This window comes from Equus asinus, chromosome 19 (assembly GCF_041296235.1).
Source record: "Equus asinus isolate D_3611 breed Donkey chromosome 19, EquAss-T2T_v2, whole genome shotgun sequence".
Classification (NCBI taxonomy): domain Eukaryota; kingdom Metazoa; phylum Chordata; class Mammalia; order Perissodactyla; family Equidae; genus Equus; species Equus asinus.
This window is the reverse complement of record NC_091808.1, coordinates 16,263,661-16,407,839: the sequence shown is the minus strand read 5'-3', so window position 1 is coordinate 16,407,839 and position 144,179 is coordinate 16,263,661. Positions and strand designations below refer to the sequence as shown.

General features: G+C 41.8%; 1 protein-coding gene and 1 long non-coding RNA gene across 3 annotated transcripts; one reads left to right on the top strand and one right to left on the bottom strand.

The window, feature by feature from the left end:
• Nucleotides 1–23,304: 23,304 nt before the first annotated feature.
• Nucleotides 23,305–29,695, bottom strand: LOC106832473 (uncharacterized). Its single transcript, XR_006515849.2, has 4 exons — nt 29,478–29,695; nt 29,068–29,201; nt 25,670–26,985; nt 23,305–25,257 (listed from the first exon to the last, which is right to left on the bottom strand). It is a non-coding gene; the product is annotated as an uncharacterized lncRNA (long non-coding RNA).
• A 38,345-nt stretch (nt 29,696–68,040) lies between these two features.
• ACSL3 (acyl-CoA synthetase long chain family member 3) lies at nt 68,041–142,480 on the top strand. 2 transcript variants are annotated; one of them, XM_044751417.2, is made up of 16 exons: nt 68,063–68,226; nt 89,246–89,303; nt 108,443–108,857; nt 117,419–117,596; nt 118,872–118,981; nt 119,814–119,952; nt 121,946–122,096; nt 123,408–123,531; nt 123,780–123,851; nt 125,171–125,310; nt 126,530–126,702; nt 127,840–127,914; nt 129,029–129,220; nt 130,520–130,634; nt 132,061–132,218; nt 140,405–142,480. In XM_044751417.2, exons 3-16 carry the CDS (start codon nt 108,483–108,485, stop codon nt 140,560–140,562), a joined length of 2,160 nt encoding a protein of 719 aa, XP_044607352.2. In that variant the 5' UTR covers nt 68,063–68,226; nt 89,246–89,303; nt 108,443–108,482; the 3' UTR covers nt 140,563–142,480. The 2 variants fall into 2 exon arrangements, with proteins under 2 accessions (XP_070345749.1, XP_044607352.2); XM_070489648.1 differs by lacking the exon at nt 89,246–89,303 and having other exon boundaries at nt 68,041–68,226.
• Nucleotides 142,481–144,179: the final 1,699 nt, after the last annotated feature.

Here is a 144,179-nt window from a genome sequence, read left to right as displayed (position 1 = left end):
AAGTTTGACCACTTTGGTTAATTGTATGCAATCTTGTAACTATCATCATTCGAGGAAATAGAACAAGGGCCAGCCCGGTGGCGCAGCGGTTAAGTTCGCACATTCCGCTTCAGCGGCCTGGGGTTCGCCGGTTCAGATCCTGGGTGTGGACATGGCACCGCTTGGCACGCCATGCTGTCGTAGGCATCCTACATATAAAGTAGAGGAAGATGAGCACAGATGTTAGCTCAGGGCCAGGCTTCCTCAGGAAAAAGAGGAGGATTGGCAGCAGATGCTAGCTCAGGGCTAATCTTCCTCAAAAGATAAATAAATAAATAAGGAATACTGTGAAGATCTAAGCAGTAGGAACTGAGAATCTTACACTTCATTGTGAAGTAACTGTGATCAGAGTTCTTTAATAAACCAATAATTTGCTCTCCATCCCAGCTACCTGTGTAAAGGTGGATTGGTTGTCAGCCTCCCCAGGAAAGACTTGAGAGGGAACATTTGGCCAGGTGCACACAACCAGACAATTGTCCTGCCTCCTGCCCACTTCCTTTGGACGCAGCATTTCTTCCCAGGTCATTCTATTACCCCAGAAATCATGATTAAAAAGAATTTGCCTCTGTATTCCAGCCCAAAGACTTCTGACATTGTGTTTTGGCTACACCATTTTTTCAGCATGGTTTATGGAAAAGACTCCACTGGCTCAAAAAATTGGAATCTCTTATTAGCTAACACAGCAAGGAAGGAAGTGGTGCTTTCAAAACCTAGAGAGTGATCTACACACAGATCAGATCCTGTGAGTAGCTGAGATGACCCCTTCCACCACTCGCAGGCCACCTTTCTACCCTTCCAAAGTTGTTGAGGGGAGGCAGGGTTAAGGAAGGTAGGAAGAAAGGGCAGAGTAAGCTCTGCGTTTTTTAGGTAAAAGTCTAACCCTTTGTTATAAGCACTTTAGTTTTTAGGTAAAGTCTCACCCGTGGTTGTTAACGACTCTCATAAACAAAGGCTCACCATTCAGTGAAGACTTGACTTGCAACTTTTAGACAAACAGGTGTGTACTTCCTTTGTGGAGATTCTGCCACCCTTTCTTGCTATAGCTAGGGGACCACAGTATGTGCGTGTGCATGCATACCAGGGGGTGGGGGACAGGAACCAGATTTTGAGAACAAGATAAAAATGACCATAGAGCTGATGAGATCGCCCACCCACCAAGTGACGCAGGTCACAGATGGCTTGAAAACGAGGCATTATTCCAAACCTCCATTGAGAGACAAGCTTTGCTGTGTCCCTTCACTGTTTCAGGCTCCTGGACACCAGAGATGCAAGATGCATGAATCACAGTCCTGGACGCCAAGAGCATCAGTGTAGACAGACAGACAGACAGGCAGACAGAACCTAACACCAGGTGCGGTTCCTCCAGGCAGCTGAGCTCTCTTTGCGCACATTCCATGCCTGGAATTTATGTCATATCCGGGACTCTCTCCCCATGAGCAGCAGAGCTAAGAATGAATTCTTCAACCTCTTCTTCCCGAAGACCTTGCCTGGGCCTCTCGGGATTCCCCTCACCACATCTCTCTCTCCTCAGCCTCCTCTTGGGCAGTCTCCTCTCTCTGCGTGTTTAATGAAGGAAGCGGTCTTTCCTGTTACCGCATCCTACCTTGGGCTCTGTTTGGGACTGAATTGTGACCCCTTGCCCTGCCAAAATCCGTATGTTGAAATCCCAACCCCCAGTATCTCAGAATGAACCATATTTGGAGATCAGGTCTTTAAACAGGTGACTGCGTTAAAATGACGCCTCTTAGGCTGCTCTTTCAGAGATTTTCTATGAGCTGTGAGCAATATTGGGAAGCTTCTCTCAAGAGAACTTTGGTTTTCTTTGGTCTTTATTCTTGATATCGATGGCAACAAAATATTATACCAAAACACACTCCTGTGCTAGAAATTTTCCAGTGGAATATAACTCGTCTCAAAACGAGAATCAGCAATGATGCTGATGTCATCAAACCAGAGATTGCTATTGCAGAAAGTATCACAGCCTGATTTGAAGAAGTGCTGATCTGCTATCGGGGGAAAGTTGCTATCTCAGCACAGTCTGTTTATTTAGAGAAAAATTCCCTAAGTTGGCCCCTTCGAACCTGTCTATTAGCCCTGCTTCCCACATGGTTCAATTTTGATGTCTAGTACTGATAATGGAGATTTCTTTCATGCTATCATATTAATATTTCCCTACTCACTTAACTTACGTGGTCTACAGTAAACCTTGACAGCAGCTGGGAAATTTACTGGCTTTTTGGCCAATATGCTAAACTTTGAAAAAAATGCTTCTTCGAAGGTTATGTGCTTTGAGTTCTGTTTATAGTTATGGAGACAGAGTTTCCTCACTCAGTTATTAATTCTTTCAAAGTCTCTCATATTTATTCTCTCTTATGATTAATGGCATTCATAAGGAAAAATTGAGGTTATACGTATAAGCAAGGTCATAAAATAGCAAAATGTTCTCTGGTGTGCCCAGCTGTGTGATGTGCTTAGCACCATGTATTGGCCATGAGTTTATGGGATACCTCTTATAAAAGGCCTGTAGGGATGTCTGTGGTCTTTCTAACACAAAAAGAGACAGACCCTTTTATCTAGTGAAAATAGTTCTCTAAAAAATGGTAATCATTTTACTTCTTAAAGATTGATGAATTTAGATTCCACAAATTGGATAATTTCAGGTTGTGTCCAGGAATATGAGGGAGGTTAGAACTGATGACACCTGTGTTAATATGTCCTGGAAATGATTACCTAGGAAGATAAGTGTAAACCAATAAATAACTATTTGCTTCAGTAGATCTCTGTGAACTAATTTATCCAAGAAAACAGTTTGCTCATCTGGGAAAACAGCTCTCCTTTCGGAAATGGATTCCTCACCTGTGAAAAAAGCTCACCTATCTGATAATGGCTTACTCATCAAAACCCTTACCTTGTTGTGCCCACCAGTTCTAAACTATTATGTCACAAACTGTGCCCAATGTTAGTTGGTTCCCTGTATAGAAAAATCAGCCCTATACCACTTGAGCTTGAATTCTTCCTTCTGAGACACGATGGATATTTTTTCAAGGTAGTGTTTTCTTCGCTATAGTAAGTCTAATAAAATTAAATTTGAGGGAGTTGTCAGTGAACGGAAGGGAGAAAGATGACTAATATTTATTGAGTGCTGGCATAGGTGCTCATTAGATGTCAAACTTGTTAAACGTTATTAGCCACTTCCTTTGCTAATTTGTGTAGAACACATAATTCAGTGCTAAGTCATGCTATGACTTGGGCTAGGAGAGAGTAAAGTCTTATGTCTTCTCGTTTGTTCTGAACCTGAAGATTCATAGTGAAAAGCGGTGGGCACGTGAGCCCTTCTTTCCTATGACAGGGTTAAAAAATGGCAAGACCTTAAGCAAGCTGCCACTTCTACTCTCCATGTGCATCTCCATGTACCACTACAAATGTCACGTTAACAGAAGTGGATATGGAAAATCCTTCCTTTCCATTCTTGCCTTTTGCCCAGTGCCCATCTCTCAAAGTTAGCTTCTATGGCCACTAGCTTTGCTCAAATGGCTAATGTGACCCCATAATTCTTTGCTTGAGTCCAGTGTTATGGGTTAAATTGTGTCTCTCCAAGAAAGGTATGTGGAAGTCCTAACCCCTACTAGCTCAGAATATGACTCTTTTTGGAAATAGGATCTTTACAGAGGTAATTGGGTTATAAGGAGGTCATCAGGGCTGGGCCCTAATCTAATACAACTGGTGTCCTTATAAAAAGTGGAAATTTGGAAGCAGAGACAGACACATAGAGATGGAAGAGATGTGAAGACACATACAGGGAAGACAGCCACGTGCCTGGAGTGATGTATCTACAAGCCAAGGAGCGCCAAAGATGACCAGCAAACCCCAGAATCTAGAAGAGTCAAGGAAGGATTCTCTCCTAGTGGTGTCAGGGAGAGAGGGCCCTGCTCATCTCCTGATTTCAGACTTCCAACCTCTAGAACTGTGAGACAATAACTTTCAGCCCCCCCCCCCCCCCCCCCGCCCAGTTCTTGGTGCTTTGTTACGGCAGCCCTAGGAAACTAACACATCCAAAGTCAACATTTTAATGGAAAGAATGATTATACAAAACATTTCATTATTTTTTATTATATACGTAATTCATTTTAAACTGCTGCTTGATGTGGTTGGAGGCAGTGTTAATGGCTAAAAAGAACTGAATGCTGGGTTTCTGGTTATTTAGATGGAACTTTTTTTTCTTTAGTCAGGAAGATTGGCCCTGAGCTAACATCGGTTGCCAATCTTCCTTTATTTTATGTGGGATGCTGCCACAGCATGGTTTGACGAGTGGTGCTAGGTCAGTGCCTGGGATCTGAACCTGCGAACCCCAGGCTGCCGAAGCAGAGCATGGGAATGTAACCACTACGCCACAGGGCTGACCCCTAGATGGACTTTTTACATTAATTTTTATAGAAATAATTTCCCTTTATGTCTTTTTGAAGTAAACTATCTTTTCCTGAAATATGACTTCGATGTATAATACAGACACCTGTATTTACTCTGGGCTGGGTGTTCTAAATATATGACAAATCACTGATGCAGTTATCAATAACATGTTCTGAATATAGGGAAGTAAGTTCAAAAATATTAAGTTAACTTTCCCAAGGCCACATAATTGATAAATGATGAAGTCGGTCATGCCAACTAACTGCCATCTTAAAACAAGGTCTACATTTCAACTCCGCAATGTCATTATTATAGGAATGAATTACAAGGATCAGCTTACAGTAAGGGATCATCATAGGATCAATGCTCAAGGTCATGAAAGAGAAGAGCTGCTTTGGAAAACTAAGATGTCAGTGGCCAAGATCTTTTTTCCAACCTTTCAAAGAATAGTGAATATATATATAATCTGGAAAGATTTAGATTCAAATCTACTAGGTAACAGAACCTATGCTAGGTACTTTCATAGATAATAACTTTCAATCCTTATACCAACAAGAAAAATCTATTCCTGTGTATTAAGATTATAAAGGATTCATATTAAAAGAACACAAACTAAACCTATTGACAAGCAGTGATAATTTAGAATTCTCCACCCTTCCATCATTCACTGCTAGAGGTGGATTTGGTAGCATGTTGTAAATGTTCCATGATGCACTTCCTTTTGTAACTTTCTTTCTTCTATTTCAGTGGCCCTCAAGCTTTGACGCAGAGAAGGATTACTGTGCGAGACTGTGCATGGCATTCCATGCGTGCTATGCTTTGTGAGCAATTTAAGGGATTTTCAAAGATAACTTTAATTGCTCATAATTTTCACCTTTGTGCTAACCCTTGGTTTAGTATGCAATTTTACAGCAGTTGCTGTGATTCAGCTCCAAATTTTGTGCTGAATTTCCAGTATCCAGTATAAGAGGGTAATATAATCATGGAAAGTTCTAGACTAGAGTAAGTAAAGGTTAATTTGAAGAAATTGGAAGAGGAATTAGTGCTCTCTAGGAACTAGTATGGAATCACTGGGGAAAGTCTTCCCACAGAAACCTCACCAGGTTTCTAAGTTATTTGTTCAGAAGGCGGATCTGTAGATCAGAATTTTTGCAAAGTAGTTGAAAGAGGAGCTCATAACATCCTTAGGACAAAAGGTGAAAGGTGGGCTGAATGATCATGAGGTGAATTCACAGCATGTTGAAGGACCCTGACTAAATGGTTGTCAGCTTCACCTTAGAGAAGTCACTGGTGGTAGGTTGAAATAGTCTATCCTGACTTTCTTGTTGAAAATACTTAATGGGGATTTGTATGGAGTTAAGAACAGCATAACTCTGTCTCATTTGCAGATAATGTGATTCTGGGAGGAATACTTGATGCCCTGAATAATAGAATGGAAATCAGAAAAGAACTCAAATGTATTTTTATATAAGTCAAATAAAACACCATAAAATACACTACTTATAAATATAAATTCTGCTCTAGGGTCCCTGGACCAAATATATAAGTAAAGGAAGATGGAAGGATGGAAAAGATTTATGGTCTTTAGTTGGCTGTATCACCAACAGGAAGTACATAGAAGATAATGTGAACTTGAGCTGCCTTAGGAATAACCCAGAATTATGAAGAAAATCATCTGACTTCCCTGCCTTTCCTCAGGCCACTCCTTGACCAATGATGTCACTTGGGGCAACAGAGGCTAATCGAAACATTGATGAACTGAAACAGATCCAGAGAAAAGCAAACCAAAGCAGGAGAACCCTTGAAATCATGTCACATGAGGACCCAGCTGGAGATGCTTCATGTGGATAAGAGGAGAATTAGGGAAGATATGAAAGCTATCTTTAAATATTTGTATGGCTGTCACCAAGAAGTACTCAAATTCATTGACATAGTCCCAGAGGGCAGAACCAGAGGGCACAGGGACAACTTACAGGGAAGTAGATTCTGGTTCAAAATAAAAAGAGCATTCCAGAGCTCCCAGAAATGGACCAAGCTGCCCCCTTACCCTAAAGATGTTCAAGCAAGGATGAGTGGCCCCTAGTTGAAGAAATCTGGCCATCACTCACAATTGCTTACTTAATATCCATCCTCTACTTTCTTCCTGTCTGACCACACCTCAGTTTTACTTGGAGGTGAACAGACAACCCACTTCTAACTTTAGAGAACCTTAGACCTTGGAGAAATTCCCTGCTGGGCCATTTTGGGTAAGCTTTTGATTTCCTGATAAGAAGGGACAGACGTGGCTGGTGGCCACCTCCCCCCTGTATTCTGCCTTGAACGGAGAGGTGATGTTAAGGACTGCAGAAGCCATCTTGAGACCATGAAAAAAAAAGCCAAGTGACTCAGGGAGAATCAGTTCTGATGTTGCTGACCTGCTAAACAAAACCCAGTAACAGCTTACCTCCAGATACCTTGCTGTGTGAGAAAATACACCCTTATTTGTTTAAGCCATAGCAGTCAGATTTTCTGTTATTTGCAGCCAAATGCATTCCTAACTAATCCAGGAATGTGTAATGTAATTAACAATGGAAGCAGATTAGATTTACTCTAGTTTTTTTTTTTTTTAAGATTTAGGTTAACCTCAAGATTTTTTTAGTCCATAAGCTAAATTAATATCCTTAAAATTTTCTGTATTTAACCAATAAATATCCTTCTGAGTACTCACTATATGGATGATAGCATACTAAGAGCATTAAACACTCCCTTATTTGTATATAGCACCAAAACCTCTAACTTTGTGCTGAGAGTTCAACAGTATACTGGAACTGCTCAACAATACCATTGTAAGGAAAGATGATTTTTCTTGTGAATGAGTTTTGTACAGAAATTCTAATACAATTTTGTAACTGATGGCCACTGTTTCATACCCAGATCCATATTTGTTTCAAATGCTCAGTGGCTCATGGCCCAGGGTCTTTGAAGAAGGTTTAGGGGATTTCCAATAGATCTCACATATTTAACTCAACATCTCCCTCCCACCAGGAGGGAGGGAGCATGCCACACAGAAGCTACTGGGGAGGGTGTCCTGGGGAAATGGAGGGGGCCCTAAGCCAGGGGAGGTTTGTGGTCATTGATCTGCTTTGAGGCCTGAGGAAGATTTCTGAGGGGGCCAGCTCAATCCTAGCACTTTAGATGAAGACATCCCCCCTCCCCAGGCTGAATAGCTTCCTCTGAGGATGGCGTCTCCACTTCTCTGCAGTTAGACAGTACAACCCTGGTCAGCTGAAGATCACAAGCAGCCCTCAGATTGAGGGGTCTCCAGCGTAACTTCAGAGACATGGTGGACAATGGCCTGGGAGCCAGGGTTGCAGTACCACTTCCATGAGATGGTAGCGGTACCAGGGCAGGGATGCCCAAGTCAGCAGTGGAACCAGAAGGGAGTGAGTCTGTTAGAGTGGAACCAAAGCTAAGGCCAACTTTGACCACAAGTGGAGGCAGACACCATCCTGGTGTCTTGATGACATCCAAGGGCAACAACACCAAAAGAAGATGGGCGAGGAGAGGGAGCAGTTAGCCTGAGGACGCTGTCCTGCTTTGCCTAGAGCACTGGTTTCCCAGGCAATTTGGAGGACAGACAGGAACCACATCCCCCTAAGAGATGGAAGAAAACCACTGGAGACATAGCTGGGAAGTCTAGTTTGCATTCCAAGAACTCTGGCTATGGGCTTGAGCCCAATAAAGCTTCCATTGTAACCCACGTCTGAGATTTCTCGGCAGTACCGGGAGTAGGTGTGGCCTCAGAAATCAGGACATTGCATATCAGGCCATTTAACAAATATTTTTCAAACTGTGAACTGCAACCCTTTAGTGAATCATGAAATAAACTAAGTGGGTCTCTAATCGCACTTTAAAAATAAGAAACAGAATAAAATAAGGTGGACTAGAAAGAAAATATCAGAGTGCGTTGCCTGTAGTAAAGGTAATGTGAAACTTTTATTTGAGCGTGTATGCATGTGTGTGTGTTGTGTGTATACCAAATTTTGATGTCAAATATATTTCTCATTGTGGGTCAGGGTCAAAAATGTTTGAAAGCCACTGATTAAGAGGCTCACTGCCTAGATAAATAATTAATGTGAATAATAGAGTCTTCAGAACGCTTTGTATGCTGTTTCAATTTTATGATTAGACTAACAGGAAGCAAAGTGATCCAGGGCATTGACCAATATTAATTAAACAAATGTCTCCTGATTTTGGAATAACATATTCTGGTTTCCTATTGCTCTTTTGACTCATACAAATGTCCATGCTTTATTCAGTGAGAGGATTGTTTGTTCTTTTGCTACTCTTATTTCCGTCTTTCTCATTGATAGTGATTTATTTTCTGGAACATTCTCTACCTCAATTTCCATAATTTTGATGATTGGTTCCAACATTCCTCCTTTCAATCAGATACAAACTCTTCATTTTTTATTTTATTTTTATTTACTAATTTTTTTTAGGAAGATTGGCCCTGAGCTAACATCCATGCCCATCTTCTTCTCCTTTATGTGTGGGATGCCACCACAGCATGGCTTGATGAGCAGAGAGTAGGTCTGCACCCGGGATCTGAACTGGCGATCCCTGGACTGCCAAAGCAGAATGCGAGAACTTAACTGCTACACCACCAGGCCGGCCCTGTCTCTGTTTTTAAAAACTAGATGATCTCTTTTCTTGAAACATTCAAGAGCCACAAGAGTATTCCTCCCTCTTCACTTTCTCACTTGGGCAGAGTGAAGAGTTTGCTTTATTTCTCTTGATTTTACCAAGTGCTTGTTGAAGATATCAAGAACACAGCTGCCAGAACCCACTGATGGATGCTGGTTCTAGAGGGGAAAGATTCTGATGAAGAGGGGAATGAAATGCTCTGATTGAATACATATTGTTTCCAGAAAATCATCACATACATTGAAGTAATTAGAGTATTCCTGCAAAATAATTAGAATCATAAAAAAACCACGAAGAGATCTCAAGTCTTCTCCTGGCTGAGCCACCTTTGGTCTGGAAGGATCACTAAGAATTCCTGGTTGGGTGATGCCACCAATGCCAATATAGTCTCAGGTCTTTTAAAACTTCGTGTGACCTCCTGGGTGGAATTGATGGGAAGAATGAAGTTGTTTCTGGTCAAAAATCGACAGGGAACTGACTGCAAGCTTCCATTGGGCCACAAGACTCACTGGTCTCTAACCTTCATGGGATGTCAGACTCTCAACCCCAGCAAGACTATCCTCTGCTGTTTTGGCCCTTGCTATAGACCGAATGTTTGTTTTCCCTCAAAGTTCATATGTTGAAACCTAATTCCCAGTGTGATGGTATTTGAAGGTGGGGCCTTTGGGAGGTGATTAAGACATAAGGGCAGAGCCCTTATGAGTGGGATTAGTGCCCTTATAAAAGAGACCCACAGAGCCCCCTCACCCCTTCACGTTGTGAGGACACAGTAAGACAGGCATCTATGAATCAGGAAGTTGGTCCTCACCAGACACTGAACCTGCTGACACTTTGATCTTGGACTTCTCAGCCTTCAGAACTGTGAGAAACAGATTTCTGTTCTTTATAAGCCACCCCGTCTATGGTATTCTGTTATAGCAGCCCAAATGGATTAAGACAGCCCTCGTCCCTACCCATTGACGAGGTCGGAGTTTATCTTGCTCCAGTCCTGCCCTGAGACTCTATAGTTCTCACGTCTCTGTCTCCTTCCAGAGATTGTGCCACATCCCCATCTTGCCACCTTTTTCTTAAGTCTTGCCATGTTCCCCTCTCCTTTACTCCTGTAACCCAGTGGATTTTGTCTTCTGCTCCATTTCTCTCTATCCTGGCCCATCATTAGGATTACCTGCCTAGTAACTTGCCTTCTCTGCTCCCCACCATTATCATCACTAAATAAATGAATATTTGGTATTACACAGTAAGAAAATCCTGGAAATAGCAATTGCAATATTGATTGTTAATGTTCTGCCAGTCACATTTTTTGCTTAAGTTAGTTTGAGATTTTTTCCCCCTGACATTTATAACCAAAAGAATCCTGACAGATAACACGTTAACTCATATTCTGCCACCAACTAGCTGTGGAACATACGACTTAGTCTTTCTGGACCTCAGTTTCCTAATCTGAAGAGTGAGGGAAGCGTATTAGATTATTTCCAAGGTCTTAATCCATATTCAAAATCTCTGAGCATACTTTTACTAGAATTGAAAAGAAGGAAAGAAGGAAAGAAGGAAAGCAGTCAGATGATAAAAATTCCAGAACCCAAGACCATCAAAAAGATGAAAGTCCGCAGAAGAAATTTTTTGCAAATTATATATCTGATAAAGGATTTGTATCTGTAACACATAAAGAGCTGTTATAATTCAAACATAAAAAGACATATAATTCCAATTAAAAAATTGGCAAAGTGTCTGAATTGAAATTTCTACAAAGAAGATATACAAATGGTCAGTAAGCACATGAAGAGATCCTCAAGATCATTAGCCATCAGGGAAATGAAATTCAAAACCACAATGAGATACCACTTCACACCATCTAGGATGCCTAGAATCAAAAAGACAAATATGAAAAGTGTTGGCAAGGATGTGGAGAAATTGGAAGCCTTGTGCACTGCTGATGAGAATGGAAAATGTTGCGGCTATTATGAAAATAGCCTGGCGGTTCCTCAAAAGGTAAACATAGAACAACTTTATGATCCAGCAATTCCTTTCCTAGGTATATACACAAGAGAAATGAACATGTGTCCACACAAAAGTTCGTAACAGTATTATTCATAATAGCCCAAAGTTGGAAACAATCTAAATGTCCATCAACTGATTAATGGATAGGGAAAATGTGGTATATCTGTATAATGGAATATTATTCAGCTATCAAAAGGAATGAAGTACCAATACATGCTATAACGTGGGTGAACCTTGAAAACAAGCTAAGTGAAATAAGGCAAACACAAAAAGACAAATACTGTATGATTCCATTCATACGAAATGTCCAAAATAGGTAAATCTTCAGACTAGTAGTTGCCTAGGGCTGGGGGTGGGGCAGGAGAAGGAGAGTAGAGGGGGAAATGGGGAATGACTGATAATGGTTTTTTTGGGGGGATGATTAAGATGTTCTAAAGTGGATTGTGATGTGTGGTTGCACAACTCTGTGAATACGCTAAAAAACCGCATAGAATTGTTCACTTTAAATGGGGGACTTATATGGCGTGTAAATTATATTTCAATAAAGCTGTTTTTTGAAAAAGCACAGGTAAAGAGATGGCTCTTCAAACAAGAGGCAGGACTTTTGGGGGTGATGGAAAGATTTTATATCCTGATTGGGGTGGTCTTACTGGGGTGTATCATTTCTTAAGCCTCATTGAAATCATATATAAATTCATCTTCAATAAAGTTGATTTTTAAAAATGTCCAGAATCTAGAGAAGACGACCCGGCCAGGGCTAAGGATCTAGTATCAGGCCTCTCTACCATAAGGAAGAGGACTGACCCAGCGTGTGATGTGCATGACTCATAAGGCCAGACGGGCAGCCAGACTTGGCTGTGCTGAGACAGCAAGGCGCAGGAGATTCCAACCTGAGCTCTCGGATCAAAGTCAAACTATTACAGAATTAAGCCACTCCTTTCTTTAAGGATCCCTAGGAACCTCAAACCACATGAGATTTCTCACGTGCTACCTTCCACTCAGGTTGGACAGGTCACTCTTACTAACCTTTGACTGAGCCAGGTGCCTCATCCCCCATGTCACATCCCTCTGATGCCACCACAATACGGTTTCATAGTCCATCCCATCCTTGCTTAGATTAATTTCTTCAGTTTGCTCATGTGGGGCCCTCAGTAAATGGAGACAAGCTCTCCTTGAGTGACGAATAATTCCGACTCCTGAACCTCCAAGGGAGCTGCTGGAACATACCTGGAATATATGCTCCAAGGAGCCACCACTCACGGCTGCATTTTCTGAACTTTCCTAGGAAGCGTGAGTCCTGAGTAGCTGTTTTCAGTCATAATAATTCATGCCCAGTAGGTATCTGGGGCTTACAAGCATTATTTTATGTAATCTTTACAATAATCTTATTAGTGTGTTATTTTCTGTATCTTACAGATGAAGATTAATGCTTAGAGAGTTGCAATAATCTGCCCAAGGCCACATGGCTGGAGCACTTTACAGCTGGGATGCAATGCTAATGCCAGAGGCCAGAGCTCAGAGTCCTGTGCCAACCAGGGATAGTCACATGAGCATCGTAAAGATGTGTAAAGAGGATAGTGGTTCAAATGTGTTTGCGTATCATTTTACTTCCCACAAACTTCATTTCCCTGTTGGCTTCTCGTCCTCAAAAGCTGTGCATTTTAGAGCTTTGGGAAAAAGGCTGATACTCAGAAGAGCAACATGGTTCTTTCTCAGATTTGTCTGTTAAATTGGAGAACTAAATCCAGAAGAAACAAGACAATCAGCTTGATGATCAGACTCGAGAGAGTGTGAGAGAGTGAGATCCAGGGTCACTCCATTCCTGTATTCATTGAAGTTAGTGTATCGAGAACCAAGCCTGGACGGCAGCTTCTTCCTTAAATATTGAAAAGAAGCTCTCTTCCCCTTTGATGGCTAGGAGGATACAAAAAAGGGAAAGAGTGAAAACGCCTCTTCTTGCGAGTGGAAGAAGGGAGAAAAAGGGAAAGCAAAGATGTCAAAACAAGGATTTCGACTTCCACTCCCTGAAGGCAACCTCATATGTGTGTGAGTGTGTGTGAAACAGAAGAGAGAGAGACCCCAGCTAGATTTGGGGGAGCTGAGAACAACAGGGCTAGTGACCCCCTTCCATGAATGTGGCACGGATAGCATCTCGAGGAGAAAGGCAGCATAGGGCTGTAGGTTAGGGGCCATCTAACATGGCACTGTGGGCGGGGGGTGCAGTGAGAGGCTGGGGCTGGATGAGCCTGAGTCACTGCTCCTGCTTCCCCCAACTTTCAAGTGGCGCGCAAGGGACTGAGACCTCCCTGCATGCCTACAAGATGTCGACTTTCTAGGTGTGCAGGTGGGCCAGCGGAGGCCTGGGGTCAGTACAGGTGGGGACCCAAGACCAGGGACCCCAGGACCACAGATGCCAACTGGAGGAACCAGCAGATGACCCCTAAGCCAAGATGGGATCAGGCACACCTCAGCTCTCAACCCGACTAGGGAGAAGACCAGGCCAGGCCCTCTGCAGAGAGCGCAGTGTGGACCCAGCAGACAGCCTGGGCCAGGCTCCACCCACAGGGTCCTGTAGAACTCAAACGCACAGTAACTCCAGAGGCCATTGTAAGAGGAGCAGATAGAAGTGTGAAAGGCCTAAAGGGACTCTGCATTTGTCTAAAAAGACTGTTTAAGTTATTGAATTGGAATAAACTGGACTAAAGTATAGGTGTTACCTGCTGTTGTGGGCTGAATCGTGTCCTCCCAAAATTCATATCTTGGAACTCTGACCATCGGTACCTCTGAATGTGATTGTATCTGGTGATGGGACCTTTAAAGGTGACTCAGTTAAAATGAGACTTTGAGGGTGGCCTTCATCCAATCTGGCTGGTGTCCTTATAAAAACAGGCTATTTGGACACACAATGAGACACCAGGATGCATGTGCACAGATGAAAGGCCATGCACGTGAGGACACAGGGAGAGGTGGCCGTCTGGAAGCCAAGGAGAAAGGCCTCAGAAGAAACCAACCCTGCCGACACCCTGATTGTCGACTTCCAGCCTCCAGAACCATGAGAAAATGAATTTCTGTTACTTAAGCCCCCAGTCTATGGTCTTTGTTATGGCAGCCCTAGCAAACTAGTTCACCCTTCTACCTCCCATCCACCCAATAGACGGAGACCTTGAGGAAAATCAAACCACTCAGTAGGAAAATAAAAAAGCTATATTTTCCTGAACTTGTCCAAATTATTTAGAAAAATTTTTTTAGAATTAAAATTAAAAAAAAAACATTTTAGCTACAAATAATCTACTTTCATTTCTCTAGTCATCAAAGAAAAGGAAAGAAAACCTTTAGTTGCTAAACTTGGATATATCAAAAGCAAACTCCTATCCTCAAAATTATTCCTTCAAAATTTCTAATTGGATTTTTAAAAATTGTTAGTGCAATTTATTCCAAATTAATGAAGCACACCATATTTTAATTTCAAAGTCAATCTTATAGAATTCCGGTTTCATTCTACCTCCCATTCACTAAACATGAAAGCTTGTATTTTCCCACTAAAAAAAGGCACCTGAAATTAACTTTAGAAATACTTCCCCACAGTTGATATTTGAATGAATGTTGTTCTTTTGTTCTCTGTCATTCATAGTTCTATTCTATGTGTTACATTTAAAAATAGAGGCAAGAAATTTCCTCAGGAATATTTCTAAACAGAGACATTGCTTGAATGGAAATGGGGCAAAGTGGCCAGTCCTCGGTTGGAACTGCCTTCTCTTTCTTTTTTTTTCATGAGGAAGATTGGCCCTGAGCTAACATCTGTGCCAATCTTCCTCCATTTTGTACGTGGGATGCCACCACAGCATCGTTTGACGAGGGGTGTGTAGGTCGCACCTGGGATCTGAACCTGTGAACCCCTGGTTGGCAAAGAGGAGCACACAGACTTAACTATTCCACCACCGGCCCAGCTCCCAGGACCACCTTCTCTCTCTGTTCAGGCCTAGGCCTTTCCTCTCCTCACTGTAAGTAGCACAGGCGGTGCCTTAACCTGTCACTTCATGCAAGTTGAATCTTACGGAACAAAACCGCTGCCTTTGACGGAGAGCATGGTGCCGGGTCCCTGTGTGCTCCCAACTGTGCACATTTCCCTTTGTTGTCCATACAAATTCTTGCTAAATCTTCAACAGTTGCAGTCAATGCAACACAACTTTCTAACGCTCCCCACTTCCATTTGCAATAATTTAATTTATCACAGGCCCTTTCTGACAAGTATTAGGATCAAGGCCAACCACTGTCTTAACATCTGAAAAGCGGAGTTTCTAAGCACATGCTCCTTCCCCACAGACCACGGTGCCCACAGCTCACATCAGATCAAATGGCCAGAAAGCCGGACTTTCGCTTTAACTGGAGGATTTTTCTGGCTAGCACAGTCCCTCCTTCTTTTCTAAGTATAGAGTTGTCTGTCTTAGAGCAGAGAATGTGTGGAGTCAGCACAAGCCGCCCTGGAGAGAAGCAAATGAAAAAAAAAAGAATGACTGTCTGGGTAGAACACGTCAAGTCGATGCAGAGGGCGTGAGGATGTTGGAAGGCTTAGCAGAGTAACAGAGATTGGCCGAGTCTGGGCAGGACCAGGAAGGCAGGTCATCCGGGGAACAGATAGGCAGCTGTGTTTCTCTTCTTTTCAAATCTATTGCTCTTCCAAAAAAAGATTCCTTACTAGTGGGTAAGAATCCCAAATGTGAAAAACGTGAACCCATGGAGAAAGTTGCTGTGTCACTTTCCGGAAGTTCTCCTTTTTCTCGTTATTTCCAAAGTAAAGCTTCCTCCTCCTTCTCCTTTTCCTCTTCTTCTTTTGAAACAAAGTGTGATTTCAGGACATGGTCAGAATTCAAGAGGTATAAAAAGAAATACTGTGAAATAGTATTTTTTAAGGTGCTGAAATACTTCCCTTAAAGTATAAAGAAAAGTATGGAAATCCTGTAAAAATAAAAATCCACCTTTGTCTTCAATTCCCCTGCGCAAGCCAGTTACTCTGACTGGTTTCTTGTGTATACTTCCAGAGATATCCTATATAGAAGTGTATTTGGTCACCTTCTTTTGAGCCCCATCAAAACAAAACAATACAACTAGAGTACGCAGCTAAGTAATGGGGGGATTTGGGGAAAAGAAGAAGAAGAGGAAGAAAAAGAAGATTGTCAACAGATGTTAGGTCAGGTGCTAATCCTTACAAATAAAAACAAAAACATGAGATTTGCAACCCAGTAAACGATCACCCTTACTGTTCCCAGAATGAAAAGGGTGGTGATTATGTGGATTATGTGAGAGCATGAGGCTCCCTTCTAGATTTTCTGATCTACGTAGAATTCCTCCTGGATTGTCCCGCTTCTTATCTGTAGGTCGGAAGACACACTCTATCCTTGCTTAGGTTAGACACAATCAATTAAAATCTTCAGAGTATTTCCAGTTCTGAATTGCAGGGCACAAACTAGTCGATCTGTATCCATCTATATCCACCTAGATGGAGTTCATCTTCAGTCTGCAAATGTAAATCCATCCATTATCGTATTACTCTGTTTGGACTGCCATAACAAGATCCCATAGACGGCAGGTGGGGAGTGGGCTTAAACCACAGACATTTCTGTCCTCACAGCTCTGGAGGCTGGAAGTCCAAGATCAAGTTCCAGCAAGATTGATCTCTGGCAAGACCTCTCTTCCTGGCTTGTAGATGGATGCCTTCGTGCTGTGTCCTCCCACTGACGTGACCTTTCCTCTGGTTACGGGCAGAGAGAGAGACAACTCCCGGATATCTCTTCCTCTTTTTCTAAGGGTACCAGTCTTATCGGATTAGGGCCCCACCCTTATGACCTCATTTAACCTTAATTATTTCCTTAAAGGCCCTGTCTCCAGATACAGTCACATTGGGGGTTAGAGCTTCAACATATGACTCTGGGGGGGACATGTGTCAGTCCACAACAGTTAGCAATAATGATAACTATTTTAATAATATAATAACAGCTACTATTTATTTAAGTACCCATTTTGTGTCATGCAATGTACAGCGTGTGCTACATGTATTATTCACAGTTTTCAAAATAACTCCATGAGGTGGTGTTGGTGAGGGTCAAGGCTGCCCAGGGAGAAGCCCAAGGCGTCCTGCCCTACATACTCATCTATATCCTCCTCCGGGACGCACAGGACGTCCTGACTGATCCGACCTGATTCTTATCTAAAGTTACAGGACCACCCAATAACCAGACCCCTACCATTTTAATGACATGTTTTACATAATCTTTCCTTTGTCTTGTAAAGAAATAACTCACATATTTATGCCTTAAATTTAGCCCTACCCTCAACCCATGTTTGCAGCTCTTCACTGCCCCTGGATCCTGTCCTCATGCCTGCAGCTCTGACTTCCCATGGGTCCTGTCCCCACGCCTGAAGCTCTGACTGCCCATGGGTCCTGTCCCCATGCCTGCAGCTCTGACAGCCCATGGGTCCTGTCCCCACGCCTGAAGCTCTGACCGCCCATGGGTCCTGTCCCCATGCCTGCAGCTCTGACAGCCCATGGGTCCTGTCCCCACGCCTGAAGCTCTGACCGCCCATGGGTCCTGTCCCCATGCCTGCAGCTCTGACAGCCCGTGGGTCCTGTCCCCATGCCTGCAGCCCTTCACTGCCCGTGGGTCCTGTCCCCATGCTATTCTTTGAATAAAGGAGCACTACTACCAGACCTTGAGAGTCCAAGAAATCTTTCTTTCAACTCCTCGGCTTGCTGAGCCCGCATCAGGTGTTATCACACCTAGGGTGATACTAAGGACACTTAACAGATGATGTATGGTTTGAGTGCGAACCAGTCAGAACAAACACCAGAGCGGCTGTTGTTCCAGTGCATTCAGGCTCGTGATGAACCCCCAATAATTGCATTGCTCAGGTAAAGAAGGGCAGATTTGGAGAGGGTGGGTGAATTGTACGAGCTCACATGGCTGGCAAATGGTAGAGCAGGGCCTGGAAATCATGTCTGACTCAACCTCATTTTGTCTCTGCTGCCTTGCTGGGAGTTGTCTGCTGAATGTCTCCATGTTTCTCTGCCTCCGTGTGTGTGTTTCGTCATATCCACAACTTAATTACAGTGCCTGCCATGGAAGAGGCTGGCTTACCGTCATGATCAGTGTGCCTGCTGGCTCCTCTCTGAGTTGACTCGGTCCTTGGTGAGGGTCTTCCTCACTGTCCGCTCTTCAACTCACCTCTGACAATATTGCAGGGTTTCTGAATCTGAGTCTTTGCAATGGGCCCAGCTGTCTTTCCCAAAGGATATAACTGGGTCTCTTGTCCTTTGCCTCCTTCTGTGAATTTGACCTCCACTGTCTGTCTAGATCACGTATGTGCTACTCCTGTTCATGGCACAGCTTACACATTTATCTGATCTGCTCTTGAGGCTCGGATTCAGCCTAATTATCCATCACGAAGTACCAAGTATCAACTACAATGCTTTCTGAGCACTCCATTTCCAGCCTAAATCTTTTCTTTGAGCTACTCCTTTTTTTTTTTTTTTGAGGAAGATTAGCTCTGAGCTAACATTGGCCACCAATCCTCCTCTTTTTGCTGAGGAAGATTGGCCCTGAGCTGACATCTGTGCCCATCTTCCTCTACTTTATATGTGGGATGCCTGCCACAGTATCGTTTGATAAGCAGTGCATAGGTCCGCACCTGGGATCCGAACCAGAGAACCCTGGGCCGCCAAAGTGAAGTGTGCAAATTTAACCGCTATGCCACTGGGCAGGCCCTCTTTGAGCTACTCTTACTCCAGCTGCTAAAGCTTCCTGCCTAGGCCTTTACCCCCTCCTTCTTCCAATTCTAAGTGCTCCTCATTCTCTCTCCTTCTTTCTTTGATTTTTTTCTTGCTTTCATATTCCCCTTTTTCTATTTTCCCTCTGATTTAGGGCTGGGTTAGCATATACTCAAATAAGTAGCCTTTACTCTTGACATTTAGGGCTTAAGAATATTCCTGTCTCCTGAGCTGTCAGGGGCTCAGTATACCTGTAGAATACTATATGAAACTCTTATCCATCAGTCAGTCAGTGATACCTACAAGCAACCTGGAATTAGCCCAAATTCAAGGCACTTTCATATAAGGTTAAAAGGCAGCCTTGCTCATCCCAAACTGTACCACCCTTTCCCCAAATGTCACCTTGTCCAGAGGAAAAAAGAAAATACTCCGTTATCAGTGAATTTGCTAGATGCATCTTCCATTTCCTCAACATAGTCCCATTGTGCACAGCATTCTCTGGTCTTACATCCTACTGTTCTCATTGTTACTAGAGTCAATATTTGTAGTACAAGCAGAACTTTGCTCTAAGGGTAAATCCAGAGGGTAATTAGCTCTCTGACAAATGGAAAGCCATTTTTTAACTGCCTCTTGATATGCACTAGATTGTGTTTTCTTTTCTGGCTTATGTATAATGTGCAAATTCCAGGTACTCCTTGACAAGAGTTCCTAAAGTTCAACTGCCTCTTGACGACGACCCTAGACAGCATTCCTCTCCCTGGAAAGAATCTCTTCGTGGCCCCAAAGTTCTCAGTCTAAGGGTGAGGCCCTGACCACTTTCCTTTCTGCACCATAGATGAAGCGACAGTGAAGACATCGCCTCATCGTATTGGGAAACTGCCTGGGATGTTCTTGGAACTGTGGACAATCCCCGGCACAGGAAGGCGAGATGTTCATGCGTCAAACCACGCGCAGTGAGGTGTGCTTTCCGTCCTCAGGCCTGAGGGTTGCTGTGCGGAAGGACTCCCTTCCACATTTGCACAGCCCACATTTGTCGACGCCCAGAGATTAAGGGATATCTGGAAAAAGCGGTGGAGATCCTGAACCAGAAACCTTGGAAGTGGTTCTGAGCTGCCCAAGAGCTGACGTTCATTCTTTCGTCTGTCACTCAACAAATATTTACTGAGCACAGCCTGTGTGCCAGACCCTATCCTGATGTGAGCGTCTAGCAATGGGGGACACAGCCTCGGTGCTGGCTTCAGAGAGCTTGCAGTCTCCCAGGAGGCGGCCCTTGGCTCCTTGCTGTGCCCTATCACCTGGGGCACTGACAAGCAGTAGTGCGAGCTCCTGCAATGCCCAGTCAGCAGGCACCAGGGGACCTCCCGGGCTGGCCCTGAAGCATTGCAGGGGACCTTCAACTTTTGAAATCTGCTGTTAATGTGTTAACGGCCTTGGCTTTTTCTAGTTGGGGAAATCATGACAAAGATTCAAAACAGGAACCCAACAAGCAGTTCCTACACCTGATGTTACAGGAAAGACTGCCCAGGGTCCCTGCTTCAGAGATCCTTTTCAAGAAGTTGAATCTAATTAGGATGGATGTCTGTGACTCCTGCCAGGGTGTGTGAACCCCGGCAAGTAAACGAAGATGACATTTGCTCAAGTTAATGCTACCTCAACGAAATGTAAAAGGGTCACTATCTTTTCCCCAAACTCCTTACTCCTCAGAAATAATCTTTCCTGCAGCTTATCTTCTTTGGCTCCAGGAGGTAAAATCTCCCATTTAAGTCTTTCTTTCTTTTGAATTTAGTGCCATCTGCCTTCTGCAGAGAATTATCCTGATATTGCTTTTGAAAGGAATTATTCGAAAGTTCTAAAAGCTAGCAGCTTTTGGCTTTGTTGGAAAAAAAAAAAACCCCTAGTTAGTCAGTGACTAACTCTAGGCCTATTTATCACTGCCATTTATTTGCTTTAAAATAATCACAATTCTTAAGGACAGGAAGATTGGCCCGAGTTAACATCTGTGCCAGGCTCCCTCCATTTTGATTGTGGGGTGTCACACAGCATGACTTGATGAGTGGTGTGTAGGTCCACACTGGGGACCCGAACCTGTGAACACTGAGCCGCTGAAGTGGAGCACGCGAACTTAACCACTATGCCACTGGGCTAGCCCAAAAAGTAATTAAAATTCTTAAAGACAAGAAGACAGCTCAGAAAGAGGATGATCAATGACTTCTTTTAACTCTGATGATTAAAACACAGTCAAGTTTCTGTTTCTGAGTGGCACAGAAACACCACTCCTCCCTTCCTTTTTTATTATTTCAATTTTCTAGACAATATTCAAAGAATGGGGTGGGTTGATAGTCTATTGGGTCCTCCGGAAATCCCAGCCTGTCTGCTGCCCAGCAAATACCCTTTAGTTGGTACACTGAGAGGTGACTCAGCATGTCAACTGGGGACTCAGTGTTCTATCTGTCTCTGCTCGCACATCCTGGGTCACACGGAGGTCTGGAATCTGCCTGCTGCTACTCTGGAGGTGGTGGTGTGGCCCTAGGGGTACCACATTGGCCCAGAGTCCCCCTTAACTTGGCAGGTTTGCTCTTTGCAGAGCTGACCTCCCCCTTGATTGGGGCATTCCTCAGCAGGAAGGCCCTCGGCTCTGTAGCGAGAATCTCTCAGAGGTGCACTATTGTGTCCAGTGGGACCCCCAACCCCTGGAGCCTCGGATGTGAGGTGGAATTTGAGTGTCAGGCAGGATGGGCCCATGGCCTGATGAAGCCTGCTGGCTTTCCCCCAAGGTTCAAGGGCTCACAGAAGCCTTGTACATTCAATTGTAGCAGGCACCTTGATGGCAGCCATTTTAGCCAGTTCTGGAAATGAAAGCTATGCACACTACCAGCACATTTTTGAGTAGCTCCCTCTTGAAGACGTTGGCAAATTGCTGTCCATAGAAAAATTCTTTTCTGCCACACAATTTAGGGTTTCCTCTTTCTAACTTCAGATAATCATACAGCCACACCTTAAAGTGAATCAGGGATGAATTCATTAAAATGTTACTTCATCGTATTGTTTGACACTGCAAATGTGATTTTGGAAATCACATCTCTATACCAAATGATTGAGTTTTTAATAGGGAGGACATTTCTTCCAGTTCTTATAGGTTATTACAACTGTCGTAACCTATAATAATGCAATTTTGTCATTACTTTTTACTGCATTAACTAAAAGAAATTAGTTATTTTCATACCTCCAGAAAGGATTAAAAAATTTTTTAAGGAGAAATAATAAATACTTTCTTAAATGTCATCTCTTTAAGGGTACAATAAGCTGGTTATAAAGGATCTAACCTGGAGATTTGTCCCTGTGTTGTTTTCTTAGTCCTGGTGAGAGTGAGGGGGCAGTGAGGAGGAGGTGATGAGAGAGGAGCAGAGAGGAGGTCAAGAACAATTCAATGCACAGCCAGTCAAACCCAACAGGACTGGAATATAAGTCCTTTTAGACTTATCAGCACGACTCTACTCCTTAACTCACACAGTCAGCTGATGGTGCTTGACATGTGGCTTTTATCTTCCTGCAAGAAGGGAAATCGTATAGACAAACATTCATTGTCCCCTTGCTATGTGCAAGATGTGTACATATTAAGTAAGCTCTTTAGGGGATACAAAGGAGGATAAGGCACGTCTTCGCCCTCTTACAGCCTTTGATCTAGCAGGAGTGAAGTCAAACACCATTAAAGACAATTGTGAAGATGCCACTGGTAGCAGTTAGTGGGGTGGGAGGGATGTTGGTAATTCCCCTCTCCAAAACTCCCCCTTGGGCTTCCCACATGTGCTCAAATGAATGGGAATAAAGTAGCCAATTAGTTGCAATATACAGGGGCCCCTTCTCCCCAGCGCAGAGGTTCTCCCATCGCCAGGGCGTGGGCTACAGAAGCCTATGTGAGGATTCCTTCACTGGCTTCCCTCCCTCGACTGGAAGGCTGGGCACGTGGAACCAGCTCGAGGTCCGTGACCCATCCAGTTACAGGAAAAGCAGTTGGATCAGAGGGTCTGCGGATGGCCTCCTTAAGAAGACGGAGCACATCGGAAGAGTTTGGCTCACCCCTTCATCCCCAGGGCCAGACAGAGAGTAGGTGCTCAACAGACGCTGAGTAAATGAATGATCCATTGGTGCATTATGAACTGACAAATTCTTATTTCATTCCAAGGAAAAATGTGGCATTGTTGTTTTGTAGACCAAACATAAATAATTAGATATGTATTCTTGCTCCATTTAAATCACAGGCACTCCAAAATTAATTTTAATTTTAGTAAATTTCTCCCTTAAGCCATAAAAAAATTCTTTCATTTTAAAGTCTATTCTTTCTTTTAAAAACTAATTTTTCTAGAACTCAGGAGGGTAATGCAGAATAAGTACATGAACCAAGGAGACAGAATGGGGGCTATTTTTATTAAAAAAAATTATCTTTGGAAAAACTCTATTTTCTTTTGCCCAAGAAAACAATTAGTTCTTTCCAAAGGAATGCTAATAGTCTAGAATTCAAAGTACTAAGGTCTTAATATGCAACTAGAAAATTTACGACATTAAGAAACTGTGTTGCATTATGCACACATGAAGAAAAAATTCCGAAAAAAACTCTCGTATTTGTATTTGATTGTTTTTATTTTAATAATTGCCCAGCTGTCAGTTATCTTAGTTGTATATCAGAATACAAGTAAATTGATTTATTGAAGCCACTCTTTAGAAATAATGACAAGAAATCTGTCACCAGTGTGCCATGTCTAGTGTTTAATTTACACTATGCATGACTACCCATTTTGAGGAAGAGGAATAGAAAGGGAAATTCAGTTTTGTATTAAGACTGTTTGTATTTGAAATGGTGGCTTCTTCTCAAGGCTGTCTTCTGATTTACTTGATGTCTATGTCTATCAACCCACTCTTTTTTTTGAGGAAGATTAGACCTGAGCTAACATCTGCCAATCCTCCCCTTTTTTGCTGAGGAAGACTGGCCCTGAGCTAACATCCGTGCCCATCCTCCTCTACTTTATATGTGGGATGCCTGCCACAGCATGGTTTCACAAGTGGTGCCATGTCAGCACCCAGGATCTGAACCGGTGAACCCTGGGCCACCGAAGCAGAACGTGCAAACTTAACCGTTGTGCCACCGGCCGGCCCCAAGGGTGTTATTACTATCAACAATTTGTCCTACCAAAGAATTCATTTCCTACGAGTCCTTCACCACCAATTTAACAGAATTTTCCACTGTTTTTGTTAGAGTCATTTCTTTCGGATTTGTTTTTCTCTGACCCTAATATAGTGGAGTAACTGGACAATTTACTGAGTTGTGACCTAAGAGGAATCACATGCTTTGCCATTTGGAGTTAGAGTTTTTGAAGACAGAGAATCCAATGGAACATCTAGAGACACACACACCAAAAAAGAAAGCCCAGGACGTGATTCAAGAACAACTGTGCCGTGCTAATTATGGGACTGCTCTCCGTAACTGGTGTGTCTGAGGCAATGGCATGCCTCCCACCAGCTGTTAGACATGACAGTGCACAGTGCCAGGTTTTCAACTATCTCTATGGTGGAGATGGATTCGAATTGGTTGAAAGAGCTGAGATGGTATCAATTTTTGAAATCCCTGAATTATAACATTTTTGTAAGTGCGGCAGGAAGCCTAACTCAACAGCTATTTCTTCTTCAAAGTGCGGTCTGCAGGTGAGACCATTTCCTGATCCACTTGCCCTCATGTCCCTTCCTGTCACATCAGCATACACGTGGGTGACAATCTGTAGGTGCCAGGGATAGCCGCTGTGCTGCTGTGAGGGCTCCTGACACACATGCCCAGGAATCATAATGGAGGCTGAGGACCAGTATCTTTGGAGCTCAGGGAACACGTGCTCATGAGTCCGGTTCATCAATTCATTCATTCTTGGCACGTCTCTTTGCACATTTCTGGTCATGACTTTTACCACCACTTTGCTGAGCCGAAGTGCTAACAGATTTTCAATTAGGGCAGACAGACACACTATCAGGGTAGTTTGATAAAGCCAGCTGCCTAGGAAAAAGAATGTGTTATGTATCTGCATAATTTAAAATATCATCCTAAGATTAAAATATAGTGCCGAGTATGTATGTTGGCTAAATAGATCATATTAAATTAATATCCATAGCCCAGAAGTTCAATGACAAATGCATGGACATTTTGGCTCCATCTCTATCTTCCCACTGCCCCTTCCCCATGTGTAATCTGTCAGTGTGTCTTTATATACAAGCAAAAAGGACCCTTTTTTTTTACTTTATTTTTCCTTTTTCTCCCCAAATCCCCCTGGTACATGGTTGTATATTTTTAGTTGTGGGTCATTCTAGTTGTGGCATGTGGGATGCTGCCTCAGCATGGCTTGATGACCAGTGCTATGTCTGCGCCCAGGATCCGAACTGGCAAAACCCTGGGCTGCCAAAGTGGAGCATGCGAACTTAAACACTTGGCTATGGGGCCAGCGCCAAAGGGCCACATTTCTATTTTCCCCCTTTCCTACTCAAAATATTGCCTAGTAGGTTGACTACTCTGCACTTTGCTCTTTTATTTACTATATCTTGGAGATCTTTCCATATCAGTATAAAGAGAGCATCCTTGCTCTTTTTTTTAAACAGCTTATTGAGGGGCTGGCTCCATGGCCAAGTGGTTAAGTTTGTGTGCTCCGCTGTGGTGGTCCAGGGTTCGGATCCTGGGTGCGAGCATGGAACTGCTCATCACGCCACGTTGAGGCGGCGTCCCACATCCACAACTAGAAGGACCTGCAACTAAGATATACAACTATGTACCGGGTGGGGGTTGGGAAATAAAGCAAAACAAACAAAAACAAAAGATTGGCAACATTTGTTAGCCCAGGTGCCAATCCTTAAAAAAATAATAACAATAATAATAAAAAACAGCTTATTGAGATATAATTCACATACCATACAATTCACCCATTTGAAGTATACAATTCAGTAGCTCTTAATATAGTCACAGAGTTGTGCATCCATCATCAGAATCAATTTTATGACATTTATTACCCCGCAAAGAAACCCTGTACCCCTTAGCCATCATCTGCCAACCTTCCTACCCCACCCCCTTGCCCAAGGCAACCACTAACCTACTTTCTGTCTCTACAGATTTGCCTATTCGGACATTTCATACAAATGGAATCATACATTTTGTGGCTTGCTTTGTGGCTCGCTTCTTTCACGTAACATAGTACTTTCAAGGTCCATCCACGTTGTAGCATGGCACTGTTTACAGCCGCATAGTGTCTTATTGTGCAGAGGTACCATCATTTGTTCAACCATTCCCTCATTCGATGCATGGGCTCACCCCAGTCTTTGCTCTCTCAAGCATTGCTGCCGTGATTAACTCTGACCATATGTCATTTCCTATGTGTGCTGGCACACACGTGCAACACATTCCCAGAACTGAGATTTCTGGAGCAGATAGCAGATGCAACCGTATTTTTGTTAGATATTGCCAACTTTCTCTATTGTACTCCCACCAGCAATGTATGAGAAGCCTCATTTCTCAGAGCCGTACCAGCAGTGCATGTTTTCAAATCTTGACTTTTTGCCAGTCTACTGGGTTTAAAAGAGAGATTGATATCCATATGTGTTGACTACTCTTACGATTTCCTTGTTTGAACTATATTTTCTTGGCTTTATCAGAGTGGTAGTTAGAGTCTATCAACTAGAATAATTTGATTTCCTGCAACTGCTGGTTTTCACATCTTTTGGATTTTGTGGCAGGAATTTGGTTATTTTAGTACTGACGGTTATCATAAAGGTGACTATTTCTAAGGATAAATAATTACCTTCATAACATACGTATCAAGAGGACTATAATTTCTTCGTGTCCAAATTAGTTTGCTCTTGTTTTTTTTAGGTTAATTGAGTTAGAAATGATCTTTCACTAGTGATGGTTATTTTGGTTGGCAACATGACTGTCCTTATCAAGAAACTGCAATCCACATGCAATAGAAACAAAACATCTATTTGTCACCAGTTGAATTACTCCATTTTAAGTGAGATGCTTGTCATCAGTCCCATTGGAATTTCTCAGAGAAAATAAGCTCTCATATTTCCTGAAAGAAAAAAAAAACACTCTGAATATTCTCCTCCTTTCATTAGACATTTTATTGAGTGAGTTTTTCCACTTGAAACCCAGGTTTCTTTAAAGGGTTAGCAAAGCCATATATGTTCTGATTTATTTGCTCTCAATGTACTGAAATTTAAGACTTGCGTATGAGTTACCTGTATTTTTCCTTAGCAGCGAGTCATCTGTCTCTCAAAGAACACTGTTAGGCATTGAGGTCTAGTCTGTATGTCTGCCTAAGGGACTCTAGCGTGTCAAAGGAGGACAGCAGGGTTCTCCTTGTGTAGTGACCCTGGATCTCCCGAAAGAGCAATGATAACAGTAGGATTGATGGCCAGGCCCCCAGGACCTTGACATTAATACTCTCAAAGCAAAACCAGGAGCAAGCCTGCCCTAACTTGTAAACAGACTCTCTCTGGTTCCCAGAGAACCAGACGTGAGACAGCCGAGCTTCAGTTAACAGGTGTGAGGGTTTGGAATGGTGACTAATTGCTAGCAGTGCCCTCGAGGGTGCCAGGGGTGCTATGGCAGCTCCCCAGCATCCGCGGCAGAAAGAAGTGTAATCTAAGGTCAGATCTTGCTGTATAAGTCTAAAAAGTAAGCTGGAATTCTCCCAGAGGCCACACCACTTATTATCAGGCAATAACAACAACAGCCACAATAATGATACAGTCGAGTCTACTTATTCGTGGTAGCTATGTTCACTACAAACTTTGAATTAGGTGATATTGTATTTGCTCCTATGAGTAATACATGGTTATGTTCCTAGGAGTCTCTGGGAAGAAATTTTTCTTTTTTTCTTCTTCTTCTTCTTCTTTTTTTTTTTTTTTTTTTTGCTGAGGAAGATTCGTCCTGAGCTAACATCCACTGCCAGTCTTCCTCTTTTTGTATGTAAGCTGCCAACACAGCACGGCCACTGACAGACAAGCGGTATAGCTCCACACCTGGAACTGGGCCCCAGCCACTGAAGCAGAGTGTGTGGAACTTGACCACTAGCCACCAGGGCTGGCCCACTGATAACATTTTCATCAGTCCAGCAGTATGAACTCACAGCCAACAGCACTTTAACCCATGCCTGAAGAAAGCATACTTAACATCTATCTTCTCTGTGCTTCGGAACACTAGATAGCTCTTCAGCGCTACACCTGGGGGCCATTTTAAACAGCAAAATCACCAACAAAAATGCAAAAGATGAGGCACTACATAGACCACTAAAAGGACACGAGTTTCCAGTCTGACAGCTGAAACAAGAAGGTAAAGCGACACCTGGTTTGACCTCAGTTGGGAATGCGTGCAAAGGGCGACTCAAATTTTTGGCCGCTCTCTGCATGTCCACAAGTAGCACAAGCATGGAATATTGATTTGGGGGTTACAATAAATTTTAGCGGGTAGGCAAATTTGCGAGTAGAGAATCTGTGAATTAAGGAGGCGTGACAGTCCTTGCAATCATGGAGAAAAGAAATCCCTCCTGACATTCGAGAAGCATCGCGCTGGTCACAGAGGCAACAGAACGGTTAAGCCGCCCGTGAGGAGAGAAGCTGGGAGGGTCCTTGTGTGGCTCCGTGGGGCCAGCTTGGGGTCTGATGCTAGTTTTCCATGGATTTCTGGGTAGTCATAGAATTTCATTGGGCCTCAGTTTCCTCATCAGCATAACTGCCATAATTCCTGATCTACTTACTTCAAAGGAGTGTTTTAAAGCTAAAATGTAGCAAACCTGAGGGACAAAATAAATTAGAATGAATTAGAAAAAAAATCCAAGGTTCAGTGGTGGTTATTTCTGAGTGAGAACGGTAGAGGCAATTTTTATTTTCTTCTTTGCATCTCTCTAAATTGGTTCACAACAATCTCTATTTCGCATGTATAATATTTATAACCTCAGATGCTTTTCTTTAGAAGGAAAAAGCATCTGTGAGAATAACATAAATTCATTTGAAACTACTTTAAAAAAAAGGTAAACTGTTAAAGATTGGAAGGTGCCACTTTCTATGAAATAAACCAGCATTAACAATGGGTTAGTAAACTGAAGTGAAATTCCAGCCTGCTCTGTCATGCTCAGAAAAACAAGTCCCACCTGGTTTGTGTAGTTAATCTTGTCGTCAGAGCCATTTGGCTGGGGTTTGCTTTTATGGAACGTTATGGAAGCTCTCCTGCAGTGCGCCTGCCCGCCTCATCCGGCTGCCAGAACCTCCCTCGACTTCATTTGTCCTAAAAGAAAAACAAAAGAGAAGAAGGACTCCGTTACTTTCCCCTTGTACAGCCACATGCAATGGAAATCAGGGAGAGAAGGAATCTAGGACAGTGTCTGAAGGCTGCACTGTGTTTCCTTCTGATTTAGGAATGCAATTTTTAAAATGTAACGCTGCTGTGATCTTTCGCTCCCAGGAAGTAACTCGACCTGCACGCGTGGGTCTTGGCACTTGTGAACAAAGAACAGGTTTGTCTGATCCAAGAGGGCACTGCCTTCCATAAACAAGTACTCACTTGCTGGCAAGTTTCTCCATCCTGTAGACTGGACATGCGATTCTTTTTCATTGTCTAATCTGAACTGTCCCGTAGTGCGGCTGGGGGCAATTCGACAGCTGTGATGCTTCATGAGAGCTGGTCGGCTCTCCACGCCAGGTAATGTGATCCCAAAATAGACTCAAGAGAGAGGGCCTATGCCCTTCAGCTCTGGCCTCTGGCTTACATGAAAAACAAACCTGGTTAATATATTTTACTGATTCTTCAACAATTAGGTCCCTTGCAAAATTCAGCAAGAGTATTACTCTTTACAGATTTAAAGTTAATTGTAGATATGCCAGAATGAAAAAAAAAACCATGCAGAATTAATAAGGAATGATCTCCATGGTTATTACAATTTAATAAGAAATATAAAGTAATTAATGTTTGGGGCCAGCCTGGTGGCACAACGGTTAAGTGCACACGTTCTGCTTCCTGCGGCCCAGGGTTCACCGGTTCGGATCCCGGGTGCAGACGTGGCATGGCTTGGCAAAAAGCCGTGCTGTGGTAGGCATCCCACATATAAAGTAGAGGAAGATGGGCACGGATGTTAGCTCAGAGGCAGGCTTCCTCAGCAAAAAGAGAAGGATTGGCAGCAGATGTTATCTCAGGGCTGATCTTCCTCAAAAAAAAAATAATAATAATAATTAATGTTTACTGAAGCAAACATTGTTTTAACATTAATTCTGTTTACACAACGAACGTACCGTGTTAGGTGGATTTAGAATATTAACTAAATGTGTTCCATGCAGGTTTTCACACAAAAATCTGTAGTTTCACAATAATCCTTCAGAAGTTCGCTGAAAGGAATGCAGAATGTTAGCCCACTTGGTGAGGAAGTAGGGCATAGTAGTTTGGAGTAATTAGCCTAGGTGGAATATTTTTGTATCCCAGACAAATTATTTAGAGCAATCTAGATAAGATCTGCTCCCAGAAGTATCCAGATGCAGGAGATTTTGGTTGAGCAGTTCATCATTTTGTATCACAGAGTACCTAGGAGGATATTGCTTTCTATAATTCTCTTTTGGGAAAAAAAATGCATTATTGTGGTGCTGTTAGAGAATCACCAGAAAGCGCTTATGTGAGTGAGGCAATTAATCCTAATCCAAAAGAAGGAAATTCGGTTGTGGCATTTGTAAAAATACCCTTGGCGGGAAACCGAGCCTGGAACATGGCAAAATCCATGATGATAACCCTGGCTCTTTTGAAATCGCTGTTGTTTCATCTAAAGAGTCCTACTTGAAAATATTTAGTACAATCAAGGTACAATTTAGACATCTGAGAAGAGTCTTGCAGACTGTTGGACTCTCAGGCTATTGGAATTCCACAAGAAATGGAGACAAAGAGAGAGAAACAAGTGAAAATAAAATAAATCATGGGCCACTAGACAAAGGTTCAGTTTCATGGAACATTCAGATAAATATACAGGCAAAGAGTCTTTACTGACATGTATAAAATACGCCTTTCTGTCAAAGCATGAGATAGAAGCAAATGTCAAGAAGAGACAGAAGGGAGTGGAATCTCGGGTTGGCTGAACTTGGAGGGACCCCTAACAACATCTCACCAGCCTTGTTGTCTTACAGCTGGAGACACTGAGGCCCCAAGGACTTAAGTGACTTGCCCAGCTGAGCTCTTCCCTCCATACCTCACTTCTCTTGAAACAAAACACGTTAAAGAAGCCAGCAGTTCATAGGATCCCTCTGAGACTAGGAGGAAGAGAAGAAGGGAGAAGCAGAGATTCTTGCTCAAGGAGGAAGCCATTGCTCCTGTAGCCCAGCCCAAAGCCCCTTAAATAATTTTTTTTTTTTTTTTTTGCTGAGGAAGATTCACCCTGAGCTAATATCCATTGCCAATCTTCCTCTTTTGGCTTGAGGAAGATTCACCCTGTGCTAACATTTGTGCCAGACTTCCTCTGTTTTGTATGTGGGTTGCTGCCACAGCATGGCTGCCAATGGGTGGTGTAGGTCTGGGCCCGTGAACTGAACCTGGGCCGTGGAAGCAGAGTGTGCCAAACTTAACCACTAGGCTGTAGGGCTGACCCTCAATAAATAAATTTTTTTTTAAACTTCAAGCTGCCTCTTTGTCTCTCCTCCTACTCCTAGCTATCTATGCTAATATCATTAGTTACTCAGGTTCTGTGCCAAATTAAAAATGAAACAAACTTGAGGATAGAATGTAAGGACATGTTAAAAACAGCACATGATATATCCATATTGAAGAAGAAGAAATACGCTGTTTAAATTTTAATCCTAATGAACCCATTGTCTTACCAAAAAAACCCAAAATGTTTATTAAGGTATATAAATGCTAGCCTAATAAAATATGCTCTGGGACCTGAATGTCCCTAATATTAATTAGTAGGAGGAGGGATACCTGCCAGCATGAAAGAAAGATTTAAGAGTCTTAGATCTTGTCTCTAATTTGTTGTATGACCTTGGGCATGTCACTGTAATTTTGTTGCAGCTTCTCAGTCCATAAAAAGGATAATCAAATTACCCTTTGAGGTAACCTCAAAGAAGTGTTCTGACGACTAATGAGTCGGTGATGGCTTGCACACTGAGATAAAAGGCAATGTCTAAAAATGTAATATCACTGTTGTTGTAATTACTGTCATGTGTTGTGTAACGACGTTTCGGTCAACGACGATGGTCTCCTAAGATTTGCACCATTTAGCTAGGTGCATAGTAGTCTATACCATCTAGGTTTGTGTAAGTACACTTCATGATGTTTGCACAACTACAAAATCTCCTAATGACACATTTCTCAGCACGTACCCTGTTGTTAAGCTACGCATGACTGTTCCATTATTGCTCATACACCAGGAGCAAAACTGGGGGCTGGCAGTATGTCAGTCACAGCTAAAGGCCAAGCTGCCCCAAAGAAAGAATGAGCATATTTATGAATTGCGACTTCATTTGTAGTTTATTTTCAAGCTTAATTATTTTAGTGAGATGGACACCTTAACTTGAATTATTGGTGCAATGAAACGTTTTCAGAAGCTGACTGCCCAGGGGGAGATTTGGAATACGTGGAATGTGGGGTTTAACATTAGAATTGCCTGGCTCTGTGTCGCTCCTTGGGCTCGTGGAAGTTTTCCTGAAATACCTGTCATGGATTTTCCCTACAGCCCCTCTCTGGCCCACTGCTTCCTCCCTGTCTCTCCGAGATTGATGGTCTCCGTGGAAACTGTGCCAGACCCAGATGTGAACAGACACTTGGCGCTATTCCGGGGAGCATCCTCCCTCCACTCCAGGGTCAAAGACTTTGCTCCTGCGTCAAGCCTCTTGGGCAAGGCTCCCTTTTCCCTTAGAAGAGGCTCTTTCCCAGGAGGTTCCCGGCCCTTCATGCAAATGGACCCCTGGGAGGCCACTCCAGCCCGGGTCATCACTGCCTTGTCTTGAAGAATTAGGCAACACATAGAGGTTTGAGGGGTCTAGCTTTTCACTAATTCTAATAAGGATATCAGCAAAATATCTCCTTGAGTGTTGAGGTGAAACCACCTCCTTAGACGACGTCTCATTCCATCCACCCACACCGACTTTGCGTGTTTTTTTCCCTCCACATTATCTTCTCTGGGCATGACCAAGGTATGCATGTATGCACTTGTTGGGACAAATAAACAGTCCCATTCACCTGCCCATACCTAGGTGACAAACTAGCAGTTAGCCTGTGTTAGGGTTGTGTCACTTTACCCCCTCTTTCTAGCAGCACATACGTAGAGGGGTTACAGAGAGGGCAAATTAGGAGGGAGAGAGAAACCTGCCCTGTGCTAAGGGGCAGACTTGACAACGTTCAGGTCAGCTCACTGCCCCAACGCAGAGGAGTGAGATCCAGCGACCAGCTCCCTCCCATCACACATGAATGTTGTTACGGTATATGGTCTTTGAAGATTTATAAAAAGCCAAGTATAACTGAAAGTCCCATAGGCACAAAGAGTGAAACTAGAGTGTCTGTCCTCTAAGAGGAAAGGGACATGGAGAGATCATAGGAGAATGCACCAGACTTGTTTGCATAGGAGTCCCAGACACCTGACAGAAGCCAGGGAGCCAGAACTTGCCCTATGTGGGATGAGGAGCTGAGTATTTCGGAGGGTATAGACAGGTAGCTTTCTATAAGGTTTCTTAATACCACACTTTTCAGACTGGGAGCTATATGCATCGGGCTTAGGAAGTGCATTTAAATGAAAGACAAGTTTTTTAAAAAATAAAATGAGAGTTCATAATCCATGGGTTAAGTGCTGTTCTCTGAAACCTTTGTTCGTACATACATATGTGTATATATGCACTGGGTTGCACACATTTCTTTCTGTGGGTTGTGGTCAAAATGTTTGAAAGCCAATGCCAATATCTTCAATAATAACCCACAATATGAAAAAAATTTATATTATAAATTATTCTCTTGTCCCCAGAATAACCATGGGCACAGTTTAGCAGTTGCTGCTGCTAACACTGCTGTTTTTTTCTTTTTCTCCTTCTCCTTTTCTCCCCCGCAATGTTAATATAATTTTCTAATGTTCAATAGTGGATTAATGGACTTAAGCCTTCTTTTGTGAGACAATGGTTTTCTTTGGAAAGCTCACTTTTAGAAGAAAACCACAAATTTTAACTGAAAGATATACAAGATGTAAATAAAGGGAGAAAATGTACCATATCCTTGAATACAAGGACTCCATAGCATTTCAAGTCTGTTGCAAATTGGATTTCCATTCTCTCATAGGTAAGAACTCCCTTTTTATTTTTGTCTATTCAATTCTTCTATTAATATGTGTCTATTACATTTAAAATTTCCAAGATGTGTAGCTATTTCTTTTCCGTGATATCCTCTCAAAGTTTTCTGAGGATGTTAACTTATCATAAAATCTTTTGCCTATCTAATTAACTATATTTCCTCAGACGTTTGTTTTTTTGCTTGTTGAATTTGGTGGCTTTTTACGGTAGTGTTTCTCCCTAAATACTTGGTTTCTTTTTGGTCTTTGTATTGAAATTTTCTGGCCCCCTGTCGGTTATATTTAATGTTCTAGGGAGATGGATAGGAGAAGCCAGGTTGACGGGAGGAGTCTACCTGTAGCCTCTCCTCTGAGCATGGAAACTTCCAGTGCCCATGGGGATGTATAATCCCCCAGATCTTGCTCTCCGGCATCAGTTCCACACTCAAGGCTTTATCGGTGGGCAAATCCCTCAGCTCTCCAAATAACCCAACTACCCCTCCGACATCTTTCCAATTCATCGCCCTCTGTATACGCTGCTCCTTCATTCCATTGGCTCTCAGCTGGATGCTCCTCTGGAACTGCTCCCAACACTAAGCTTTGTTTTCCTGTGGTGATTAATTCATAGTGCTGACCCCTAGGGCTCTCTCTCAGTAACTCTCCAACTTTTCTGCTCCATCGAGTTCACTCTTGTTTTCCAAGACTATATTAATTTATTGCTGATATTGATCAGGCTTAAAGTTTGCTCTAGTCCCAAAAACACAAAGTATCACATGGGGCGTATATCTCCTGATCTAGTCTTTTAACTATCCCTTTGAGGTTTAATATTAACTTCTCATATCTTAAATCACTACCTCTTCTAAAGTATGTAAATAGTATTTTCATCATTGATCTTCTCCTTTTAGTAAAGCAATTTAGGTTTTTTGCTTAGGAAAACTTAGAAAAAGAGGGAGAGATCCCAAGTGTACAGAATTATCCTTCTCTTGGGAGTTACCTCTATTATTAAATACGCTGGGTCATAGTTAATTTTATATATATAACATATAATATTTATTTGTTGTTAGTGCTGTCGAGTTGATTCCAACTCCTAGCGACCCTGTGTACAGTGGGGTGGAAACTGCCTAGTCGTTTTGCTCCATCCTCTCACCTTCTGGTGCTGTCTGTATATATATATAATATATATATATATATATAATACATATATATATCTCTAAGATATATTATGCACATATAATCTCCCCTGGTCTTTTCTAGATGATTTCTATGGCACCAAGTGAAGTAGTAAATTTCAAATCTAGCACATTGATTTTTATCTATATAACAGGTTTTCACATTAGGTATCATTTTAGTTTTCACAGCAATTTCAGGGCAGCCCCTTAAATGACATCTTTACCGGACTTGCCTTCTGTCCCCCAGCAGATCAAAACAAAGACAGACTTGAACAAACAGAGTCAAAAGCCAAAAAAAGCCTGTCTTCTGAAGGTTCAGTTTGCTTGGAATGGGGCTTGATGCCTTCATCTTTGTATCTCTGCAGTCTCTTTGCTTCTTAGGTTGGTTGGACAATTTATAATCCACATCTCATTCAAGCACAAGCGCCAAAAAGCCTCCGAAGGTGGTTATTGAAGAAAAGAGCAAGTCTCTGATCAAAACAAATGCTGCCTTAGAACCAGACAAAAACTGTGTATAAATAGGAGACCTCTCCCTGTAAGAGATCAATATCAATCATCAATCGAGCACTTCCCACCACTAAGCAGGGAACTCTCCCAATAGCAAAGCCACTCAGAAACAAGTTTCACAGGCCTAATTTCAAGAAATGGAAGAAAACAAGGGGACCAGAGAAACTATCAAAAAATCACTGCAGTGGCTCCATGGGAGTCATTCCAGGAAGGATTTGGGGACATTTGCCTTCATTTGTTCTGGCGTGGTAGATAGATGGGGTCCTACTCTTCTTGGCAGCCTTATGTAACAGTCTTACTTTTTCAGGTTGAATGGAGTTCATAGTGGTTCTTAACTTTTTTCTCTTCTAGCCAAAAGTTATGACTCATTTTGTATATGTAACTGCCTTACTCTTTCATTTTTCAGCGGAGCTAAAGGGAAGGAGGGGGAGAGGGAGAAAGAAGGGGAGGGCTGGTCCTTAAGGGGAAGCCTGAAATATAGGATGGAAGATACTGATGCTGGCAAAGAAACTTCCGCCTGCTTGGTTTTCTGCTTTCTCCCTCTGCTTGGAAAGTTGTCTCCGTTTCATCTCATCTTAAAAAGTAATCTCCTTTGGGCAGCTTCCTCTAACCCTCCAGACTAAACATATCCTTAACTTTCTGTCCTTATCCTTTATATACTCATGTGATAAAGTCCCCTCCTGGGCCTTAAGGTCACAAAGATAGTATTTTTGTTTTGCTCACAAGCTGTACTGCCAAGATACTGCAGAGTGCCTGGTGCATGCTGGGCACACAATAAACATTTGCTGAGTGAGAGAGGCGTCTCTTTTCTCCGTCAGCTCAACTGAAGTTCTAATTGGGTGTATGGGGCCCAAGTCCGATCTGTCGAGAAAGCGAAGTTTCCAGGCACTCAGCAGAGTATTTCACTTTTTCATCTTGCCTCTCCTTCAGATTTCTTTTTCACTCACCCATTCCTATCTCCAGCTTGGCTCAAAAAGTGCTAAATATGACCGCTATTCTGCTGAGGGACTTGTGCCTTTTTATTACCTGTCTAAATATCCTGCTAACCTGATGTTAATTTTCTTTGTAAAAAACAAGAAGAACTCAGTTATAAAGCCTCTTGGATAAATTGGTTACAATTTTTATCAGTTGGAAATGAAATATTAATGACGTTGTGTGAGTTCTAACAGTTGTATTGCTATCATTGCAGGAATTCAGCTCTTCTGAAATCAAATTTGTGACTTAATCCTTTCAAGAAAAATAATATTTTGATTTTCAGAAGGAATCAGGAAAAAAAGTCTTAAATTATGACAAAAAACTCCAAATTATAACGAACAAGCCCAATTATCATTAAAAATACAATTTGTTACCCTGATCATCTAATGTTATCAGGTAAGGCATCATTTTCACGAAATGTATAAAACTGAGGGGAAACAAAAATTGTGTGAAACAATTTTACCTGAAATATTAATTAAATGTAATAATTTGAGAAAGGATATTTATAAGTTTCAAAAATTTACTCCAAATGCTGGAAAGTATTAGCAATATAAGAACTAATAGAATAACAGATATAGGAGATCAGAGATAAAACTGATTACAACTATTAAATAAACTAATTTTTAAGTTAATAATTATGTTGCTAGATAAATTAGTTATATAGGCTTATCCTATTAATATATCACATAAATACAGTTTAATGTATCTTTTCTTCATATTTTTAACTCATTGTGATTAAAAATACATTAATACTACTTATTTTTTAAATTCATATAGAGTTTTATATTGCAGAGAGAAATTTCTAGAAGCTTCTATCCAAGAAGGAGAATTCCTATATAAATGGATAAGAAAGGTTAAATAGGCTAATTTAAAGAAGTAGGACATGAACTGTTTTATTTTTAAAGTTTGTTTTATCTGATCAAAAACTTCAAACATAACTTATTTAGTTACAATATTGGAACATTAAGGACAAACATTAAGATATAAGTAATAATATAAAGAAAATATATATCAAGTCTTTATTAGAGTTAGAAAAAAACAAATGTAAGATGTGTAACTTGGACCAAGTCTATATGTAGTTAAAGGTTAACTGACTTCCATTGTACTCTGGTCATGAATACAGAGGGGACAGCCACACTGAGGCAAAGATACCCGTTGGCCATTTATAGATCTAGCATAATGATAGGTGAAGAACATCCGGCACCTGCTGAGATCATAGTATTATATTATTGTAATTAGTACGACCTGCTGTATCATGTTCAAAGTTCAAATAAGATCACGTGTTCCTTTAATAACCAAGTTAATCGCTGGTGTCCTACTTGCCCTGATGTGCTGGAAATCTGCCTTCTCTCTTGGGGGCCTCTCCCAAGAACACCAACGGGTCACACAGTCCAGCCAGGCCAGTCCTGCTTCCAAACATCTTGTCAACAGAATTGGACAATCGGATAGGTCCACTGATGGATCTCACATTTTCTGAGTTTTTTTCTTCTGTGAATGTCTCCGGTTTAGGTTGATATGTTCAGCCACAGTTCCGCAAAAGCACAGCTTCCTTGCCAGGGTAAGCCATGCATTCTGCAGCAACCAGCTCTCAATAATCTAAGCCCTGAAATTGGGCCGAGGAGTCCAGGCCAGTCTGCCCTTTCCTTCTTTATAAGATCCCCCTTGCAGACCATCTCGATCCCTTAGAAAGAATCAGAACCCCCAAAGCAGTAGGAATTGTAAGTCTCCCCACATTTCCCAAAGCTCCTGGTTCCCCATGAAATTTGTGCACCTTCTCAAAACATAACACTCCTACAAATTGTGGGGTATTGGAAGGAGCATACTTTGGTAGGCTGAAAACAGAACAATTCCAACCAAACATAAAAATAAAAATGAAGAAGCAACATTTCCTTAACCCAAGAATGCTTCAGATGTATTTGCTGCTGCTTCAATCTAGGATAAGTCACCGATGTTATTCAAATGGCAATCTCTCCGGGGCCGGCTCTGTGGCCGAGTGGTTAAGTTTGCGCGCTCTGCTTCGGCGGCCCAGGGTTTTGCCAGTTTGAATCCTGGGCACGGACATGGCGCCGCTCATCAAGCCACACGGAGGGGCATCCCACACAGCACAACTAGAAGGACCCACAACTAAAGATACACAACTATGTACAGGGGGGCTTTGGGAGAAAAAGGAAAAAAATAAAATCTTAAAAAAAAAATGGCAATTGCTCTAGGTAAACTTAAATTCAGTACTAAGCAGCAAAACAATATTCCAAGTATGTCAAAGTGAAAAAAAATTTTGTAATTGTATGGTGATGGATGGCAACTAGATTTACTGTGGTGATCCTTTCGCGGTACATACAAATATCAAATCATTATGTTGTATATTTGAAACTATATAATGTTATATATCAATTATACACCAAAGAGAAAAAGTACATCAGAGTTGAAAACCAGTTTACAACTCTACCTCTTCTAGTACTAACCTTACCACTTCCAAACTTGTAGGTAAATTATCTCTATTTCTGGATGAAAGAACCTTTTTTTTTTTTTAGGAAGATTAGCCCTGAGCTAACATCTGCCACCAATCCTCCTCTTTTTGCTGAGGAAGACTGGCCCTAAGCTAACATCTGTGCCCATCTTCCTCTACTTTATATGTGGGACCCCTGCCACAGCATGGCTTGCCAAGTGGTGCCATGTCCGTCCCCGGGATCCGAACCCACAAACCCTGAGCAGAGAAACTTTTAACACCACTCCATAACACGTTGACAAAGGATGGGGCCACACTTACAGCTTTAAAATACATATTTCATGGTACATACAGCCAAGAAATAGCTCTTAATTTTTTATTTCTTGTAATTTAACTTCCTGTATTTTTGAAAATCTTAGTCAACTTCAAAGGCTCTCTTCTTGGAAGAAAATTATGAGCCAAATCTAAGTTATCTGACTAAACTACAGTGAGAAATAATATAAATTTGTTGCAGATGGGTTATGATTTTATTATTTCCCTCATGCATGGCAAACCTCGGTGGTTTGACCATAATCAGATATGGACTTAATGGCCGAATCAAATAAAATCAAACAAACCAAAAAACCTCTTTGGTTTAGTTATCTTTCCACCAATTTTTCAATATGATGTTTTTAGATTCTGCATCTTCATGGTAGGGACTTTTTGATATACTTTCTTAAGAAAACATGTCTGGTTTTTATTTTTCTCCTAATATTCATGCTTGCGCTGTTTAATCCTCCAAGCTGGAAGTTATTTTCTTCTATAGCTTTTCACTTACAATCTTTTTTATGGGAACAAAGACTTTCTTTCTGGTCACTTACGGAGTCTCCTTTTGGATTTCAAGAATTAAACATCGTTGTTTGAAATGTACATTTTTAAAAATTTCTCAGCCAAATCTAAATATCTCCAGATTTTGATGTAATGTAAAAGACTGGGAAATACCATATGTGGTAGTTACAAATACTTTATATCCGTTTTTCCAGTGATTAGTTCAGCAGTGTTTATGAAGTAATGAACCATTCAAATTTGAAAATTTCTGTAGGATTTTCTAGAAAACCAGTTAGAATAGAATTTCTGCCTCTGGTAACTGTCTATCCTGATCGAGGTCTTTTGAAATGTTTTAGAGGCTCTTTTTCAAGATCAGAACCCACATTTATGGTACTCTCAGACACTGACTTCAGTTGAATTTTATATCAGAGTCAGCACATTAGCAACACTCCATCTGGCATGGAAGGAAGAAGGTCCTTTGCATTAATTAGGACTTTTTGCAAGAGACAGAAAAACATCTCTAACTAATTTAGACAATAAAGGGGATTTATTGGCTTACATAATTAAAAACCACAAGACAGCGTTCAGACAAAGTTTGAGTCCACACTTCCAACAGTCTCACGAAGAAGGATATCATCTTTTGGTTCTGCAGACATCTCACCAACCCTCCACCCCATCTCAGCAGCTCCGGGTGGCAAAATGGCGGCGGCGTTCTAAGACCTCACATCCTCATATCATACTTTCTGGGGTAACTAGCGCCTTCACCAGCCTTGGGATGCACGATCTCTTTGACCAAAATTGTGTAGCTTGACCATCCCTGAACTAATCTCTGTGGCCAATGGAAGGGAGCACGTCTTAATCAGCCACCTCCCCACCTTCCCAGTGATGAGATTGATCCCTGCTGTACCCTCATGGCAGGAGATGGGATAATGGATGTAGAAGAGGCAACCATCAGATACCCACAACACCCTTCCTCTCCATGCTCTTTTCTTTCCTCTTGCCTTTTAGTAGGAGACACGTGGATGTAGAAAAAAGCTGTTGGCAGCCGATTTGACTGCTTTCAGATGGGTGTCCTCCAAGGTCGCCTGTTGTCTCTGGCCATTTCCACGGGGCAAAAAGAATGTTTGTACTCCTTCTTATTGACGTAATTCATTTAGCCATCAGTTCGTTATTTCACTGATTCCTTCGCTCCTTCAATGTGTATTTATGTGCCAAATATTGTGCTTTTTCCCCCGTCTCTTCTCTTAGGACTGAGTGAAGGTGCTGGGCCTCATTGAAGGAACTGAACCCATGCAGAGCAAGTGTGCTCAGAGATGATGGAAGCAGAGGGGACAAGATTTGAGTAATTTTCCTTGCTAATCTGCAGGCCTGCCAAAAGCTTTTCTTTATGGGCTTGTAATTCCACCCACTCTTGCCCAGAAATGCCTGGGGATTTTCAAGGTTAATTAGCTATTCAAAGATAATCCTTGGGAAACTCCTATTTTCAAACCAAGTCTCTTTCCGTGGTTTGTTTGTTTGTTTTGAGGAAAAGTAGCCCTAAGCTAACATCCACCACCTTTTTTTTCTTTTTCTTTTTGCTGAGGAAGATTGGCTCTAAGCTAACATCCATGCCCATCTTCCTCTACTTTATAGGTGGAATGCCTGCTACAGCATGGCTTGATAAGTGGTGTGTAGGTCCGCACCTGGGATCTGAACTGGCCGCTGAAGTGTAACGCACAAACTTAACTGCTGCGCCACCCGGCCAGTCCCTTTATGGTATTTTTAAATTCTCTCCTTAGATGACAAAGGTAATCACTGCCATTTACTGAACACCTGCGAGGCAGTACGTTATTCATTTTACTTACATTATTTTGTTAAATGCTTACAACAAACCTCCAAGTAAGAATAATGACTTTACTCACGACAGAATGAAGGCATGGAGAGGCCTTTGTCGAACATCAGATGGAATGCTACCAACATTAAGAACTCCAGGAGGAACCTGGAGTGTGCACTGCTCCTCTGACTTCTTTTACTTTTTACAATTGTTAGGAGAAATCTTTCACCTTGCTCATCGTTCCTTACGGAGGGTCAGAATAACGTGCCTGCGTTAGAAGCCAGTTATCTGATTGGCGGGTGGTGAGGATCTCACAGTTAATGGTGCATGTTCCTTGATTGGGTAAAATTAATCTAATTAAAATCTGGGAGGCTGCAACCATCAGAGATTCATTCTCTTCCTCTCTGCTAGACCAGTGCAAAGCAGTGACCCCAGATCAGTGCTTCTGCTCAGAAGCTTGGTCCCCTAATTCAGACTGTGGTGCAGGCCCAGAACGTTAGCCAGCCCTGTGCTTTGGGTTGCAAGTATAAATCCATCTTTTCTCATCAGCTGCCACTTTCACCTCCGTCTGTTAGTCTCCTGTGCCTTTATATCTCACTTGCCTCAGAACTGCACAGGGTAAAAAAGAAGTGCTATTATTTATTGACCTCTTCAAACTCCCAAAATATAAAGCATCCACTTTCTTTGTTTAAAATCCAGCAAGCCTCATGGCTTATTACTCAAAGGAACTCAGTATAAAACATCTTTATTAATATTTTAACTTGCATTATGAATGCTCGGCAATGATTTACCAAGATATACCCTTTTAAAACATGCAACTACTTTTCCCGGGGCCCTTGACAGTTGGTGACCGGAGTGGAGGTCTGTGGTAGCCTATTTCACAGCCCCCCACCCCCTCTGACGTCAGCCAGAGCTGAGATGGAGAGTTCTGTGTAAGCTCAGACTATCCACATAGCTTGTGTTATTCCATTTTCAACCCTGGAGCCCTCTCCCAAGCTGGCAGGCTGCTCCGCCAACCTGGAAGCACAGCCTGGAATGGTGGGTGAGTCAATGCCCACAGGGGTGACACTCAGGCCAGAAAGGAGAAGAGCTGTGAGTACATACTCCTGATGCCTGACCTTTGGGCGGACAATTCTGGGAGGCATTCAGAACAGTTCTCAGGAGGTCCCAGCAGAACTGAACCCCTTTATCCCACAGAAGTGATGAATAAGGCACCCTTTCATTGGCATTTCCTCCTTTCCTGTCTCTGTCTGCTCTCACTCCTGCTTCCAGGGATCACATCCCAGTTAAACTACGTGCGCTCAAATTCTGGCTCTGCTTTTGGGAAAACCCAAGCTAAGGCAATGACAAAACAGGGTATACTCTATCCCAACCTATCCCAAGACAAAAGACATATACCACACACACGTGTGCGCACAGGTGTGCACATAGAGACACAGGCACACGCAGACATATACACTCATGCTCAGGTGAGCACATACAGATACACACACACACAGCTCTTCCAGTCATCCCCTCTGGTTGGTTTTGCTGTCACTAAGGGTACAAAGAAACACCATCTCTCCTTCAGACCAGGCCCCTGAACGCTGGCCACTTCTCACTGCCTGGGCTTCTCCAGCCGCGTTCTTAATTAGTCCTGTTCACTGCAGTCAAGCAACTGGTTCGAGTGCAAGACGACATCTTATAACACTGTGAGAAAATGTCAAGGTCTTAGCCGAGCTGAATTACAAGTACAGGGGATTTTCAAGCTGCCCTGTTGGCTTGTCTCAGCTTTGAACTGCTAAGCAATTCTTTTTGACATTTATTGCCGTCCTGTCTCCATTTTTACCGGTAGGCTTTTTCTTTTAGATGCTGACCCATGGGTGTGCACTAGATCACCTGCTCTTCATTCTTTCCTTTGGGTTATTGCTGTTGAGTTCCCCTTAGGCTTTTTGAAGGAATGTTTTTTTCCATTTGGGTTCCAGGACTGTTTCTCGAGTTGCTGGATGAAACAATTACTCTGGAAACTGCTTTCCACGCAGTCTTCCCTGTAGTCTCCCTATAGCCACGGCCTAGAATCCTGCTCCATTTGTATCCCCACAGCTGGCTCTTTCTCTGGGAGTATTTGGGGTCCTGTAACAGGTTGCGTTCCCCAGCAGTATACACTGAAATTATCACACAATAAGTTTTTTAGGGAATGTTCTCAAGATCAACAACTGGGGTGAGGGCGAGGGGATGAAATTATCCAGAGGGAGAAGATAGACTGCAGCCCAGATGCAACAAGACGTCATCCCACAGAGAATCCTGAAGCTGAGAAGGCTCTTCGGAGTCTTCTTAAGTTGGGGCCAAAAGCTGGCTTGATTACATCCTTGCGGACCAATCACTGGATGCAGGCTGCTCCTGGAGGAGATCATGCCCTTGGGCGTGGTGGGTTGACTCAGTCTAGGCAATTCCTAAAGAGGGCTGACAGCTGAGGGCTGTTGGCTGCCACCCAACATTCGCAGCAGCTGAGGAAATAAATCCTTCAGCCCTGAAGGAATAGGGGGAGGGATGTGGCAAGCCCAGTGCAACATCCACCATCCTTCAATCATTTCGTTCCTCATTCTTCCAGCAGTCATTCTCTCCCACGTCCTCAGCCCTCAGGTCTGTCTAGAGATCTTCACAGTGAAAAATCAAAGATCTAGCAGCATCTTAAAAAACAAACAGAAAAACCCATAAAAATTGCAGTACACGGGGGCTGGCCCCGTGGCCGAGTGGTTAAGTTCGTGCGCTCCGCTGCAGGCGGCCCAGTGTTTCGTCGGTTCGAATCCTGGGCGCGGACATGGCACTGCTCGTCAGACCACGCTGAGGCAGCATCCCACATGCCACAACTAGAGGAACCCACAACGAAGAATACACAACTATGTACCGGGGGGCTTTGGGGAGAAAAAAAGGAAAAAATAAAATCTTAAAAAAAAAAAAAAAATTGCAGTACACGGTAGGCCTATGTTCTTACAAAGCAAAAATGGAAACATCAAACCTTTTTTCTTCTTGTAAATGAAGGTCTGCATCCCAAAATATATTTCTGAAACCTAAGGCATTCTTTTCCAGATACACTGAACTTTGTGAATTCTATAGGAAACGGAAACTTTATTTCAAAAATAAACCTTGAAGCATTTGAAAATAAAGAGGACTTTCCTTTTGAACCAATGCTAAAAGTTTAGCAGGCCCACAGGCACTGTGAACCAAACTTCTTAAGAGTTCGAAACTTGAAGAGATTGTAATGACAGATGTCCCAGAGTATGTGGCAGGATTTTTAAGTAGCTTCGGGAATACTGAGCGGGCTCCCAGTTAGAAACTTACACATTTTTTGTTTTTTCTGAACTTCTAAGGTCCTTCTGACATTGTAAAGTTATGTGAAGACAGGAAGGCAAGCCCATTTGGAGGTATAAACAACTCAATATTAAGTCACTGTCATGGCTGGAGTTGTGTACCGCCTCCTCCAAATTCCCCAAAATAAGCTGTGTTCAAGCCCCAACCTCCGGTATCCCAGAATGCAACTTTATTGGGAGTTAGGATCTTTACAGAGGTAATCAAGTTAAAATGAGATGACTAGGGTGGGCCCTAATCCAATATGTCCTCATAAAAAGGGGATCTGGGGACACAGAGACAGACACACATAGAAGGAAGACAATGTGAAGATGTAGGGAGAAGACCACCATCTGTAAGCCACGGAACGCCTAAGGCTCCTGGAAGTTAGGAGAGAGAAGACGCAGAACAGATTCTCCCTCGCAGCCCTCAGGGGAACCCAACACCGCAGACATCTTGATGTCAGACTTCCAGCTGCCAGAACTGTGACATGATGAACTGCCGTTCTTTAAGCCACCCAGTTGGTGGAACTTTGTTACTGCAGCCCCCGGAAACCAATACAGCCACTCTTGAGAGCACCTTCTCCACTCAGCTCACATTGTCATCTTCAGGAAAGCAGCTCAGAAGTCGGACTTGATCTTGGCTCAATCATTTGGGCAAGTTACTTAATTTCTCCGAGCCGGTGTTCTCATATGTAAAATAACAACATTAATAATACCTACTATTGAGGTCTTTTGAGTATTAAATGAGCTAAAATGGAGGAGATCCTTCCTTTCTAGGTGCTTGTAAGCTCAAGAGCATCGCATAAGGCCAGTTGACTATATTGCAGTAAATGCTTATAAGTCTAATGGTGAGTAGTCTGATATTTGTGATTTTTATGCCTCTTAGAGATTCAGGTTCAGCATCACTTCCTCTGTCCATTATTGCCTATTATTATTAATACTGCTGTTATTTCTTATCAACTCAATGATCAAAGCCATTAAGTCTCCTGAAACAAAACAATTAATTATCTTTATGCATTGAGGAAGTCACACACCAGAAAGACAACAACCTTAGAACAGCACCCAGCCTTTCTTGACATGCCATTGTGAATCAGTCTGGGGACACCATAGATTAATTAGCTATATGAGTCACCGTTAAGGAGTGAGCTAGCAACCCAGCTAGCAACGAGCTTCCAGTCTCTTTTGAGCCGGAAATGTACGTGATGCTTTATTATCTTAAATGTATTTTTAAAACCAGATGATCACCCTTGGTTTGTGTGGCACAGAGTCTTTCAAATAATACCCAAATATTGCAAAACTACATAGAGATGATCTTTGGACTATTGGTTAGATTTGATTCACTAAACTGTTTTCTTTCATTGACAGAAATAATTGAACACCGATTAAACCACAATAAGATACCACTTCTCACCTACTAGGGTGGCTGTAATAAAAAATATGAAAAATAGCAAGTGTTGGTGAGAATACAGAGAAATTGAACCCTTGTACGTTGCTGGTGGAAATGTAAAGGTGTAGTTACTATGGAAACAGTCTGCTGGTTCCTCAAAAGAGCTTAACATAGAGTTACCATATGACCCAGCAATTCCACTCCTAGGTATATACTCAAAAGAATTGAAAGCAAGGACTCAAACAGATAATTGTGTACCGATCTTCATTGCAGCGTCATTCACAATCACCAAAGGGATGGAAGCAACCCAGGTGTCCATCAGTAGAGAAATGGATCAACAAAATGCAGTACATGCTTATGATGGAATATTATTCAGCCAAAAAAGGAATGAAGTTCTGATACATGTTACAACATGGATAAACCTTGAAAACATTATGCTAAGTGAAATAAGCCAGACACAAAAGGACAAATATGTATATTCCACTTACATGAAATATCTAAATAGGCAAATTCATAGGCTCAGAAAGTAGATTAGAGATGACCAGGGCCTGGGGTTGGGCAGAATGGGGGTTAAGTGCTGAATGGGTACAGAGTTTTTATTTGGGGTGATAAAAAAGTTTTGGAAATAGATAGTGGTGATGGTTGCACGACATTGTGCATGTAATTAATGCAACTGAATTGTACACTTAAAAATGGTAAATCTTATATGTATTTCACTATAATAAAATAAAAAGAAAGAAAGAAAGTCAATTACATAATCGTTCTATTCTTTTCTCATAAAAGCAAGGGCTCCGCACACATTGATGCTCTCATTTCATCTTCACACAATGTTATGAGATAAGGATCATTGTGTCCATTTGACAGCTAAGAAAACTAAGGCTCAGAGAGTAGCTTATGGCCAAATAGCTACTAAGTGACAGAGTCGACGTTGGATTCAAATCCTAGTCCTTCCCCAGTGCTAAGTGGCCAACACATAAATTTCTCCATTTATGATCTATCAAGGTGGCTCAGACGTAAATATTCATTCCTTTTTTTGTTTTTTCTTTTGAGGAAGATTAGCCCGGAGCTAACTGCTGCCAATCCTCCTCTTTTTGCTGAGGAAGACTGGCCCTGAGCTAACATCCGTGCCCATCTTCCTCTACTTTATACATGGGATGCCTGCCACAGCATGGCTTGTCAAGCGGTGCCATGTCCGCACCTGGGATCTGGACCGGCGAACCTCAGGCTGCCAAAGCGGAACGTGCACACTTAACCGCTGTGCCACCGGGCTGGCCCCTCATTCCTTTTTTAAAGCTGTAGATCCAGGTTAGTAGGGAAGAAGGTTCCTATGGGCCCTGTAAGGAGAATTTCCTGGTTCTAAGGGGAAATTGAGCAGAGTTTTCTTAAGTCCAGCTGATTATTTGTAAAAATTTGAATGTGCCACTGGAGTGTCTCATGTATTTGTGACCTCAGTTGTCTGGAAGACAGCCAAGAATTCAGAAGCGAGCAACACATAAGAGCACAGAAACAATGGAAATTACGTTAAAGTACCAGAGCTGGCTGTTGTATTGAAGCTGTAGTCTTTTCGCATATTTTTTGCAAAGCCTTTTCTTTTCTTTTTTTATTAAGGTAAATTTCAAAACATACTACAAAGCTATAGTAATCAAAACAGCACGGTACTGGCAGAAAAACAGACACACAGACCGATGAAACAGAATCAAGAGCCCAGACATCTATGGACAGCTAATTTTCCACAAAGGAGCCAAGAAGATATTATGGAGAAAGGAAAGTCTCTTCATAAATGGTGTTGGGAAAACTGGACAGCCACATGCAAAAGAAGGAAAGTAGACCATTATCTTACACCATACACATAAGTTAACTCAAGTGTAAAGCCTTTTCTTATCCCCACTCCCAATCTGCAGCTTTAGTCGGAGGAGTTAGAGCAGGGAGGGGATGACGCTGTTTTTCCAAAGAGAATTGCAAATGATCATAAAGAAGAGAATCTACTCTTCCTGGTGAGGCAGACATCTTCATTGCACCCTTCCATGTCTGGTCTCTCTATTTTTGTATTCTTTTTGCTTCTTCTTTTTCTATTGGACTTTTAAATTGTTGGTGATACCCAGCGCTCTATCCTTCCCACTCCTCTTTTCATATTATACATTCCCTTTGACTGACCCATTGATAAACATGGCTTCAGTTACCCCTGGTCCCTGGTGACATCTACATTCCCAGCCCTGATGGCAATCCTGAACTTGCAACTATTGTATCCATTACACATCTCCAACTAGATGTAGCCCAACTGTATTCATCATCTTCTTCTGAAAACTTAGTTTCTGTTGGAAGGACATTCACCAACCAGTCTCCCAAGTCAGAAACCTGGGAACGCTTTTATATTCTCCTCTTTTCTCTTCTCTCTTCCTTTCTTCACCCTCCTTCGTTTTTCTGTCTTGTCAATTCTATCTCCTGTACGTTGCCAATCCATTCCTTCTTCTCCAGCCATCGTGTTTTGTTTAATTCTTCCTTATTAAAACCTACCAGGACCACTGAAATAGACTGTGTTGGTCCTGCTGTCTCTGTTTGTGTTCCTCTGTAATCTGCCCTCCAGGGAGTGATTAAACAAACAAACAAAACCACATTTGGTCACATTTTTCTTCTGTCTTAATGCTTTCAGTGGCTAATGCTTGCCAACAGGATAAGTTCCAAACATCCAGGCTTGACATGTTTACAAGCTCATTCATGTTCTTTACAGCCTTGTCTCAGGCGACTTTCCTACACACACCGTGAGCTGTAGTTATCCTGGCCTACTTGTAATTTCGAAAATGCACCGTGAGCCATTTTGTCTTTATGCTTTGATACTAATACCAGCTCAGCACGAGGTTGACATAAGGGAAGCCATATTGTAGAAAAGAACCCTTATTGTAACTTTGAATGATCTCTGATTAACTAACCCAGCAGAATATGCACCTTCCAGGAGACATATAGGCTTTGTAGATTTTATGGCCCCTCCTAGCTGCAATAAGTCAATAACTTTGCTCTATTGAGTTCCTTAGGAATGTGGTGATCCCTGGGCAGAGAGCCTATGCTATTAGCCATCATCAATGATAACTCAAAGATCTGCTAAAATAGGGTACAGAGTGTTGCTCTGGTCTCTGATTCATATCCAGTAAAACAAAGATTATCAAGAACTAAGACAAGATGTCTGCCCCACCCTAAGACCAGCCCCTATATAACTGGCATGTAGTCTTTGTTCTGTAAGGTGGTTCCTTTGGACATTTGTCAGCCAACTTCCCCCTTGCTAGCAAGCTGTAATAAAACCTTTTCTCTCCTACCACCTTGCCTCTCAACTATTGGTATGTCTTGCAGCAGGCAGGCAGCCCCTCCTTGGGCAGTAACAACATGTATAGTTCTCTCCACCTGGAATGACTACTGAACAAAAGTAGATTTACCTCCTGGCGAGTTAAATCAGACTGTCCACCAGAAGTAAGTTGTCTCACAAAGTAAAGTATATTTGCAGCAAATAGGAGGCCATGTGGAATCATTTCCAGAGTCATGGAGTCCCCAAACAAGGGGAAGCAGGGACCTTTTATTTCAGATGGGGAATGAATATCCAAAAGGGAGAGAAGGCTATCCTCTTGGGCAGCTCAGTTGGAAAACAAGCTTCCACAGACACTGCAGGTTATGGTAATAAGGCCTAAGCTCCTCCAGGAGAGATCTTAGTGTTAGAGATAAGGCAAAGTCATAGGCAGAGCTCATGTGGTGAGGCTTGGTCTGGTTCAGGGTGATTGGTGATTGCATTTCCTTAACATAACAAAAGGGAAAAAAACAATTTGAAAAAACAGTTAAATACTTCCAAACCCACCCTTGAGTTCCTCGGGGCAACTAGTCAAGTCCAGGACAAAATGTCCATCCACCTCCTCACCCTCCACCTCTCTGCCTAAACTTTATGACTTCTTTAGGGATGTAGCTCGAATATAGTCTCCTTGTAGAAGCAAGTTTTGACTGCCCTGAGCTGATTTGGAGCTTTCTCCTCCAGAGCCTTTCCTTATCAGCCCTGTGTAGAATTCTACCCTGCTGCTTATCACGTTGTCTTAATATTGATTTTCTTGTACAGTATCCTCACTAGTTTAATGATTCTAGACAGGAACTGAGTCAAGCGCCTGTTTGAAATGTAGAAAGGATGAAACATGTTGAATGAACACTCTCTACCTGGAACATTATTCCTTCTCAGCCTAAATCATAAGAGGTTGGTAGGCAACCTTGCCCAGCATTAGCAGCGATGCCTGAGGGCTCCTTGAGATTCCAGCATTGGAGAGAAAAGACAAATTGGTTGAGACCTGAAAGTCAGAGCATGTTAGAGAGATGTGAGAGACATAAAAAGGACAGTAAGGATAATGAACCTGAGTACTCAGTGTGGCTGCTTGTCAGGGAAACTGGTAGATATACCTTGCTTTCACCTTCCAATGATGCTCTCCCTTTCTGTTTAACAATAGTACCTTGGTACTACCTCCCCCTCACCCAAACCCTGTAGTTCAGGTTGATCCTAGGCTTCCACTTTTCATTGGTAGGCACGTGACCTAGGCCTGTCCAATCAGAACACTCCATTCTCTTCCCCTCAGCGATTGGTTCAGAGACAGGCACGTGACCCAAGCCAGACCAGTGACACTACACACCAGGACTTTCTCTGAAGGTAAATATAGACTTTCTGTTTTCACTGAGGTTGCTTGGTGGAAATAGAAGGTATAAGCCTGTGGTGACTGGTTGCCAGCTTGGGCTCCATATGGAAAAAGACTTGAGAATGAAGCTCATGGAAAAGAAAGAAGAGTTGAGACGCAGAAAAACAAATTGTTGATGATAATGTTTGAGTGAGAATCGAAATTTGCATGAAGCCGAGCCTGTTTTGTTCTGGTTTTTTCCAGTTACATGATAAAATAAACTCCCCTTTTTGAATAAGCTTGTTCAATTTGGGTCTCTGTCACTTGTAACCGAAAGAGGCTTTATTAATACTGAAATCGGGTAGTCAGTGTAGGGGAAGAACACATTTCCTCTACCCTCTCTGGGTTCGTCTGGCCAGAGAACAAATTAAATTCACATGAGACAGAATAGCAGGAGAAAATTAAACAAAGCTTTATAACATGTATACATGGGAGGCTCAGGCAAGCTGAGCAACTCACCAAAATGGCTGAAGCCCCCACCTAAATATCATATCCAGCTAAAGACAAAGGAGGATGTTGGGGGTAGGGGAGTCACTTACAGGAGGTTACCAGAAACAGGAATAAGATTATTATGCAGATTTAAGTCCTTGCCTTTGGCATTGATTAAGAGTTTCTAGAGATAAGGCCATCCCCTTTCTTCTTCCTGGTACAGAGAGGGAGATGTCTTTACAGATGGAGATCTCCTTTACAATGTAAACGTTTCTTAACAGAGGGCAAGCAAGTTCTGCTCCTCAGAGCCTCCCTCCCTGTCTCAAATAATCCTCATGCCAAAGAGACATATCTTGGTGTGGCCAAGACCAGTCCCCCACATCGGCAAATCTAGAGAGAAAATGTGAATACAAGGACTCTGGTTCGGTGGTCCTATGATAAGGTTGTGCTTCCTTCCATCCAAGTCATTTCACCCAGTGACCCTTTGGTCACTGACCCTGTGGGCATGTAGCAGAGGAAATAGTACCCAGAGGAAACGGTGGGTCTCAAACTATGGCCCACTTAGAGGGCCCACCTATGCCCCATCCCATTCGTACTTGCCAAAAAAATGTGTTTCAAAACTTATTTTGTTTTATGTTTATTTTTAATTGCTAAGCAAACACAAATATGTTCTTCTCATAGAAATTGAAATATTATAGAAAATGCAGAAAGTTTTCTGACTTTTCCTTGACTATTCCCCTTGTTGACAAAAATAATCCATAACCAATCTATAAATGAAAATTTGGGTGAGTTTATTCTGAGCTGAAATCTGAGGAGCATGGCCCGGGGCCTTTCTTCCCAAAGGAAGAAAGGGCACCAAAGAAGTGAGGTATACAGAGTGGTTATATACCCCCATACGGGACGTTTCACATATGATTGAAATGTCCCTCCCACAATAGTCACAAGATTGCCCTGTGGGCACAGCACTTGATGGACACAGCAGGTAGTGGGTCTGCTATCTCAGAGGGCAGAGCAGGAGGCAAGCCTATTGTCTCGAGCTGGGTGGTCACAGGTGAGCGCAGCAATCAGTTCCTAGCCTAAGGAAAGATGCTTAATCCTTAAGGGAATGCCAACTTGGGAGGGGGTCGGAAGTTGCACCTTTATCTCAAGGGCCTTTGTTCTTGCCATAGGAAATATCTAAAGGAGATATACAATGCATGCTCAACAGCCACGGTCAGGCCCTTTTGGAAAGACAAGGTCAGGCCGAATTAGGTTTATACCAAATGGCTTCCTCATATTCTCCAATATATCCTATTGCTTGCCATTTTTATTTGTCACGCTCCAGAGGCCACCCTGTCCTCAGCTTAGATCCTTTAAACCCTATAACTCAGTATGGACACACAGGAACAAGGAGGTGTGTTTTACCTGGTGGCTGTACAGGGGATGGCAGCCAGGGCTACATAGGTTCTGCCCACATATGCCCTAAGGGTAAAGTTGCATTAAAAAGACTCAGCTGCAGAAAACATCTCCCCTCTCGCTCCGTCATCCAACCCCATGAATATCTGAAACCACCCCTTCCTTTAAGTTCCTTCTACGTATTTGGAAATCCTCTCTAAAAGATTGCTATTAAAAAGTTTCATGGGGGGCCAGCCCAGCGGCGTAGTGGTTGGGTTCACGTGCTCCGCTTTGGTGGCCTGGGGTTTGCTGGTTTGGATCCCGGGTTCAGACCTACACACCGCTCATCAAGCCCACGCTGTGGTGGCATCCCACATATAAAAAAGTAGAATAAGATGGGCATGGGTGTTAGCTCAGGGCTAATCTTCCACAAAAAAAAAAAAGTGTCCCGAGGACAAGAGGATGAGCTAAACTACAATTTTTCTCATGTTTTTGTTTCCATTCATTTAAAAAAATTACATAAGCAATAATGAACACATCTAATGTTAAAGACAAAAAATATAGAAATACATGGAATGAAAGATGAAAACCTGCTCTCATCTCATGATCTCACCTCGCCACCTCCCCCTCCTCATTATATGTGTATTTTTCCAGTCCTTTTGTCCCCTGGCCAGTTGCACTGAGGAACTCAAGGGTGGGTTTGGAAGCATTTAACTGTTTTTCCAAGTTGTTATTTTTCCCCTTGTTATGTTAAGGAGATGCAAACACCACCTACCCTGAACCAGACCAAGCTTTACCACAAGAGCTACAGCTATGACCTTTGAATCATTTTTAAAGCTAAGATCTCTCCAGGAGGAGCTTAGGCCTGATTACTGTAACCCGCAGTGTGTGTGGAAGCATGTTTTCCAACTGAGCCTGCGCAAGAGGATACCCACCTCTCCCTTTGAATATTCATTTTCCAGCTGAAATAAGTGTCCCTGATTCCCTTTGTTCTGGGGACACCGTGACTCTGGAAATGATTCCTCAGGGTCTCCTATTTGCTGCAAATATACCTCCCTTTGTGAGACAACTGCTTCCGGTGGACAGTCTGAGTTAACTCACCAGGAGGAAACCCACTTTGGTTTCAGTAACTTTCTCTGTATTTTCATTTTATGTATGTAACGCAGCAGAATATTTTATAAACTTTTCCGTGTCAGTGTAAGATATGGAAAACAGAGAATATGCCTTTAGGTAACGAGATACAGGATGGGCAAGTTTTGAAGGGCAGGACAGGAAATTTTTGCACACAAGCCTGAAAAGAGAGGATGGGTCTCCAGGGTGTACATGGTTTGAATGGGCCAAGCACTCACTGGGGCCATTTCAAAAGCAAACCTCACTGACTTTGTAATTTTTCTATCCCTCCTTCTCAAGTCCTGAGGTTGGGAGGATGGTTGTGTTAGTGGCAATAATGGGACTCTCTACTTTCTTCTACTCCTAATTGCTACTTACAGCTCAGTATTTTGTTTAAAGAGTGATATCTATCCTTTCCTTTTTCAGATAAACCAAGCTGGATATCTTTTTTTCTCCCTATGGGTCGTTTCAGCGTGGTTAACTTAACAATGGATGGTCTTTGATGAATGATTCCTGTTATGAGTTCTCTTTTTTTATTTTAAAGATTGGCATCTGAAGTAACACCTGTTGCCAATCTTCTTTTTTTCTTCTTCTTCTTCTCCCCAAAGCCCCCCCAGTACGTAGTTGTATATTCTAGCTGTAGATCCTTCTGGTTCTGCTACATGGGACGCTGCCTCAGCATGGCCTGATGAGCAGTGCCGTGTCCATGTCCAGGATCTGAACTGGCGAAACCCTGGGCCACCAAAGCGGAGCGTGGGAACTTAACCACCAGGCCATGGGGCAGCCCCGTGAGTTCTCTTTTTTAACCGGCAGAAATTTCCTCCTCCTCCTCCTTTTCTCCCTCTGCCTCCTCTTTCTTCTGTAGTCTTTTCTCTCTTCCAGTGTTCAATATGTTTTGGGGTTTTTTTGGGGAGGGGGTATGCATTTTCTTTACTTTTGTCCCATTTTGGACATTTATTCAAATCAGTCTCAATCTTATAATTACATAACTAACATGCTAACTATTTACACTGAGGCTTAGAGAATGCCTATCACACTTCCAAAATCTTTGAGCGTGTGGACATTTGGTGTGATATAAACGTAGCCCCAGGATGTCTGACAGCGCTGTACTGCTCCCTGGGAAGCAATGTAGTGCCATGGAGAAAATCGTGAGCTGAGCGTCAGACAGGCTTGGTTATGTCCAGGTTCTGTCACTGATTAGTTTCAGGATCTCAAGAAGGTACCTAACAAAGTCTCAGTGTTTTCTTCTGTAAATTGGGAAAATGCTTCACTGGGGTATTTACTTTGTTATATTATGTATATTATATTAAAATAATATACATGCAGAACACTGACTCAATACAAGAGTGTAATTTTTCCGTCCCAACATTTAGATTTAGAGAATAGTCAATGGACATTTCACAACATCTGCCCGGTTAACCAGGATAGAGGAGAGAGTGATTCAGGCGGCAGATCTGTCTTAAAAGAGACAATGCTTTATGATTCTCTTTTGTTGTACTTACCCAGAAACCTGAGCTTGCCTGACCTAGTGCAGGAAGAAAAGGAAGGCCTGGAAATATGATTCTTGCTTTACAGAGACGGAATGATAAAATCGATGCAGAACACGTGGTAAAAGGTAAATGACTGTTTACTAAAGATAGAACCACAATTTCACAATAGTAACAAGCTATTTTCCTAATGATATTCAATGAATATCATTTTGAAATCCTCCTTTCATTTTCCTGTTTGTATATCAGGAAATTTGAGTTGTGGATAACTCAAAACTAGCTTAAGCAAACACACACACACACACACACATGCTCCAGATGGCTTCTGAGAGAGAATTGATCTGGACTTAGTAACCGTTAGGCTCAAATCATCCCAATTCAGCCCCTTTCTCAGGATACAGATGTAAAATGACAGTGATGGACTCTGATTGGGCCTCCCTGGGTCATGTGACTTCACTTGACCCAATAGCTGTGGCCTGGGAGGATAGAAGGTTTTGATTGGCAGGCTGGGTTCGGTACTCACTCCTGTGTACAAGGCTTGGTGGCCAGCAGTTCTGCCAGATACATGCAGAATGGGGAGGGGCCCTTTCCCAAAGGGAAGGGATGGCTTTTAATAGTAAAAAAGTGAGAAAAGAGTTGCCGAGAAGACAATAGGACAGATTCATGCTAGAGATAATCATTTATAACTGATCTAGCTAGAATTTTACTGTCATTGTATAGATTAAAATAGAGCTTTGAAATTTTATGTATCAAGTTCTTCATTCCCTATGAGAGTATGTTTGTCACGTCATTACTTCTGGTAAACATATCCTAAAATATTGAAGGAAACTATTATTTTTCAGAGCTGCATTAAAAGTGGTAATAGAAAGGGCTATGCTGGGATATCTCACCAAAAGCAACAAATTCTCACAAATTGTTCATTTGGTGATTTCCCTCTTTCTGCCCTTGCTAAAAGTAGCTGAATGAAAAGTGGATAGGTGAGAATTTGTCATTTTTTTTCAGTCAAAACCAATGTATGGTGCGTTACTTTGGTTTCTTGAATTAATACCACTGATATTAAATGAGGGTGGGAAGCACGTTCTGACGTTGTGGGGACTCGCTGACATGGTTCAGGCCCGAGAGGGGGTGGCAGTGGGGAAGGTTGACTTTAAGAAGGCTGGGGTCACTTTTGAAGAAACTTGGTTCTTTAAAACATTTACATATATATTTTTTTTTAGCATAGGTCAAGGATGTGGTAGGAGCTTCTGCTTTTTGGATGAGAAGCAAACAACCGTGATAAACTTCAGGTCTGTCCTTCCATCACCTTGACATCAGCTTTTCCTCCATCTATGGAAAGTTCCATTGTGTCCCTGTCCAGTGTGACAAGGCACTAGAAATCAGAGCTGCTCTGTCTGTTCTCTGTGCCAGTCATTTCCTTTCTGTTCCTGGCGCTCGTCTAAGTGGTGAGTATACCTACATCTGATGATAAATGAACTGACAATAATGTTGAGCCAGTGCTTCTTAAACTGTAACGTGCACCGGAATCACCTGGGAATCATGTTAAAATGTGGACTCTGGTTTGGTAAACCTCGGGAGGGGCCTCAGAGTAGGCATTTCTAAGGAACTCCCAGGTGAAGCTGCTGGTCCATGAAACACATTTTAAGTCACAAGATGCTAACATCACAGGCAGGTTTTCCCAAGTTCTCCTTAGAGCTGTTTTGCACCCAGGTGAGATAAATTCGGTCCCCTCCCTGTGCGTTTAGTTAGTGCTTTGATACTTCCACAAGTTTCGCTGGTTCGAGAAATATGCTTTTAAGCAGAGTGTGATGACGTAACGCTGAAGTGTTGTGGTTTAGAAATAAAGAGAAAGTACATAAAACAGATAAAATATAAAACATATACTTTTGTATTTGTGTATGGATCCTGTAAATATTCACAAGAGCATTAGAGATTCACTATGAATAGGAATAAACCAGCAAGATGCAAATAAACAATCTTTACATGTAGTTTTATCTTTTAAAAAAAATCAGATGTATGGCATGGTCTCACTTCATTAAAAATTTCTGGACTAAAAACTGTCTTGATAATAGTAAGGAAATGACAAATAATAAAAGTTTTCAAGGGCCGGCCCGGTGACGCAGCGGTTGAGTGCGCACGTTCCATTTCGGTGGCCCAGGGTTCGCTGGTTCGGATCCCGGGTGCAGACATGGCGCTGCTTGGCAAGTCATGCTGTGGTAGGTGTCCCACATATACAGTAGGGGAAGGTGGGCACGGATGTTAGCTCAGGGCCAGTCTTCCCCAGCAAAAAGAGGAGGGTTGGCGGCAGATGTTAGCTCAGGGCTAATCTTCCTCAAAAAAAAAAAAAAGTTTTCAATAGTCAAGATCTGAAGCAGCAAAAACTAAAATGACTTCCCTGTTTTGACTTTGACCATAACTCTCAGTTCTGTCCACCTGATGCTTTTCCCTTTCAGAAGAGAGGAAAGAAAAATGGAGGGGAGGGAAAGAACAGAGTGGAGAGAATGAATATTTCAGATTGGTTTGTACACTCTCAAAACACAGGTCCTGGAGTAGAGTTATCGTGTCTCACACGCCAGCATCCTTTCCGCCATCAGAGGTAAGTTTACTCAAAGTTCTTCCTCGCTCTAAGCCGACAGGCTGCCTACCATTGGTGATTCCACTGTCAGCTCCAGGGATGGGCCCTGGTTCACTTGAGCCAGAATATTTTATCCCCCTGCACACAAGGGCTGTTTTTGAGGTCGTGAGAGCAGAACCATCCAGTCTTGGCCAGCACGTTGCAAGGAGATGCTCCCCAGGATCTCTGAAAAAGATAGCTGCTCTTTCTTGGGCTTGATTTGGTGACTTGAGGAAGAGTAGTTTAGAGCTGGGGTCCCCATGGATGATGAAGTCAATCCATGAAGGAAGGCAGCCCCAGAGAGGCAGAAAAATGGAGGCGCTGGCTTATATTGAGTCTAGACAAAATTGCGCCAGAAGCACACTCTACCTGTAGGTTTCAATTACATGACTGGTCAAAAGGTAAGTCAATTCCATGACTGTTTAAATCAGCTTGAGTCGGGGTTTCTGTGCCAGTGAAAATGAGACTGATCTTAATTGGCTGGGGTATTCTTGGAAGCGCATAAATATCTCATGTTTCTTTATGTCTCTTCCCCCACTGGGCCCAGCATGATGCTTTTGCACACAGTGGGTGCTCACTAATGAACGGATATAGTGGAAGCCTCTCTGGGTTGGAAGTTGAGACTTGATTGTCCAGTCCTGGGTTTTGTAATAAAGGAGATGTGGCTATGCGCAAATCTCTTACCTGTTTCCACCCCATATTCTCGTTTGACCTATGAAGCGATGGGACCCGTTCGTGTATTCTAGGTTGACATTGTGTCAGTTCTCACCAGTGTGGCAGCGCTGGTTGTTTACATCCTGTGTCAATTTTGATTGGTACAAGGACCTATTCTGTTTGGCCTGTGCTTGTGCTGTGCTGGTTAAATATATAAATATGCCTCCTCTCAGATTTATTAATTCGACGAACATTTATGAAGTGCCTGCTAGCCATCAGGCACCGCGCTGGGCACAAGGATACCAGGGTGGGAGAAATAGACATGGGCTGTTATTTTCAGGCATCCACAGTCTAGAGCCAAGTTGGTCAATACAGCAGCCACCAGCCACATGTGGCTATGGAGCACTCGAAAGACAGCTAGTCCAAATTGAGATGTGCTATAAATAGAAAACAAACACTGGGTTTTTTGTTTTTTGGTTTTTTTGGTGAGGAAGATCGGCCCTGAGCTAACATCCATTGCCAATCTTCCTCTTTTTGCTCAAGGAAGACTGTCGCTGAGCTAACATCTGTGCTAATCTTCCTCTGTTTTGTAAATGGGATGCTGCCACAGCATGCCTTGATGAGCAGTGTGTAGGTCTGTACCTGGGATCTGAACCCGAAAAGCCCGGGCTACCGAGGTGGAGTGTTGGAACTTAACCACTATGCCACCAGGCTGGCCCCTGAACACTGGATTTAAAAGCATACCCTTCCAAAGTATCTCATTAATGATTTTTTATATTGATTACCAGTGGAAATGATGATATTTGGGATATATTGAGTTACCTAAAATTAATTTGGCTTGGGTCTTTCTGTACTCTTTGAATGTGACTACCAGAAAATTTAAAATTCCCTATGTGGCTCCTGTCACTTCTCCAGTGGAAGGTGCTAGCCTAGAGCAGGAGACCAGCAATTCTCAAATTTTAATGTGTCTATGAATCACCTGAAAAATCTTCTTAAATGCAGATCTGGTTCAAGGAGGTCTGGGGTGGGGCCTGAGCTGCTGCATTTCTTACAAGCTCCCTGGTGATACGGGTGCCGCTCGTCCATGGAGCACACGTTGAGTAGACTAGAAGGGACTAGAAGACTTATGAAATGGTAAATTAAATGGGGGGTGAAATATGTGATTGAAAAGAAAATATGTAAGAATGAATTCATTGTAGAAAGAATGAATATTAAGATAAAACAAAGAGGGGCCGGCCCCATGGTGTAGTGGTGAAGTTTGTGCACTCTGCTTCAGCAGCCTGGAGTTTGCCAGTTCGGACTCTGGGAGTGGACCTACATACTGCTCATCAAGCCATGCTGTGGCGGCATCCCACATAGAAGAACTAGAATGACCTACAACTAGAATGTACAACTATGTACTGGGGCTTTGGGGAAGAAAAAAAAAAGAGGGAGATTGACAACAGATGTTAGCTCAGAGCCAATCTTCCTCACCAAAAAAAAAAAAAAAAAGATTAAAGATATCACAGAAGAAATAACTGAGTGTCGTGTGAGGACAGTCCTTCAGGCAAACTTTTAAGAAACAGTTTGATGTCTTGTGAGAGATCTAAGCATACTGTAAATACCAACACTGGTGTTCGTACCCCTCTAACCTCATGCACGTATGTGCAATATTCAGTAGCTGAACTCAACAAATTTTTATTGAGCTGACTTGGTGCCAGCATTGTAACTATCAGCACATTGGGTAGATTTAGGGATAAAAAGATGAAGAAGACGTTCTTTGTCTTCTCAAAGAGCTCATCCGGAGTTAGAGAAAGAGATAAACACAAGTGACAGCACAGCACCAGAGCACTGAGCTTGTGGTAGTTCAGTCTGGCATCTCTGTTCCCTTTCACCTTCCTTTTAATAACTGCACTCTGACTTCCCTGCGGGAGATCTACAGCTGCCTTCCCAACATTCCCCTCAGTGCTTTTGGGGCGTGGACTGCTGAACCCCACCCCCCCACCCTGGGATCTCAGAGTGGAGAAGTGAGTCAGGTCTGGACAGGCAGAGCGTAGTGTCGTGGACACACGATTGAGCCAGGAGGCACACCCAATACCTCGAGAGGAAATGAAATTTGGGGCAAGAACCTCGGAATCGCCATTGGGACAAGAGTCTGCAAGGGCCTCTAGGCATCGTGCTGCTGTGGGGCCTCAGGATGAAGCCAGCACAGACAGCAGGGGAGCAGACCTGCAGACTGGAGAGCGTCGGAACTGCTCTTTCTCATCTCTTGAGAGCCCTGTATCAAGCTGTTCCTGAAGGCAGACATACTCCCTTCAATTTGTAAGCCAATCCATTCCACCTGCTTAAGCAAGTTTAATTTGCATTTTCTGTTCTTTGTCGCCTAAGGAGGCCCAACTGATAAACCAATAGCACGAATGAAACACAGAGAATAGGATGAGTCATTTTGCTTGGAAGCTTCACAGAGCGCTCAACATCTGAGTGAACTGCGTTAAATGACAAAGCAAGATCTTACGGATCTTAGATGATATATATATATACATAAACCTTGTTATATTTATGGATTCTGCAAATTGGCAGGATTCCTAAAAATGCTAGGTCAAGTCCAAAGGACACAAGATACATTTCTAGTCTCTGGGAGTTCCTGCCAAAAATATCAGTCAGTTCCTTGTTAGGGCTTAAATGTCACCTCTCAGGGTTGTCTTCCCTGACCTCCCGATCGAAAATTGTCTTTCTTACTCCTTTCTTCCAGTTATCCTGTTTAAATGTCCAAAGAACGGGCTGGCCCTGTGGCGCAGCGGTTAAATGCGCACATTCCGCTTCTCAGCGGCCTGGGGTTGGCCGGTTTGGATCCCGGGTGCGGACACGGCACCGCTTGTCAAGCCATGCTGTGGCAGGCGTCCCACTTATAAAGTAGAGGACGATGGGCATGGGTGTTAGCTCAGGGCCAGTCTTCCTCAGCAAAAAGAGGAGGATTGGCAGCAGATGTTAGCTCAGGGCTAATCTTCCTCAAAAAAAAAAAAGTCTAAAGAGCGCTTTTTAACTCTATAATTATCTTGTTCGCTCTTTTTATTTACTTACTATAAGGATCTTATCTTAGACTATAAGCTCCTTGAGAGTCAGGACCTTTTCTGCCTTGCTAATTGCAATCGAACTGATATCTAACGACGTACTTGAGCGTCACCTAGCACAGGACCTGTCATCTGGCGGCGCTTCAATTTTTGTTGAATTAATGTCCGATTAATGAGAGCATTGGATCCAGGTTTGGCTTCCAAATATTTGATAATGATGTAGAGAAACTAGGGCAGGTCCAGAGAAAAGAAACAAAAATGGATGAAAAGGATGAGAAGTAAGTTCTGTGAGGAGCTCTGAAAGGAATTAAGACAGATGGTTCCCTGAAGAGAAGGCTCAGAGATTATTTATTTCCCAGTCATAGGAAGGGTCTATCAGAAAAATGTAGGACAGTTGCTTTCTATTGTCACAAACTTTTAAATCAAAGGGAGAGACAAACAGGAGCACTTTTACTGGTCCTAAGGAAGAACTTGAGCATCGTCAGGTTAAAGGCAAGGATTTCAGGACCTGACATATTGTAGATTCCATCAGCTGCCCCACTTTTATGGAGGGAACAGAGACAGTTGGTTACTTACTATTTTCCCCTTCATGGTTAGTAACAGAACTGTGATTTTATTTAAGGTGGCAATATGTACTTCTAGGAAATTTCATGTTCCAGTCTACTTAGTAAGTGATGACATTCTGGTCAAAGAGAATGTAAAGTGAGATGCTATGTGGGAAAAATAATTCCATAATTCCTTTAATTGTCTTAAAAGAATTAGTGGGAGTCGCATGCCTTTTACAGTCTTCTTTTCTTCCTTCTTGATAGCTGGAATGTGGATGTGATGGCTGGAGCTCCAGCAACTGTTTTATGACCTTGAGTATGGAATTCACACTTGAAGAAGCCACAAACTGAGAATGGGAGAACAGAAAGAGAAAAGCATCTTGATTCCCTGATGATTTCATGGAGGAGCTGTACTGGTCTTGGAGTACCTAGTTCCATACTTTTTTTTACATAGAATGAAAACTCTTGGATGTTTCAGCCACTATTATCTTGCATTCTCAGGTACATGCAGCCAACTTAATGCTAACTAATACATCTAGCTTATCTCTGTTTAATCAAATGTATCAAGTTTCTATTCCAGAATATCTTTTAAAAAATAATAGAAAACCAACTATTCTGGAGTGTTTAATATAACTGCCTGAATTCAGAGTTCTTTGCATATATCCTTAAAAGATGGAAAAGAGATTCAAATGAATCGATAAATTATGGAGAAGCTTTAGTAAAGATAATATAAAAGGCTGAATATGCAGAGAACATAAAACAGCAATCAAACAAGCCCAAGAATCGATTTAAAGACACTTTTAGACATAGAAGAATGTGTAGCTAATAAATGGTCCCTGCTGTAACTGGAAATTATCATTAATCAAAATGAACCAAGAATGAAAAAGTATGTGTTGTAACTTTAAAAAACTAATTACTTTTAGGGTCTTTTAAGGGAATCCTGGTGGGTGAGGGGTGGGAATAGATTCTTTCAATATATTTTATGATTGTCAGGCTCCTAGGTATTCTGTTTTGTTCTCTAAGTGATGAAGAAGGGAGAACAATAAAAATGATTAAAGGGATAGAAAATAGGTCATTTGGAAAAGAGTTTAAAAAAAAGAATGTGAGCCAGCCCTGATGGTCTAGTGGTTAAAGTTTGGCACTCTCACCACTTCGGTGGCCCAGGTTCGTTTCCCAGTCATGGAACCACACCACCTGTCTGTCAGCAGCCATGCTGTGGCAGCGGCTCACATAGAAGAACTCAAAGGACTTACAACTAGAATGTACAACCATGCACTGGGGCTTTGGGGAGGGGAAAAAAATGGGAAGATTGGCAACAGATGTTAGCTCGGGGCGAATCTTTCCAATTTTATGACTGTGAAGTGTTATTAAAAAGAGGCTGGTAGGTTCTTGATAACTAAAGTGGAACAAAATTAAATTACCTTAGAGGCTGGCCTGGTGGTGCAGTGGTTAAGTTCACAAGTTCCACTTTGGTAGCCCAGGGTTCGCTGGTTCAGATCCCGGGAGCAGACCTATGCACGACTCATCAAACCATGCTGAGGCAGGTGTCCCACATATAAAGTAGAGGAAGATGGGAATGGATGTTAGCTCAGGGCCAATCTTCCTCAAAAAAAAAAAAAAAGAAAGAAAAAAAGAGGAAAAAAAACCCCCAAATTAAATTACCTTAAATTGTAGAAAGAATGTGTTGATAGAGTGTTTATGGAATCCAGTGTCATCAAAGACACCCATATTGAGAATCTCAATCCGTAGAGATCTTTATAAAATTGAGAGTGGATATGAGGGTATCCCCTTGTGATGTCTCACCCCACGGTCAACCATTTGCAGCTCTCCTGAAGCTGATGCTTGCATTGAAAAGAAAGATTTCCTAGAAAGACAGGAGCACACATCCTCTTAGAATTCTTCTGATTATTACTTTGAAATTCAGAAACTGGAAAATGGCTTGAAATACATTTAAGTTTTTTTTTAACAAAAGGATGAATGGCAGACGGTATTGATTGCCCAATTGTAGCAGATGCTGTGGGTGCCCTGCACGTATCCCCTTGGCATTCTCATGCCCAGTATAAGCTGATGGCACCTGTGAGTCTCCACCTCAGGGCTTCTCTCTACCTGTGTATAGGGCACTGATTCGTCATTACTGGAGTTGATAAATAACCCAGGGAAGAGCTTGCCATTCCTTCCCACTGAGCCTGGCCAGCACCACCATCCGAGGGCTCATGGAGTGTCTGATTTGCCATCATGGAATCTTGCATAACATCGGCCTGCAACCAAGGGACTCGTTTTATGGCAGAGGAGCAAGAATGAGCATGGGTCCTCCCATAGTCTTCATCATGGACAAATGCTGCTATAGAACTCTTAAAGGCCCAGCTTGAGGATGATGCTGTTTTGTGGTGGGAAATTTGCCCTTCAAATTTGGCATGTACTTTGAACCAAAGGTCAAATGATGCTGCGTCCTCAGTTGCCAGAATACTCTCTCTCAGCCCTAGTAGATGATCTATGGTTGAGCTTCGTTTATCAGGATAATTTCATTCGCTAGTGCCTGGGTTAGAGGAAGTGGGCTGAGTACATCTTGGGAAGACTTAGCTCCCCAGTAAACACATGCTGACATGTAGGAGAAGCTGCCTTTCCCTTCTGGCTTTGGATATATTCTGTAAAGATCACGCTTGGAGCATTTGCAGCCATCTCATAACCATAAAGGGAGAGAACATGAACACTGAGAATGGCAGAGTCCTTGATGACACCAGTGAGCCTTTGAAGCAACCATGGAATTGGCTTCCTCTGGACATTTTAAGTGAGATAGATGGTTTTATTATTTAATCCACTTTTAGTGAGAGATGGGTATTTTGAGGCCATATCCCTGGCAGACATTGCTGATGAGGCCTTTCCGCATTTATTCTTTCCCACGACTGCTTCTGTGCTGATGGTACCTGCCTTCCATTAGAGAGACCAAAAATGCTGACACTTTCCCAGCCTCCCTTGCAGCTAGGATATGAACATGTGACACGATTCTGGCCAATGGGATTTGAGGAGCAGTCTGTTGCGAGCCTTCTGAGAAAGGATTTCCTCCTTAATAAGAAGTAGCATTCAGAGAACATGCCCCTATTCTTTGGCCAGATGCTGCCGTGTCTTCGTGTGACATTTGAAATTGTGGCTGCCATCCATGACTATGATGGCCTGAGGATAAAGCTAATATGCTGAGATGAAAAGGGAAAGATGGTAAAAGTTTGGGTCTTCAATGACGTGGCAGGGTCCCTGGATCTATCTTGGACTTGCTCTGTCTCTTGAGTTATCTTTATGTGAGGTGAATAAAAGTCATAGTTTAAGTTGGTTTTTGTTGAACATTCTGCTCCTTGAAGCCAGAGCCATCATCTCAAAACTTATAGTATTATATGCCACCTCAGCTCTCTCCTCTACCCCAATCCACCAGAAATGAAAGAACAAAACAGTCTCTGTTAAAACTTTAAACATCAGCTAGTCCTGGTTTTACATTATTATGATTACAGAAAATGGTAGTAGTAGTTGACTATTTCTGCAACGCTTCCCATGAAACAGATCATTAGGTATTCATGAGAATTACAAAGACATTTCCTCTCAATGCCTCTGTAACTTGGAGAAATAACAAAACTATTAAAGGAACTGCTGGATGTTTCCATTCAGTTGGCCATTATGGTTTCTGAATTGAATTTTCTAAAAAAGAAGGAAAATGCAGCCAAATTCCATAACTCTGAAAAGCGCTAAATAAAAATAAAAATATACTGAAACCCTTTCTAAAAGAAAAGCAACTGTGCATGTATTATTTTATTTAAAAAACAAAACATCTAGAGACCAGAAATATTACATTTCTGTTTAGCCTCAGCAAACAAGATGAGAATTTAGAATTTTAATTCCAAAAATATTTTCTTTTAAAAATATATGTCATCTATACATATGTGTGTGTGTATACACGCATATATATTTTATAACATAGAAAGATATTTAGATGTTGCTGGAATTCTCCTAGTCCCCTTTAAGTTTATTGACAGAAAAAAAGGTTCAAAATTGGTTTTCCTCCCGTGGAGATTATTTATTTTTCTAGAGGCTTTTCCTGGTTCTAGAACTACCAGTTCTAAAACGTGCTTCCTCCTGCACGCAGAATGCTGGTGGGCTTTTCAGATAAGAAATTCTGCATTCTGTTTATCTTCAGGTGTATCCTCTGACAGCATTTCAACAGATAAGCAAGCAACTCAACATTTTCCAGTGGAAGGGTAGGTTACATGAGACAGGTATCCGTTCCTTTAGGTAGCCCAATTGGCCTCGGGCCCAAGAGGAGTGAGCTTTCTCTGCTCTGGGCATCATCACTCCACAAGTTCAGGCGGCTTCACTGATTTCCAGATTCTCTTGGGAAGTGAGCTCCTGCTTAGCCTGAGGCTGGCTCATAAATGTCACCTTTCACCTACTTAAAAGTTTTGCATCGCATGGAGATTTTTCAATTCAAGTAGTTATTTCTAGCTCTCTCACTAGCAAAAAAAAAAAAAAAAAACCAAAACACTCCAAATCAGTTTTTTATTTCCTGTGGTATCAAATCTGATGTAATGTTATAACTTTGTTCACAGACCAACTAAATAATATGTTGGCTTAAAAAAAAAAGCCGAATCCTAGTATTACCAGGGTAATGAAAGTCATCTTTCTTACGATGCACTGTAGCTGTTGTTTTAGTCATTCGTGTTTTGTGCTTTTTTTTTGTTTGTTTCTTCGCTTGGGGTGGAGTCTACCCGCATTGGATGACTTTTCTTCTGTAGTGTCTAAAATGGGATATAATGGCAAACTTTTTAAAACACAGAAACACTTTAGATTCCTAAGAAGAATGTCCAAAACCAATAATTTGGAGTAAACTTTATCCTTTCAAAACAAAAATCAAACTTGTAAAAATAATGAGTGCATTTAGGGGAGGCTGGTTCCTTGCTGGGTTAGGTGAAGCTAAAACAGGAGAAGTAATAAAGGACTCTGCTTTGGATTTTCGAGCCCCCTTTCGCACCAGGCATTTCCAAAAATCATTTTCCTTTTACCAAATGGGATAGAAACGTGTGCAAGAACAGGATACCGAATCCAGTGCAGAACGAAAATAAGATGCACGTTGTTTCAGGATCTACATTGAGATTTACGCGTGACAGCCACACCAGGGAGTCTGCAGTCTTTCTGCGGGGGTGGGGTCGCATCCTGCAGACCCGGCCGCCCCGTCCCTCCCCTCCCCCGCCGCGGCCCCGCCCCTCTCGCGACCCCGGCCCCGCCCCGCGCCGGCTGCGGCTGGGTCCCGGCGGCGGCGGCTCCGGCGAATGACCCGTAGTAACCCCGGCCCGCCCCCGCCGCCTGCGCCGCGCTCCGGGCCGGCATTCGATAGGCCCAGCCCCGCACGCGCCACCGCACGCGGGCCAATGGGCGGCGGCCTTTCTGCATAGGCAACGAGCGCGGCCGCGCGGCGCGGCCCGGGAGGTTCGGCTCAACAGACGCTGCGCTGCCGGCGCCGGGAGCGACGCTGGGGGCTCGCCGCGGCCGGGCCGGGACGAGGTGGCGGCGGCGGCGGACGGGGCGGCGGGCGCTCGCTTTCTCGCAGAGCGGCTGCGGCGGCGCGGGTCCGAGGCCGGAGGAGCCGCGGCCCCGGCGTCGCGGTGAGTGCGGCGCCCGTTGTGGGGGGCGGCGCGGCCTCCGCGTGCGGCCGGCCCGGGCCGCGGCCTCCAGCAGGGACGCAGCCGCCCCGCCGGCTCCGGGGTGTGCGCGCCGGGCCGGGTCCGGGGATCGGTGACGTGGGGCTTCGGCCGAAGGGCCCGCGTGCGCGGGGGCCGCGTTGCCGGAGCGGCCGCGCCGTCCGGGGGAGGAAGGATGCGCGGGGTCCCTCCCGGCGCTCTGCGGGCGGGCGCGGGTGGGGACTGGCACCTTTCATCAGATCGCCGGTGACGCGGTCCCTGGGGGGAGAGTGAGCCCTGCAATTTCGGAAAACCCTGCGGGAAGGGCGGGCGGGGTGTGAAGAGCAGAGGGGTGTGTGCGATGGGTCGACCTTGGCGTGTGTTTTGGCCTCGCGAGCTCTGGTGACGGGACTGGGATGAAGACTGCAATTTTGGGGTTGAGAGTTGAAGATTTCCTCTCCCTTCAGTGCGTTTTAATTACACACCAGTAAAAGAATGTGTGACACCGAGGGAGTGCCTACCGCCAGCGATCCTGTGGGGTGGGTGTTATCAGGCCCATTTCACAGATGGGAAGCCGGGGCGCGGAGACATCAACTGGTTTGCCCGTGCTGGTTTTAGGAAAAAAAAAAAGCTCTAAGCTGTTGTACATACGGCCCCTCGAAAATGGAAAGGATGGAGCAACGTCTCTAAAATTATATGGAAGCTAGAGAGGGAGCAGGCCTTGTGAAAGGGGTTACAGCTGAGTAGAATGACCAATAGCTGAAATTTATTGTCTTTATTATATGCCATGCACTGTATCTTTATACTTGACGCATGGTATCTTTGTACTGTTCACAATCCTCTAGAGCGGTGATTATTCCCATTATACCCGCTAGAGAAACTGGACACGTCAGCTCGCCCCAGATCACAGCAAGTAAGAGGAGAAGCTGGGATTCAGACGGGCCTGTCTAGAAATGCAGACCTCTTAAGTCTCACCACTCTATGAGGCTCCCCGCCTTGGTGGCTGGCTGAGCGGTTGCCACGGGGCGGTTTTGTTAGGGTGGCCGGGAGAAGTGTGGTTGGATGATCAGGATCATCACCACCTTTGTTAGTTTCCCCAGATCGGTTCCCAGAGTGAAAGGGTGCTGCGTTGCTCCTGAAAGTGTATTAGAAGGTTATTACAGGGAAGAGGTGTTGGCCCGGGACGTGGGAGTGTGCTCTTTTGTTTTCTGGCATCTTCCCGAGCACTTCTCACCCTTAGGGATGAGTAAGGCCTTTCTAGTCGTTCTGGCATTTTTCTTTGGACTTTTCCTGGTTTCGCTCTTATTCTGTCAGGAGGATTGGTTCTGCAGGAGGGCAGTGTGGTTGGGTGTAGGGCAGAGAGGTCTGTTGGATGTAAGGGTCAAGGGGACAAGTCATCCTGCGTCTTTGTTACTGGATTTGTAAGACATTTGGACTGGATGATTTGAAGTTGAAATATTTCGTGAGTCTGACATGTCCTCGGAGGAAAGAAGTGTGGAAGAAACGAAGGATGGACAAATTATGAGGGGAAGATTGTGCTCCTTCTGGTTTGAGGGGGTTTGATCTTAAAGCCGCGAGATCTTTCTCAGGGCTTCATTTCTGTCTGGTTCTGCTCAGATGACTAGTTTATTGCTCATTCAGTTAATTGCTCAACTCGAGCCTTTTAACTCCTGTGCTATGTCAGGTACCCTGTCAGGTGCTGGGAATACAGCAATGAACAGAATTGATGTGATCCTTGTCCTCACGGAGGAAACATACTAAGGAAATCATCATATGAATAAATATGTAATTACAAGTTATGATATGTGCAATGAAGGAAGAATAGTGTGTGAATGACGATTATAATGAGGATTGTGATTTAGATGAAAATCTAGTCTAGAGTTTTCAAATTGATAAGGTGAAATTTTGCTAGATGATAATCTTGCATTCTGAGGTTGTAATTAAATGTGTATAATGCAAGAGTTTGAGAACTTTTGAGCAGCAATATTATTTTCATTTCCCAATGTCCGTTCCTGCCCTGAATGTCAGACCCACTCACGTTACAAGACATGACAACGAAATAGGGAACATTTTCAAGCAGTCATTCTGCCTGCTCTCAGGGTGCTTAAACCTTAAATATTCCTGTAATACTTAAGTTTTCCTCTGTCAAAATCAAGATTCGAGAAGAGGGAATCTTTACGTGAGATGTGGCCTTGAGGATGGGGTGTGGATGTTTGCAGGAAAGCCAGGCCAAAAGAGGTGACGGGTCTTTCCAACATTAGATATCAGCATCGTAATTATCAAAAGTATCCAGTGTGGTTTACATTTTGCAGAGTGATTTAATTTAAAATTCTCCCCTCTTAGGAGACAAAAATGATGACGTGACTTGAGAAATATAAGCAGTTAAATATGTGACTATTTCAGTTCATGTACTAAGCCAATACAAATAATTCATTATTATACATTTTCTGAATGCCGTCTGCATGCGAAGCACTGTGCTAGGGGTACCATGTGGAATAAATAAAAAGGTGAATTTGATAAAGTTCCTGCTTTCAAGGAGATTTCAATTTAATGAATACTATTACCTAGATTTAAGTCCTTCCTCCCCCACCCCCCACTTTTTCAAAAGTGCTGTTATATATTAGCCCATTTGATCCTCTAAGAGCCTTATATCATGAGCAGAAATAATTGAGAAAGTGGAGATTTGGAGGTAAAATTGCCAGATCTGGTGATTAATGGTATTTGGGGTGGGAGAAGGAGATATTGGGGGATTACAGTGTACCATTTTGGGGTCGTCAGTGTAGAGGTGGTGGCTGAAACCATGCACATGGGTGAGATTGCCTGTGGCGAGACTAGAATAAGAACTGAGGCGGCCTGCATTGGAGCCAGGGAGAGGAAGCTGAGCGCCTTGCAAAGGAGACGGGAGAGGGGACCAGGGAGGCGAGAGGACAGCCAGAAGCAGGCGTCCCTGCCGCCAGGGGGAGCAGTCAGTACTGTGGAATGCTCCCCTGAGAGGAACATTGAGTGCTGTCCACGGGATTGAGCAACTCGGAGGTCCTGGGGGACCCTCTCAGGAGATGTTGATGTGGTGGTAGGGGTGGGGTGAGGGGCAGAAGCAAGCGGAAGGTGAGGAAAGTCGAGACAGCAAGAATAGGAAAGGGTCGAGCATGTTTCAGTGCTGACGGGAAGGTGAAGGCTGAGAGGGAGAGGCTGAATACAGAGGAGGAAACTTACTCTGTGCAGAGCTCCTGAGAGGCTGGGAGCGGGTGGGGCCCAGAGCACAGCTGAGGGACTCCTCTTCTATAGTAACAGAGGGCAGGCCCGAAACCCCCTTGACAGGAACCAGTCCCTTATCATGGAGCCTTGAGCCATTTCCAAAAAATTGCCAAGAACTGTTACATTCCTAAAACTCAGCCCAACTTTAGCTGACTTGTGATGGTCTTTTTTAGAAAACCTCACTACAGGAGCATCCTTTGAAATTGATTTAGTGTGTGACTTAGTCTTGATTTCATCCACTTTAATAGTATATAAACTATCATCTGACTTTTTTCCTTTGAGGAAGACTGGCCCTGAGCTAACATCCCTGCCCATCTTCCTCCACGTTAGATGTAGGACGCCTGCCACAGCATGGCTTGATGAGTGGTGCATAAGTTCGCACCCGGGATCTGAACCAGTGAACCCTGGGCCAGTGAATCGGAACGTGTGAACTTAACCGCTGTGCCACCCAGCTGGCCCCTCATCTGACTTTTGATTAAAGTTTATTTCTCTTCTGGAAAAGCAGATGTTATAAACGTCGTCCTGTGATTTCTTCCGTGCATGCTATTTTTAGTTTCATAAGAAAAAGTTTTCAGACTGTTTCTGTTTTCTTAACATTTTAAGTGCCTTAATCCTTCTCTTTATTTAAAGTTTTAGCTTTTTGTTTTTACTGGAGTATGTTTACTCGCATACTTCTGATGTTTCCCATTTTGAGGGATGGAGAATTGATGGATGATCGTTGGCTCAGCTGATCTGCTAATTCTTGCTTAGAACTGAAGATACCTCGATAACCAGCCTTTTGGATAAGTCACCTCCAAATAGAGGTTTCTGCTGGTCTATGAAGGTATTTGTTATAAGGATACGTAGGGGCATTGATTTATTCATCCATGTTGTTGTTTAGTGCCTGTCTGGCCAGACACTGGGAATTTGAAAATGATCTAGATGGTCCCGCTCTCAGAGAGGTCACAGTTCATGGAAGGAGGGGTTGAGCATTGTATGGTGTCAGGGAAGAAGGTGGAAGTGCAGATGTGTTACAGTGTGCTCTCGGCGGGACGGCGGTGGCAACTGCTAGAAGTGCAGGAAGAGTACAGAGCAGCAGAGCGCGGGGAGACAGAAGGGGGACTTCCCCGAGAAGGTGAGAGCCCGGTTATCCGAGGTGAGCGGGCCCTTGCCTGGTGGACAGGGAGCCAGGGAATAGACTGTTTGACCTTGAGTTTGGACCAGGGGCGTGTGTGTGTGTGTGTGTGTGTACAAATTGGAGATGTCATCACAGTACAAAGACTATTGGTAGAAAAATAAAAAGCATATCTAGCTGTCCTAACATTAATTGTTCAGGAGTTGAAAAGCTGCCCGTTTTCTGTCTTGTCACAGTCAGCTTTTCTATGCTCTATTTGATTTGCAAAGTAGCCAAACTTAATTACGTTTCTCTAATATGAAGCCTAGCTTTTGTTTCTCTAAACGAGTGGTCTTTGGAATAAGGATAGGAACCAGCACCTCCGCAGTGCTTCCTCTGGCCAGGTGCTCTTCTCACTTTCTTCTCAATTTTAGGAGCTAGGTTTTTCGTCATTCTTACTTCACAGATGGGGAAACTGAGGCCCAAGGAAGCGACGTGACTTGCCCAGCGTGTACTGGATCTCACCCCGGGCATTTGGGTTCCAGAGTCCATGTTCTTGACCCAGGTGCCGTGGAGAGGAGGGTCCTCTCGGGGCTGGCAGTTTGGCATCAAGTGCAACTGGGCCCTGAAGGCATTATGTCTAGAAAGGAGCCACGATGACAGGGACAGTGTTATGTCTATTTTAATCACACACAGTTTCCTGCCCCCAAGAAAGCCCTGTGTGTTACAGGGGAACATAGGAGTAACAAACCATGATGAGAGAGTTTGACCAGAATTTTCTCCTTGAGCTTCAGGATACGTTCTGCTTTAACATTCCCTCACAGGAGCCGTTATCGTTGCCCTTGTGGAATTTTGTGGATCAGGAATATAAAACATTTTGTGATGCCATAATCTGCAATTTCCATTTTCTTCCTTTTAAAAAATAGGGACCTGCCTTCCCTCTGAGAAATATTACATAATGTTTAAGCCAGTTCAAGAAGCTCACTCCCTTCCCCAAATCCTCCAGTTAACCACTGCTCTGCGTTTGGTGTTTATTATTCGTATGCATTCTCTACAGTTTGACTGCACATGTATGTATCCCCAGTGTGCAGTACCATGTACTTTTTAACTTTATATAGATGGTGTGCTGTGTGCGCTTGTTAATATGCTTTTTTCCCCACTCAATATCACTTAATCAGTGTGGGCACGTGTTGCTTTAGTTCATTTATTTTTGCTGTGACATGGTATTGCATTTTAGGGCTATACCACATTTTATTTCCCCTTCGCTCTGTTAGTAGACCTTAGATTGTTTCCATTTTGTTCTTGTTTTTACAAATATTACTATATTCCTGAACAAAATTCCTTGTCTAATCCATTTTTGATGCAGTAGTCATTCATGTGTTCCTTTTTCTTTGTTCTTTATATTCTTATCTCAGCCTTCCTCCAATCTTTTCATTATTTGTCTTATGGTACTTTTTTTTTTTGCTGAGGAAGATTGGCCCTGAGGTAACATCTGTGCCCATCTTCCTCTGTTTTATATGTGGGCCGCCTCCATAGCATGGCTTGATGAGCAGTGTGTAGGTCCGTGCTCAGGATGCAAACCTGCGAACCCTGGGCTGCCAAAGTGGAGCATACGAACTTGACCACTATGCCACCAGGCTGGCCCCTGACTCAGGGTTCTTTTGTCTGTCATAGTACAAAACCACAATGGATTCTTTTCCTCTAAAGCTCTTTTTGCTAACTTTTCTTTTAACTAACCTTTCTTTTAATTTTACTTTCTTTGTTTTCATTTTTTTGTTTTTCTTAGTAGATAAGTTTTACAGATGTATGTTTAATGTTATTTCATTTTTAATTCAGTAAATGACTGTAGGGATAATTCACACATGCCCTTCCTCCTGGAAACTTTTGTTAGTCTCCTTTTGATTTAGCCAGTTCTGTATGTTACTACTTGTTTAAGAATTTTCCTCTAAAGTGTGCCTTTTAATTTGGTAGGTGCGAACATCGACTCAGAGTTAGGATTGCTTGGATTTGAATCCTGGCTCTACTTGTTAGCTGTGTGGCCGTGGGCCACTTATTTAACCTCCCCATGCCTCAGTTTCTTCATTTGTAAAATAGAGATGATAATACAATCTACTTATAGATTGTCGTAAGGATTTATATGAGATAACTGCCTGGCACATAGTGCTTGATAAATGTTAAGTATTTTAATTTTATTTACTTTTAGAGTTTGCAGTATTTTCTTTCTAAGTCTGTCCACTCACTTTTTATTATTATTTTTTTTGGTGAGGAAGATTGGCCCTAAGCTAACATCTGTGCCAATCTGCCTCTATTTTGTATATGGGATGCTGCCACAGAGTGGCTTGATCAGTGGTGTGTAGGTCCATGCCCAGGATCTGAACTTGCGAGCCCTGGGCTGCCAGAGGAGTGCATGAACTTAACCACTATGCCACCAGCCCAGCTGTCAGTTTTTATTATTGCCTTCCCTTTGGAAGCAGCATTAACATCTTCACAAATACAAATATACTTTGAGGAAATGTCTAATATATTATAACATCTTCTTAATGGAAATTTAGAAGAGGTAATGTAAATAGCAGAAAACTGTAAATTGAGGGACATTAACTAGATTTTGTTATGTTTTAACATCAGTAATTTAGGATTTATCTTGTGCTTCACTTTTCTGGAAATGTCTGTAAAGCACATTGAAAGTAGGTTGACATGGTGTACTTCTCATTCAGATAACTAACATGGGTAGTTTCCTCTTGTTAGTTTTAAATACTTTTTTTTTTTAAGATTTTATTTTTTCTCTTTTTCTCCCCAAAGCCCCCCGGTACGTAGTTGTATGTTCTTAGTTGTGGATCCTTCTACTTGTGGCGTGTGGGATGCTGCCTCAGCATGGCCTGATGAGTAGTGCCATGTCCCCACCCAGTGAAACCCTGGGCTATCCCAGTGGAGTGCTCGAACTTAACCACTCGGCCACGGGGCCAGCCCCTAAATACTTTTTGTGATATGACCTTCGTGATGATTCAGGTAGCATCTCTATGTTATCTTTTATCATCAATGTTGTGTTGTTGAGTGGAGAAGGAATCATTGCCATCCATGTGTGTAAAACTTGCCATGTAAATTTGAGCTGGTTACTTAGCCTTTCTAAGCCTTCCATTTCAATTTCTGTAACATGAAGATGTTTTTTTTTTTGAGGAAGATTAGCCCTGAGCTAACTGCTGCCAATCCTCCTCTTTTTGCTGAGGAAGACTGGCCCTGAGCTAACATCCGTGCCCATCTTCCTCCACTTTATATGCAGGACACCTGCCACAGCATGGCTTGCCAAGCTGTGCCATGTCTGCACCTCGGATCGAACCGGCGAACCCCGGGCTGCCAAAGCGGAATGTGCACACTTAACTGCTGCGCCATTGGGCCGGCCCTAACATAAAGATTGTAATTCTTACCTCAAAGGGTTACCATAAGGATTGATAGTAGTTGAGGGCACACAGTTGACCCCTTATGTTAGTTGCTTCCCAATTTTTCTGCCTCCCTCTATCCTCTCTCTTACTTTCCTTTTTTCCTGTTTTCTTTCTTCTCTACTCTTCCTTTCTTCCTCCTCCCTCCTTTCTCTGTCCTTTAATTGATATACAGTCATGCGTCACTTAACTAGGATGTGTTCTGAGAAATATGTTGTTAGGTGATTCTGTCGTTGCACAAACATCAGAGTGCACTTAGACAAACCTAGGTGGAATAGCCTGCTACACACCTAGGCTGGATGGTACTGATCTCATGGGACCACCATCATCATACATGCCATCCGTCATTGACTGAAATGTCATTACGCAGCGCTTGACTGTGCAAAAATCTGCACGTATTTAGTGTATACAGTTTGACGAGTTAGCACACGCGTGTACCCATGTAGCCATCACCACAGTCAAGGTAATAGTCACATCCATCACCTCCAAAAGTTTCCTTGCCTGTCTTTTTTGGTTCTGTTTTCCTCTGTCCTTCAGAAGTAGTTTTTTATTAAGCAGGGACAAGGTGTTCTGAATCCAGTGTGTGAGTGAATCCATCCTATAAATAAAAGCCTATGTCATTTAAAGGGCACTAGGAAATACTAGTTCCTTGAGGACAGGAGTGTTCCAGCTGTGTGAAGATACGTGCAGGATATGGTTATTAATGTGAATGAGCAGAGCAGAGGGCAAAGAGGTTGTGCCTGGCCAGAGCAGCAGGGAAAGGTCAGCTGAGCAAAATCAGACATGGATTGGATTTGAAGAAGGAGTTGAGTTTGAGGAAGGTACTCAAATCAGGATGTCCAGAGCAGTTGGGGAAGAGCAGGACTGACATAAAATTGAGGCAGTAGGGGCTGGCCCCTTGGCTGAGTCATTAAGTTGGTGCGCTCCACTTGGGTGGCCTGGGGTTTGCTGGTTCAGATCCTAGGTGTGGACCTACACATTGCTCATCAAGCCATGCTGTGGTGGCATCCCACATAGAAGAACTAGAAGGATTTACAACTAGGATATACAACTATGTACTGGGACTTTGGGAAGAAAAAAAAAGGAAGATTGGCAACAGATGTTAGCTTCGGGCCAATCTTCCTCACCAAAAAAAGCATAGCTGAAAAAAAAAATGGAGGCATCAACTGTTCAGGGGGATTCTGGAAGCTGTGAGGATAGATCACATGGTGGGGGCGGGGAAGCAAAAAACAGAGACTTGGAGGACAAAAGCAGTTAAGACCTTGCATAAACTTATTTATTTATTGATTCCTTCACCTCAGAAAGTAATTGTTGAATGAATGGAAGGTTCTAGGACTAGGAAGGGAGACTGAGCAGCCAGCAAGTGAAGAGAACCTTGTGGGCTCAGCGTTGTTGCAGGAAGAGCATTTGGGGTCTGGCAGCACGGCGTTGTCCACGCCATCCTTTCTGGAGCTCAGTTTCCTTGTCTGTAATCCTTTCTTGTTCAACAGTGTTAGGGTCTGCTGCTCCATCCAGATCCTTTTTCTTTTATCTCACTTTCTGCTTCCTTTTACTTGGCTCAGGGTTTTTATCATCTGCTATATTTCTTTCTTAGGTGTCTGATACTTTATCGTTTAGCTTTGTGCATTTCCCCCTGTGTGTCCATATGTGTGTTTGCTACTTGGAATTCACTGGGATATTTCCATGGGTTTTACTAGATACTAACTATGCTGGCTGCTGCATCAGTAGTTCTTAGCCTTTTGAATATAATTTTGGTTCTAAAATTGATTTTGTAGGTATGTAACAGTTCATTTTTCTACATCGACGTTTCTGGATTGTAAAATACTCAGTATCCTTTTAGCCAAAATTATGAAAAGTTTCTATTTCAACCATAAAAGTTTCTGTTTTTACTTATTTTATTATTTTTTTGAACACTTTTTCATGTGCTTATTTCCCACCCATATATCTTCCTTTGTGACGTGTCTGTTCAAGTCTCTTGCCCATTTTCTTTTTATTGAATTTGTAATAGTTTACATCATTGTGAGATTTCACTTGTTCATTATTTCTTTTGTCACCATGTAAGTGCTCCCTTTCACCTCCTGTGCCCACCCCCGCAACCCCCTTCCCCTGGAAACCACTGAACTGTTTTCTTTGTCCATATGTTTGTTCATATTCCTCATATGAGTGAAATCATCTGGTGTTTGTCTTTCTCAGTCTGGCTTATTTCGTTTAGCATAATTCCCTCTCTAGGTCCATCCATGTTGTTGCAAATGGGATGATTTTGTCTTTTTTCTGGCTGAGTAGTAGTCCATTGTATATGTATACTACATCTTCATTATCCAGTCGTCAGTGGAGGGGCACTTGGGTTGCTTCCATATCTTGGCTGTTGTGAATAGTGCTGCAGTGAACGTAGGGGTGCATTTGTTACTTTGGATTGTTGATTTCAAGTTGTTTGGGTAGATACCCAGTAGTGGGATAGCTGGGTCATATGGTAGTTCTATTTTTATCCTTTCGAGGAATCTCCATACTATTTTCCATAGTGGCTGCACCAGTTTGCATTCCCACGAGCAGTGTATGAGGGTTCCCTTCTCTCCACACCCTCTCCAACATTTGTTGTTTTTAGTATTAGTGATTGTAGGCATTTTAACAGGGGTAAGGTGGTATCTTAGTGTAGTTTTGATTTGCGTTTCCCTGATGATTAGTGATGTCGAACATCTTTTCATGTGTTTATTGGCCATCTGTGTATCTCCTTTGGAAAAAAGTCTGTTCATCTCCTCAGCCCACTTTTTGATCGGGTCGTTTGCTTTCTTGTTGTTCAGTTGTGTGAGTTCCTTATATATTATGGAGATTAACCCCTTGTCAGATATATGATTTGCAAATATTTTCTCCCAATTAGTGGTTTGTCTTTTGGTTTTGGTCCTAGTTTCTTTTGCCTTGCAGAATCTCTTTAGTCTGATGAAGTCCCACTTATTTATGTTTTCTTTTGTTTCCCTTGTCTAAGAAGACATGGTATTTGAAAAGATCCTTTTAAGTTCAATGTCAAAGAGTGTACTACTTATATTACCTTCCAGGAGTTTTATGGTTTCAGGACTTACCTTCAAGTCTTTTCATCCGTTTTGAGTTTATTTTTGTATATAGCATGAGATAATGGTCTACTTTCATTCTTTTGCATGTGGCTGTCCAGTTTTCCCAACACCATTTATTGAAGAGACTGTCTTTTCTCCATTGTATGTTCTTGGCACTTTTGTCGGAGATTAGCTGTCCGTGGATGTGCGGTTTTATTTCTGGGCTTTCAGTTCTGTTCCATTGATCTGCGTGCCTGTTTTTGTACCAGTACCACACTGTTTTGGTTACTGTAGGTTTGTAGTACCTTTTGAAGTCAGGGATTGTGATGCCTCCAGCTTTGTTCTTTTTTCTCAGCATTGCTTTAGCAATTTGGGGTCTTTGGTTGCCCCATACGAATTTTAGGATTCTTTGTTCTATTTCCATGAAGAATGTCATTGGGATTCTGATTGGGATTGCATTGAATCTGTAGATTGCTTTGGGTAGTATGGACATTTTAACTATGTTTATTCTTCCAATCCATGTGCCTGGAATGTCTTTCCATCTCTTTATGTCATCATCTCTTTCTTTCAATAATGTCTTATAGTTTTCATTGTATATAAGTCCTTCACCTCCTTGATTAAATTTATTCTTAGATACTTTATTCTGCTTATTTTATTTTTATTGGGATTGCAGTGATCCTCATTCTGGACCTTGAGTTTGGCCTTTTTACTGTGACACTAAAACAACAGAAATCTTTTCTCTTCTTGTTGGAGACTGACTTGATCTCTGGACTTGGTACCTGCTGTTTGGGGAAAGAGCAGGGTCGTTGAGTTCTAAGGTGAAGCAAAGAGTTTATTTAGTTCCATAGAAAATCAGAATGAACCAGAATGAATTACTCTTAAAAATGTACTTGACAAAATTTTAACATAAACAGAAATTAACATTAATTGAAATTAAACCACATGAGCCATAATACATGGAATCATTAGTTTTAAATATTCACAATTAATATTTTCCTAAGTAATTTTCGTTTTGTGTTGTAACTTTCCATATTGCTAGTGTGTTAGAGTCTAAGAATTTATAGTCATCATTTACTCTGAAACTGGGCCTGACTTGGAGACTGATGCATATTTAGACAGCAGAGCACAGTCCTTAGAAATTCAAAGTGTTAGTTTGTATATCACTTTCTGAGGCATGAAAAGAATACCTGTTCTATGCAAAAGCATCTTGAGATGGAAGGGTTGTGGGAGGTAGTGGCTGGCTGGGAGTGAGGTATGAGGTCAAGCGGGATGCTCAGGGGACCCCTGTGTAAGGAAAGAGATTGATGTGGTAGAGAGGAGTGATGAGGGCTGGGGCTTTGTGACCACACTGTTGCTTGAATTGCCAAACCTGGTTCTGCCTCTGGTTTTGTGGTTTTGTGACTATAGCAAATTACCCTCTGAGCTTCAGTTTCTTTAAGATAGGATGGTATCTAGTCTTGCAGGGTACACTTGCTCCAGGGTGTGCATGCAACTCATCTCTAAGGTGCTGGAAGAGAATGTTAGAAGTTTTATTTATTTTTTAAAATTTCTATATTTTATGCATGATCTGAGGTGTTTCCAGTATGCTAGAACAATTGTACATACATACAATATCAAAGGTACACACATTTGGAATGCCAGCAGTTTTTACCAAAAGGAAATTGTGATCCTTAAAGTTTAGAGACTGAACTAGTACGTAAAAGCTGGGCCCATGCTTAGAGGCTTATTAGTTTGAAGGCAGCTTTAGAGATGAATGAGTTTGGGAAGGGACTGAAGAACTTGGGTTAGCTGGCTCTGTCTGGGAAATGAAGGAAGGCAGTTGGACTTAGGAAGCGTGTCTCTGAAAGTTCATTTGAAAAACGGTGGACAGTAAAACTGGCATGTGATGATTTGAGTTAGTTTGTGAATATCTTATTCTTAACATTATATGATGTGTTAGAAGATCACGTGGTAGATGTTTGGATGGGATGTAACCCAGAAACATGAGTCGCAGTATTGAGAATTGCTCTTGATGCGTGGATAGTTTACCTACAGATGACTGAGAGCTGACTGTGTGCATGTTTAAGTTAATAATGTTTATTTATATTGTATGATGCTAGAGGACAGCCATGTTAACTATAGGGGAGTAGTTACAGTTTTGTGTTTCTTGTTAATTTCAAATTGCTTTACGAAATAATAAATTATTTGCTGTCTTGTCTTTTTAGGTAAGTCTAAAACACAGTGTGTTGCTTTTGGGCTCCCTAAGGGAGGGAGAGTAGCATGTTTAGTGTGTCCCTCCACTAAGAAGAAAGCTCGGAGGACAGGGGTATTCGTGTGTTATTCCCTGATGCACACCCAGCGCCCTGCGTGTAGAAGACACTCATATTTGTTGAATGAATCAATCTTTGCATCCCCGTCGCCCAGCACAGTAATGGGCATGAGATATTCAGTAAGTGTTTATTAAATTGAGTTGAAAGATTTGAGCATAATACCAGAAAAATTTTCAAAAGCCAACCACCTCATGTCAAAATAACCTGTGTATACTTATTAGTGGGAGCCCAGGAACGCTGAAAGAGTAGACTTAATGTTGATAAAGTATGCATTCAAGTTGCTAGCTTGTTGAATAATATGTACAGATATAATTTAAAAACTATGTGATAAAAAAGGCAAGAAAGTGTGATGCATTGTCTCAGGCCAGGCCAACTGCCTGTAGTACTTTGATATCATAACCTCGTTTCGCCTTCTCTGTAGCCTTTGACACTCCTGACAATGTTCTCATCGACCCTCATGTCTGCCTTTGGCTTCTAGGACATTGCTCTTGGTTTCTTTACCTTTCTGTTTGGCTCTTACTGTGTCTGTCCTTAATCCTTTTGTCTTATAACTGAATATTCTATTTTCTAGGGATTCATGGTTTTGACTCTCGTATGGAAAGAGTCAGTGATGACTCTAAAATCTACATCTTCAATTCTGTTTGGCGCCCCAGTCCTGTATTTCTGACAATATTCTGACTATCATTCTGGTCATCCCCACAAACTTAATGTCCAGACTGTACTCATGCACTCTCGAATGTATCTCTCTTCCTCCTGTATTCCTCATATCTGTTGCAAGTCACCCATTCTCCCATGCTAAAAATGTTGACATTAGTCTTCAAAGATTGCTCTTTACATCTGCCCATATCCTATTGGTTTTGCCTTTGAAGAGTTTCTGCAGTTGGTCCTGCTGCTTCTGTATCTCCTGCCCTGGACTCTGGACCTCTCCATCCTTCACTTGAGCTGTTGTAATAACTATACACCTGGAATCCTTTCTGGTTTGACTTCTGTGTTGACCCAAGTAATCATTCTGAAAAACAAACTTGGTCAAATGCCTTGCTTAAAAATCTGTCTCGTTCTGTCTGCAACATGTTTCTATATTCCATTTCTGTTTCTAACGTCCCCCATATTTCCTGTTTTCCAGCTGTCTCAAGCTATGTATGAGTCCTCATTCCTTGCTCGTTCCTGTGTCTCTATGGTGGGCAGGAGTGGAGGCAGGAATCTGCACAGAGGGACTGATTGGGCCCTGTCTGTGGGACCAAGGAGAATTGCACATGAAGCTTCAGCTGCGCCTTGAAGGGCGAGTTTACTTTGGCTGTCCTCTCAGCATCGTTTAATTCTCTCCCATTCCATATCCCAGTTCCAAGTTCTGGAGAGAATAGGTTGGACCAGCACGTCTATATTTTTGAGACAGGCCTCACTGGTCATAGACACTGGATCCCTGTGGATGCCCATGCTTGCCAGAGTCTGCTAGGGTAGAGATGGGAGCACAGTGACATCACCTAGTTTAAACAGAACCAGTGCTGCTAGCAGTCACAGGCCAGCCAGCGTGGGCAGTGCAGGCTGCAGGGATGGAACGGGAGATTGTTTATGATCAGAAAAGAGACCCAGGCACAGCTCCTTTTTGGGACATGGTTGCTGGGAAAGAGAGGATCGCTAGGCTGGTTGTTTGCTTCAGGGATCTGCTCATCTTTCTAGGACTTAAATTCAGCCATTGGCTCAGTTCTGATTTTTCTTTGATGCTGCTTAATTTATTGAATAATCTGTCTTTTACCGGCTGATCTGAAATGCCACTATCGTCAAAGATAAAAGTCTCATGACCATTTCTTGTTTTTAAATTCTACACCAGAACAATTAGCATTAGTTTCGACGTCTAATAGGGCACTAAATATCCTTGTTCTTAAACATTATTAGCTAATCTTAAAATATTTTCTTCTAGGTAAACTTTGGAATTCATATATCAAGTAATCATACAAAACAAACAAGTAATAAAGTCCCAGTAGGGTTTTAATTAGGATTACATTTGGTTTATAGGTTAATTTTGGTGGGATTATGTTTATCCTTTCTACCCAGGAACTAGTGTGTCTTTACATATGTGCAGGTCTTTAGCATCTGTCAGTGGCATGTTATACATAACATACATACATAGATACATATATGTTTAAGGTGTTGTGTACAGGAAGTATTTTAAAGTTGCATTTGCTGTTCTAAGATCTTTTCCCTTTTCATTTTCTAACTGGTTATTACTAGTAGATAGGAAACTGTTGATTTCTTTTATTTACCCAGTATCCAGATATATTTTAGTGAATTCTACCACTCTGGTTGGATATTTTTCGGATGATTCTTTTGGATCTTGTCAGACAGCCAGTTATCTGCAAATAGTGGTGATTTTTCTCTCCCCTTTTCCGGTATTCATCCTCCTCATTTCTTCTTGTCATTTCATTACCTGGACTGCAGTGCTGTCCACAAGAAGCGCAATGAGAGCCACAAATGTGAGCCATGTATGTAATTTAAATTTCTAGTGAGCATATTAAGTAAAATAAAAGGAAACAGGCTAAATTAACGTTAATATAGTTTATTTAACCCAGTATATCCAAAATATCATTTCAACGTGTAATCAGTATAAAAACTATTAGTGAGATATTTTACATTCTTTTTTTCATACTAAGTCTTTGCAGTCCCACGTATATTTTACATTTAGAGCGCATCTTTTTGGACAAGCCACATTTCAAGTGTTGAGCAGCCACGTGTGGCTAGTGGTTACAGGGCTAGACCCTTCCTAACAGTGTACAATAATTAGGGTCATAGCTGGCCTCGTTGTCTTGTCCCTGACTGTCATGGAAATTACCTTTGAGTGTGAGTTTGCCTTTGGTTTCTGATACATCTGCTTTTATTAAAGAAGTTTTCTTTTGTTTCTGAGTAAGAAGTACCTTTTAAAGTTAATTATTGATATTTACTCGCCTCTAGGCACAGAGCTGCTAAAACCCTTGGAATTTGCTAAGTGATAGGAGCGTCTTTGTTTTTCCTAAAAGCTCCTTTTGCTCACGCATGAGTTTACCTTAATGAAGTGACTGGGGGGGTGGGGGTGTGGGGTCCCCGGATAGTTGGAGGATGAGGATGGTTGCCTGAAAGACTGAGAGATCTGAGGGTTTGCAGCTCTCAGATCAGCTCCACCCTTGACCTCCTGTAAGGGTAAGGGGGCTGGAGACTGAGCTCTGTAGAAACTCTTGAATGATGAGGTGCAGTAAGCTTCCTGGTGGTGGCAAGTCCTGGTGACACGTCCACCTGGAGAGGGCTTGGGAGCTCTGCATCCCCTCCGCCCCTATACCTTGCTCTGTGCACGTCTTCCATTTGGCTCTTCGTGAGTTGTATCCTTTATAAGAAACCAATAAACATAAGTAAAGTGTGTTTCTGATTTCTGTGAGCTGTTCTAGCAAATTATTGAACCTGAGGAGGGGATTGTGGGAATCCCTGGTTTATAGCTGGCGGGGGATATGCAACTGGTGTCTGAAGTGGGGAACAGTCTTGTGGGACTGAGTCCTGTGGGATTTGCGCTAACGCTGGGTGGTTAGTGTCAGAATTGAATTGTTGAACACCCCGTTGGTACCTGGGGAATCAGAATTGGTTGTTGGTGTTGGAGAGCACCCCAATTCCTGACAGTGAGCCATCTTTGTGCTGTGGAGTAAGCCATGCTTGGTCAGGGTGTGTCATTCTGTTAACTCTGCTGGATTAGACGTGCTGATATTTGAGGATATTTTTCTCATACTTGCTAGAGAGATTATCCTATGTGGTATGGCAGATTTTGGAATCAGCATTATACTAGCTCTTGTAAAATGGATTATAAAACAAATCAATTCTGGCTTTGAAAATATTGTCTTTAAAACTTTATCAAAGGAATATGTGCATACAGTGGAGGACTTTTTAAAGTAATTTCTTAGCAGTGTTTGTTAGTGGAATGTAAGTTTTCTGAGTCCTTGCATATCTATATAATATAATTTGTTTATCCTACCTGTAGTCGATCAGGAATTTAGCTGGGAGTGGAATTCTAGATTAAAATTCATTTCCCTCCGAACTTTGAAGGCATTGTACGTAGCCTTCCAGTGTTGCTAAGACTTCCCATGCTAGCATGGGATTCCTGTTCCTTTGTAGGAAGGGTGACTATATATCCTGGTTTGTTTGGAACACTCCCGCATTATATCTTATAGTAGCACGTGCTTTTATTCTGAAAAGTATCCTTGTTTGTTGGTCAGCTTTATTCGTAGGTGACCTGGTTTTTGTGTTTGGGAAGCTTTTAGGATATTCTTAGACGTGGTGCTCTGGGAACTCACAGGGCTGTGTCTAGAGGTCAGTTATTTTTCCCCCGTTCGTCTGCTCAGCACTCAGCAGGCCCTTTCAGTCTGAAGACTAGGTGTCACCATCAGCTCTGGGTATTTCATTCCAGAATGCTTCAGTAGTCTCTCCCTCTTCATGCTCTTTGTTATTTCTTTCTGGAACTCCTTTTAGTATATCTTGGATCTTTTGGACTAATTCGATACCTTATTTTAAAAAATCTTTGACTCTTGTTCTCTCCTTCTTTGCTTTTGCTTTCCTTTCTGGGATAATATTCTCAAGCTATTTTTAATATATTTATTGGCTTTTTAATTTCAGGTGTTATTATTAATTTCCAGGAGCTTTTTCTTATTTTTCATGCTTTTGTATAGCATCCTATTCCTGTTTCATGGATGTAATAGCCTCTCTTACCCCTTGGAAAATATTAATTACATAAACATATTTCAAGTTTCCCCCTATTTCCTATGTTGTCTGTTTCCATTGAGTTTCCTTTTCCCTCCTTTCTTTTTGTTTTTGTCTCTGTCTTTCGTCATGGTGGTTTTTCTCAAATATCTGGTGATCAGAACTTCATCTTCTGTCTGGATTTTTGGTTCTGATACATCTTTCTGTTTCTGGTTTATTTTTCCATCAATAAATTGACAGCATTGGCACTAGATTTAATATTACGGAACAGAGATCTGATTATGCCATCCTCCTGCATAAAAATCTGGGTGGCTCTTCAGAGCCCCGGGTAATGTCTGCCACGTAGCACTTCGCACCGGTGGTGTACAGGGCAATGGCCTGAGGAGCTGTGTTTGTTACCTAGGGCGGCTGGAAACAATGGATATTTATTCTCTTATGGTTAATAGAGGCCAGAAGTTTGAATCAGCATCAGCGGGCAGAATTCAGGTGCTGGCGGGGCTGCACTCCTTCCGGAGGCTTGAGGGGAGACTCTGTTCTGGCCTCTTGAGCTTCTGGTGACCGCTGCGTTCGGTGGCATCACTCCAGTCTCCGGGCCAGCGTCTTCAGATCTCTCTGCCCTGTCTTCACATTGCCTTCCTGTGTGTGCGTCAGTTCTCCCACTGCCTCTCTTTTGTAAGGATGCTTGTGATGGCATTTAGGGCCCACTGGATGATCTGGGAAAGCCTCCTCAAGTACTTAGAATTTTCTTAAGTTCTTTTCTCATATACCTCTGTGCTTTTGCTAACACTGTTGTTATTGCCTGCACTTCCCTCTCTTCTTGTCCACTTGGCCAAAATATATGGGTCTTCTCAACTTATAGTCACCTTTCCTTGACGTTCTGTTCCCCTCCTAGACAGAGAACTGCGTTTGCTTGTTTTCTTAATAAGGTCTGTGTACTTCTTCACTAGTCTCTGCCATGTCCGAATGATCTGTCTTGTCAGTGTCTACCCCTGGAGTAGGAACTTGGCGATACTGTTGTCTCATTGCCAGAATGAGAAGCTAGGTCTGGAGCCCAGCAGGCATGTAGTAAATAGCTGTGGAGGAGATTCAGCATTTACTGAAGGCCCAGTAAATACTAGGACCTGTCACGTTGGACCATTTAATTAACAAAACAAAACAGGGTAAACTAAGTATGCACACGTGCCAAAGTTTCTCCAGGGAAAAGGTCCTCGAAGGGATTTTGTCAGGTCCTATGAATTTACATTTTCAGCTTTTGCTGGATGCTACCTAATCGCTCTCCAGAGTGGCTGCACTTCCCAGCAGTGCCCCAAGCTGTCTTGTTTCCTGTACCCCTGACGATACTTGTGATTTTTGTTCCGTTAAAAAGAATCTGATGGGGGAGGAAAATGATACTGTTTTAATGTGCATATCCTTAATAACTAGTGAGATTGACCATTTTGCTCCTGTTTAATGGACATTTGGAATTTTTCTGAGTTTACATAGCCCATTTTTTCTATCGAGTTGTCTTTTTTATTTATAGTAATTCCTCAAATATGGATATGAATTGTTTATATACGTTGTTGTCCTAATTTATATATGAGGAAACTGACACAAGAAATAACAAGTAAGTTTTGTAAGATTTTTTCCCCCCAGATGGACAGATGGATGAGTAAATGAATGAACTTGTCTAAAGTCATAGATAGTAAGAAACAGAGCAAGGATTTTGCACCCAGATATATCTGGTTTTTAGGCCTAACCTTTTTGTAGTGTATCTGGCTGCCTGGTAGAGAATGAGGAAATAAATAATGAGGCAGTAGTGTGCTGAATTTTGATTAAAAAATATGTTAGCTCTGCTAACTAGCTCTATGACTTTGGGCTGATGTTAATATATTTTTTAAATGACTGTAATGACAGCTAACATCTGCTTCATAAATGATTGAGAAAATCATTGATAATGTATAAAAGTGTTGTATACAGAGTGAAATACTGTTTGTAAGTCTCAGTAGTTATTCTTCTTGACCACCAAAATGTGAATACATTCAATATACTTTTTAAAAAGAATTTTGGATGTCCTTTTTTTTAAAAAAAAAAACCAGACTATTTTTTAGAGCAGTTTCAAGTTCACAGCAAATTTGAGCAGAAGACACAGAGATTCGTGTCCACCCCCTGCCCTCTCATTTGCACAGCCTTCCCCACTGTCAGCATCCTACGCTAGAGTGGTACATGGATTACAAGTGGGGAGCCTCCCTTGATGCATCAGCGTCACCCAGATTCCCTAGTTTATGTCAGGGTTCACTCTTGGTCCTGTGCATTCCATGAGTTATGACAAATGTGTAATGACATCTAATCTACCCTTTTAGTATCATACAGACTAGTTCCACTTTCCTAAAAATCCTCTGAGCTCTGCCTGTTCATCCCACTTTTATCCCTAACCCTTGGCAACTGCTCATCCTTTTACTGTCTCAATAGCTTCGCCTTTTCCAGAATGTCGTATAGTTGGAATCATATGTATGTAGTCTTTTTAGATTGATTTCTCTCGCTTAGTTATAGGCATTTAAGGTTCCTCCATGTTTTTCGTGGCTTGGTAGCCCGTAGCCCATTTCTTTTTAGCGTGAATAATATTGAATTGAATCTGAATAATATTGCTCTGTCTGAGTGTACCACAGCTTGTGTGTTTCCCTGCTGAAGGACGTCTTGGTTACTTTCAGGTTTTGGTAATTATGAATAAAGCTGCTGTAAACATTCACGTGCAGTTTTTCTGTAAACATAAATTTTCAGTTCATTTGGCTAAATATTAAAGAGCACAATTGCTGGATCATGTGATAAGTGTATGTTTGGTTTCATAAGAAACTGCCAAATTGACTTCCAAAGTGGCTGTGCCATTTTGCTTTCCCACCAGCAGTGAATGAGAGGTCCTGCTGCTCCACATCCTCACCAGTGTTCCGTGATGTCTGTGTTTTGGCCAGTCTCATTGGTGTGTAGTGGAATATGCTTTTTCAGTGAAAGGTTGCATGATAAAATATCATTTGCTAGTGTGATAGATGGTGTTTATAGAAAAACTCGGCAGAAGTTTTCCTGTGAGGTTTAGAAGTAGAACTGTCTCCAGGAGAAGGGTGACATTGGCCCTGATTAACCAGACTACGTGTAGTAATGCTTGTCCTCATGTGTTTGTTTTGACAGGTGTTGAAACAAAGGCACCTATCCTGAAGGCACTAGCACCTCCTGCCCTTGTCAACTGGTAAAATGCTTAGTTTTATCACAAAATCTTTCTATTTTAGGCATAAAATGTATTAAGTTAGAACCAAGTGTGGCTAAACTGTGAAAGAAAAAAATTTCAGATTTTTCCCATTCTGTGATTGTAGAATTATGGAAGTTATGAGAAGGTACTTTTCATACTAATTTTAATTCCATACAAACCCATTGGAACATTAAGCCGTGTTATTCAGCAGTATTATCTACCTTCCTTTCCTCAGTTTGCATTTCATTAAGTACCTGTGCCAGAGTTTGAGCTCAGCAGCCTCTTTTTTTTTTTGGCACCTGAGCTAACAACTGTTGCCAATCTTTTTTCTTTTTTTCCTGCTTTTTCTCCCCAGATCCCTCCTGGTACATAGTTGTATATTTTAGTTGTGGTTCCTTCTAGTTGTGGCATGTGGGATGCCACCTCAGCATGGCTTGATGAGTGGTGCCATGTCTGTGCCCAGGATCCGAGCCGGCGAAACCCTGGGCCACTGCAGCGGAGCGAACTTAACCACTCGGCCACGGGGCCGGCCCCTCAGCAGGCCCCGTGAAGTTTAGCACTAGTTAGACTGGTATTACCGTTTCAACACGTGATGGTCATTTAAAATTTGGGTTACTGTTATTTTAAATTTCTGACTGGACATTTTAACAGAAGTTGTGCAGCAGTGGGCGTTTTGTTAATCTACGGAAAGTTCTGCGTGTCCCTTACAGTTGTCATGGGGTAAAATCTAGTACAGTTTTATTCTTTCCTTACAGTACTTTGTGAAATTTTGGGGCAAGAATCGAAGGATCAAAGGATCTGAAAGGTTTTCGCAGTCTATGAAAGGGAAGTAAAGTGGTATAGAACTGTTACAAGGAAGAGTGTGTGTTGGCAAAGTGCTTTGAGAATATAAAGGCAATAAGCATTTTACCTGTTAGAATCATGATTGTGGACATCATCTTTTCTCAGAAGATCATTCCAAAATCTTTGTCCACAGGAGTTGAATTTACTGATGTTTACATTTTCTGCTGATTTTAAAAAGAAATTACGCAAATAATATGTTGTTAAAAACTGTAAACAGTGTAGGGGTGTGTAACTGAAAGGGAAACTTCCCTGTCTGTCCGATTCTTTTGCTAGGAATTACTTAGAATTTGGAGTGTGTCCTTCCAGGCCTTTTAGGTATGTAGCTAAGATTACCATTTTTTAATGCAGCACGTGTGATGCACACAGGACTATGCCTTGCTCCTTGGTGTGCCTTCGCTTTGATTTATTTTAGACATTTCTTTGCCTACGTCTTCTTAAGGGATACACTTGGCTAGATCAAGAGTGCTTTGAAGTGACTAAGTAAATACGTTGGAACAGGGTACTTTCTCTACAGATTTCTTTTAGTGATTAGTGGGTTATGGAAACCCCCGACTTTGAATTTCTAGCTAAGAATGGATCAACAGAGTTTGGATTTATAATGAAATTGAAATGGCAGAGATAATTTACTGAATACTAAACAATAGGCATTAACTAGTAAGGCATTTATGTAAATGACTGCAATTAGTGTTGCCTTTATAGAGGGTCAGCCAGATGGGGTAGACGGAGGAGTGGTTCTGGAGTTTCAGTGCATCTGTTCTGAAGGGAGGAAGGAGGTACATGGGAAAAAATGGTACGGCAAAGTGACAAAGGTCAAAGGTCACTTTGTCTCTCATAATTTTGCCTAAACTTGATCAGGTATCCAAAAAGAGGAAGGAAATTTTTTGTCATTTTTATGTAGGTTAACTCTGCCATGAAGTAAAGGGAATTTCACGGACTTTTTGGGGAATCCATTGTTTTGAGTTCTAAAACTTAGAACCCCACCTCTTCATGTGTGGGAACTACCATATTCAGAAGTCCTTTGACTTAAGAAATGATGTAAACTGAAGCTCATTCACTCGTGTGCTTGTCCTTTGTGTAATTGTTGGACTGAAGCATTTTAAACTCCTTAAAAAAATCTGGAGAAGCTATAGAGTTTTATTTTAGTGTTATTTAGTAGTCTGTCTAAAGATGACATGGAGAATTTGAGAGAGAACATTAATAAATAGAATTGTATATGAATAAATTTAGGCTTTTATTATAGCTGTTATATTGTGTTTTAAATCTGTGTTACAGATTCACAGCAAGTTCATTACTCTTATTTTTTTCTTGGTGTTCAGTTATTTTGGTTAAAAAAGGTATATTCTGTACGTGATTCTAGTAACTTATCTTCAGATATTTTATGGAGTAGGCCAATTTGATGGCCTCCAGGACTTGGTCCCTCATCGTGAAGATGCAGTGCTCCACATTCAGAGGGAGGCGCAGTGTCGTCTGTGCATCCAGCCCTGCGGTAGAGAGAGGGGTCAGAGTGTTTTCCTGTGTCTATGAACATGGTCTGGTTGAGGAGTTTGGGAGGAGATGGGGACAGCAGGAGGTTTGCTGCTCTGCTCCCTTGGCTCAACTCCCTTAGAGTTGGGCCAAGTATTTCTCATAGCTACTGGTGGGGGATTCCTTTTTCTTGTGCTTTCTATTTTTAAAACACAATCTAGTTTTTGAACACTTAAGGAAAAACTGCAGAGGTCAGAAAACTGGGCACACTGGAGAATGGAGGCGAGGAGAGGGAAGACAACTATTTGTCTCACTAGCTTTTCTTTTAAAACCTGTTGTTTAGGAAAAGCTTTACTATGGTAAAATAATTGAGAATTTATGGGAAGAAGAAAATATTTTATGTAAAGAATTAAAAAAGGAAAAAAAATGAATAAGATTATATGAATAAAATAAAATACAATAAAGGACTCAATATTGATTAAAGGATATAACTGCATGTTTAAACCTTATTCTTAACTATTTTAATGTTTAGGTAGTACAAATAATGAAGTTGATATAATGTTAGTTGTGATGCAGGTAATTTATCCTGTAGTTATATGTATTCCCACAATATATTTGTAATTTCTAATTATATTTGGTATTTGCTTTTTCTTAAGTTTGTTTTTAACTGATATGCCAAGATACAGCTAAGAAGGGCTTCTACAGTGAGGAGGGAAATGGAGGAAAAGATAAGAAAACATGTGAGGAATCTCACTGAGCAAGTGATAAATCCTTGAAATGAAGAGAAAAGATATAGACTTAGATTGGATAGTCTTAGATGCAAAATTATTCTAAGCTGTTGTAGCTCTTAGTCATAGATGAGGTAAACATTTTAAAAATATCTTGAAAATCTTAATTTAGACACTTGAATCTCTTTATGTTCTCAGAGGCTAGACTTAACCTGAAGAACTGTCTTTTCTTAAGCCTCATATTTACTTTGTTATAAGCACGTTTACTTTTGCTGACATATTTCATATGTTTGGAACTATTATATTTAGCCCCTGGCCTTTGAGTTTTCTTTAATTTTTTATTTTTTTCTAGGGAAGAAAATAGGCAAATTCAAAAGTGAAGTTATTAATCCAAGTAAAACAACTTTCACTTCAAAATTAGGCTGTCTGCTCGGTTTCCTCTAATACTAACAATAGTGCTCAGCTGGACTGAGTTGGAATTAAGGCCCTTAGTACCGAGTAGCAAAGCTGGTGTCTTTATGTAAGCTAATAGTTCATGTTCTCCTTAAATATTTATACAGTTGGCTCTCTTTAACCATTTTGTTGGAGATAATTGGAATAAATAAGGAGTAGTACTAAAGGGTAAATGGTCCTATTCATTATTGTCTTAATACAGTCAAGGCATTCACTTCTTGGCTAGTTAGTACAGACTGATAAATATATCAAAATGATGCTGCTAAGTGGGGCTCCTGCCCTACCATTTGGATAATGTGGTGACTGCACATGCCATTCCCCTTGGTCCCCTTCAATGACTCAGTCTTGAACAGAATTCTAATCAAAAGCTCTACTTCTTTATAGAGAATTTCGTATCACTCCTTTTGGATATAATAATAGAAGGGGGGGGTATGTGGCTTGGGAAGGGTAAGTAGAAAGCAGAGTAGGAATAGGTTTCACATAGATGAGGAAGTTGAGGCAGAATGATTCAGAAGCCTGAATGGGTGTTGCGGTGTGTGTGGTTGGGTGACAAGGAGGTAGATGAATGGGCTGCATAGCCATCTCTGAGTACGCCCCCTGTGCTGCTGGGTCGTGGCGTGAGGTTGCTAAGGGTGGACCTAAGACTATGAAACCTTCAGAGTTGGGGAAGCTTATTGAGGGTCATCCTTTTTAGGTGTCTGGAGGCTGTGTAAGTTGAATTGGTTAAGCAGAGTTGGTCCTGAATTATATTCCACATGTATTCTCTGCCTCTCAGACTGGAGTGCGATCCAGAAAGTAGGATTCAGCAGTTCTGTGTCATAAAATCTAAGGCCGTTTAAATTTTAGCATGGAGGGCTGGACATGAGAAAAAAAGCATTTTTAGTATGTGTATTTTCTTGAACAAAAATAATTTTGTAATCATCTAACTGAAGCTCATGGAGAGAAATCCCCAAAACTGACTACCTAACTAGGGAGGCTAAATGGAAGACAACTGATTCCAAATACAAGATATGTTAAGTATCGTTATCATTCTTTTTGCTTACTGTTATTTTATGAGGGACTTCATGGATGGATATATGATTTCAGCCCCTTCTAACCTTTAAAATGGTAAATGTATTAAGCCTGAATCAATGATAATAGCAGCTGAGATTTGAGTGCTTATTATGAGGCAAGTATTACATCCTTTACACCTATTAACTGTTTAATCCTCTTCATAATCTTAAATGGTACAGCTATGATTCTCCACATTTTACAGATGAGGAAACTGAGGCTTAGAAAGGTGATTTATCTAATAGTAGAGCTAAGTGTCAGAGCCAGTCTCTTTGGCTCTGTAGCCGGAGCCCTCAGGAAGGGTACAGTTGAATTGACTTCAGTATTTTCAGAGTCTGTGAGAGTAAGAAATAATCAAGATAAAAGGAAAATATTGGTATTCATAGTTTTGTATAAGCAACAACATTTAAAGTGCTATTAAAACATACACCGTATTTTGTAGTATATGTGGAATTCTTTCACCTGCTTTCCTTGTTTGTTCCTAAGGGGAGTTTGGTGAGGTAATGTCACCCCAGTTTTACAGTGAATCTGGAACTTGGGGATGTTAAAGGGACTGGTCTCGTGTTACACGTGAGTAAATGGGGGGCCAGCATCAGAAGCTTATTGCCATAGTTCTAAAAGGAGCAAGTCTTTTGAACGTTTTTTATGTGCAGTGAAGCCAGTGTTCAAGTAATAGTACCTTCAGTAGATCAAATGAGGCATAGAAAGAAAAAAGTAGTCGTCTGCTTTGAAATTCTGCATGAAACAGAACTTTGTACCCAAACTAGCTATGCTAATAGCTAACATTTATAATGCCTTTGCATTTTTCCAAAGTCCTTTATTTGGACCACATTCCATTTTGTCCTCACTTTAAATTTTGTGCATGAGATAAATGATGACAGATATGGGGAAATAAGGTACAGAAAGGTGGGTGGTGGAGCCGAGGCTGCAGTTTGTTTGCTTACCCATGAAATGAGTGATTGGAGGATGACCAGCCTGTCCTGGTTTGCCTGGGGCTTTCCTGGTTTGAGTCCTCAAAGTCCTATGTCCCTGGAAGCCCCGCAGTCCCCGGCAAACCAGAGTGGTGGGTCATCCTAATTAATTGTCACACTTTGTGGTAGACTGGGGATGGGAGTAGGGCTGCCACGTAAAATACAAGGCGCTCAGCTGAATCTGACTTGCAGATAAAAGTCAAATAACTTTTTACTCTGTGTCCCAAATATTGCATGGGACATGCGTACGCTAAAATTTGTTCACTGTTTATCTGAAGTTCAGATTTAACTGGGCATCGTGTATTTTTTTTGTTAAATCTGGCAGCTCTAAAGAGTGAAAGGACACTTTGGTGTGTAAAAAGTCCACTTAGCTGCTTTTTTTGGCGGACCTTCAGCTTCACACATTTGTCTACTTAAGGAAGCACCATCTGGCAGTTTCCTTTTTTGGGGTCCTTGACTTGTTCTTTCAGCCGTGTGGACAGAGATAGATGCAAGGGGTTGGGATAAGTATATGAAACCAGATTTTGGCCAGTGCATTAAAACTGCTGTGTGTGTGTGTGTGTGTTTGTGCGCCTGCGTGCATATGCACACGTGCGTGTGCGCGTGTGTTGTTTTGAAGCAGTTAAGTGCTCCTTTACTTGTCAGGAAACTGAACCCAGATCTGAGCCCATCCCATGTTTGTTGGCTCAGTCTGTCAAACACCTGCACATCCTCATAGACCACCCATCATAGTGTTTTTAGACTAAATATTAAAAAGTATTTTTGTTGGTTAGATAGTACATTCACATGATTCACAATGAAAAAGAGCAAAGCTGTCCTCACCCCCTTCCTGTACCTGTTCATTTGCCCACCGTGGAGACAATCTGATCTGATTGGAAAATGTTAGAATTTTTGAAATGGAAATTAGAAATCCTCTCCTTGAGTGTGTTTTGCTTGTTTTTTTGAAGCAGGGGAACTCTTGCCCCCCCACCCCCCAAAAAAGAGAGAAAGCACCTTATGTACAAGACAGAAATGGGTTCTTCAGGTGATTTAAATCTTCATTGTTTGATGACTGTCAGTCCTCCTAATAGATTTGGGAGCCCTAGGCATCAGTAGAGTCTAGTCTTAAAATAGGTTGAGTTGAATTCCATCGACATTATTGGTGAGCAGATTAAGGTTTAGTGACTCAGGGGGCTGGCCCCGTGGCCAAGTGGTTAAGTTCGTCTGCTCTGCTTCCGTGGCCTGGGGTTTGCTGGTTTGGATCCTGGGTGCAGACCTTTGCACCACTCATCAGGCCATGCTGTGGCAGCATCACACATAGAAGAAACTGAAATGGCTTACAACTGTGTACTGGGGAGGGGAAAAAAAGAAAGATTTAGTGACTTGGACAAAGTCTCATAGTAATTAGTGGCAGAGCTGAGATGTGGGTATGCATGTGTGTGTGTGTGTTTGTGTGTATGCTTGTGCATGTATCTGTTTAAAATCTCTGTTCTGTAGCAAGCTGAAAAAGGTATAAATTCCCTTGCCTAATTTCTGTTTCCTGTTTGATTTTATGTCAAGACCCAGCATTTTTTTCTTTCTTCTTCTTTTTTTTTTGGTGAGGAAGATTGGCCGTGAGCTAACATCTGTGCCCATCTTCTTCTGTTTTGTATGTGGGATGCTGCCACAGCATGGCTTGATGTACAGTACGTAGGTCCGTGCCTAGGATCCAAACCTGTGAACCCCGGGCCGCTGAAGCAGAGCGTGTGAACTTAACCACTCCAACACTGGTGTAGGGGAGGAAGACATTTCCTCTATCCAATGTGGGTTCATCTGGCCGGAGAACGAATTAAATTCACATGAGACAGAATAGCAAGAGAAAATTAAACAAAGCTTTATGAGGAACCATGGCCTGGGGCCTTTCTTCCTGAAGGAAGAAAGGGCACCAAAGAAGTGGGGTGCACAGAGTGGTTGTATACCCCCATACGGGGTATTTCACATATGATTGAAATGTCCCTCCCACAAAAGTCACAAGATTGCCCTGTTGGCACAGCGCTTGATGGACATAGCAGGTAGTGGGTCTGCTATCTCACAGGGCGTAGCAGGAGGCAAGCCTATTGTCTCGAGCTGGGCGGTCACAGGTGAGCGCAGCAATCAGTTCCTAGCCTAAGGAAAGATGCTTAATCCTGAAGGAAATGCCAACGTTGGGAGGGGGAGGGTAGTCAGTTACAGGAGGTTACCAGACAAGCACAATAAACAAATGCAGATTTAAGTCCTTGCCTTCCCCATTGATTAAGAGTTTCTGGAGATATCTTTACGGATGGAGAGTTCCTTTACAATGTAAATGTCTCTTACAAAGGGTAAGTAAATTCTACTTTTCAAAGCCTCCTTCCCTGTCCCAGTTTATCAAAAGCAATCAGCCTCAAATAATCCTCATGCCAAAGAGACATATCTTGGGGTGGCCAATTCCAGACCCCTGCACTGGGTTGGCCCCTAGCATTTTTTTTTTGTTTTAGTATATCTGACTTGGACTTTAGAAAAGGAAGATGGACTAAAAGTAGATTGAAAGAAAAATGTGTCTGGATCATGGTTAGGGAAGTCAGGGGACTGTATTTGTGGTTTAAGGAGAGTTCTCGCGAGCCCTGCTGTTATTTCAGCTAGTGTAATAAGAGGACTGAAGAGGTGAAACAGTCACGGTGGGTGACTGAGGGCTGTGTAAGGGCGGTTGGCTCGTGAGCTGCTTTTCAATTTTTAATTTAAGTGTATTCAGGGAAAGTCTTGCTGAATTTTCTCCCTCCCTCTCTGCTTCCCTCCTTCCTTTCCAATATATGTCTTTAGGGCCAAAATTTTATTTTCTGAGGTTATAATAAGTACTAACTTTTAATAATTGCCTTAAAAAGAAAAAGACCAAACTGTTTGCTCCACAAATTTCCTAGTTGTGAATTGAAAGACCATCTAATCCAGATGGTAATATGACTCAATCTTCCAGGAATGTCTTTAATTGACTTTCTGGTCCAGAATTCCTTGACCTTTTTGTTTGTTGTATTAAGGAAGTGCTTACATGGGGTTAATGATCTCGATTTTCAGCCGTACAGTCGAATTTCATTCATAGAGCAGTGATGCCTCAAGTCAGAGCTGAAATCTTCAAAGTTGTTAAAGATTGTGTTAATATTTGTGGTTTAGAAAGGGAAAGTGCTTCAGCTTTCCTTCAGTAAAGGAAGAGTGAGAATCACTGTGTTATGCAGTACTGAGACAGAATAAATTAACTCGTTGATATTTGTATGAATTAAAAACTTTTCTACGGTTGGGTCTGTTTTTCTTTTCTTTCTTTTTTTGGCTGCAGTGCATACAGTCAGTGAATGTTTTAAAACTATTCTGAACTAGATATGTATTTTTCATGTTATTTTTATTATATGGGAAGCAGAGAGGCAAACATCTTCATCAGACCCAGGGTCCCACCTCCACAGAATCTCTTTCCTGATGGCAGACCCTAGTTGCTGGGTGCGTTTTCCATTACAGCTTGTTAGAGCCTAGTTCTGGGGAGGAGGTCTTTCTTTCTGCCCTTCTTGACCATGGTTTCTTATTTCAGTGTAAGTTATTTGGATAATTTATCAGGGACTCTTTCAGTTTCTGGAGAATGAAGGTGACTGTCACTTAGTCTTGTTTAAAGGAGAGTCTCTAAAGTAGTGAAGGACTCTGTTTTATTTTATCTTCACCCCCCCTTTTTTTTTTTTTTTTTTTTTTACTAACAATGAAGTGTTGACCCTAGAGTTTAGGGAGTCTGGGGGAGTTGGAAAGTTTGGGTGGGCTTTGGAGTCAAACATGTATGTTAAAATTCTTCCCCATCTGTTAGGTGTAAGTGTCTCTGGGCACAGTCTGTTTGAAGTTGGGTTTTTGTAACAATTAAATGAGATAATATGAAGTTCCCTATGCAGTGCTTGCTTGGTTGCTACTCAGAATTGTTTCCCATTTATTGCAAGTATGGTGAAAAATTTTAGGCACATTTATGCTAGCAGAATACACATTCCTTGATGTCCATCGCTGTGCAATCCGCTTAGTTATACTTCATTAGAGTAAAATGTTCAGCTGTATGTTTTTTCAGATATGAACAGTTACGTAGTATTAATGCATGTTTGGGTGTTGTAGGCTGCACAGAAAACACAGAGGAGGAAATAGGATTGGGTGGTGGGCAAGATTAACCAGGAAATATATTGTCTGTGGGGTATCAAGATGTCCCCTCTGGAGCATTTTATCATCACCTCCTTTCTTTCCTGGGACACACTGTGCTCTCAGTGAATTTATAGGAGAACCCACAAGTATTGGGGTTCCTCCTCTGGTCTGGAAGTTGAGGTGCCTTTTCCTGATGGGGGTGAGTGTGGGGGCAGAAGAGACCTGCTGTATTAGCAGAGTGAATATAATGGCGTTACTGACCTCTTCCCTCCTGTGGACTCTGCACAAGTCTTAGATTCTGAGCGTGGCTCCCATTTTCCTTGTTCAGTCCTCCAGCTTGTGGAGGTTAATGGATTGAAATGCCGCTGTGTTGCATCTCCCCTGAGTCTAAGAGGTTCTTGAAGTTTCCGTGTTTAGATAGCAGCAACCAGAGCTAAGAAGGTAGAACCGTTTCCTAGTATGAATATGATCCCTGTGGCAGCCTCCTGCCCCCTCCCTCATAAATTCAGGCGTTTACTTTTTTTTGCATTACTGAAATACATGTTGTCTCTAGAAGCTTTTCATAGCTTTTTTTTTTTTTTTGCCTGTAATGAAAAATGGGGAGTTAATATAGGTCGTATGCCTGTGATATTACTAATACTCCTTAGTAACCATTTAAAACATTAAATTTTATCTTAATGTCAGAATTTCATATCCCTGTAGGGTATCATTTGAGGGTGATTTTGTAGGTGGGCATTAATCTCCATTACTTTATGCACAATTATTTTCATAACCCCAGCTCTATCTTCAGCTGTCTGACAGTGACACAAAATCCTGTCTGTCCTCCCTGCTCCTCCACTCTCCCCACATCTCCTGTGTTCTTCCTCTCAGGTAATAGAGGCCACACAGGGAAAGATTTTCCTTAGACTTGATCATTATGATCTAAAACAATTGTTAGTTAAAATGACAGAAGATGTAAATAACTTCTTTTGATGTAACCCAATTGACCATTTACACAGAATGTTCTAAAAACATATTTTAGGGTTTGAAGCTGGCTGGTTACACAGTTTCACATTTTAAGATTTAGTGTTTGCTCATCTATCATTGTATAAATAGTGATGGGTCATTTTCATTTAATGTTGTTAAACTTGACTCATCTTGTTACTTTAATTAGCAGTTCTGAGAGTATAGTAAAGGTGGAAGTTATCATATTCTTTGTGGTGGAAAATTAGTGTACTTTGACCTATTATAACTGCATTTACATATTTAGAGATAATTACTTAAGAATTCTGACTTGTCCATACCTTTTCTGTAGTCAAACATAAAGCCTGTGTACCTGTATATACATTTTTTTTTTAAATGGAATTGGCAAGTTACATGGAAGTCCCTCCAGGTCAGTTGCATGTACATTTGACATGTTTGTGATGGCTGCGTAATTGTGCATGCTGTGGATCTGTCAGTTCTTTGGCCATTCTTTGATTGAGTTAGATCGTTTTCTGTTTTCAGTTAAAGGAAAATTTTCTGCAGACAATTAACTGATGTAATAGGATTTATTTAGCGATTATTGGGCAGCATCCAATCTAGCAGATAAAAAAGAGCTCCAAAGAGCTGTACAAAGGCAAGAGATTTTATAGATCAAAGTGAGCAGGAACAAGGGAGTTAGACTGGGCATTTGCTCATGGGTTAAAGCAGGGTTACTGCCTTACATGGAGCAACGGGAAGTCTTGGAGCCGAGCAGGCAAGTGCTGGTTGTTTGACCTTGGCCTGTCTTTCCTGGGAGAGCCGAGCATAGACCCTTTGTTAAGGTTTGGTTTGCTGACGTGGCGCTTAGCATGAGCGACTCCATCTTGGGCCTAGTCTGGTTACTTTAACAGTCTTTTGCCTCTGCGACAATACTGCCATGTCTTCCAAGCTTTGCCTTCAGACCGTACTGCTTACTGTTCCTTCTTGTTATAGTCATCTATCACCCCATTCCTTACATATTTGAACATCAGGCTTTTTGTGACTCCACTACCATCCTGTCATGGTTCTTAGTGGTTTCAGTAGCAGCTGCACCATTTTACATCCCAACCAGCTGTGCACAAGGGTTCCAGTTTCTCCACCTCCACATCCTTGCCAGTGCTTGTTATTTTATGTTTGATTGATAATAGCCGTCCTATGGGTGTGAAGTGTGAAGTCTCGTCTCCTTGGCGTTTCTATTTGCATTTCAGTCACTATCTTTGTTGGCTTGCCGGTAACACGTGTAAATCTGGTCAGTATCCTCCTCCTGTGACCACACCCTCCTGGTTTCGTCTGTCATCGCTGACCCCTCTCTCATGCCCCCTTTGCCTCCTCAAGTCCTCTAACTGTGGTCATGTCCCACGATCTGCTCCCTGCACCTCTTCTCACTCTCGAGGCCATCTCTGCCAGTCTCATGGCTGTCAGTGCCATCAGTGTGCTGAGAACTCCTAAAGTTACCTTTCACAGAACTGAACTATTCTTTCCCCAAACCTGCTCCTCCTGCACTCTTCCCTTTGTTAGTAAATGACACCTCAGTTTTTTTTTCAACGCCTCAAGCCAGAAACCTTAGAGTCACTCTTGACTCCTCTCTCTCACTCTTGACTCCTTTCTCTCACTGTGTGTAAGGCTGTAGCTTCAAAACAGGCAGAATCAGGTCATTTCTCACTACCTCCTTCATCCTCATTTGGTCTAAGCCACAGTCATCTCACAGCCTATCCCTCCAAAGGCTCCCAACTCGTCTCCCTGCTCCCGTGGCAGCGGAGTCATCCTTTTTATGGTGAATCAGAGGATTCCCTCATTTCAGTACAGTTCTCACGGTGGCCTGCCAGGCCCTTCAGGATCTGGCCCCCTTCTCGCCAAATCCTCTCTGACCTCCTCTCTTTTCCCTGCCCCCCTTCCTCCCTGGGCTCAGCTAGAATGTTCTTCCACGAATCCATATGGGCCTCTCTCTCACTGTCTGCTCATAGCTTCTGAGACGCCTTTCTCAACCACTTTATAAGGCAGCAGCCCTCTCCTCCCACAGTATTCATTTCTTCTGACCTGCTGTATTTGTCTCTGCGGCTCCTGGATCCTCATGATGTTTAGTTATTTGTTTATCGTCTGTTTACCCCTCACGTTTTGTTCACGACTGTGGCTCCATCGTCTGGAAGAGTGCTTGGTGTGAAGTCTGTGTTCAGTAAATGTGTGGGAAATAATGACTGACTGAATCCTGTTCATATGTGCTTAACATACACTTGTTTTTCTGTAGAAGAGAGTTCAGAGTGTGGGATTGCAAAGAGTTTGTGTGTGTGTTTTTTTTGAGGAAGATTAGCCCTGAGCTAACTACTGCCAGTCCTCCTCTTTTTGCTGAGGAAGGCTGGCCCTGAGCTAACATCCGTGCCCACCTTCCTCTACTTTATACGTGGGACGCCTACCACAGCATGGCTTGCCAAGCAGTGCCATGTCCACACCCGGGATCCGAATCAGTGAACCCCAGGCCACCGAAGCGGAACGTGCACGCTTAACCGCTGCGCAACCGGGCCGGCCCCATGTGTTTGTGTTTTAAATATGGCTGGGTTACTTCACTGGACTCTGGATAGTGTGGTCTTTTACATGTTTTTAAAACTTTTGCATGAAAATTGGTATGGCTTCATTTTAATCTTTATTACAAGTAAAGGAGAACATATTGCGTGTATGTATTAGCACCTGCATTTCCTCTTTTTTGGCTTTTCTGTACTTATTCTTTGCCCAGTTTTTGTGTTGCTTTTTTTTTTTTTAATTTGTAGGGGCTCTTTGTATATTTTGTCATGTGTTTTTTTTTTCCGTTTGATTTTTAAAAATTTTTTCACCGTGCAGAAATGTTAAATCATTAAAATTTATGTAGAAGAATAAATCTGTAAGAATTGGTAAGAAAATTTTGAAAAATATGGATAATGAGGATCTTACCAGGTATTTAAAGCAGTGGTTCCCAAACATTAGTGTGCTTAAAAATCACATGGCCGCTGTTTAAGAATGAGTCTGCCACAGAGCCTTAATTCATAGGCATGGGGAGGTGAGGAGCGGGGGAGACGCGGTTGAGGAGTCTCACTGTACATACTCTGTAAGGTAACTGATGCAGTTGGGAAGCACTGCTGTCAGTCTGCTGTATCTGGAGTAGTAGGGTATTAGCAAAGCTGTAGACAAATAGATCCCGGAAACAGAGCAGCGTCCAGAAACAGATCCCAGTACGAATGAGAACTTCCTGCTGAAGGTGACGTTTTGGTTAATTAAAAAAGTGAGTGGTTTATTTAATGAACGGTTCAGGCAGTTCATCTGAAAGGAAAAGTTAGCTTTCTACCTTACACAATGTAGGACAAGTAAACTCCATACTGATCAAAGATCTAGATGTAACATTTGCGTAAATTCTAGGAAAAAAAATAAAGCATACCGTTGGTTTAACCCTGGGGTGGATGAGGCCTTATTAAACTAGAGTGGAAACCTAGGGGCTGTGGAGGAAAAGGTGACCAGATGTAATTGTCCAGGTTTGCTTTCTGAAAGGGGGATGCTCACCTTGTTTATCTGAAACCTTTTAGAGAAATTTTATGTCTTCGCATGTGGCTGGTACATCGAGGCTGCGTTTGACATTACTGAACTCTTCTCCTTGCTTCTCCCCTCCCTTGGCTTTCGCGACACTGCCTCTCCAAGTTCTCCTACTTTCCTAGTCTTTTCAGTGAGATTTTCCTCCTCTCAGTCTTGGCACTGCTTTCCCTTAAAAGTTTTCTGTCCTTGCACTTCATCTTGGAGATTTCCTCCGTGTTCTTTTTGGGCAGTCTCGTCCGGCCTCTTATTGTGTGTGTATGCTTCTAGCTTTGACCCCTCTTAAGTCTCACGGTTTATATGTTTGGATGACTCACAGGCATCTTAAACCCGTTACTTTCGACTTGTGTTCATCTCCTGTCCACCACCCATCCAACCGTGGCTCACCATCTGTCCCAGTGGAAGGCAGCAAAACTGTATTGCCTCCTTTCACTGCCGCTGCTCTAATTCATGACTGTTATGTTCATGATTCAGATGTGGAAACCACGTCACCATTTGAACAGAATGATTTCAGTTGTTGGGAAGGGCTGGAGGAGCTGCCACTCCCACTGCCACCCTCCGGACACTCAGGAGCTGGGAATTCCAGCTGCCGGCTCCCTGCCACACCACCTTAGCCTCCTGATCGAGGAGTAAAGGATTGTTTCAGCGATCTTTTATGTAATTTCGTTGCCTCCTGTTTCTCTGCCTTCAGGTTATCCTCTGCATACAGTTATTTTCTAAAACTGTGTGTTTGTGTACGTTGAAATGTGGAGTACATTCCTTCCCCAGCATCGAATGCCACCACAATTTGGCCTTTACAGTTTGAGGCCTGTAACACCCTGCCCTCCTCTCATCTCCTCATCCCCACCCTGCTCTACTGGGTGGCTGGCTGTTTCCTGAGCACCTGCTTCTTTTGGTGCTTGTTCAAATTATGTGGTGTCATCTATTAAAAATCTGTGTTCCTGTTCCCTCCCCCAGCCTTTAAGGTCATAATATGTTGTTATTTGATCCAAGAAGACTTCTCAGAAAATGCCAGAACTTGCCTCTCTACCTTTTACTGTACTCTTTCTGAAGTGCTGCCTACACTCAATGATTAGTACTTATTAAAAGTTTTATAGTTTTAGCTCGCTCTTTCAGCACCATGATCCATTTTGAGTTAATTTTTTGTATAATATAAGAAAGGGCACCATCTTCATCGTTTGAGGTGTAGCTATGTAGTTGTTCCAGCACCATTGGTTGAAAAGACTATTCTTTCCCTGTTAAATGCTCTTTCTGCCTTGTTGAAAATCAGTTGTCCATAAGATGGGAGTTTATTTCTAGTCACTTCTATTCTGTTGATCTGTGTGTCTTTCCTTTGGCTGGGACCACACGGTCTTGATGTTACTGTTGCTTTGTAGTAAGTTTTGAAATTGAGATAGATGAGTCCTCCAGCTTTGTTCTTTTTCAAGATTGTTTTGACTGTTCTGGCTGCTTTGAATTTCCATGTGAATTTTAGGCTCAGCTTACAAATTTCTGTATAAAAGCCAACAGAGATTTTGGTAGGGGTTGTGTTCAATCTGTACATCAGTTAGAAATGTTGCCCTCTTAACAATATTAAGTCTTATAATCCATAAACAAGGGATGTTTTTCTATTTATTTGTCTTTAATATCTTTAAACAATGTTTTGTGGTATTCATAGTACAAATTTTGTACTTCTTGTTATATCTAATCCTAGGTATTATTTCTATTAGTGTTGTAAATATAATTGTTAACTTCATTTTCTGATTATTCATTGCCTGTATATAGAAATGATTTTTTATATTCATTTTGTATCCTGCAACCTTTGCTGAACTCTTTGTTAGTTCTCTTAGCTTTGTAGTGGATGCCTTAAGATTTTATATATATACAGTCATATTGATAATGTGTGGATACAAATAGTTTTAGTTACAGTTTTACTTTTTAATTCAAAGTACAAATATGCAAAATTAAATTTCAGAGAGAGTACTTACTGAGATAACATCATTTTCCTGGGTTATTAAGGTACAAATTATGTGCCTTAATTCTTTGCAGCTCTGATGTCCTGGAAGTAGTAGGACCATTTGTTTTCAGCGTGCCATTTTCCTACACAGAAACATTCAAAGGCTCTTCATGCCCTATATGGCAAAAATCTAGATTCTCTGGACTCATTCTCCAGAGTACTACACAATACATTCTCAAAGAAAATAGCTTGGGATGGTGAGCGGAGCCTGGGGATCATCTGGGGGGGGGTCTTGGCTTCTCACCAGCTGTACATGGGCAAAGTTAGAGGTGTTCCTTAGCTTGTAAAATTGCACAGTTGGCCTTCTAGTTTGTAAAGCATGGGTTCCTTTAGTTCTTTGAATGTATTTATAGTAGCTGCTTTGGTGTCTTGTCTGTGAAGTCTGATGTTTGGGCCCCTCCAGGACAGTTTCTGTTGCCTGTTCCCCCCCATGTATAAGTTGTAATTTCCTGTTTATTTGCATGCCTCATAATTTTTTCTTGTAAACTGGACATCAGATGGTTTGTAGCAATTCTGAATACTGATTCTCCCCTCCCCTTTCTGTGGTTTCTTGTTGTGTTGTTTGCTTGTTTATTTGTTTAGTGACTTGGCTAGCCTGTGTCGAGTGGGGGAAAATCTCCTTTCTCCCCTTCCTGTGTTCTCATGGCTGGACTAATAATGAAACTGACACCAGACCAGATTAAGAAGAGAAGAACCCAGTTTAATACATACATGTGGAGATCGTAGAGAAATGATGCTGGAGAGTGAACAAAAGCGGGCAGTATATGTGTCTTTTATACAAAGAAACAAATTTGTGAGGAATGCCAGGATAAAGTAACTGAGATTTCAGGTACGGAATTAGTGAGGAGTTTAGGCTGGAAGGAGTAAATTAACCAGGTTGGTCTCTGCGGGCTTCTGGGCCCTCAGTCCCCGGGCTCTGGTGAGGAGGCAAGGAGGGCCCCTTTCACCCGGGAGATTCATTTCCTGCTTTCGGGGAAACAGACACAGGGGGGTCAGAATACAGCTTTTGCTTCTCAAGTAACTTTAATTCAAAATAATCAGTATACTACTGTGGGCTGTTTTGGGGTGGCCTGCCCTGGGCCCCAAAACCTATTTCAGTGAAGGTTATTTTTTCTGAGTGCGCATCCTCTGGTGTTGCTCCTCAGAGGGCACAGCCTGGGGACCCCAGTTTCCTTGAAGGGCCTTCTTCCCGGGTGACAGCAGTTTTAGGAGGGCTCTCTTTAACTGTCTCTTTCCCAGATCTCCTTGTGAAATTTCTGCCAAGTCTGCCTCTGTCAGTATCACACCCAGCAGTTATTCTCTGCCCACAGCCAGCCGATTGCTGTATTGTTTTCAGCTAAGCCCGGGGCTGGAACTTGCCCCACAGTGTGATCCAGTTAGATGGCCTTTGTAGGGGTTGTGTGTGAGGCCAGTCTGAGCTGTCCGACTCAAGTTCTTCTTAGGCATCTCTGTCCCTGATGCTCTCTGTTACACTTCCTGTTGGTCTGCTCTTGGGCTTGTTGCTGTCGTGGAGGTACCAGTCTCCATTGTTTTCAACAACGTCATTAGGCTTGAGCCTCCCAGATCTCAGGCCACCTGCAGTCAGCTCTCTTAGAGATTGCTTAGGGTTCTCTGTTTTTACAGCCCGCTTCTCTGGCCTTTGCAGATCTCTGTGCCGTTGCTCCAGAGCCGGGGGGGACAGCAGCTTGTCCTTTGCTTTGCATGTGGGGTGCTGGCTGTGGCTGTAGCCACTGGTCCTCTCGGTTTGCAGTGTCTGCCTTATGAACGAGCTGAGGCAAGATGATTGGTGTCCGCTGTTCTCGGCCTGCCGCGCCTCAGGTAGAGCTTCTGCCCATGAGTAGGAACCGGGTGGAAGGAGGGATTCCCCAGATCTCTTGGCTGCGCTTGCCTGGAATAGAATTTCTACACTGTGGAGGCTGGGTTAGGAGATGAGAAACGCTAGATATCATAGCCCTGGATTTGGAGCTGGGGGAGTCATTAGTTAGTATTTGCTTCACTTTTGTTTCCTCAAAAATGACACTATTACCCACGTGCCACATGAAGGCTGTTTCTCTACCTGGAGTGCCTTTTTTAGGCACAGGGCTCACCCTCTCTCTTCCTTCTCTCTCTGCTCAGATATCATGTGCCAGAGGCTCTTGTGGACCACCCGTATGCTAGAGCGCCTCTCCAGCCTCGCCCGGCACTTTGTATGTCCCTCGGCTGGGTTTGTTTTTCCTGGTAGGATGTATCAGCACCTGACAGGCATACGTTGTGTTTGCCTGCCTCTCCCAGTGAGCGTATAGGCTCAGGAGAGAAGGCACTTAGACTGTGCTAGTCCCTGTACTTAGAACAGAATCTGAGAGTAGTAGATGCTCAGTGAGTCTGATGAACGCCAGTATAAAATGTCCAAAGTTTGCTGCCTTCGTGCCCCACAGTTTAACCTGCCTAAATTGGAAAATATCTAGAGCTGCTCTGGAAAGTGAATTTCATGTTGTTTGCCAACTCCACTTGCTTGTTGCTGCCTAGGTTGAGAGAACCGGCTCATGGGAAAGAAAGCAGTGATTGTTTAGTAGTGGCTGTGGGGCCACAGGAGAGGAGAATGTGGCATACACGTGAGGTACTGGTCATCCCCAGTGTAATGAGCCACTGGAGGGCAGGAGATGGCGCACTTTGGGGCTCCATTCTTTTGTAGGTCTTCTGGCTTTCTCTGTCCTTGCCCTTGGCAAGTGTTTGTGGATACTTAACGTTAGGTTGGAAAAGAGCCACCTGTTTACAGAATGTTGTGGCAACTGTTCTGTGGTCATTCCATTGTTAATAGATACATACAAATGGGTCTCTTAGAAATATCAGGAATGGACAGGACATTGCTGGGGCCAGTGTATTAGCTGCTGCTTGATGGAAAAAAATCGTCATTTTCCTATCTAATATGAAGAATTTTTCTTTAAAGTTATTTAAAAATGATTTTGAACTAATACTTCTTTTTCTTCCTTCTAGATTCTTACGGAAATCTGTTAATTCTGCTTTTTGAGCACTTATGAATAACCACGTGTCTTCAAAACCGTCTACCATGAAGCTCAAACAGACCATCAACCCCGTTCTTTTATTTTTCATACATTTTGTAATATCACTTTACACTATTTTAACATATATTCCATATTATTTTTTGTCTGAGTCAAGAAAAAAACCAAGCCAAATTAAAGCAAAGCCTGTAAGTTCAGAACCCGACTCTGCATACAGATCTGTCAACAGTCTGGATGGCTTGGCTTCGGTATTATACCCTGGATGTGATACACTAGATAAAGTTTTTATGTATGCGAAAAACAAATTTAAGGACAAAAGACTCTTGGGAACACGTGAAATTTTAAATGAGGAAGATGAAGTGCAACCAAATGGAAAAATTTTTAAAAAGGTAAGATATCTTTTGTTGCCTTTGAAGTCCCTCTGAATGAAATGTACTCATAGAAATGGTGGCAAGGCACAAGCCCGGCCTGCTTGTGTTAGAATTTTTTTTTTAAAGATTGGCACCTGAGCTAACAACTGTTGCCAATCTTCTTGTTTTTCTTTTATTCTTCTCCCCAAAGCCTGTCAGTATATACTTGTAGATTCTGGTTGTGAGTGCCTCTGGTTGTGCTATGTGGGACGCTGCCTCAGCGTGGCCTGATGAGTGGTGCCATGTCTGTGCCCAGGATTCAAACTGACGAAACCCTGGGCTGCTGAAGCAGAGCGCGCAAACTTAACCACCCTGCCACGGGACCGGCCCCTGCTTGTGTTAGAATTTGCTGATGTTGCAGGAGAAACGGGCAGGATGGGCCTAGACCACTCGCATCCCTTTCTATCCTCCAGCATGGCTTTGTTCCTAGTTTTCCATGTTGGGAATGCCCACTGGTGAGGGTGCTTCTGAGCCTGAATGTTCCCCAGGGCTTGGAATAGAGCATCTCGGCAGTTTGGGGCATGAAAGCGTATTCCCGGGTAGTTCCGGAAGCAACGGTGTGCGCTTGAAATTGCTCTGTGTTTTGGCGTGTGACCTGCTGTTTCTGATTTTAACGTAGGTTCCATTGGGCGCCAAATGTCTTGGTACTTTGGTTGTGGCAATTGTGTGGTTTTTCAGAATTTCTTTTCACAAGTATGGAACAATCTGCCTTTTGATTTGAAACAGAGAGTAAGGCGTTCTTAAAGGCAGTGTAACATAGTGGTTAAGAGCCTGGACTCCAGATCCTATAGGTTTGAATCTCGGCTTTTCCACTTAGCAGCTTTGTGACTTTGGAAAAGTTGTTTAACTAGTTGGCCTCAGGTTCTTTATTTGTAATGTGGAGGTGAAGATGATTGCTGTCATTTATTGGCGTTTCTTCTGAGCCAGGCTGTTTTAAGAGCTTTCCATATATCAACTTAAGACTTACAATAGCGCTATGAGTTGGTATTATCGTCCTTACTTTACACAGGACAACACGGAGGCACAGATAGATTAGGTAACTCACCCAGGGATTCATAGCTGGCAAGTGGTAAAGTCAGGACTAGAACCCAGGCTGTCTCGCTCCGTATGCCTTAATCTAATCCCAGCTCTCAGAGTGGTTGAGAGGATTAATTGAATGTGTGTGAGTGTATGCGTATATATACACACATAATATACGTAGAACAGTTTGTGGCATCTAGTGTAAATGCTCTAGCTTTTATTATCTTAATATCTTGGGATTTCAATGGGCAGAATTATATGAGTGACCATGAAGACTCGCATCCTGGGTTACGTTAGCACTCTGCAGGATAGGAAGTACAGAAATGATGTGAAAGTGCTCTTTATGAACTTGGGTACATGACCTTCCTATAAGCAGTTCTTGAAGCTCCAGTAGGTAAAAATGGAAGGTGAAGTTTTTTAGAGGCAGTAAGGTGACCTGTAGTTGGTCGATAATTTGGTCAGGTTATAGGTTTACTATCTGTGTAGGCAAAGCTGTTTTTCTCTCGTCCTTTTTTCCAGCCACATCGTGACTCTTGCTGCCTTTCTTCTCAGTCGTGAAGGAGCTCTCCAACCTTGGAGGAGAGGCCAGGTGATTGCATTTTGGCCTGAGATGCCTAGAGCTCTTCCAGTTGCTGCAGGCCCAGGGCGTGCTGTGTGACTGACTTAGTGGCCCGTTCATTTTGCTCTTAGTGTACAAATTCCTTGGTCATTTTCTTCTGAATGTCAAGGACATGGCAAGCAAGTTAATGTCAGTAACTCCTAGGAATTAAAAACGTTATTTGACCGTAGAAAACAGAATCTGTAAGTATTGCTCACCTTGAAGTAGAGGGATCTTTTATCTTGTTATGCCTGCGAAATCCTGATGTACACTCGGTCTGGCATTCCTCATGCCCCCTTGGTCTCAGAAGTGGTTTGGATGAATTATATGGTCATTCTGTTTTTAAAGCATATTTGCTGTTTTTTTGCTGACTTAGCTTTGCCTCACTTGAATGAATTTTTTCTACTAAATTAACCTAAGATCTGGCTGGAGTTAATAGTGCGTTTCTAGAAGTTGAAGTCGTGTAGTTAAGTGTGCCTGATTATTCTTCTCTAGTCTATAGGTTATAATTTGCAAAACATTGTCATATTGTTGCCTGATTTTTGTCATTGAGTTGCAACTTTTTATGGTATGCCATCTTTGATTCTGTCTTTGAGAGATCTGGTAGTTTGAAACAAAGGCACCAAAACCACTACATTTTCTAGTAAAAGTTTCCTACTCCTTTGTCGGCTATTCTATGCTGCTCATATTATCTCCAAAAAAACATTCGTTTTTGTCTTTCGATTTAATGCTATTTGAATTCAAAGATTGGGTTCTCTTATTTTTAATCTGAGCATATATAACAGAAGTCCTATTTTAGCAGGAAGCTTAATTTTTCTGCAGTGTCCTTCACATGTTATAGGCATTTTTATGGGGCTAGCACAGTTTTTCAGTACTCATAGTAGCAAACTAGTTCCCAAGTATGGAAAAAGGAGAATAATATGGTGACTATGGAATGTCTTCTTAATTCAGGTATCAGTATAATTAAGAGAAAATAAAATTCTAAGGGCTGTCATAGTTGTTCCTTAAATGTGGCTGGATGCACGAAGGACACAAGGGAAGTTTTTTTCCCCTTTGTGTGTGGTGTGTGTGTGTGAGTGAGTGTACATGGCTTTTTCTGCCCTGTCCTGACCGTGGTGCCTTTGTAGTCCGTGTTTATTCAACAAAGCAGCATTTGAACTCATGGTAAAATCGGAAGGTGGGAAGAACTGTTTGCAGTCAGCACGTTTTTCTGTCCATACCACATTAGTGCAGGAGGTCTGCCTCCTGTGGGCATTGCGATTCATCAGACTTTTTCCACAAGTCTTTATGCAAACTCTGATAGAGAAAACATTTACATTTTTCCTGTTTGAAATTATGCTCATTGGGAAGATAAAGTTAATTTTTAGGTTTTGTGTATGATAAATGAAGCAGTATTTCCTGTTGGCCTTATGTGAGAAGACAGTGCGCGGTGCCACTGGCCAGTGAAGACCTCACTTTCTGTCCGTGTGTGCTGCAGCTGCAGCAGCGGCCTGTGGACTGGACAGTGGGCATCGCAACTGCGTGTTAAACAAGCTGGGCTGTTTTCCCTGTTGGTTTCTTGTTGCACAGTCGTATTGCAACAGCCGCAGCATCTGCTCTGATAGGTAGTGAAAGGGGATCTTTCTCAGCTGGCGCCGAGACGCCAGAGTGGAGTTGTCAGGCGGTGTGCCTTCCGCTCAGTGGGCGCCCAGCAGTGCGGTGCACACATGCTTGTGATGAAGTGTGTCTTCATTTAATAGTGTCCATGTTTGAAGATAATCTTTAATTGGGAAAGAAAACTAAGGATGTAGCAATAGGTAAAGTTTCCGCCCTGTTTTGGAGGCTGAGCTTTGGGGACTAACCCTAGAATGTATCTGATAGGGTTGAAACAAAGGTGCTCAGACCCTTATTTCAAATTAATGAACTCTGAAGCTTTGTTTCCATCTTACCCTAAAAGTCTCTTTTGAGCTCCCACCAAAGGAGAAGCGGAAGAAAAGGCAGTGGTGGCAATTCTGTTCTAATTCTCCCCACTGTAGCGTGGCCATCAGCTTCACCAAGACGGGTCTCTGCAGGGGCACAGATAAACAGAAGGCAGAGCAGCAGAGGCTGCCATGTTCCTGTGGGTTGGCAAGCTCTTTCAGGACTGTTGTCCTATTGTCTTAGTTTATATGGTTTTATTAAAAAACCAGCAGAGTTACGCACCTGGCATGTGTGTCAGCATCTCCTGATTCCTGCCTTCCCAGTGGCAAATGCTTGCTCTATTGTCTTTTGAAATGAAGAACAGTGAAATGATTGGTTTCCAGAGCATCTTTAAAATACGCGTACCTGAAAAAGCGTTGCAAAGAATAAAAATAATTTTACATAAAAGTGCACAAGGCCAGCCCAAACGTTTAGTGATCTAACTACCAGAAACGCTGTAATTTTTTTCCTTACATATTTTACACCCAGTAGAGAAGAAATAGAAGGAACTGTGTTATTATAGTGCTTAGAAAGAGAAGATTTCACTGTGACGTTCCTTCTAAATTGATCCAGAAACACAGCACAAATACTCGTCTCTGTTCCTGGGAATTGACTCGGCCTCTTTCCTGTCCCTCAGCGCCTGCTTTTGTGTTTCTTGCTCTAGAGTCACATTTCTTATCCTATTTGCATGTGAGTATGATGTTTATTTTTTGACTTATTAGGACATTTACATCATAATTTATATAAAAAACAATGGTACTCTTTTAGCCAGGACTTGTGGTTTGGTTATTATAGTCCTCTCCCCACTCAGAATTTCCCTTTTCATACTTGTTCGTCGTCCTGTCGTCCCCATTTTGATAAAGGCACCACTGTGGCCCAGATGGCTCCAGCCAGAAACACAGGAATCGGGTTTTTCCCCTAACAACTACCCCCACCCCTCCCTACCTTTTGGTTTTTTTCAGGTCTTCTGCTTCCACTCTCGCCCCTGCTGTGATCCACACACACAGGGGTGGGTACAGGACTTCGATTCCGGAGGCAGTCCGCGCGGGTTCATATTCTAGTCCTGTCACTTAACAGCTGTGTGGTTTTGAGCGCGTTAACCTTACTCGCTCTGCCTCAGTTTTCCCCTCTGTAAAATAGGGATGATAATGGTAACTGTCTCTTAGAGTTACTGTGAGAGTGCAGTAAGCTAATGCTTGCCGCGTCCTTAGCACATAGTCAATGCTGTAAAGGTCAGCTGCCCTCGGCAGCAGCAGCATCATGACTTTTACAGGCCATCCAGATCTCTTGAGTATTTTCACACTCTCTGGCTCCCTCACAATAATTTGTTTATAATAATCTTCATTTGCAGAGAGAATGGTTAAATGCAGCCAAGTGTACTTTGTCGAAGAAGGCAGGAAAGTGGATAATTTTGAAATAATTGTATTCTAAATGGTTAAAGACAAAAGTCCTCGTGCTTATAGAGGTTAAACTCTCAGCCATCTGACAACTTGGTCTCTGCTGGACTGTCTCATTCTTCAGGGCCCTGAAGGGTTAAGGATTTGTGTGCTTTTATTTTAGAGAATGTTCTGTATGTTATCTCCATTTTATTTTTATAGTTTTCTTTTGAGAAAAGAGACCCTTATCAGCATCATCAACACATCTGATTTCGTATATTCCTGAACACTGTGAATTATTAAGTTCCTGTGGCCCAGGCAGTGATAATCTGAGTGATGACACTGATATTTACACGTGTGTGTGTCACACCTGTCACAGAATAAAAATACAGCCAGTTAAATGAGAGAGAGGAAGGCGACCGAGGGGGTCATCTTGTCCCCCTCCCCAAGTTTACAAACGAGGAAACAGCTCAGAAACTCCACCATGGTCATTCACAGCCACACTAGTCATTCATTTTCCCGACTCGGGAAAGCTGAGCATATTTATGTCTCATGTGGGTTGCGGGTAAGAGTATTTAAGAGATGATAGGCAGAGAATATATGTGATTGAATGGTGATCAGAACGAAAGTAGCTACGGGTGTTACGTGATCAGGTGGATAGGGATTTTTTTTAAAGCAATCTTTTTAAAAGTGAGGCTGCTTAGAGGAGAGAGGTCAGAAAACCCCTAAAAGCCCAGAGTAAATTGAAGTTGTGTTTAATTATCCCATCCATTCCACACAGTTAGCGAGTAGTTGCTAAGTATACCAGGTCCTCTTCTAGGCACCCGGGAGGCAGTTATGAACAAGACACACAGGTTGCTCTTCTCATGGATCTTATGTTGTGTGGGAGGAAAAGAGACAGTAAAGAAGAAGTTAACAGGTTTAACAGCTGCTGTGAAGGAATACAGCTGGTTGGAGACCCCGGATAGCCTCTCTGGGTAGGTTATGGCTAAGTGGAGGCCCGAGTGACAAGGGGGAGCCGATGTTGTGAAGGAACCTTCTGTGTGGTGGGGTGGGGCAGTGCAGTGGCTCTGAAATGGGGATGAGCCCAGCTGGCTGAGGCCCTCAGGGTACAGTTTCAGAAGGCGCTCAGACCCTCAAAGTGAGTCCTTGAAGGTTGTGCCCTACGTGCCCGTCTTGCCTCGTCCTCACTCCTGCCCTGGCCCAGCCTGCATGAGGGACAGAAAGGACAAAGTTGTATTACCGGAAGTGAGGCAGGGAAGGGGGTTTGGGATGAGCACAGAGACCTGGCACTGTCTCGGTCCCTTAGGGCTCTGTAGGCCAGGGTGAGGTTTGGGACTCCATTCCTACTGGAAAGGGACAACACTGCAGAGTATTAAGCAGAGGAGTAAGCTGATTTATATTCAGACACAAAGAACACTCGCTGCTGTCGGGAGAAAGGGCTGTAGGGGAATAAGGATGGAAGCAGGTTGGCAGTCGGCATTCGTTACTTCAGAGGAGAGATGCACTAGATGATGGGGAGGCGGAGGGAAATGGCTGGATTCGGGGACTGTCTGTGAGACATCACAGTGGAGTAATCGAGTCAAGAGTAAGTTGGATGTCCAGGTAGGGGTGGTCAGGACTGGAAAGGGAAATTTGGGAAGCTCTTCCAAGCAAGGTCCCATGAGTCAGGGACGTGTCAGCCATTGTGATACCATGAGGGACTGCAAAGAGTATGGCCAGGCGTGGGTAGGTCATTCAGCTTGGCGGTAGGAAGATAAGGGAGTTTCTGTTTAATTTCTGATTTCACAGTAAAGTACGAGACAGCGTGATCACCTGCAAGTGGAGACGGGAGGGCGAGCGTGGAGGATATTTGAGTAGAGAGGTGGGTTCAAATAGCCGTTTCAGAGGGGGAGACAGTGAATACACCGGGAAACTTGATCAGACTACTGGGTAGTGAGACGTATGATCATGGCATGATGAGGCTGCGTGTTGTTTCCCAGTGTTCGGCAGCATAGGCAGGCAATAAAAAAATGAGTTTCATCTCAGGGTTGGCTAACCACAGCGACAAAGTTAGGATTGGAAACTTTTTCCAGCACAAATCAGATAAAATTTTGGGGTAGGTAGGGTCCTTTAAATGTGTTCTTTGTGGGAAAGATCATCACCAGAAGGTTCAGTGGTTAAAAGAATGAAATGAAATTCAGATTTTGGTCACACTTGAATTAAACTCATGATTTGATTTCTTTGCCACATGGTGGCACCATCAAATGGGTTTATGGATTTGGATTATATCTCTAAGGCCTTTTCAAGAATATATATATTTTCTGAAACTTATCAAGCTCATCATTTAGCTGCTAGAATCTAGGAGGCAGCTCATGCTTGCCTTTGGAATGTAAAATTCTTATTAATTGTAATCCAGTTCCTGCACGTTTCAGCCAAATCTCATCTGTCTTCTCACCCCCACAGAGCTCCTTTTGAAGGCATTGGAGCTCCCCGTGCTGAGCATTTCGTGGGGGTGCAGAGCAAGGTGAGACTTTGGCACCACTAAAGTCAAATAAGTGTTTGAAATACAGGTGCCTTATCCATCAAAATAAGAATTCTTATTGAACTTCTTAAGTTCATTATGGAATAGGACACTAGAGGGCAGTATTTATCCTTTTTCGATTTTTATCTTCATCCAGCCTCTTATTTCTAGAAATCTCCTAAATGTTGAAAATGAATATGGTTAAATGGTTTTAAGGTGTGTGAAACATATATTAATGACACAGCCGTGTTTGGGAGCTATCTGTGTACTTTTTCAGCGAGAGGAGCTTTTTATCCAATCTGTATGTAATTGGGGATTTATGGTCTGATCTAAGTTGGAGAAAATTCATAAAGACAAAAATATGTTAGCCAGCTTTAAAAGGGGATTATTACGTGTAGACTTGATGTTACCTGCACTTCTGGTGAGCACAGAGAAAACGTTGAAAGCGCCGTGGTGCCAGTGAGCATTTCAGGCTTCAGCAGAGGGACCTTGATGAGTGATAGGACCGGTCCCCCTCCTGGTTGCATAAACAGAAGCTTGTTTACTTTGCTGTCCAGAGTTAGATAGAGCAGTTCAAATTGAACAGCCGTAAATATTTCTGTTACTTGGGTCTGGACAGTGTCTGTTTATGAATCATATTGTACCATCTGATGTTGAAATCTAGCAATCAGTAGAGGGGAAGTAGTTTTCATATCAGTAGTTCTTGATACTAGGCTAAATTTTAAACTAACATCCAAATCGTTTAAGTAAATGAAATCTGTAAGTGTATTATTAGTATATGATCCTTTGGCCAGAAAGTTGACCTTTAAGATCTCATCAAACCTTGAATATTTTTGAAAACAAAAAACAACACCCCCCCCCATTACAGTTAAAAGATTGTGTGAGATTTGAGTTGTCATAGAAGATATCACAAAATAGTAATTTTTCAAAATAGAATTTTCATGTGAAACTCACTTTCTAGCTTTTTGTTAGAAAAAAATAATTTACATGCAGATATAATCTTCTGATTTGCTGTAAAGTTTGGAACACATCCTGGCTTCTTTCTGGAAATTAAGAGTTTGGTTACATTAAAAGCTATTTGTATGTTTTTTGTTTGTTTTATCAGGTTATTCTTGGACACTATAATTGGCTGTCCTATGAAGATGTCTTTGTTAGAGCTCTCAATTTTGGAAACGGCTTACAGATGTTGGGTCAGAAACCGAAGACCAACATTGCCATCTTCTGTGAAACCAGGGCCGAGTGGATGATCGCTGCCCAGGCGTGCTTCATGTATAACTTTCAGCGTACGTATGCGTGCTTATTTTCTGGGAGAGTGGCCTTATGTTACCGTGGGAGAGAGGATACTAACTTTTTATTATGAATATTGCATTCTCAAGAGATTAAAATTCTGATGTTAACTTTCACCTTGCATCCAATCAGCGGAGAACTCTTTGTTACAAGGTAGAATTCTTGGTCTATTTTGCAACTGGAACCAGTCGTGGAACAAATTTTACACTCAGTGTGGGAAGGGGTACTGCACCTCTTAATAGAGGACTTTCTGGGTTGGGGACTAGACCTGCACCCCTGGGTCACTGCTCTGCTCCCATCTCTCAGGAATTCCCCGGAAGTCAGTGTCATGTTGTTAGGCCCCTTCCATCAGTAGTCACAGTTGAACCCTAAAACACTTGCAATACTCAAACCGGGCTGCTAAGGTTAGACGATATGGAGAATTTTTATATTGTAATTCTTGGAGTGGTAATCACGGTGCCTCAGTCCGTGAGGTAGTCCTGGAAGCTTAGTTCACAGGTCTTCATGCCGAAAGTGATGTTAAGCATGGACATTGTCTTAGCCTGTAGATGATCCAGAAAGGCTACTTTTACCAGATTTCTTGCTGTAAATGCCTCCACTGTTTTTGTAAAACTGGCATACCTTTTTGTTTTCAGAGGTTTGGGTTCACAGCATGTTTCTTTTGAGAAGCTTTAAAATAATTATCATTTCTTAAAGTCACTTTAAGTCCGACTTTCTCGAGTTTGGCAGAAAGAAAATGAAAACCCACATTATTGTTATTATTATTATTTAATTTTGACATTTCTAAGAATGTTTTTCTTTAGATTTTCCCTCTTTAGAATAAGCAGTTCTGTCACTTGGTCATGCTCTTTATTTAACATAAATACCTTAAATCCGACATTCAGTGTCTTACCTTCTTAGTATATGTTGTTATCATCTTTTAGTACCAAGTAGTTAACAATTAAGACTGACATTTTAGGAGTCAGATATAATTCCTTTCAGTGTGGCAGTCCCAGAGTAATGTCTGTAGGTGAAACAAAATTTAAAACCTTTTTGTTTTAAAATATTGGCGATCTTGGGGGAAGTTGGGGAAGGGTGAGTAGGCACGATGTTGGTTAGTATATTAAAATGGTTAGAAAGACACAGCAGAGTTAGGTCATGGACGATGGGTCTAACGATTTGGGGTCCGGCATGCTCTGTTAACTATTCACATCCACCTTCTGAGGCTTTATTTACGTTTAATACTTCCGTGAAATGTTCGAATATTTGACTCGCCCTTCTTTTCCCTGTAGTTGTTACATTGTATGCTACCCTAGGAGGTCCAGCGATTGTTCATGGGTTAAATGAAACAGAGGTGACCAACATCATTACTAGTAAAGAACTCTTGCAAACGAAGTTGAAGGTGAGGACTGCAGTTACTTTATGACTAACAGACACTTAGCATTTTCAGTGTCATGAGCCCTGTTATTGATAGTTACTTCTTTTATGATCTTTAAAATCCTTAATATCTTTGTAAGCTTTTAGGAATGTCATATTTTATTCCTTTCCTTTAGAAACGAAACAGTGGGTTTTATAAATATTTCTGTGTAAGTAGTGCAGAGAGCTACAGGTTGTTAATAAGCCCGTGTCTAAGTGAGGGATTGCAACTTCCTTTTTTCCTTCTTGTACTTTGCTATTTTCTAATCTATTTTCAATAAATTTGTAATTTTGAAGGGTTATTTTTAAACTAGTAATTCATTTATTTCTGAAGCATTGAGTCATGAGTTTTTAGAAGTTTTTAAAGGGAAAAAGAGAGACTTTATGAAACTAGACAACTCCCTGTGAAAACAGTATCTGGTCTGTTCTTTTTTCTGTAAAATTTTATGTCAACCCCTCGCCCGCCCCCGCAGTTCTTCATTAGCTTCTTGAGAACATGAGGGACTTGTGGCTGCTCCGTAGTTCAGGCAGCTACTATATTTACTTGCTCATTTTGTAAGAATTTTACCAAACAACAGGGGCACGCTCAGTACATCTCATGCTATAAAAAAGTAATTGAAATTTCAGACCAGTATTTCTATGTCTGAAAAAAGTGGTATTCATACTGGTGCGCTCCCTCCCCCTTGCTTTTTTTTGAGGCAGGAAGTTACTTTAATAATTTGTTGAATATGGTAGCCTGCCTTTCTTGCGTCTGGGATGTTGGCCAGGCTGTGTAGTGCAGGCTGGTGAGGAAGGTGACGAGGGCCTGTGTCTTCCAGGATATCGTCTCCATGGTCCCGCGCCTGCGGCACATCATCACTGTCGACGGAAAGCCACCGGCCTGGGCCGAGTTCCCCAAGGGCGTCATCGTGCACACCATGGCGGCCGTGCAGGCTCTGGGAGCGAAGGCCAGCGTGGGTATGTCCTTACGTACATCCTGCAGTGACCCTGTGCTCCGGGATCGTCCCAGGGTCTGATCCTAAAGTCAGATCAAGCGCCCGCTCCATTTCTACACCATTGCTTTGGGAAGTGAGGTCGCTCTAGGTGTATGTTTGTCTACTCTTTAAAGAGGGGTTTAAGGAAAATACACACAGTTTATTAGAGTTCTAAAAATATTTACTTGAAATTAATTTAAAATACATTTCACACTATACAGTTTTCCCTTTTCCTGTTTCTGCTGGTTCTGGATGGCTTAAAGTTAGTTTAATGTGAACTCTCTGTAACTGTTGACAGATAGCTAGAGTGGCCGGCCCTAGATCCCTCCTTTTACTCCCTGCTCCAACTCTGCCTCTTCCAGAGGGGGCATCTTTTTACCTTCCAACAGTACCCCTACTCAGGGTGACCGGAAGTTCCTCCTGTCACGTGAGTGTCGGGAAATGTTAGAGGAGGGGTAGTGGTGTTTACAGATAGCGCAAAAGCTGCCAGGATGCTGGGGCCATATTTCTTTTATAGTTGGAAACTTCGTGATTAGTTAGATCTGAGCATTCACTCAGCTCGGGAATAGGGTTATGCTGACCTTAATTTTGCGCATATTGAATTTGAGGTGCTGGGGGAACGTTCCGTCTAGCTAGCGGGGAGTGACACATACAAGTCTAGTACTCTGGAGTTTGGAGTTGAGAGATTTAGGAGCAGTTAGGTTTTAATTATAGCTGTCGGAGTAGGGGAGGTCACCCACAGAGAATGGTGCCTCCTAAGGCCGCCAGGGGTTGGTCAGAGAGGAAGGAAGAAAACATGTCGTGTGTGGTTCACGGGAGCCAAGTGCAAGGAGCGTCTTGGTGAGCCAGGAGTCATCACATCATCTCAGAACCGTTTCCAAGAAGTGGTGGTGGGGAATGGTGCCGTGGGACGAAGGCGTGAATGGCAGATTAGGAAGTGAGGACTTGAATGATAACAGTTGTCAAGAAATATGTCTGGGCAGGTAGAGAAAGGGTGCACTTGGGAATGTTTTTACAGTTTTACCCTCCTTATGTAAAGTCCACCTTGAGGGTAGTTCCATGATTAATTCAGGCAGTCAGCAGTGCCATCCATGACCTACTTCTCTGTCTTTCCACTGTGTCACCTCTGCAGGGTGTTGGCTGCTGTCCTTAGGCTTGTGCAAATGGAGGACATTGTCTTTTAATGTGGGATCCCAGTGTAGCCAAGTTAACTTCCCTGCTCGGAGGCAGAGAACATCCTTTAGCAAATGTCTAGGTGTCCTGGTCCGACCACCCTTACTTCTTAATTGAATTTCTGGAGTTGTCTTCTCTCTCCCTACCTTCTTCCTTCCCTTTCTTAAGTTAGGTAGTCACACAGCAGCCAGAGTGATCCTTATCACGGATGATGACAAGCCCTTGTTCAAAACAACACTGCTTCCACCCGAGTGAAATCCAAAGTCCTTAGCATGGCCTCCAAGGCCCCACATGATGTGGTCCTGGCTGCTCCCTCCCTTCATTCCCTGCCACTTTTACTCTTGCTCACTCCATCCCCACCACACTTCTTCTTGGTCTGTCCATATGCAAAGCACATTCCTACCTCAGGGCCTTTGCACTTGCTTCTTTTCTTCTGCTTGAAACACTCTTATCGTAATTCCAGGATTTTCATGGCTCCCTTCCTCACTTTATTCAGGTCTTCACTAAAACAGGAACTCTACAGAAAGGCCTTTCCTGACTTTTCCATCTAAATAGCTTCTGCTAGCATCTTCTCACCTTGTCTTGCTTCATTTTTCTTCATAGCTCTTATCATAGTATGGATTTATATGTTTGTCCCAATAGAATGAGTGTCCCTTATGCGCAGGGACTTGATCTGTTTTGTTGACGTCTGTATGAATACAATTAATTGTTTTTGAATGAGTAACAAAGAAATGATTATGAAAAAAATTGATACGGCTGAATTTCTCAGAAGTGTGTGTGTGTGTTTTTTTTCTCCAATACAGAAAACGAACCTCATAGCAAACCAGCGCCCTTAGATATTGCGGTAATCATGTATACAAGTGGATCCACAGGACTTCCGAAGGGGGTCATGATCTCCCATAGTAACATTATTGCTGGTATAACCGGGATGGCAGAAAGGATTCCAGAACTGGGGTATGTCATGGTAAATAAATACGGGGTAGTCCAGTGTTTATATCTGCTGTTGTGTTAACATTCGAGTCTTTAGTAGGACATGGATGAATTCGTCCTTCAGAATCTGTTTACAGTAGGCATTTCCTTCAAAACAAGGGACATTAAAATTAATTACAATATAGTTAATGGTGAGCTTTAAAGTATAGTTTATAGATATCATTGTTAATTTTACTTTTTACTTTAAAAGTACAAATTTTAACTGACTTAAATCCCTTAATTTAAATTATTTTAATCAGTTATTGTTGTTGCCTCTATAATCATTTTTATTTGTAAATATGTCCTAATTCATATTGGATATATAGAGAGCTTAATATACCCAATAAGTATTTATTGAGCTTCTGTAGCCAGCCTCAGATTTTTCTTTTTAAGACGAATTCCAGTAGTAGCAGGGGAAGGTGGGTGTACTGGGCGTACTGGGCGTACTGGGTGGACTGGAGTGGGGAAGAGGCTTAGAGGAAACTGGCCGGGAGCCTGAGGGATTGTAAGGGAAACGTTCCCAGGGATGGAATCAGTATTCTGATGCCTCATCTGGTACAGTGGTTGGAGATTTTTGATGCTCTGTGTACAGAAATGACACACACACAGGTTACTGTGGAATTGAATTTGGGGGTGGAGAGAGAAATTGTACTTTCAGGGAAAAATTCAGAGCAACAGTTTCCTTCTGGGTTTGCCTCAGTTGCCCTTCATATTTTGGGGGTGGGGGCAGTTCTTGAAATATACACACATACATACATATACATTTAAGAACATGAGTAAGAACATATGTAAGAACATGAGATACGATTTATTATAATTTAATCTGACTCTCAGAACAGGCATCTCATCTGTGAAGTTCTTGGCAGACAGTTGTGGATTCTATCTGAACTCTTCTGCTTGGTCGCCCACCATCTGTAAAGACCATTTCCTCCTCAGATGATTCCTTCTGCCCTCCGTGTTGTTTTCTGAGCCCCTGTGTCCTCCGCCTCGGCTCTGTGCCTTGCAGCACTCATGAGTACTGGGAGCCTTCCAGTAGGACCGGAACAGCCTCTGCTTTCGAGTCTCTGCCGCCTCAGTTTGAGGTTGAGCTGTTGTTCTTTTTCCCTGACACCCACGGTGTCTGCCTGTCTGTCTCACACACACACACACACGTACACACACTCTCTCCTCCCCACCAGCAGGGAGCCCGTGTTGATGTCCTGAGGCCACTCCGCGTGCCTTTCCCAGCTTGCTCCCCGTGCGTCATTCTCAGCAGGCAAGGCCCCTGACGGTGGCTCTGTCTCCCTTTTCTCTTAGAGAAGAAGATGTTTACGTCGGGTATTTGCCCCTGGCCCACGTTTTAGAGTTAAGTGCTGAGCTTGTCTGTCTGTCTCATGGCTGTCGCATCGGCTACTCTTCACCGCAGACCCTGGCGGATCAGGTAAGTTAGACGTCTGCGACTTGAGGTACTAGAAAATCATCATTATTTTTAACACCTTTTTTTTCTGTATGACAGTATATTCTAAGGATGACAGTTATTCATTTTTAAGTAACCACTTGCCTTTTAAGTGCTTTTTAGAATATAAGTGAATTAAAACGATGAATCTACAATATGCTTTTTGATCTAAGAATTCCATTGAATTTTTAAAACAAAGATCACTTTATATAAATCACTTTTTCTCTCTCTAGTCTTCAAAAATAAAAAAAGGAAGCAAAGGGGACACATCCGTGTTGAAACCAACACTGATGGCAGCTGTTCCGGTAAGAATCGGCCGTTAATTACTGTCCAGTACTAAAGAAGTGTCGTCTGCTGCAGACATCAGTGTTAGTGGAAAAGATATTGTGGGCAAGGTAGTTTATGCAGGATTTATTCCGTATTGATTATCTGTATTGCCTTAAGCTCTACAGGATTTATTCAGTCTCGTTTTACTTTTTTTTCTTATTTACTAAACACTCAACTTAGTTTCAGCTACCATATGATATTATTATCTCCCTTTGCTGAAAAGCTTCTTGTTTAAGTCATTTTCATGATACTCGTTTGCTGTTAGTAGAAACCTGAAGCCCAGCAGGATACAGAAGGGAAGGTTTGAGATCACCTCCTTCTATACGAATCGTGTAATTACCTCCTGAGTCCTCAGGGAAAGTCTGGCCTAGACACAAAAACAGTGACAGAGAAGTTGGTGCGACTTTGAATTACCTGAAATGCGCTGTGCATCTCAACTAAATACCAGGCATGGGGAGGGGCTGGGGATCAGATCAGTAGAAATGGGACAGCAATGGTGATCTGTCTCCTTACTGTTAAGTTTTACCTGGTTTTCTGATTTTGTTTGAAAGTGGTGGGAATTCTTACCAGATACCTGAGTGCTCACATCCAAGCATAATTACTTAGTAATTGCGAAGTCAAATATAAATGCCCAGTAGTTTTGGAGTTTCTGTGGGTATAGAGTTTCCTTAGTAGTGTCTTACTATAAATTCTTAGTTTACTTAAAAATTAAATATAATTTAAAATTGTAGAGGAAGAACGATTTCAAGTCATTAAAGTATACTTCATAGCAGTAGGCCTAGTAAGCAAAATGCAGTGCAGACAAGGAAAAATTCCCGGGTGCAGCATTAAGAGACAAACAACAACCCAAAAAACCAAAAATCCCCCATGGTCCTTTTGTGAGCAAAAAAAATGTGGTACTCTATATCTTTATAGGATAAAGTTATGAGAAGTTTAAAAAACATTTCATATAGTAGTTCATGTATTTAGTGAGTTTAGTTTTTAGTTGAGAATAAGTAAGATAAACAAGCAAAGCAATATAAAGAATCAATAATGGCATATTACTGTCTTAAGGCTTTTATTTCTCTCTTTTTTTTGCTACTCATGCGAGCATCTGGATCTGTTTCTGCTATTAAAAATTATTTTTACAGCAACCTCATTTTTTAACTAATTGTGGCTCTATTTTAAAAGTTTGTTCCTGATAGAATATATCTTTAAAAATGCCTCAATATTGATAGAAATATTAACCTGATAATATTTTAATATGTAAGGCAGCTGATAGCATTATTGACTATATTAATGCATTTTTATAATCTAGGAAATCATGGATCGAATCTACAAAAATGTCATGAATAAAGTGAATGAAATGAGTAGCTTTCAACGCAATCTGTTTATTCTGGCCTATAATTACAAAATGGAACAGATTGCAAAAGGGCAGAGTACTCCACTATGTGACAGGTGGGTATAAAGGTTCTCCCCTCCTTAATAATTTAATCGTTTGATTCACATTAATAGCCCAGTTAATTGAGATAGTTATAGGAAATAAACTTATTTTAAAAATTCAAAGAGACTCTTTAAAATCCATCTTTGTAAGAATATGAGGAATTTAAAAAATTGCAGTGTTATTTGAAAAAATTTTTCACTTACAATTTTGCTGTATTTAATAGTGTATTTTTTTATGGACATTTATGTGATTTTAATTATTTTGAGAAATAGTTGCTCTTTGCTTTTAAATTTATTTCAATATGAATATAAAATTGCAATCAAATATGATTAAATGTTTTGTGCTTTTGTTAAATGACCAGTTTTACCACAGATCTGTTTTTTGCTTCTGTAGTGCTAATAGAGTAAGTAGATTTAATTATAAAATAGTTTAGAAATTAGAAAGTGAAATTATGACATTCAGATTATTTTTAATGCAAATATTAATACAGTTTTCAGATGCTTCACATTATTTAAAACTTTATAGGTTTTTTTCCCTGCCTTACTTTTAGTTGTCTAGATATATAACCTACTTTGTAAAGCCTGTTAATGTTATTTTTTAAAAATGATTGCCTCTTGGTCTTCACTTTTTTCAAAGTTATAAAACAAACAAACAACCCTTTTCCCCTTTTTGATCAAGGTAGTAAGCAATCTATTTTATTAGTCTGTTTTCAGAAATGTTTCAATTAGATGTTTGAATTGTTTTCTTTTTTTTTGATTTACCAGGTATTTTTAAACAATAAACATTTCAGAACTTGAATTAGTGACATTTTAAAAAGTTAGATTGCTGTGTACAAATATTTGCACATTTGTAATGAAGTAAGCTAAAGCAAAAAATTAATTTGCTTTTAAGGATTATTCGGTATTAATATGTATTATATAACGATGTAAAACTAATTGCTCTGGCTTAAGCGAGGGTTTTCCATTAACGTACAAAATTAAACCTGACAATTTTGAATTCAAATATTACTTGAAAGGTTCTTAAGAGAAAATCATATACTCTTTACTTGGTTGGACTTCTAGAAATTAAGATTTAAGTAGTGGGTCAAGAGAATCTCTTTAATGGGCTCTGTGGCCTTGGATAAGTCACTTAATCTCAAAATCTCATCTATCAAAATTGGAAGCTTCATCTAAATGATTTGGAATATCCCATTCAGCTTAAAATCCTGTGATTCTCTGATTAATTTTTTTTTAGATTTATTTTCCGGAAAGTTCGAAGCTTGCTAGGTGGAAATACTCGGCTTCTGCTATGTGGAGGTGCTCCGCTTTCTGCAACCACACAGCGATTCATGAATATCTGTTTCTGCTGTTCCGTTGGTCAGGGGTATGGACTCACCGAATCTTCTGGGGCTGGCACAATTACAGAAGGTTAGTATGGTCCACAAGTGGTGTCTCCAGCAGAAGCTGGGGTGCAGCTCCAGGTATTTTTTGGTGTGGGTTGTTTTCTGCAAATATCTAAGAGTGGTTAACGTGTTTGTGTAGCAGAATAATGGTAGATTCCAAGTACTGTGGTTATTGATAGCAGTGTATTAGGTACATCTAATAGTCAGTAATTCCTCTAGAGGAGTTTTTCATGTTAAACCATCATATATAATATTAAGAACTACTTAGCATTCTGGAAAAGAAGTTTTAGTAACAAGCATTGGCTGTATTGTATGCATTTACTTTTATTATATCAATTAAATATGCATATCTACTTCCTTTCTTCTGAGGATCTTTAATTTCTTCTGTTTTTAAGATTCAAATTGAATGTGTGATTAATCAGTTACAGTTTATGTTGTAAGTATAACAGTCTCTAAAGTATTAAATATCAGCCTTTTGCTTCTGATATTTGAATGATCTCTGAAGAGGCCACAATGTAGTAGTAATTCATAAGAGTGGTGGATTCTTCTCCCAGATCCTTGAAAGTTAACAGTCTTCATCTCCAGCCTGAATTTAAATAGGGTGTGATAGCATGAAGGGAAGTGAGGGAGACTGCAGAGGTCACGCTTGGAAATAGTGCTCTGTGGGAGAACATGGGGAAGTTATTTGTACTGCAGAGCTGTCAAGCCTCGTAAGAAAGTGGAGTAGCTGTAAACCAGTGTGCTCCATCCTCCTGTAAGAGGGCTACAGATTCATGAACCAGGCGGTTATATAATGAGCTGAGTGGGCCCTGATGTAGGAAAGTGTGATGGGTAAGGATTCTGCGGGAACTAGGGCAGGTAGGCCCCCTTTCATGGGGGACTACAGTTGCTCTGCTGGGAACGTGGGCCCGTTGTTGCTGGAGATTCTACACTTATATGTAAAATATCTTGATTTTTAAGTGTAGATAACTAATTCAGAGTAAAAAAAAGAACAAAAGTCAGTGTGGGCCCCACAGCCTGTGGTTTGTGTTTGTGATTTCTGCTTTGAAGGATTCTCTGAGGTATCTAAGCTTGGGGATAAATCATCATTTTTGGTTGTTTAGAAAAAAAAAACAATTTCTTAACTACTGTAATCAAATTCTTTTTTTCATTTGCATCTTAGTGTGGGACTACAATACTGGCAGAGTGGGAGCACCATTAGTTTGCTGTGAAATCAAATTAAAGAACTGGGAGGAAGGTAATAACCTATTTTAACTGTAGAGCATTAATGCACATAATACTAAACTTGAAAATTAGAATTGTGTTTCATTTCCTTCCTTTGGAATATAAAATCACCCACAAGTGCTCATTTTTGTTCTTTATAATAGAAATATTCTAGAGCTATGTGAATGCATTTATTTTGCTTGTTTTAAACACGATTCTGAAGAATTTAATTGTTTTTGCTTTGCTTCTTATTTTATTACATAAATACATGTAAGAATTATGGCAAAAGCTTGAGAAATGTGCTCAATGAATAATGTCAATAAATTCGGAATGATCATAACTTTATTTTGTAGAAGCAAAATCACAAAATTTTTTCTATGGAACTGAAAATTTTTCCGTGTTTTTTCTTCTCTCTTTTCCCTTAGGGCTCCAACCCACAATTATCAGAAGTAAATTTTCACTGTAATTCCATAAAAATCTATTGGTTATGTCATTTAAATACTAATCACTTTTTTAAAGTCTCATTGGATCCTATTAACATGTACATATTATCTGTGATTTGTTTGGGTGTGCTTTTCTTTTATACAAAGTAAAAATAAAGACTTGAAGGCTTAGATGTCAGTAGTCCACTTTTGCAGCAATCTTTTAGCAAAATTAGTGAAAATGTTCGATAAATTTAAACTTGGAGTCATTCTGTAATTATCTGTAAGGAATAAATCTAGATATGTAATAATTTGATTTTATACAGAGATTCATTGTTCTCTTATCAAGTGCATGATTTAATACCTTTGTCAGTTTATTAATGTGATATTTAAGAATCTCTACAGAATCTTTAAAGGAATTTACCTGTGTAGTATTTGTAATTATTTTGTACAACAGATGGAAGATGTTAGATTTTTGATTATCATTTTTTTCTTAGAATGGTAGTTTAACAGCGTAAGTGCTTGTGGTTAAGCAACTGAAATTTTGCATCTGGTTTTATGCTCGTGAGTTTTGTTCTTTCATAGTGTCTGCCTTATTTCCTTTGGGAAACTAATTGGATTTAAAATCAGATGTCCCTGTTTAGGAACTGATAGTTTCAAGTTTTCACATGATGTGTACAGGGATAGCAATGTTGAATTAACCCTAAATTACTCTGTGTTTATTAGGTGGATACTTCAATACCGATAAACCACACCCCAGGGGTGAAATTCTTATTGGTGGCCAAAATGTGACAATGGGATACTACAAAAATGAAGCAAAAACAAAAACTGATTTCTTTGAAGATGAAAATGGGCAGAGGTGGCTCTGCACTGGAGACATCGGAGAGTTTGACCCTGATGGTTGTTTAAAGATTATTGGTGAGCTATCTAATATTTTTTTTGAGAGGGACGTTTCTGAAATAGTTTTATAAAAGAGATGAAGCTCTTTAATAATGTGAGAATATGTCTTTATGTAGTGTTGTTATGGTCTATTGCATCGTCCTGGAATACGAAAATTTGTAATGGGGACTGTGCGGAATTCATAAGACTTGACACATTATGAAGTCTCAAAAACTGTGCAACAGCAGTGGTATTTTTAATTACTATTGGATAATCCTGGAAAGTCAAATTCTCAGGGAATGTTCATTTTATGAATTGTTTGGCATCCAGAGGTTATTGGGCAGGGCTCTCCTCTGTCGGAACCATGTCCTTGCCTGTGAGGACTAAGGAAGGCCTGGCAGCTCGATACTGTGACCCACAGGGCGAGCAACACCTTCCTCTGCTTCTCCTCTTGGCTCCTTGTTCTCAGTTGGTGCCATTCTATCCCAGTCGTGCCGACTGGAAACCAGCAGGAGGTGAGAGACTCTGCTCTTCAGTCAGTCCCCACATCTAACCCATAGCCCACTGATGGAACTTCGGAAATAGGCCTCAAGATCGTTCTCTTCTCTGTTTCCTTGTTCCTCTTACACGATCGTAGGTCAGGCCTGCACCTTCTGTCACCCTATTGCAAGAAAGTCCTCTCTGTTGCCATGCTTGCCCCCTTCAGCGCACTGCTCACCGCGGCCGTGCGACTGCTAAACCCCCACCTCACTGGACCACCTTCCTGCCGAAGACCTGCTGGCTCCTCCAGGCTCCGGTCAGGCTGCCTCTGCTGCATGGCCCCGTTCACCTCCCCGCTTCCGTCTCCGGTTGTTTCCTCCTTTCTGCTGCAGTCATTCCAGCTGACACGTCTCTGTTCCACTTGGCTACCGCTCAGTCTGCCCTCATGACTCAGCTCAGGCCTCACTCACAGGAATTCTTTCCACATAGTTGGAGAGTCTCAGCGCCTAGTCCGTGTTGTATGGAGGTCAGAGGCTGTGGCATGGCGCCTCTCTTCAGTTAGAGTGTAAGCTTTCAGATGGCGTTGACTGTGTTCTTTACCTTCTTGGTGTTAATATTTACCAGGAACAAACCCAAAGCCCTGATGATAGGGTCCCTTAATCAGAAACTAATTTTCTTTAAGAATGTATGTAATAGTACAAAGATTGGGGCCCAATTTTATTGCGTACTTTTAGTTTTAGCATAACTATTATAATAAACTTGACAGCAAATTACTTAGTGAATATCCAATATTTCTATGTATTGAAGGTGTTATTAATATTACCCTCCAATGTGCCCCCTCTGGCCTTTTTTGCACAGATCGTAAAAAGGACCTTGTAAAACTGCAGGCAGGAGAGTACGTTTCTCTTGGGAAAGTAGAGGCAGCTTTGAAGAATCTCTCACTAATAGATAACATTTGCGCGTATGCAAACAGGTAAGCCTTTTGAATCCCTGCTGCTGGAAACCTTTGGTGTCGCCGTCCTCTGTGGGCCTTCTTTGTAAAACTGCACCCAGAACTCTGCCTGCTTGTCCGTTGTCCCTGGGAGTGGCCTCTTCTCCGTATCGCTGTTAGCTCATTCTTTCCTTGTGATACTTCCCCTCCTCATCTTCCTCTGTGTCCCTGTTTTCTGCTTTACGTCTCTCGCTGCCATGTCCTTTGTGGTTGGGAGGTGGAGAAAATCAGGTCCTCCTTCCTGCTGCCGTGGTGTTCCTAGCCGCCTGTCCCGCTGCATCGGGAAGCTCTCCAGAACCAGTCCAGAGGAAAGGGGGAGCAAGGAAGGACGCGGGGGCTGGGGGTCAGCCAGCAGCACTCTGCTCAGTTCTTACTGCCCTGCTCTGAGCTGGAACCTGCTTGGGACCCTGGCCAGGGCCGAGGCCTTCCACCTTAGCTCTCTGAAGCTGCGGCTTAACACAGAGCATCTCTAACCCGTGATGCTGTAGAGGCAGCTGGGAAGGAGGATTTAAAGTTAAAATTCCAGAAATGCGTTCTTGGGAAGTGTGTTGGAATTTCAGATTGGTGCTCTGATTACATTTTCCGTGACAGTATTTCATGTGGTAATTATTCTCCAGTGTTAATGATCACATATTTCGTGGCCAGCCTGGGAACCTTACTACAAGCACTTGACATAGTAATTATGAAACAATAAAACCTGGTATCAGAAGAATCAATTTAGAAACAGACTTTGAGGGACAGCCCCAGTGAAAGATCTACTACGTTGATTTATAAATGACTCTGTCCCTCAGTTAGCCGTGGAGATCTTCTTTAGTGATGCTGCAGTTCTGGACTTGACTCGTGTGTTGCTGACCAGAACTGTCCTCCTCTTCCTGATGCTGCTGCCATTTCTTCGGGGTGCTGCCTTCAGCGAGCACGCTCAGAGCTCCTCCAAGCAACACACATTCTCATGATCACAAAAGAGAGAAATAAATAGAATCACCTTACTTTGATTTACTGTCAAATTTCGTTAGATACAGTTTCTGATTTACATTAGCTTTTGTTTTTGTTTAACCTGTTCAAGTGAATTACTGATTTTTAAAGATGAGTTTTCTAATATTTGTAATTTTCTTTTAAAAAATGTGTACATGGCTCTATTTATAATAGTTAGGCATAGCTGAGATTTATCATGACATGTCAGGTTAAGGTTTATTTAGCAGTGAACTCTGCCAAAGCATTGGAACGTGTTATGAATCAGACAGTAAAAGTGGCTCTTGCATGAAATAAGTATGCCGGTACCAAATCTGCCTCATGCATTTTCTTTAAAATAATAGACAGTTAACTACTGAAATGTCAATGTAATCAGTAACTGTGGTGAACATGGCTTGTCATTGAGTTCCTTCCCTAATCTATCCTTCATGTATTTCAGTTATCATTCTTACGTCATTGGATTTGTTGTGCCAAATCAAAAGGAACTAACAGAACTAGCTAGAAAGAAAGGCCTGAAAGGGACTTGGGAGGAGCTGTGTAACAGTTGTGAAATGGAAAACGAGGTACTCAAAGTGCTTTCTGAAGCTGCTATTTCAGGTGAGTGACTGTGAAACTGATTCTGAGACCTGGGGCGGGAAGAGAGTACTTAAATTGATTCATGCTGTTATATTCCAAGGCTTTGCCTACATCATTTTCTGCCCAGAAACCAATCCTATCTTCCTAGTAGATGGAAGAACATACTTATCCGTCCCCCATTCAAGCCCGTCTGTGGGACGCACATGTCCTCTGCACCCACTCCAAATCCTGACTTTGGCTCCCTGTATCAGAGCGTTCTCACCTCTGCAGCTTCTGATTTCCGGGCTGGCCATTTCTCCACGTCCCTCGCCTGTTCCCAAGACCCTGCTCAGCTTCCTGGCCCCCCCCAGTCCACAGTGGACCGTCCAGAACTCTTCTCTGCCCTTTCTGCACTGTTAGTGTACTGGTAGTTGGTTGTATTAATAGGTCCTGTACCCACTTTGTGTGTGTGTGTTGACTGGGGCGCGATGAGGCTAGTTTAATATAGTTGGTTTAATAAAAACAGCTATACCTTCTGAGTCATCACCAGTAAGTATTATACAAGTATGTATTTTTATTCTCCTGGGATATGTTCTTCAAGGTTACGAAAAATGTAAATTGCATTTAATCAGATGAAATCATTATTCTGACCCTTTAAATTATGTTTTGTAGTATGTCAGATTGAACATAATGCCAGCATTCTTGGGTAACTCAAAACCTTGGACTGATGTTAAATTGAGCTAATTAATGGATAGTCATTAGAAACCTACATAATTTCTAAGTAAAGTGGAATACTGAGGCATTAATAATTAAGCATAATTATGTTTATATACATTTTTACCTCTTATTTTTAAATTTTATGTTTAACAGGTTTATTGAGATATAATTCACGTACCAAACAACTCATCCATTTAATGTGTACCGTTAGGTAGTTTGTATTCACAGAGATGTACACCCGTCACCACAGTTTAGAACATTGTTGTCACTCCGGAAAGAAATCCCATGTTTGTCAGCAGTCCCTCCCCATCACCCTCCAGCCACCCCAGCCCTTGGCAACCACAGTCTTCCTGCTGCTGTAGATTCGCCTTTTCTGGAGATTTTGTATGAGTAGAGTCATACAGTATCTGATTTTTTGTGACTGGCTTGTACTTAGTGTATTGTTCATCCATGTTTCCTTGTTGTGTCTTCTATCAATACTTCATTCCCTTTTATTGTAATGTAATATTTCATCATATGGTGTATATCACACTTTGTTTATCCATTTATCAATTGGTGGACATTTAGGTTGTTTCCCCTTTTGGCTGTTAGTGAATAATGCTGCTATGAACATTTGTATACAAGTTTTTGTGTGGATGTATTTACTTTTCTTGGTTAGACACCTAGGAATGTACTTGCTGGGCCTGCATGAACTTTATGTTGAACCTTTTGAGAAACTACCAGACTGTTTTCCAGAATATTTTTCAAACTTTTTTCTAAAATGGTGGAACGATTTTACATTCCCACTAGTGTTGTATGAGGGTTCCAGTTTCCCCACATGCTTGTCAACACTTGTTATTGATCATGCTTTTGAGTCTAGCCATCCTAGGGGCATGAAGTAATCACTCACCGTGGTTTTGATTTGTATTTCCCTGGTGGCTAATGATGTTGAGCATCATTTCATGTACTTACTGGCCATTGTATATCTACTCTGGAGAAATGTGTATTCAGATTCTTTGCCCATTTTTTTTTAATCACTATTTTATTGAGGTCATAATAGTTGATAACATTGTTTAAATTTCAGTTGTACATTATTATTAGTCAGTCACCATACACATGTGCCTCTTTACCCCTTATGCCCACCCCCTAATCCCCACTCTCCTTCCCTTCTGGTAACCACTAATCTGTTCTCTTTGTCCATGTGTTTATTTTCCACATATGAGTGAAATCATGTGGTGTTTGTCTCTTTCTGGCTTATTTTGCTTAGCATAATACCCTCAAAGTCCATCCATGTTGTTGGAAGTGGGGCAATTTTGTCCTTTTTCGTGGCTGAGTAGTATTCCATTGTATATATATCTGTAGATATAGATATAGATACAGATATACACCGTATCTTCTTTATCCAGTCATCAGTCAACGGGCACTTGGGTTGCTCTCACATCTTGGCTATTGTGAATAATACTGCAGTGAACATTGGGGTGCATAAGTCTCTTTGAATTGTTGATTTCAAGTTCTTTGGATAAATGTCCAGTATGTGATAGCTGGATGATATGGTATTTCTATTTTTAATATTTTGAGATATCTGCATACTGTTTTCCATGGTGGCTGCACCAGTTTGCATTCCCTCCAGCAGTGTATTTGGGTTCCCTTTTTTCCGCATCCTCTCCAGCATTTGTTATTTTTTGTCTTGGTAATTATAGCCATTCTAACAGGTGTAAGGTGATATCTAAGGTGTAGTTTTGATTTGCATTTCCCTATTGTTTAGTGATGCTGAGCATCTTTTCATGTGCCTATTGGCCATCTGTATATTTTCTTTGGAAAAATGGCTGTTCGTATCCTCTGCCCATTTTTTGATTGGGTTGTTTGGTTTTTCTTGTTGTTGAATTGTGAGTTCTTTATATATTTTGGACATTAACCCCCTGTTGGATATATGATTTGCAGATATTTTCTCCCAGTTGGTTGGTTGTCTTTTTGTTTTGTTCCTGGTTTCCTTTGTAGAAGCTTGTTAGTCTGACATAGTCCCATTTGTTGATTTTTTTCTTTTGTTTTCCTTGGCCAAGTTGACATGGTATTCAAAAAGATGTTCCAAGGCCGATGTCAAAGAGTGTACTGCCTATATCTTCTAGGAGTTTTATGGTTTTCTGCCTTACCTTCAAGTCTTTAACCAATTTTAAGTTAATTTTGTATGGCGAAAGATAGTAGTCTTTCATTCTTTTGCATGTGGCTGTCCAATTTTCCAACACCATTTATTGAAGAGACTTTCCTTTCTCCATTGTATCTTCTTGGCTCCTTTGTTGAAGATTAGCTCTCCGTAGATGTGTGGTTTTATTTCTGGGCTTTCATTTCGGTTCCATTGATATGTGTGTGTGTTTTTGTACCAGTACCATGCTGTTTTGATTACTGAAGCTTTGTAGTATATTTTGAAGTCAGGGATTGTGATGCCTCCAGCTTTGTTCTTTTTTCTCAGGATGGCTTTAGCTATTGGGAGTCTTTTGTTGCCTCATGAATTTTAGGATTCTTTGTTCTGAAGAATGTCATTGGGATTCGGTTAAGATTACATTGAATCTGTAGATTGCTTTTGCTAGTATGGGTATTTTAACTATGTTTATTCTTCCAATCCATGTGCATGGACTATCTTTCCATTTCTTTATGTCATCATTGATTTCTTTCAATAATGTCTTATAGTTTTCATTGTATAGGTCTTTCACCTCTTTGGTTAAATTTATTCCTAGGTATTTTATTCTTTTTGTTGCAATTTTAAATGGGGTTGTATTCTTGAGTTCTTGTTCTGTTAGTTCGTTATTAGACTATAGAAATGCAACTGATTTTTCTAAGTTGACTCTGTACTCTGGAACTTTGCTGTAGTTGTTGGTTTATCTCCTTGCTCAAGGCTTTGTAAACCCTTTCTTTTTTGCTTTTTTTTTTTACCCCAGGTATGAGGTCCTTCTTAATCACTTCATGTAGGGGGGACTCTTGTGATGAACTCCCTCAGCTTTTGTTTATCTGGGAAAGTGTTTGTTTCTGCCTCATATCGGAAGGATATTTTCACTGGATGGAGTATTCTTGGCTGAAAGTTTTTGTCTTTCAGTATTTTGAATCTATTCATTCCACTCTCTCCTAGCCTGTAATGTTTCTGCTGTGAAATCTCCGGAAAGCCCAATAGGGGTTCCTTTGTAGGTTGTTTTCTTCTGCCTTGCTGCCCTTGATATTTTTTCTTTTTTGTTGACATTTGCCAATTTTAATGGTATATGTCTTGGAGAAGGTCTTTTTGCGTCGATGTAATTAGGAGTTCTATTAGCTTCATTTACATGTATTTCCATCTCCTTTCTCAGGTTTGGGAAGTTCTCAGCTATTACTTCTTTGAGCAAGCTTTTTGTTCTTTTCTCCCTCACTTCTCCCTCTGGAATACCTATAATCCTTGTGTGGCATTTCCTAGTTTAGTCATATATTTCTCGGAGAATCTTTTTGTTTCTTTTCAGTCTTAGCTCTCTCTCCTCCATCTGCAACATTTCTGTTTCTGTCCTGTAAATTACTGATTCTCTCCTCCATAATATCAGCTCTGTTTTTTAAGGACTCCAGATTTTCCTTTATCTCATTCATTGTGTTGTTCATCTCTTAACATTTCTGATTTTTTTTAATAGTTTCAGTCCCTTTTGTGAAGAATTCCCTCTGTTCATTAATTTTATTCCTGAGATCATTAAACTGTCTTTGAGTTTTCTTGTAACTTGTTGAATATTTTTATGATAGCTAGTTTGAATTCTCTCATTTAAATTGTAAATTTCTGTGACTTCAGGATAGATTTCTGGGTTCTTGTCATTTTCCTTCTGGTCTGGAGTGTTAATCTACCTCTTCATGCTATTAGATGAGGTGGACTTTTGCTAACGCATAGTGGTCCTGTCTGGTCACAGATTCCACCTGCCACCACTGAGTGGGGAGCAGGAGTGGGGTTTCCTGAGCCCTCTGCCACCCTGGCAGATGTGCCTGTCCGTTGGAAGCTCTGAAGACAGGGCCTGTCTGCATTTGCCCACTGGATGCTGCTGCTTTACACACATATGTGCAGGCGCTCTGGCGGGGATCCCTGTTCTGGCCTACTGGCTGAGCTGGTGTGCCAGGTGGTGAGGGGAGGGGCTCTGTCTTTGGCATGCCAGATCCCACATGCCCCAACCCTGCACTTCTCTCTGCCGGCCTGCGCTGCTCAGCTTGATGTGAACACCTCCGCGATTGCTTTGCTGCCTTGGTGTGGAGTGTTCTCACAGGCTGCGGGGCAGCTCCATGAGCACAGTCATTCCCACAGTGGGCTGCCGTTTTCCCCTTCTCCTCTCAGTGTCACATGCCGGCTGCTGGCGAGGTCCCATGCCCTAGATCACTACTGCTTGGGAGGGAGAGATCGCCTTACCTCCTTCCACTGCCTCCTGGGTGGTCCATCTTCAGGCATATGGCTCTGTGGATGTCTAAGACGTCTGTTGTGTTGTGTGAATGTCTTTTCCCTTGTCTCTTAGTGGGGAGAGACTAAGGGATGAGCTCACTCCAGCATGATGCTGATGTCAATCAAACCTTTGCCCATCTTTTTAATTAGGTTTTTTGTCTTTTTGTTATTGAGTTGTATAAGTTCTGTGTATATTCCAAATACAAGTTCAATATCAGATAGGAGATTTGTAAATATTTTCTCCCATTCTGTGGGTTGTGTTACTTTCTTGATGGTATCCTTTGAAGCATGACAGTTTTGCTTTTTTGTTTTGTTTTGTTGTATTTTTTTTTGAGGACAATTAGCCCTGAGCTAACATCTGTTGCCACTCCTCCTCTTTTTGCTGAGGAAGACTGGCCCTGAGCTAACATCTATTCCCATCTTCCTCTATTTATGTGTGGGATGCCTGCCACAGCATGGATGGATTGATAAGCAATGTGTAGGTCTGTGTCCCGGATCTGAACTGACGAACTCTGGTTTTCTGAAGCAGAGCCGGGTGAATTGAACTGCTGCACCGCTGTGTTTGACTTTTGATAGAACACAGTTTCTTTCTTTTGTTGCTTGTGCTTCGGTGTCACATCTGAGAAACCATTGCCTAATCCAAGTCACCAAGTTATACCCCTGCGTTTTCTTCTAAGACTTGTATAGTTTTAGCTTTTACATTTAGATCCTTAATCCTTTTGAGGTAGTTTTTTATATGTGATGTGAAAAATGGATCCAAATTTATTCTTAAGCAAAATCTAAATTAGGTTTACACCTGAGAACCAGAATCAGTTGGCTATATGTGTATGTTAAGAGACTTATTGTAAAGAATTGGTTTCCGTGGTAGTTTGGGGCCAGGCAGGCGAACAGCCTGTTGAAGGGTCAGTGGGAACTCTCAGGTATGGGCTGGAGCTCCTGCCCACAGGCGGGATTGCTTCTTGCGTGAGGAGCCCTCAGCTCTGTCCTCAAGGCCTTTCAGCTGCCTGAAGCAGGCCCACTGAGATTATTTAGGATAATTTCCCTCATGTAAAGGAAACTGATTATAGTCTTAATCACCTCTACAAAATACCTTCAAAGCTGCACCTAGATTAGTGTTTAACTGAATAACTGGGAGCTCTGGCCCAGCCCAGTTGACACATAGAACTGACCGTCACAGTCCACCCCTTGCCAGCTTGGCATCCATGTACATCTTAGTTAATAGTTAATTTCCAAGTAAAGACAATAGCAGAGTCAGACTTCAGGCTAACATGACACAACTGTTCTGCAAACAACTGAAAATGCATTCGCCTCTTCCCCACAAGAGGACGCAAACTCCACGAGTGATGTTTGCTCTTCTCCTTTGCTATCCTGTAACTTTGTAAATACCATGAGATAAAGCTAACTTATCAATACACATTATGTTAGATAAGAGAAAAAGAGGGAAGAAAACAAAAATATTTGCTAAATTGAACGTATATACAAATATATCGATAACAGAATAGGATGAAATACTCAAATTATTGCAGTCCTTATTTCTCCAGCTGGTCCCATGGGTGTAACTGTGTTTATTTTCCCAAAACACTGGTTTAGATGATGTTGCTATACAGTGAACATAATTTTAAGTCAGGTCATGGCATGCAATGTTGAGCACTTTGAAATTTAAAAATTTACGTGGTCTTTTTCGTGCTAGCTTTCTTAGTTTCCCGGACATCTCAGTAGTGCCAGACTCCCCTGTCCCTTGAGTCCTGTGGTCCGTGCCTGACTGCCCATGCTCATAGTGGTTTTTCCTCCTGGAAACCACTCCTGAAGTACTTTTAATCTTTGAAGAACTAAAACTGTTTGTTATCTCTACAATGTTTATTTTTACAAGTTAGAGTTAACATATCTCTTTTGCTCCCAAGGCACTTATACCTTTAACTTAGTACTTTTTAAAAATATATATATATAATTATGGCTAGGTATTCACCTGTTTCCCCTTGTTAGAGTCTATACCACTTGAAAGCAGAAACTATTCATTTTTGTATTTTTAAAGACTGTTTAGTAAAAGCACTTTACAGTCTTTTTCAATAGATATTTGTTGAATGAATGCTGGAAAAATAAGTCTTACTAAGGAAATGTGTGTCTTAAAACGATATCTCTCTCTTTTCCCTCCCTCCCTCCATCATTGAGAGTGCACTGGGTATCAGACAGTGTGTTGGGGACACAGTAGTGAGCAGACACTCTGTCCTCACAGCTCACAGTGAGTGTCCTGGTTCAGTTAGAAGGTTCTCTTTAAACTTTATTGTTTTTTAGTTTCTAAAGGGATTATGATCTTTATAATAAATTCAAAGAAAACAGATAGATATAATGTAAAAAGTGGTGTTCCCCTTGCCTTAATCCCGGATCTTAGCCCCTAGAAGTATACGCTTTACAGTTTGGTGTGTGTCCTTCTCGTCCTACACGTCTAGATGCAGATAAGTTTATCTGGTATTAAAAAATAACTTGCCTTTTTTTGGACCTACCAATATATTACAGATCTCTTTACACACCCATCCCATATAGATCTAACTCATTTCTGATGACTGAATTGTATTCTGTTTTATGCTTATATCATAATTTGTCTAATTCATTCTATTGATGGATGTGTAGATTTTTTTTTTTTTTAAAGATTTTTTTTAATTTTTTTCCTTTTTCTCCCCAAAGCCCCCCGTACATAGTTGTGTATTCTTCGTTGTGGGTTCTTCTAGTTGTGGCATGTGGGACGCTGCCTCAGCGTGGTCTGATGAGCAGTGCCATGTCCGCGCCCAGGATTCGAACTAACGAAACACTGGGCCGCCTGCAGCGGAGCGCGCAAACTTAACCACTCGGCCACGGGGCCAGCCCCGGATGTGTAGATTTTTTAAACAGTTTTTTGCTGCTGTGCTCATGCATATCTGTGTTTTTACTTATACTAGTGTTTCTGAGGGATAGATTGCTTAGATGTGAGTTTCATGGGCCATTGGTTGTACATTCTGACGCATGCTCAAAGGCTGGGGAAGTTAGACTGTTTGCTAAGAATTGTAATTATACATTTTTCATGCCTTTGCATTTACGTTTTCTTTTTTGTTTGTTTGTTTTACTATCTCAGCAAGTCTGGAAAAGTTTGAAATTCCAGTAAAAATTCGTTTGAGCCCTGAACCGTGGACCCCTGAAACTGGTCTGGTGACAGATGCCTTCAAGCTGAAACGCAAAGAGCTTAAAACACATTACCAGGCGGACATTGAGCGAATGTATGGAAGAAAATAATTATTGTCTTTCAGCATCAGTTTGCTACAGGGAGCTCAGATCAAATAGGGAAATACTTGAAATGCATGTCTCAGACTGTGAGGCGAACTCCATTCCTCATATTAAACCTAAACTGTTATTTCTCATGACATCACCATTTTTAACCCACAGGATTAGTAAAATATTAAGACAGCAAACTTGTGTCTGTCTCTTCTTTCTTCCCTCCTCCAGTTCACTTTCCCACCTAGGACTGCACTTGTCAGCATGAGGACTTTCTGAATCATACTGGGGAACAGTGATTTTAAAACCTCAAGTTTTTAAACATGATTTATATGTTCTGTATAATGTTCAGTTTGTAACTTTTTAAAGTTTGGATGTATAGAGGGATAAATAGGAAATATAAGAATTGGTTATTTGGGGGGCTTTTTTACTTACAGTATTTAAAAATGCAAGGGTATGGATGTGGAATTATGTAAATTTCAAATGCCTATCAATCAAATCATTGTTGAACAAAAGATTTGTTGCTGTGTAATTATTGTCTTGTAAGCATTTGAGAGAAATAAATATACCCATACTTAACGTTTTAAGAAATTGAGACCTTGTGAATATATGCCTGACATCGTCTTCTTTATATATTTATTTTTTATTAGAAAAAATCGAAGTTTGGTTGGTGCTGCATGAAACAAAATAGCAATAGAGGGTTATGATTTAATAGTAAAGAAGAAAACACAGCGTGTAGTCACAGCACTGGGTAATGAGTCTGTATAGCTTCCCGTCAGCGTACACAGTCTGCCCGTTAGCTTCTGAAACTAGGGGAATATCCAGGCAATTCTAAAAGTTAGGGTACAATTTAAAAAACAAAGGATAGAAAGTTCTTTATTTCCTGGACCATATGTATATTTATGACACATTAGTCAAGGAAAATTATTCTATCCCACTCTCCTACTTTTAGTCTAGACGTTTAATCATATATCTCATTTCAAAATTAGGAATTTCTTTTGATGGTTTGGGTGGGGAGTGTGTGTGCGTCAGTGTCTGTTGGTAGCTTATTAAAAAAGCACCTTACCTTTTCCTTCTCCCATAACCTTTCTGCACTAGAACATGAAATAATTTAGAATGCTCTGAGTACAGCATTCTTACTAAGACACATGGGACTTTAATTAACTTTGTAATGAGGTGAGTTAAGATTTAATTTGCAGGTTTTTGTGTCAGTGTGAGCATTCTTTGTGATTCTAAAAACATTGCTATGTATGATACATAGTCTTTACATATGTGTTGCTTGTCTCTCGTTATTTGAACATTATCAAGAGTAATATTGCACTAGTTAAGATGTGTTCAAATCAGGACTTTAAAAAATCACAGGTACCATGTTTTTCATATCAGTTATTTTCCTGATTCTCAGTTACTTCGGGCATCAAAGGCAAAAAAAAAAAAAAAAAAAAAAGGAAAGATAGGAAAGTAGATCTGTGTAGGATGTTGGGAGTGTTGAAGACCCAGGGCCCTGTGAGTCTGGGTCATGTCACAAACACGTCATATTTGGTGATATTACAATATGGTGTTTTGTTTTGAGCTTTTCTTGTATTTTTGTATATTTGTATTATGTTTTGAATGCTTTCCTCATCATAGTTTAAATTTTCATAAAATTGGAAAAATTTGGAAAAACTGCCAAGAAGAAGTAAAAATGTGAAGGAAACTAAGTGGAACCTCTTTATCAGGATGTTGTGATCTAAAAATGAAAGTCAGGGTGGGTGGAGAGAATTTGTTACTCATGCTTTATCTTTAGAATAATTGTTTGCTTTCAAATGATTTTTGAAAAGTTGTATTTACAAAAAAGTTCAGTGCTTCAAAGGGGAGAGATCAGTATAATTGTGACTTCAAATAGTATCATGAATATGTACCCTATCACTGATTCAGAATAAAAGTTGTTTCTTTTCAGAAACACCTAATAAGGCTGGTTTAATCTGTATCTAGTTCCATGCTGCTCATTTTTTATAGTTCCTTTTGGTACTAAAATATCAGATGCCAGGTGTCAGATGCCACAGCAGAATGTGGAATGAAGTAAGTAGAATCCCCTTCAAACAAATTACTCTCTCACCCACCCAGCTTGAGTCACTTGAAAAATAGCATCTTTTAATATTACCCTTTGAAAAAGAAAAAGTTGGTTGATTTAAAAGAAAAACACAAGACAGCTGTAATTCCGTTAAAAGAAATACTGGTTTAACCAGAAGATACTTGGGGAGGAAAGCTTTCATGAATTTCAAATATTAAATGCACGCACAAATATTAGATCCACGCATCCGAAAATCGACCATGGAGCCTGAAAGAAGGGTTTCTAAGAACTATTGTTTTCTGGAAATGCAAGCTGTGTGAAGAATTCTTAAACCTCTCCTGTTCCAGTAAGCTCAGCAGTTGATAGCTCGTGGATTGGTGGCCGCCTCCACTTCTCTCCTTTCCCTACAGCCCCCCTTCCCCTGCTGGGATTTTAAGCCTCAACTTACATTAACGTTTTTACTGATAACAGAACAAAACTAAAAGTGGTGTCTACTTTCTAAGTACTGCTGTGTTTCTGAGTAATGCCTTCAATATCCGTGATGTTCTCTAAAGCTTGCAGTTTTTCCAGCAATGTTTAAAAGTAGGTTAGTTTGGAATAACTTTTTGCTGCTAATATACACAAGATTTTATAGTTTTTAAACAATTACTCCCTGTGATACAACTTTAAAACTTAAGAACAATCTCTGATGTGTGGGTTCTTTCTTTTGTAGGAAGATTACGTGCATCTGTGGCGTTTTGAAGGGGGATCTGCTTTTAAACAGTGTACATACTGGACCACACTGAAATGTAAGGTACCCTTTCAGTATACTTACAATTGGGTGTTTACCATGAGTTCATTTTCAATGTCATCTTGGTTATTGCTGTTTTCTGCTTGAGGAAGTGTATGTCCTAAAGAAGCAACATAGCTACATGGTATGGATTATTTATTTGTAACTTGACATGAAGTTTGAAGAATAAAGATACGTAAAAAAGTTTCTGATGGTGAAACTCAGTATTTCATTTTTCTAAAAAAAACCTCTTCATAGTAAAAGTTAAACTTGCATTGACATTCCTGAATTACTTGCTGAAAAAAGAGTTTGGGGAATTTCCTTTGTTGGCCTGCCAATCCACTTGAAGGGAAATGTCTTGTTCTAGAAATTTTGTTCTTAATCTGCTTAATCTGCTAGCATTCTTCTAGCCCTCTATCCTTCCATCCAGCTTGCCCTCCCCTCCTCCTTCCCACTCCTGCCTTTCGGTTTTGACAGTGCAGAAGCTCTGCTGTCGACATGTTAAAGTCAGTGCTGATGAAATGTTTTCTCCTGTTAACAATATTTGCATAACATGAGTCTTGAATAGAGATGATAAATTAAAATTTGGGGGGGAAGCAATGTGGCAACCGTAAAATATCTAGATTTTGTGCCAACATTTAATCCTATAGTTGTGGGAGGAAGAGTTCTGTCATGCCATGTTGTCTCAGAAACCAACCCTTCCTTGCCTTCAACTATCAGTTCCTGTTTGTTTCTGACAAAGCTGGGTATAACCTGCACCTTTATACTAACATACTTTTTAAAAAGTAGGTCTTTCTACATCATCCTGTAACTGGCAGA

Bases quoted from the DNA above. Each gene is read 5' to 3' on its own strand.
- ACSL3 (XM_070489648.1), top strand. From the start codon at position 108,483: ATGAATAACCACGTGTCTTCAAAACCGTCTACCATGAAGCTCAAACAG. The intron at 127,915-129,028 runs GTAATAACCTAT...TGTGTTTATTAG, and splicing joins ATTAAAGAACTGGGAGGAAG to GTGGATACTTCAATACCGAT. The intron at 129,221-130,519 runs GTGAGCTATCTA...TTTTTTGCACAG, and splicing joins TGGTTGTTTAAAGATTATTG to ATCGTAAAAAGGACCTTGTA.